We start from the raw sequence: 144,179 nt of genomic DNA, 5'->3' as shown, positions 1-144,179 counted from the left end.
CACATGACTTAGCCAGCCACACCAGTCCCTGACATTGCTGCGGTGATACAGGACTCATGCCTGTTTCCCCCTTCGAGCTTGGAATCTACATCCAGTGGTTTTCCATGGTGAGAGATTAACTGCCTCCTGTGCTACATGCACGCTAGCATTGTTCGACCTGATCTCTTTTTAACTTGTAGCAGTCCGGCGCGATACTAGACTCACTGGCACCTTTATCGCATGTGTAATGGCATTGTTTTTTTGTGCTAAATGCGCATTAGCAGTGTTCGGCCAGATTACGTTTTAAATAGTAGCAGTCCGGCGCGATATTAGACTCATCGCATGGTAAATGCGCAGCAGGGTTGCACCGTTTCATCCCTATATACTTTTAAAACTTCACAGATTTCACGCTCAGAGCAGGTCTGTGTTAGGCTCACTAAAAATCTTGGATGCCTAACACTCGCACAAAGCGCGCACAACTCAATACGTTCACTGCTTCCATAGTCAAGTAAACTGAGAAACTTCACTGCATTCAGCGCTGGCTACACGCTAATTGTACATGCTTGATTAGGCTCCTTAGTACCTTCACTATCATCCGATGCACTCCCACTTAGGTTTATACTCATTTGATTTCGAGCATCATGAACCATGCTACCCCGTAGAAGACCTTTCATACTCTAGATGAACTGTACTCATCCTAAGCATGTTATGACAGCCGGATCTCCTGTGCATGATTGCTGTTAACTAACTTGGTGCACCCAAAACCAGGAGCGCCACCTCAGTATGAGTTTATGTTTAATGAAATGTTAGCATAACCGGCAGGCATAACACTTTTACGCTATAGACCACCAGAGTATGAGCTTATGTTTGATGTAATGCTACCATAACCGGCAGGCACATGCTTCACATAACTTTCTACTTTATAGCCCACCAAATCTGGGGCTACTGATTGCACCACCAGGTCTCATTCCAGGATTCACTCTGGTCCTTTTAGGGTGAATTTCACTGCCCAATGCCATACACACGTATCTCTGCCAGAATCAAATCAACCTAACTCTGCCTTTTTAATTGTAGGCTGTCCTTCACCCCTCCCCCGCCCAACCCCCTCCTGATGAAGACTCTATTTTGACTACCTAAAGGAGCTTACATTGGATTGAAACATTGACAACCATACTAGGCCCGGATCACCTAAAGGTGCTGCCCAGAAAAAGAATCACCATCCGGCACTCCTATTGCATTTCCCTGTATTATCTGGCCCTTTATCCACTTGTAAAAATGTTCACCACCTTGTATATATTGTACATCACTGAACACTGAGCACCAATGTCACTTGATCACCACCTATTTTTGTGATTTTTTATTGTGTTGACAGCCCATGGTATATGTGTAAAGAATGTGAATATTACTATTTGGATAAAACTTACACAGCCGACAGCAATTTGAGTCATGTGCCTTATTGTTTGTAAATTACTTTTCCACATCTAGACATTTTGAAGATACCTTTGTGAAACTTTAATGTGCTGATAGAAGTAACCTGAAAACCCGACAGAACCACTTTTGTTTATTGCCAGAGAATAATTAAGCATTGGTTAAAGTGCTAAAGTATGACTAGGCTGGCAACAGCGTAGTAATGCTGCTTAAACCTTATTGATTCTCAGGAGCACCTAAATCTAAACCTCGATTCTCCAGTGTTCTGAGTGAAGACTTGTGTGTGTGCACCAAGCTAAGAAACACTGCTGGGAAGTAAAAACAGCAATGAAGGGTGGCAGTAAAAAATGCTCATAAAAGTGCCTGTGTCGGCGACCTCCATAATGGAATGTAGTACTATCTATGGTATGTTGCAAGAATAAAGTATCAAACTGTCTAATCCCTAAAGTGACCTGAAGTGAATATAATTGTAGAAATGATGAGTGTGCTAGTCCAGTGGGGAACAGGATGCCATAGCAGTCCGACACAACCTTGTTGTGCAAACACTTAAAATAATCGGAGTTCTAAAAGTAAATGAGTAATAAAAATAATAATAATTATAATGGTGATTTATAAATGAATGATGTGTACGTGATAAACCTGAAATATAAGAATGCCAGACTAGTGGTAAGATGAGTGGATGAACATCAAGTCCATGTCAACCTAATAAATGTATCTCAATGAAAAATGTGCAAGAAACAGGAGAGTCCAACTGATGTCCTGACTCATCTAGGACCAATGACTGTGCCATGTGTGAGAAAGTGTGATTTAGAAGACAAACCTTTATTAGTCTAATGGTGTTACCAGTCTTTTCCTTCACCACATGTATATAGATAGCCGGTCATGCTTGTGGTGTACTTGGTGTTGAGTAAGTGCATGAACTCATGTTGTATTGACACTTGTACGTGAGGATTGATAGTACAGTATATGATCATAACTAATGCATCCCTGAATGAATGGTTAAGCAGTAGGTAGATCTCATTTATGTGTCTGTAAATAGATGGGTGTGATAACTTTAAAAAAAGTAACTTATGTCAATCCGGTCGTTAAGACCTCTTGGCAATAATGTGTCCAGTAATTTAATCCTGTGGATCTCCCGTTGTAATAATTTCTTACGGTTGTCCATACCAGGCACTCTCATTACCTACTCAATAATGTGGAATCTCCGTTGTGAGATAGAGTGATTTGCTTCATCCCAGTGGACAGCTAGACTGGATGTTTTGTTCTTTGTCCTGGTTGTGCTCTTGTGTTCAGTAAGTCTTACTTTTACTTTCCTTTCCATTTTACCCACAGATACCTTGCCGCATGGGCATTTGATGCAATAGATTACGTTGCATGAGGTGCAATCAACTGTACGTCTGAGTTGTATGCTTTTGCCTGAAGTGGGATGTGATAGGAAATTACCCATAATCACGTTTTTATAATGTATGCAGTTGAAAAATGTATTAGTGCCTTGTTGTTCTAAACATCATTATGCTTTTTATTCGGTTTTCCCAGTAGTTCACATAAATTCTTGCCTCTTATGTAAGCATATAGAGGTTTGTTTTTGAATAGATCATTGAAATCTGGTTCATTCTCGAAGAGTTCCCATCTGGTGTTGTTCATTCTTTTAGTGGTTCTTGAACTTATGGTGAATTTGGACACAAACACTATTGTGTTTTCCATGGACTTATTTGGTTTGATGAATAGAAACTTCCACTTTGTAATGCAATCCTGCAACATATCCTCAGGATATCCTCTCTCAACATGTCTTTGTTTGTATTCCGCATTTTTTTGAGGGATTATAGTTTGTTGTGAACAAATCCTTTTGATCCTAGTAAACTGTGAGTGAGGTAAGGTGTTAATCAAACTCCTGGGATGGAATCTTGAGAAAGCTAATGCATTGTTCCGGTTGTTGTTTTTCTTGTTTATTTGTTTGTAAAATCCCTGGTCCATGTTTTTTTATGACCATTACATCCAAAAAGTTAATTTGATTGTCTTCAATGGTGTGGGTGAATTCTATTCTGGGGTTGCATGTGTTCATTGTTTGTGTCATCTCCTCTAGTTTGTCTTTGGTGTCTACCCAGATCAGAAAAATATCATCAATAAAATCTACAGTACAAGGCTATTTTGGACCATCAGTGTGAGTTGTTCATGGTGTATTGGTCTGCAAATTGAGCTATAGATATGTTGGCATTCAATGGTGCCCCTGAAAAACCAATAGATGTTCCTCTGAGTTGTGCATAGAATTTGCCTTTCCATGAGAAATAACTGTGGTTCAAACAAAAGTATAACAGTTCCAATATGAAATACCTTTTCTGCCTTGATATCATGTGATTGTAATAAAGCCCATTCAACTGCTTCCATTCCAGCTTCATTAGGTATTGATGTGTACAGAGCTGTCACATTGTTAGTGCAAAGTAACCAGTCTTGCTGTATATTCATTTGCATGCTCTGCAACTTCTGTAAAAAATCAGTAGTCTCCTTTATGTAGGAGTGCAAATTCTGCACAAATTGTTGAAAAAAGTGATCAAGGTATCTTCCTAGAAGGTCAAAAATGATCCACAACCCGAGACAAACGAGTGGCTTCTGATGTCTTTATGCATTTTTGGTATCATGTACAACCTAGGTCTACGTGGGTTAGTCGCGGTTAGATAAGATGTGGTTTGTTGGTTTATCCACCACATGTCTTCTGCTTTCTGCAAGATTTTATTTAAAATCCCCATAAGTTGTGCAGGTGGAACACTGTCCAGTGTCATGTATCTGTTGTCATCCTGTACATGTTGGTTAACCTTCTTGTGATAATAAGTGGTGTCCATTACTACTAATGCTCCTCCTTTGTCTGCTGGTTGCAGTGTAATTCTGGGGTTGTTAGCTCTAAATCTTATGGCTTTTTTGTTGTGCTGAGTAAGGTTCTGTCCTCTGTTGGTTTAGAAGTTCAATTTTCTAATGTCTATTTTTATCATGATTTCAAACGTGTCAAGCATTTTGTGAGAAACTGGCACTTGGTAAGTGCTCTTAGGTTTGAAAGTGGTTTCTCTGACCTCATCACATCCATTTGCACCACCTATTATGTTGGTGAAGAAATGGCGCAGTCGTAATGTTCATATAAATCCGAAAAATGTAGCCTCTACTTCCAGTTAATTTGTTGAGTTGGTGGGTACAAATGACATGTCCCTGCTCAGCACGTTACACTGCTGATGCATTAATTGGGTAGATGATATGTTGATTATTAAGTTTTAGTTTTGCCGCTGCGTAGTAATTTGCCTCCTTTTTCCTTGTCCACACCTTGTTTTGTAGTTGTTCCTGTTGCACCTCGTCTGGTGGTTGCCCTTGATCTGGGGCCTGTGACAAAAAAGACACTGAAGTTGTAGGTTGGATCGTTTCTCCAGGTTCAGTTGATGGTCCTAGTTGGTCTGATTCAGTAGCCACTGCGCTTACTGGTGCGCTGTTGGAAGCTGTATCTTTATCTATCGCTATGCTCTCTTCAGATGAAGTTGTTGTTCACTTCTGATCATATTTTTGGCGTGCATAGATCTCTACCCACGTGTATACCTCGTTCAATTTATAATCGATGGTGTCCCTTTTGCATTTTCTTAATTTTCCATCTTGTAATTCCTTGCTATATTTCCCCAATTTGTGTTTAACTCCTTCCAAGTTGATTTGCCAGGTGTTGCTTTCCATCCTTAGTTCAAGTTCACTTTTCAAAGTATGTATCTCTTCCTCCAGTTCTCAAATCATTTTAGATAATTCCTCAATGAGCAGTAATATTAGTTCCAACAAACATTTATTTAGGAAGGAATACCATTTTTCCATAAATGCAGTGTTCAAATGGAAATGAAACAACATGACTTTTATTGAAAGCCTCAGTCCTCTAGGGATACATTTAGATTTATGATATAGCACCAAAGTTGAAGCATGTAATCACTGGTTTAGTGGACGTCTAGTTAGGTACTCCAGGTGCTTGAGCTGTTGGGAGATTAAGCATCAATGGATGTCTGTATGTTTTACTTCCTGGATTAAGGCATATCTCTCTGATGCTTGATCTGATGTGTAGACCATATTTGTTGCTCTATTCTCTGTTATATATGCAACTGACTCGAAAGACATTTTTGGATGGGTGCTATGTCTTTTTTTTACAATGTTCAATATGCTGTTTATGGGTTGTGGAGGTGCACTGGTTTTCCTCCTGCGTGTTTAGACCACTAGTTCCTACTAATTCTGTTAATGGTACTGCAACGCTGCATGTGCTGTCGATACACGCATAGAAAACAGACAGATTTAACAAGTATACAGACTTGGATATGATGCACACTTTTCACAAACATAAAATGAAACAAACTTGTTTGTTTATACCTAAACACTTTTTGATAATTTCTACGTTTGAATACTTGTTTTTTTTCAGTCAGTATTCATTGGTATTTCTATTATATCATGACAAATAACACCTCATATGCATTTAACACCCAGTGACTCAAGTAGAAGAGTCATTAGGTGACATGATATAACATTGAAGGAACATCTCCACATTACATAATGTACAATCTTGGAAAACATGTTCAGTTTCATGCCTGATGCATTTCGGTATGTCAGTGTCCCTTCCTCAGGGGAATGTCAGAAACCCAAAAGAAAAAGGGCAACATTTAACAACAGAAATGCATGAAAGTGCTCACTTGCCCAAACTACCTTACTAATATTAGAGGTCAAGTAGGGCCCCTACTGCGTCATGCCAATATATGATTCATGCTGCTGATTTATGTACAAACTCTCTGGAAATAAGATTCTTGACCCTCATTGTATGACTCCTTCCCGAGTTCTGGACAGTTTATCTTTAATGTTATTGTATTTTTGATATTTACCCTCATTGGTGAGAGGTAGAATGTGACGGTTTCATGGCTGATGTGTAATTATATCTTTCAATATCAGCATATCAGTATCATGACTTGTGACAGTGATAATTTGGGCAAACAATGTGGCAGCTGGTGTATTGGCTTTGACAGTGAAATTGATATAGGCCTCAGCTGTCTTGGATGGAGTACTTGTCCTTGTAGAGGCACTCTGGGAAAGTAGTCAGCAGGATTCTGATTCTTTCCAGGATGAAGCACAATTGTATAAATTTATTCTTCTATAACCCAACACTTGGTTACATAGACGCACTCCCAAAGTGGAAAATGGTGAAAAAATGTTCATTTGAAGAAATAGCTGGTGCAAGGGGGTTAATCCTCCTGAGTATGAGGGTAATATTAAACTCCAAAAAGCGCTGACCTCACTTCATGAGAGGCGTCTCCCATTTGCACTCAAACGTAGGTAGGTAATGAAATTAATCACTTTTTAATTGACTTTTCTCAATGAGCTTTATTAAAATTGTGAATATTTCTTGGAGATTTTCTTTCGTTATTAATTCATAACGAAGATCCTCTTTAGGTGATTGTAATTAATGTTAACTTATGCCCAATGTATTTCGGGCGGTTAGGCCATTGTCAGGGATGTAATTCCGTACTGGAGAGGTATGGACTTAAACAGCCTTTCTCCAAAAGTTTGCATGCACAAACCCATGACGTCGGACCAGAAGAAGGCTAAAAAATGTCATGCTTTAGTAATGCTTTAAGTACTTTTTTAACAGCTTCTTGTAAGTGGAAAGCAATCCGTCTATGCCACTGAGCAGCAGGAGGACATCTTCATTGATATGCAATTTTACTTTAATATTCTTAAGCTTTTCCAAACCATAAAACAATGAGGGGAATTGACTTAGTATTTTGTGATGAGCATTCATAATGTAATTTACCGAGATCACAAACAAGAATGTTCTTGACCAAGATCCAAAGTCTGTGTATCAGGTAAGTATATATCTTTGATTGGCTGCTTGCTTGCAGTGGGCGCCTTCTTTAAGTAGAAAAAATGTTCACTTAGCTTAAAGATGCTTTTCTTCTTTCATTTTCAGCCTTAGAAGATCTCCATGTATTTCGTTGCTTGCAGGGCGTTGCCTTGTCGAAGGATTTCCAGGATGGCAGGACAGGTGAGCCCCCTCGAGTGAGCAGGAAAGCAAAGCGTCTGGTAACGTTGGGTGTGGCTATTCATACTTGGGCCACACCCGAATGGCTTCTGACGCACTGCGCGCATTTTCCTGTGTTCGTGTGCGTTTCTAGACTGTTCTTTCTTTTGCTTGCCGGCAATGACTCAGCAAACTCCCGGAGACAGAACCAAACTTAGCGACCACCAATAAACCTCCCAACCAAGCACAAATCAAACCCAGCGATCCCCAATAAAGTCCCTGCACAATCACAATAACAAGTCAGTATATCTTGCAAAACAGTCATGGCACACATCGATGTACAAAATAAGTAGACAAGTTTTCATTACACATGCTACATAATCATTGGTGTGCTGGATGCACGGGACAGGGGTGGGTTTCATTGCGGGATGAGTTCCTTAGGAACATTCGCTCTTAGTTGGTATACTGGGTATCGTGACATCATCAGTGATGTCATTTGAGATGCCATCTGTTATGTCATCAGCGATGTCACTGAACTCCTCATGAGGGATGTAATATGTGACATAATCAGCAGTGCAAGTGCGAGTTATAGTTAGCTCACCTAACTATAACTGCTGAATTTCTCTGGTTTTAAACAATTGAAATGTCAGCCAAACTATAACTTCTCTGTAACCTTTGGTTTATTCAGTGAATATCTAAGGTTTTTCAAATCATAATTCCTAACCATAGCGTCCCTGAAACCTGTAGTTTTTCAGAGAATTTGAAAGGTTTTTTCAAACAGTTTTATTATTCGCGTTTTTTTTTGTAAGATTTTCCTTTTTTTTTTTACTTTAAGAAAATTATAATCACTTCTTTAAAATAATATATAAAATAGCTGATTAAAGATGTATAGAGTTATTTATTTGAATGAATATTTTTTCTGTAAATTGAAATATTGCTCCATTGTTTTGTAGAGTATGATATTATATGACAGAATTATGAATAGAAAAAGAAAAGTTGTATTTAATATTTAGGGGTAATTGATGTTTACTGTTTTTGCTAAATTACGTTTTATATGATTACTTTTAATTATTTAAAACATGTACTTTTGTGACATTATGATAAACATCTTCTTTATATATATATATATTTTTTTTCCTTCAAAAAAGGGTTGTGCATTAATTGTGAACCTACGTGCTTGGTGCATGAATCAGTTATATGAATGAAAGTATAAAAAACATACTTAGAACAAAATAATATATTTTTCAGGAAGAGGTTTATTACTGAGTGTAAAAAATTAGCATTACAGAAGTTACAGATTTGTTTTCAAATGTTTTAAACAGATCTTTATGAATACAACAGCATCTCGTACTGATCACGGACCTATGCATGCGGTGCGCGAATCCGTTATATGAATGTAAGTGTAAAATGCTTATTTACACTGAAATATTATATTTTTTTAACAAAGAGAGTTATTACTGAATATAAAAAATAGTATTAGTGTAGGTCTAAAATAATTTTAATACATTTAAACCACATTTTTATGTATGCGCACCATAGCCCACCGGTCACGTAGGAGTCGCGAACCCTGTCAGCACGCATTTCCTGGATCGCGTAGGCATCGCGACACTGGCGTCATTTTAAAAAGTATGGAATATCACTGTGCCAAGTTTAAATATCTCTTCAGCTTAAAGATTTTTCGACTAAAATAGTTTCAAACACAATTTACAAATAGCAATTTTTTTTTTTATTCATCACATTTTACAGGTGCTCGACGTATACACGATGGGTGCGTGACTCCTAAGCGACTCCATGTGGCTTAGAAAGAAAGCTTTTTGTTGGTTAAAAAGGTGTTTATTCTCTTGTAGGAAGGATCCAATATATGTTCTTTTCCTCTTATTTTGGGTGTGTCTGCATGTGTAGACAGCTTTTTATAGGCTATAGTAATTTTTTTTATATTTTCTGGATTTTGACCAATACATATCTTAAAAAGGCATCTTCACATCCAAAAGAAGCTGGAAGACATCGAAGATATTGAAGATCCCATCAAAAAGCACAAGGAGAGCATTGTTTGGGACATTTTAACAGTGCTTGAGGGTGAAAAAAACGTGAAGGCTTGCAAAGTTACCTGCCATTCTTGTGGCACATTGTTCATGAAAAAACATCTTGAGACGATGCTTCCAACATAGGGACCGATTATGATTTCGGTTTTTCCGCATCCTCCGGGCCAGCGGAAGCCACTGCCGGCCCGGAGGATGCAAACAACCCGCTGCGGAGCCTCCAAAGACCCACCGCCATATTAGGATGGCTGGTGGGTCTGGAATTCCGTCCGCTGCTTTTCCTCCGCAGTCGCCTTCCGACCGCAGCGGAAAAGCTCTAACATGGCTGGCGGTGTCTATCAGACACCGCCAGCCATATTAAGATGGTGGTAAAGACATGCTTTTCCGCTGCTGCTTTTCTGCCGTGGAAAAGCATACAGACTTTCACTTTGGGGGCCCTTTGCAGACCCCTGGGTGAAGGGGGGTGGGGGTGCACATGGGGGGTACCCGCCCATGGATTTGGAATCTCTTAATATCTACTTAAATGAACTTAAATCAGGTTCCCCGAGGGACATTGCCCAGCATACCGTTCTGAATCAAGTTTCCCAAACAGTTGCTTCTTCTATTGTAAAATATATTAATCTATCTTTGAGAATAGGGATTGTTCCAGCTTTTTCGAAACATGCCATGGTGAGAACACTGCTTAAAAAAGCAGGAGCCGACCCGGAAGTGTTCTCCAAGTATCACCCTATTTCACTGCTTCCAGGGATTGCGAAACATGTAAATTCCATTCTGTCCACCTATCTGGAAGATAATGACTGTTTTCACTCAACGCAAACAGGATTTAGACCTCATAAGGGCACAGAGACAGCTTTGATTGCTGTTGTTGAGGATGCAAGAAAAATCATGGATTCTGGAGGCTCAGCAGCAATCGTCCTCCTAGACCTGAGTCCAGCTTTCGATACTGTGAAGCATCAACTGCTGATCTCTATGACTAGAGAGGCAGGGATATAGGGAACTGCACAAATGTAGTTGGAGTCTTGTCTAGATGGCCGTTCATTTCAGGTCTTCGAGGTCAACTCCAACTCATGAGTATGCCATTGAGGTGTGGGGTGCCACAGGGCTCATCTTTAAGCCCTAACCTTTTTAACATTCATATGAGCCCCTTGGTCAAAATTGTTGAACCCTTTGGCATACAAATCGTTACTTACACTGACGATACCCAATTGATAGTATCCCTTAATCAACCTGGAAACAGTACAAACAATCTAGTTAATTGTCTAGAAAAAGTTTCAGCCTGGATGGAGCGTTCCTTTCTACAACTAAACGGAGCAAAGACCAAACTTATGTTTCTGGGTAAACCTCTCCCATTTGGCTCTAGCCCCCTATGGCCTAATTGCTTGGGCAGCATACCGACGCCCACAGACCAAATAAAAAGCCTAGGAGTCTGGCTGGACAATAAACTAAACATGAAGGTCCAAGCCCAGAAGATAGCAGGATGCTGCTTTGGATTACTAAGGATGATAAGGAAAGTTCTACCCCTATTGTCCTTTGATGCGAAGAAACTATTAGTTCAAGCCCTAATTCTTTTTCGCTTGGAATATGCAAATGCACTTTATTTGGGATCCCCATGATCCACAATAATGAGACTCCAGACGGTTCAAAACTGTGCAGCCAGACTGCTTCTACATATTCCCCGCAGAGATTCAGCTCGAGCAGCTATAGCCTCTCTACATTGGCTGCCAGTTGCAGAAAGGATTCAGTTTAAATCCCTCTGTGTTACCCACAAGATTATGGCCGATAAAGGTCCACCAATCTTAGAGTCAATCATTTCTCCATATCATCCCAGTAGGGCTCTTTGTTCTGGAAACAAATGCGTGGACACTGTTCCGAGAATTTACAGGGCCAGAAGTGGAGGCCGATGATTCTCCTACATTGCCTCCAGAAGGTGTTATGTTATGTTATGTTATGTTATGTTATGTTATGTTATGTTATGTTATGTTACTTTATTTCTTTTATAGCGCACGGCAACTCCAAAGGAGCGTCCCGGCGCTCCTTTGGAACGCTCTTCCTGACTATATTCGGTTGGAAGAAGACCATCTGTCTTTTCATAGATAGTTGAAGATGTTCCTGTTCCCAGCTATTTGAGGCGTGCACCTGTAGGCTCGGTTCTTAGCGCTGGGAGGCCTTAGGGTAGCCATGCGCTTTATAAGTGCCATTTTCATTTAATTTCATTTCAACTCGTCTTGCACAAAAAGTGATGGCTCTGGAGAAGAGGGAGAAAGCTGCAGCAGGTGACACAAATCAGCCATCAACATTGCTGGAGCTGTTCTCACCACTCCTCAACTCCGGACCTTCCCTGAACTGGCATATCCTGGAATTATACTGCAGGAAGTGTCTATCTACTCTCTTCGTTGAAGAACTCTCTATTGATGCCATCATCAATCTTATCAAAACACACACGTGTTATTTTATTTGGGTTTCTTTGTTCTTTAGAAACACTGAAGTTGGACTTCATAAGTTTTTTATCACTTTAAAATGTCAAAAACACCCCCCAAAAAATGTTAAATTGTTTAAAAAAGCAACAAAAGAAAGATACTTATGGAACTGCTTATACTGGTTAAAAATAGAAAAATTGTAGGTAGTGAAACTGATTGTTTACATAAATGTGTGTGTGGCTGAATGTATCCAGTGCCTGGATGATTGAATGAGTGCATAGGTAGTACCTCAATGAATACATGAGTGTAAGGATACTGCCTAAGTAAATGGCTGAGTGCAGATGTACTGCCTACGTGATTGAATGAGTGCAGGGGGAAGTACCTGTCTCATTAGATGAGTGTATGGGTGGCCCCTGGGAAACTGGATGAGTGCATGGGTAGTGCCTGACTAAATGCATGAGTGCAAGAGTAGTGCCTGGGTGAATGGATGAGTGCATGTGTAGTGACTGGGTGACAGGATGAGTGCATGGGTACTGCCTGAGTGAATGGGTGAGTGCAAGAGCAGTGTCTGGGCAATTTTATGAGTGGAAGGGTGGATGAATGCATGCATGGGTAGTGCCTGGGTGATCATATGAGTGCATGCATAGTGCCTGTTTGGTTGCACTAGTGCATGGCTAGTATCTGGGTGATTGGATGGGTGTGTATATACAGTGTCTGAGTGAATGAATGAGTGCAAGGATAGTGTTTGAACGATTGGATGAGTGAATGGGTATGCCTGGGAAATTGAATGACTGCATGAGCACAGCCTGAGTGATTGGATAAGTGCATGGGTGCTGCTTGAGTGAATAGTTGAGTACAAGGATAGTGCTTGAGTGACTGAATAAGTACATGAGAGTGTGTGAAAGAATGGATGAGTGCATGAGTAGTGGCTGAGTGAATGTTTTAGTGCAAGAGCAGTGGCTGAGTGAATGGATGACTACAAAGGGAGTACCTGCATCATTGCATGAATACAAGGGTTGTTCTTGAGAGAATGGATGAGTGTATGCATAGTGCCCGAGTGAAGGGTTTAGTGCAAGGGTAGCCCCTGTCATGCAGTCATGCAGTACAGTGCTCCTGTGCTCATGACCACACCCAGTAGTATTGGTCCTCAGCACAGAAGGAAAATATGCCTAGCAGCGATGTGGTTAAGGTCTGTTGTACAATATTCAAGGCCCCATCTAAATCCGGCCCTGCTTACCTTGTTGACAAATTTATTCCTTATACTCCTCGAAGGCCTCTCCGCTCAGGATCCAAATCCCTACTCAAGGTACCTGGAATTAAAAGGGCCAGACAAGGTGGGAAGTCCCTATCCCCTACCATTGGAACAAGCTTCCTCTGCAACTAAGACAGTGCACGGATTATCTTCAGTTTAGGAAATAGCTCAAGATCTTTCTTTTTTGCTTTTGATTTTCAGTAGACAGCTTTTCACAGGCTGCCCGTCCAAGCGCAGAGATACCACTTCGGGGGTCGATTCTGGCGCTTTGCAAATAAATAAATAAACATTAATTTATATTCTTAAATAAAGCAATCTTTTTTGGGAAAGCAGCCCGGTTTCCTTATAGGAAAACAGGATGCTTTACAAAAATAAAAATGAAAAGTTTTCCTTTAATTTCAGTTGTCCCTGGGTCCACTGCCTACTCTTAAAAAATGCTTTTACAAACATTCATAAAGGGGAAGGGGTCGCATTTTCAAATGGATTACCACCTAATTGAAGTGGGTGGTAAAATGCAAATGTTTTGTGACTGACTTTCGGTTGTAAAACATTTCTACATACCGATAAGATTCGGTATTAGGAAGGGACATCCTAGGCACGCCCCTTCCTAATAGAGAATCGCAAACCCATTTTGTGATTAGTTTTTCAACATCTGAAAAGTATTTTTTGCATTCGCAAATGTGCCAATTCTGCGAATCAGGCCGTTTGCAGAGACAAAAAAGCTTGATAAATGTGGCCCTTAATATTGTAGTAGGACTTTTGTGACACCTACATAGGTAACAGAAATCTACTTCTGAGAGTGAATGCTGTAGTAGGACTGACAACATTTGTGCACCTATATGATAAGCTACATAGCTTTTAAGATAGAGTCATCAGTTGCACAACTCATGTCAACATACATGTCCAAGTAGACACATACCTCCCTCACAGGAGCAGACCTTTAAACTTGACACAGTGCACTTCCCATAGCAAGCAGATACCAAAATGTATATGCTTACTTTGAGTGTACCTTTCCACAGACTCATACGAAGCCTAATCACTAATTCATCTGCCAACATGTCTTAAACCTCACTTTTCTCTTGCAGCTTCACTATTCAACGTCTGCTCAGAATGTTGGGCCTAGCCAAATATAAAACAGAAACCCTTCCCGTCTCACTGTTGTAACTCTCACCATGTTTCTGAAGGCATAAATGTGTGTGTCTGTGCCTTTTCCTACTGACATGATACCTAAAAAGACACCTAGAAATAGAAAAAGACCTGTATTTACACTACATGCTCTCTATATTTGTGTAGAACAATTTATATACATTCCTCCGTATGTGTTCTGTGAAACATACTTAGGTAAGACGTCTCCTTCTGCAATCAAATGATCAAGCAAAATTGAGACTTGTCCACCTGGTTGAGAAGCTATCAGGTTCTAAAGTTAGAATCTTCAGACGCACAGCACATGTCAGAAAATATGTACAAGTACACATACCAGAGTCACGTTAGCAAGCAGACCCTTACACTTGACAGAGTGCACTTCTGTTTGCAAACTGACAACTAAATATATACAGCCTACTTCGAGAGTACCTTTCCAGAGACCCATACGAAGTAGCCTAATCACTAACTCCTCTGCCAGCGTGTCCTAAACCTCACTTTTCTTTTGCAGCTTCACAAAACAGCAACCCTTCCCATATCACTTTTGTAAGTCTCACCATGTTTCTGAAGGCATCAATGATTGTTTCTGTTCCTTTTCCTAATGAAATTATAGATAGAAAAAAACCTAGAAATAGCAGAAAACCTCTGTTTCACACTGCATGCTCTCTACATTTCTGTACAAGAAGGTGGATGTGTCCCTTTCTGCTCATAATACAGGGCATGTAAGTATTCAACAGTATATTTGAGTAGTTCTGTGACACCTGCACAGGCAAAACATGTCTCCCTCTCGAACTAAATGATGGAACAGAACTGAGAAGATTTGTCCACCTGCATGTCAAGCTGCCAGGTTTTTAAGCGACCGTCTTCAGATGCACAGCCTGTGTCAGACTACATGTACAGTGCTCAAATGCCTGAGGCACGAGAGCACGCACACATTTGAACTTGAGAGACTGCACGTCCCATTGCAAGTGGGCCCCTAAATGTATACAGCCTGCCTCGACTGTACATTTCCAGAGACTCATACAAAGTATCACAATCACAAATCCATCTACCAAAAATGTCTTAAACATCAATTTTCTCTTGCAGATTCACTATTCATCGACTGCTCAGAATATTGGGCCTAGACAAATATAAAACAGGAACCCTTCCCATGTCACTATTGTAACTCTCTCCATGTTTCTGAAGGCATACATCTGTCTTTCTGTGCCTTTTCCTAGTAACATGGAACATTAAAAGAAACCTAGAAATAGCAGAAGACCTGTGTTTCTGACCGCATGCTCTCTACGTTTCTGTACAAGAAGGTGTATGTATTCCATTCTTCTCATAATACAGGGCCCCTAGGTATTCAGCAGTCTATTTGAAGGGTTCTGCGATACCTATATATGTAAATATACGAGTAGGGAATGAAAGTGCAGACCTTAATTGTTACATAACTGTATAATCTAATGTCTTCTTCTTGCTGCTTAACTACTGGTGCTACACTTGCTGTCATGCCACGTTCCTAGTCAAATGCAATGAAATACTAGCAAGAAAACTTGCTGGCACCATGCACTGTTCATTGGGTTTCAAGAGAACCCTACTAGTTACTCAATGTTCTAAAAAAATAAATCAAAACGTGCTCAGAATTCATTCATTCATGAAATCTATTTTCAATCTCATTTTTGTAATCAAATTATAGATAAAACCATGGATATTTACATAGTTTACAATTTGTTTATCATAAACAGTACATGGCAAAACATAAATATCCGTGTAATTCTTGTGAAAGCTGGATACATTTCGGGACTGTGTAGTCCCTTCCTCAGGGGCCAACCTATAAAACAACATGTAATTTTGCTTAGTCATTGATGCATTCTTAAAATATAAAGACAACCACATATATGCATTATATACTTATATTACCCAAATTGTCTAATGATCAAACATATTCATGAGGCTGCCATTGATGACCCTGTGAATGATAAGTCATACTGTGCCTATTGATTTTTAAATGTAAAAGTGGAGTTAATAACACACAGTGTACACCCAACCTGAAATCCAGCTAAAAAAACAAATTTTACTACATAAACACCTCTAGTAAAAAACGCAACGTTATGTGGTATGGCTTAAAAAAGTATTTTGAATCAAATAAGTAAATAAATGGTAAACAACACCAACTCGTATATTCCAAAGTCCCCACCAGTGGGCCTGTCCCAATAGTCTCTGTCACTCACCTCCTATGTCTTAATAGGACTCCACAGGCCTCCCAAATAAAATGTTTATACTTATACCAAGGTGCTAGAAACACGTGAACTTAAATACTCTATGATGTTCGCCGCAAAACTCAGAGTGGTGCCGAAATGAAAGATATGGTTTTTCCCCACACCAGAAGAGGCACAGGACTTGCTTGATGGCTGGCGACAGGCACAGACTCATGGGAGACTGGGACAAAACACCAACCAAAAAGCTGAAGGATCGTACTCACCAGAGACTATGGAACTGGCATCAGCAACTGACTCACAGCGACATGAGGACTAAATGAACCTTGCAGGCACTTTCTTTTTTTTTTTTTTTTGTCCTCATTTGCCACAATGATCTGTTTCGATGATGAAGTTTAGTGGTATACGAGCGGGGTGCTGTCTCAGCAGATATCTTAGCTGGTGGGGTTCAAAATCAACTATCCGAACTCAACCCTCAGCTCCTCATTCTCGACCAACTCTATTTCACCAGACGGAAACCAATCATTAAAAATAAAAGTGGAAGATTCCACAATAGTGCCAGGCCCTGAGATGTATCCATGTGGCTTAATCATTGGACCCGGGAAAAAAAAAAAAAAAAAAACCCGGAAGTTCAAAGTGCCCAGTTTAGTAGATACCAAAACGCTTTTTTCTTTGAGTTACTAGACCTACCCAGGTCTAATCTGGAAACACATAGAATCGAGGAGTACCACTCTTCTATTGTAGGGGGCAAAGGGTCTTTCCATCTTCTGCATATCGCCCTCCTAGCAAGCAAGATAGAATAGAAAACTAGCTTCTTCTCTGAGCTTTGGAGATCTTCCATAATGCCAAAGATGATCAGTGGGAGATCGAGGACTATGCTCAAGTTCAAAGATAGAGACAAAGTTCTTTTTATGCCCTCCCAAAAAGTTGACAGAACGGGACACTCAAAAAACATATGACAGTCCAAAGCAGCTACCTCACCACATTTAGGACATGGTACCTGGCTCCCCTGTGTAAATTTCGAAAGCCTTAATGGGGAGTAGTAGGCCCTGTGAATAGTAAAGATGTGATTTCTACGGAGCCAAGCTGGTTTCACTACGTCCCACAACATTCCACAGGATAGGCTCCAAAGGGTTTGTAGATTCTGTCCCATTATAGTTGATGACCAAAGGTCCTCTGGTAGTGAGAAATCTCCGTCCCTTTCCACCATAATCAAGTTATACCAAGTTGAAATTTCCTTTTTAGCGGGAGGTTTGTCAACCAAGGACGATATTAATTGACTGTGACCTCCTATAGGGAATTTATTTCCACGCGTTGTGCGGGAATTGTATGCTTGGGACCAGCTGTCTATTTGTAAGTATTTAAACCTAGCAAAATTTATGCCAATGGTGTTTCTAAGATACTCCCACGGAAGTAGCTCTCCTTCTGTAAACAAATCCCCCAGACAGTCAATCCAGCTTCCTTAACCACTTGGATGCTAATGACAAGGGTAACTCGTCATGGAGTGCCCATTCATTTCAATGGAAATTACATTGAAGTGCCAGAAGATGCTTAGCATCCAAGTTTAATTGGTGTCACTAGACTATCTCTCAACCAGGTGGGGGTCTCTGGGAGATCCCACAGTGGAGTCCTACTATTGTAATACCCCGCCTTAATAGTTTTTGTTATCTGTGCCCATATCTTGGCAAATCCTTGCAGAATCTTCAACTTAATTTTTTTTTAAAACTTAGGATCCCCAAACTTAAACAAAAACCCTGAATGACTAACCCCTTCACCTGTGAGAAGAGTGGAATACAAAGATTCGACCCCGTACCCTGATGGATTTTTAAGAAGTATTCTGGCATGTGATAATTGAAATGCCCATGCATATAATTGAAAATCTGGGGCCGCGATTCCACCTTTTTCTCTACGCCTCCTAAGCTTTTTCCAGGAGATCCTCGAGAGTCGGTTACTCCAGATGAAGGAGTTGATATATGATTGTAGTTTATTTATTAATAAGGGATCAAAATATAATGGAATAGTGTTAAAAAGAAAAGAAACCTTAGGTAAGATAGACATTTTAATCAAATTAACCCTGCCTAAAAATGATAAGGGAAGTTGTGCCCATGAAGTTAACAATTTATGACATTCTTTAGCGACAGCAACAAAGTTTATCTTAGCTATCTGATTGATATCCTTGATGATGTTAATACCCAAGTATCTCAACTTATTCCCTGGGCGTATCGTGATATCTGCTGGAATCTGATCTACGTTCCAAATCAACATCTCTGCTTTATCAGGGTTAATCTGATACCCAGATATTTCTCCAAACTCCGAGGCCAGCTTTAAAACTGCTGGTAGCGCGGTATGTACCTCTGAGGTGTATACCAGAATATCATCGGCGTGTATGGCCACCTTTCTCTCCCACCCTTTATACATGAACGGTCTGATGTTGAAGCTCTCCCTTAGACTCTGTGCAAATGTTTCAATGTATAGATCGAACAAGAGTGGGGAGAGAGGGCAGCCCAGCCTAGTACCTCTTGAGATGTTCAAAGGCTCAGATAGTATACCATTTACCAAAATGCAGGCACTCGGATTCTGGTATAAAAGGCTAATTGCTCTCCGCATCTTTTCACCCACGCTGAATTTCGCCAAGGCCTCCGACAGGTAAGCCCAGTTCACTCTGTCGAAGGCCTTGGTTGCGTCCAGCGTGAGGGGACTCCAAAGAGGCCATATCTATTGCCCCTATTAAATCATAAGTTAGTTCGTATAATTGCTGTCCCTTCACAAACCCTTTCTGATCTGAATGAAGGATTTCAGGTGCCACCATTGCCAATCTATTAGCAAGTATTGTGGTAAAAATCTTATAATCCACATTCAGAATTGATATGGGTCTATACGACCCACATGCGGAAGGCGCCTTTCCAGGTTTTAATATTAAGGTTATAGAGGCGTTATCCCAAGATGATGGAGGGCGCATACCGTCTTGTAGGATTTGGTTAAAGAAGGTTGTCAAAAAGCGGGCTAGTTCTTGCACCAATGCTCTGTAGATTTCTGCTGGTAGACCGTCCGGTCCTGCAGCCTTCCCTTTTTTTGCACATTGAATAGCCTTTACAACTTCTCCCTCTGTGATTATGCTATCCATATGATCACTCTGTTCACTCGATAAAGTCGGCAAAGCTATTTGATTTAACCATTTCCTAATTTGGCCAGGTTCAGTTATTTTATCCTCATAATAGATTTCCTGAAAGAAATCTCTAAAAGCCTGTCTTATATCCGTATCTGATGTTTTTGAGATGTTATTAACCGTGATCAAATCTATGTTGTTACGAATTTGATCGGTTTTGGATTTCCAGGCTAATAATTTCCCTGCACCCTCACCGTACTCAAAATGGGCGATCTTACTAGCATCCCATCTTTCTTGAACATGCTGGTTCAAGATTGAGGATAATTGCCCTTTTAAGGAGAGAAGATTACTTTGTAACTTTGATAAAAGGGTTGCCGAGAAAGCCCCGTTGGTATCAATATCATATTGGGCATTGGCTATGTTTGCTTCAAGCGAAGCAACAGCCTCCCTATACTCCCTCCTTCTATAGGACACCTTAGCGGTGATGAGGCCTCGTAAAAACGCCTTTAGGGAGTCCCAGACAATACCATTGTCAACTGACCCAACATTCTCATTAAGAAAATGCCGGACCTCCGTTTTAAGAAATAAGATGTAATCGGGGTGGGAGAGCAGGGAATGATCAAATGTCCATCTTTTACATGAGGCATTAAGGGTTACTGATAGATCCAATACCACGGCCGAATGATCAGATAGATGTATAGGTAAATATTGTATATCTTTAACAGCAGCCACTAAACTCTGGCTGACCAATACAAAATCAATCCGGGATTGATGATGATATTTATAATTTCTAAAAGAGACCCCTTGCTGAGTCCCAGACCTTTCCCTCCAAACATCCACGTACCCATACTGCTTCATTGAATTAAGCAAAAAAGACCTAGACTTTGAAGGGATACGGGACCGGTTGTTTGGAGACTTGTCCAAAATTGGATCAAGTACTATGTTAAAATCGCCTGTGAATATTACTGGCTCAGGGAAAGATAAGAGGTGAGAAAAGATGGTCTCTAATACTGAGGGGTCATCTTGATTCGGGCCATAATACCCCACCAAGGTAAATTGGGCCCCCAAGATATTTAATAGTGCGATGACCCATCTACCCCCTGGGTCTGCTATGGAGTTTAACAATCTTGCCTTTAGCTGTTTTTAGACTGTGTAGTCCCTTCCTCAGGGGCCAACCTATAAAACAACATGTAATTTTGCCTAGTCATTGATGCATTCTTAAAATATAAAGACAACCACATATATGCATTATATACTTATATTACCCAAATTGCCTAATGATCAAACATATTCATGAGGCTGCCATTGATGACCCTGTGAATGATAAGTCATACTGTGCCTATTGATTTTTTAAATGTAAAAGTGGAGTTCATAACACACAGTGTACACCCAACCTGAAATCCAGCTAAAAAAACAAATTGTACTACATAAATACCTCTAGTAAAAAACGCAACGTTATGTGGTATGGCTTAAAAAAGTATTTTGAATCAAATAAGTAAATAAATGGTAAACACCACCAACTTGTATATTCCAAAGTCCCCACCAGTGGGCCTGTCCCAATAGTCTCTGTCACTCACCTCCTATGTCTTAATAGGACTCCACAGGCCTCCCAAATACAATGTTTATACTTATACCAAGGTGCTAGAAACACGTGAACTTAAATACTCTATGATGTTCGCCGCAAAACTCAGCGTGGTGCCGAAATGAAAGATATGGTTTTTCCCCACACCAGAAGAGGCACAGGACTGGCTTGATGGCTGGCGACAGGCACCGACTCATGGGAGACCGGGACAAAACACCAACCAAAAAGCTGAAGGATCGTACTCACCAGAGACTATGGAACTGGCATCAGCAACTGACTCACAGCGACATGAGGACTAAATGAACCTTGCAGGCACTTTCTTGTGTAACGCGACGTGACTAAAACTGGCTTGATTGCCAAGAGACAGTGTGAAACAGTAGGTCATCTGACTAAGCTACTGGCGCCCACACAGATACAATCTGGTATGGTGCCCTGCTGCCACGGTGGGTGGCATAGAAGTATCCTTTCTCTGATGACCCGCATGGGTGACCGACCTTTACGCTGTTGCCAGGGCATGATTTAATGGCTCACCAGGTAGGTGATATCTCTTGGATTTCCCCGGGGGAACCATCACAAGAGCTCTCCTCTCCCCCCTACAAAGGTACCGGGTAATGGGACTTAGGCACTCTGCAAAGTTAGGGTGACGGGTAGTTCTAAATCCATCTTGCAGGGAGGCATGGAGGCGGGGGGTAATTCAAAGTTTTTCAGGAATCTTTTTATTGTCTTCTTTGTAATGTTTATTGTTGTTTGTTCACTGGCACACTTTATCCATATACAGACAGTTCTGTACAAACTGTAGAAAACCCTATGTTACACGACACTCTTCTTGCAAATTATCCATGCCACACCGCTCGATTCTTTTACTGTGACACCACAACTCGCCCACCACTTGCCTATAATCTCCTGGAATGTCAATGGTCTCCGAGACAAGCTTAAGTGGGGGCTGGTTCTACAATAGATAAAGCAGAAGGCACCAGCAGTGACCTTAATTCAAGAAACCCACTTGACAGGAACTACTTTTAAAGCTCTGGACAGATGGGGCTTCAAACTAGCGATACATTCAGAATTTACGTCCGGTTCCCAGGGGGTAGGAGTCATAGTCTGAAAACAGCACCTGATTATCATAAACAGCACCTACACCGATGAACAGGGCTGTTTGGTGGCCATCTCATGCCAATGGGAAGGTAGGGTTGTCAATATAGTCTTGATGTAAATCCCCTCGCACTTCACTCACTTGCACTCCCAGCGCTCAGCGCGTTTTTGCTTCAGCACCCACAAGCTAATTTAATAATAGGCGGCGACCTCAATGCAACACTAGATGATACCCTAAATCACCCCCCCCCCAACCACAGCAACAGATACGCACTAGCCTCTCAGACTTCTTGGACACACTGGGTCTTATAGATGCTTGGCGACTACGCTATCCACAGGCACGTCAGTACACATACCACTCGGGAACACACAACAGTCTGTCCAGGATGATCACATACTGATACCAGCGGGGGAACACGAAAACGTCCTTGATGTTATACACTTACCGAGAGGTATCTCTGACCATCCCCCCTCAGCATTCTCTACACTTGGCACACTGCTGCACAGCAACGCATATTCCCTATCTATCCGGGATATCTTAAAAAGTGCAAAAATTGATGAGGGGCTAACAGACTCTACCAAATTATACTTTCATGAAAACACATCTTCGGTCACAACTCCGCTGGTCCTATGGGAAGCCTGAAAGACGGTGATCCACAGACAAGCTATCTCCCTAATTGCACACCACAAAAAGGAAAAAGCCCAGACAGTGGCGACACTGGAGAAGGAAATTGATGACCGGGAAAAGGCCCACGTGCAAGATCCCTCGGAAGAGGCTGCCCACAGGCTGCTTCTCAAGAAAGAAGAATATAGGAACTATTTATGGGAAGAGGTGAGGTCACGACTGTCTGCAACTCAGCACACTGTCCACGAAGTCGGAGACAGAGCTGGTAAACTCCTGGCATGGCTCGACAAACGGGACAAGGCAGACAGATGGATTGCTGAACTGCAGGTCCCTACGGGACAAATGGTTACTTAGATCAATAGATAGTGACGATAGTGGCCATTAAAAATCCCGGCAACCGGCTCACAAGTGTACATCCTACAGGCCTATATCTCTGATTAATGCTGAAGCCAAAATCTTGCCTAAATCCCTGGCCAATAGACTCACACCAGATCTAACCACACTGATACACCCAGATCAGTCAGACTTCATGCCAGGTAGAAATACAGCCTTCAACCTTAGGCGTCCCCACCCTGTGCTGGGTTGTAAACATACTATACAAGAGGATGCAATGATTGTCTCCCTAGATACCTAAATGGCCTTTGACATGGTCGAATGACCTTTCCTATTCGCTTTCCTGGTGTAGTTTGCATTCGGCCAGTCAGAGAGAGATCCCTGGGTACACCCTAACGTATGGACTTACTATACTTCCATACCCATCTGTCTAGGCATTCATACACCAGCCCGAACAAGCAAATCAAGACGTTATAATGGCAAAGAGTTAATTTCCACACTAAAACTTAACGTTCACAATCTTTTTAATAAAAACATGTAAAAAGGAAAATTTCCACAAAATGGCGCATTAAAATTTCAAAGAAAATCTTTGAACAGATACAATGAAAACTAATATTCATCACAATTCATTACATATATGAGCAAGTTTGACATAAATCTAAACAAAAAATTTCATCTAAAAACAAATATAACAGACAGATATATCATTGAATTACAGAAAAACAACCCCCTATACACTGTGGCTTCCTAGTTTTTTTGCCACTGCTAATTTCTGGATCCAATGGTCCTTAATTAATATAACATGTGCCGTCAATAGTACCATTAATGTATGTGTATCTATTGCTCACTGGACCCTACTTGGATTCTAAGCAAAAAAGGAATGCGTCGACGCGTTTCAGTGCTTAGGGCACTGGATATTGTAGCACCTTCTTCAGGACTGCCGTTTCTTTGGGGTCACCGGCTTCAATGACTATTGCTTAACACCCTTTCATATAGATGTGGGTCAGGGCATCGCTGTGGGTGTTTTATTTAGTCTCAGATCGTGACTTTTAGCACATGGTGAGGTTCTTCCTCTTCGCCAATATCGAACTGGAAGGAAGGAAACCTCTTCTTGCCCTTATTGGTATGTAAGGGTACTTCCACTCTACTTATTCATCTGTTTGTATATCTCTTAGAAAATATAGAACAGGAAGATAGTAGACCTCTCCTCTTTCTTGTAGGTATATTAAGGTACTTCCACTCTTCTTATCCGTCTTTATGTGTATCTTAAAAGTTTATAAAATCTTTCTTAAACTCTCCCACTAACACTGTTAGGGAAAGCGGCCCTCTTTAAGATGATGGCACTACCGAGATTTTTATATGCCCTCCACAACACTCCTTTCCAGGTCCCTCAATCCTACTTCTGTACCGTAGATGCAGGACTCACGAAACTCCTCTGAAATAATAAACCGCCGCGCATAGCTATGGCACAGTTGTTTCACACCTGGTATGATGGAGGTATAGCACTCCCAAGCATCTAAGTATATTACTCGGCGTCCCAATTGACTGTTATTAATCACTGGCTCCATGTCCCACATACAGACCTGGACTACAGCCTAGATAGCTTAGAACTGGGTGAGGAGGGCCTGCACCAAGCGCTATATAACATAACCCATATCCTGGTTTACCCAAAGAATCACATGCTCCAAGTTTGGACCATTGTGTGTAAAAATTGGGGTGGCATGGTAGGATAACACAGTCAACACCCTTGTGGACCACAGACAAAGTAGGCAGGCTGGGCAGGAGCAAAGGCTTCAAACATTGGGATGACATGGGGATATCCAGGGTGGGGGACCTCTGGGTGTGGGGGGAAATGATTCCCTTTGAACAGCTTCAACAACAGTATGAGATGGCTCTAGAGGCAGTGATCCCCCCTGGCACCACACCACCCGAAGCCTCACCGTTGGAGGATAGGCTGCTAACAGACCATATGACCACAAAGGCAATCTCCATGACATACCGTAAGATCATCAACAATATGCGCAATCCTCTGCAGTGGCTTAGGGACAAATGGGGGGGAGAGGTGGGAGAACTAGATGATACCGATTGGCTGGAAGCTCTAGCGTCCCCAAAGAGGTTGTTATCACTTTTAGGCTGCGGTTAATACAGCTCAAGATACTTCACGGAGTATATTATACAAAAACCACGCTTCTTAAAATAGGAAAAGCTCCTACCCAGCTCTGTCTGCAACAATGTGGGGTGATTGGTACCTTCTTCCACACAATTTGGGAATGTCCCACAATACAGTCATACTGGAAATCCATCATGAGCACTATCACTAGGGTCAGCGGAAAGCCGGTTCCCCCTGACCCCAAATGATGTCACCTAAATATCTGGGAAGCGACAGATCTAAGTACCATGGAGCAAATATGGGCGACGCTGGGAATGATGCGGGCTAAGAGGAGTATCATTCAGCACTGTGGGAGGGCAACAGTACAGACATGTAAGAGCTGGTGCAGAGATATGGACAACACCATCGTGGCAGAAAGAACCATATATATACGAAGGGGTTGCCCCAAAAAATGGATTAAACTATGGGGTGAGTCGAACACTTACAGAGGAGGAATCTGTGAAATACCAACGTTACCTCCGGAACCAGAACTGTTTTAACATTACTGGTGCTAATGAATGTATTGATATATATATAAATGAATGTAATGTTTATCTACAGCTGTACTGCTCAGAAATCGCAATATCTAACATGTGATGACCGTGTTTTGAGCAATCTGTTTGATGTAAATGTGCGTTTTATATCCAATAAAAAGAATCACTTTTCTTTAACGATTTGAAATTTTTATAAATAATGCATTAGAAACTAAAAAATATAATTACAAACACTGAAATCACTCCTATGCACAATTTGACACACATTACACATTTGTATCACACCTCTCAACTAGTATTGCAGAATATGAAATATGAGAAACTCATAAAGGATTTTTTTCCCACACAATAAATGTGATGCACCACTCTCAACAAGGCAAACTCATTTATGGCTAACATTTCCTCTCTTTCTGCACTCAAAAGAATATAAGTAACAAATCAAAATGCTTCCTTCATTATTTCAAATTCTGAAACCCATTTCTATTGGTAAGACATATTAACCCTTCATTAGTCTCTTCTAAAAGTGCCCAAACTGATTGTGTATTTCGATTTCCAAAAATACTAGCATTATTTTGTAAGAATATAGCACTTCTGAACATAGTACTGATTTAGAAAAAGTTACTTTAGAAACACATCACATACATATTTCTCATTTTAGAACCACAATTACCTTTCAACCCTTCCCCCTTCTGCTTAACCTTAGTGTCCACAGTAACAGTTTCTGCAACATTCAACTGTACCAGTAGGTCACAAGTTCACCATATTTTCAAACTCAGTGCACTAGCTTACAAATGTAAATAGCAGGTGTGCTTGACTTTTGCGAAATATTAGCTTTTCCTGTTTACTGTACTTTTCAAACATTTGTCTATAACCAATCAGGAATATGCTTGTTCAGCAAAGTAACATGCGTTCTAGCTTTTGAGAACACAATGTTTTTGAACAGCCAATCATTGATCTGCTTCTTCTAAAATAGCATCTTCTCCACCATTTTAGATACCTCTCATTCTACCAACTGACCTACTCAGCTACAGACGGCTTTTGATTCCTTCGACACATCCAGTCAAAATGCTTACAGTATGGATTGTAGGGCACAGCTATGTTTTCTGGGGCAAAGGGTATGCTGAACACAGAGGTATTGACAAAGACCTAGGCTTGCAAAATGTGGATATTAATGGTTTGCACAGAGAGGATTAAAATGGCACCAATTAATGCCTTTGGTTAAAACCTTTTTGCATCTCCAACCCCCTGACCTCATGATTGTGCACCGTGGTGGCAATTACCTAGGCACATTAACTGGGGTAGGGCTAGAAATCCTAATGAAGGATACCTTTGCACAACGGTGTTGCTTGACCCTTAATCTGTCTTTGTTTACTCTAATATATGCCAAAGACAGAAATTAAAGTAGTCAAATGAATTCTGTACACAGATTGACAAAGCTAGGAAGAATGTTAATTAAGGTGTTTCTGCTTACCTCAGAGACCAGAGGATGGGCTCTATCTATAACAACAATCTACGTTTTGATATGCATGACATCTACACAAGTGATGGAGTTCACTTCACAGATGAAGGGAACAGAGGGGCATATTAGCAAGGAAGTAGCATAGGTAGGCGTTACCCTTCTTGGCTTAATGCCTCTCTTCGCCACTTAGGAAACGCGAGGCTTTATGTGCAGGAAGGCGAGGTGTCCCTTTCTGCACATAAACAAACCTAAAATGCCAGTTAGTAACTTACGTGTGTGCTGCTTCATGCAGCACACATGTAAGTTACAAAATAACATTTTACAAAAAGGTTTGTTTATGTACAGGAAGGGAGACCTTTCCGGATAATACATCCGTTTCAACTTTAACTTTTAATTTATATTTTTTAATATTATCTCTAACTCTGACAATTTAAACGTGATTATGAAATACAATCTCACTACCTCTGTGAAGAGGTTCAGAACTATAACTCTACCCTTGGAATTGTACTTATTTAAGGTGGATCAGTGAATCCACCGTGACGTTGCACTGGGGGCCTGCACTGAAAGCCGCAATAGGGTTGTGACTCCTGCCACAAGAGAAAATAAATATTCAATGCTCCCCACTTCCATAGGCCCATTGCAGCCCTGGGTACTACAACCCCCCAGGACCTGAGAGCTGTGATTGGGTTGCAACTCCTTCCACAAGCGAAACAAAAATAGTAAATGCCCCCCACTTCCATAGGCCCATTGTGGCCCTGGGGACCACAAACCCTGGGGCCCTGCCATGGATTGGGGCAGCATGGACCCCCTACTCTGGGCTAATTTTGGACTCGGGGACCCCATCCCCTGCCGCATGCCCTGTGTTTTATTTTTTATATTATTAGAACAAAAGAACACATCAGAACGGCCCAACACTGCAGCACAGACAGACAGACAGACAGACAGACAGACAGACAGACAGACAGACAGACAGACAGACAGATAGATAGATAGATAGATAGATAGATAGATAGATAGATAGATAGATAGATAGATAGATAGATAGATAGATAGATAGATAGATAGATAGATAGATAGATAGATAGATAGATAGATAGATAGATAGATAGATAGATAAATACATAGATATGCATCCTAACTCTGGCAAAAGACCACCTGCTGTTTTGAGAGATCCCCTTGTCTGAAATGGATTGCAGCAGAAGCAGTTTTACCAAAGATGAACACAGAGTGAGTCAGTGCGTTCTTTTCGCTGACTAGCCATTTGTTTAACAAAACAGGGATTTGTTTCAGAAAAAGAAAAACAATGGCCCTGATACACAGGATCATTGTTTTCACTGCTAGGGTCTTTCAAGCATCACATGGCACACCCTGGCTTTGAAAATATGATGATCACTTGATGCATGAAATGCAGCAGCCTATGGTGGATGGGTATCACCTTTGATTAGCCACCAGTGGGGCAGGCAGTGGCTCAACCACCAACCAATCAGCGATTCACCACACTGGCAAATGAGGCTGGAGGAGCATGGGTTGGGCAGGGCAGATAAAGTTTCAATTAATGGTCATTTGTCCTCCTTTAAAAGACTTAATTAACCTAATGTTTAAGGATGGGTTAAAAATATTTTAATGAACAGATTAGGGGCCAGATGTACAAACCATTTTTGCATGCGCAAATGGGATTACGACCCGTTTGTGCATGCAGAAACCTCTTGTCCATGTATAAAGCCTGTTTAGTGAGTCACAAATTATTTGTGACTCGCTAAATAGGTTTTGCGACTCTCTATTAGGAAGAGGCGTTCTCACTCAAAATAAACTTTATTCGTTTTTTCACAATTAAAAAACATAAAAGTATACTAAAACACTACCCTACAGTACAAATGTAATCAATAATGCATCATTTAAAAACGGGGAACATGTAATCGTTAGCAGCCCTACTTATAATGATTATACTCACATTTGTTATTTACAGATTTTAAAATCAGGCCATAAATATAAAAACAATTCATCATAGCTGACCCTCGACTTGATTGCAGACTTTAGAAAACCAACAATAAAACAGTCTTCCCTTCATAGCTGGAGAAACAAAAGAGCTGGCCGAGACTGTATAAAATTAATCTTTTTTAAAACAGGAATTAAAAAATATTTCCGGGGGACATCATAGAACTTACATAAAAACATGATGTGTAATATATCCTGTGGGAACATCCCGTCACAGCCACAGGGTGCTAACTGTTGGCCTTTCCTGCTGCCCCTTGGTACAGCAAGCAGGAGATGAAATAGATCTAAACGAAATCTGGTCAACAGGTAGCGTTCATAGTTCGTAAGGGCCCCCAATAAATATGGCTCAGCCCCATGTGTGGTTTTCAACATGACAAATTTACGCACACTAGGTTTCAATAATTTATTCTCCTCCCTTTCCTGTGATTTCAGAGTAAGGAACGCTTCCTTAATTAATCCTATATCTTTTTTACAAATAGTATCGGGATTACTGAAGAGATTTGGGCTATTGAGTTTTCCCAGTATTTGTTTTATGTAGTGAAACCACAGGATTCTCAGCATATTGTCAAGGTTCATACAGTCTTTTAGAATTTTTTGCGCCATCAACAGTTGCTCGCTTGTCCAAATCTTTAACCAAAAAATAATAGGACACAGGGCCAGGGTATCACACAGGAAGGACATGCCTAGTTCTTTATGCACTATCAAGTTGGCTGTGCCTCCCGGCACTCCTAACACACGCTTTAAAAATTTATTTTCCGTCACCTGCAATCTATCCAGACTACTATAGCCCCAAATTTCACTCCCATAAGCAGTAGTTGCAACACTTCTGGCTTGATATATTTTCATTAGTCCCGCAATTGGTCTATTACCCAATTTCGATGCGAAATAAAATGTAGCACCATTCAGTCTCATCAAGTCTCCCTCTTTTCTCTGTTTTAACGGGCCCCAGGTTAGTTTATCATCTAGGACTACGAGGCGTTCCCTTCCTAATCGCAACCGCAAAGCCATGTACCAATGTTTTGCAACCGCAATTGCTGTCCCAAAACCCTTGCAAATTACCTCCCTCTTCATGTGTGGTTTTCAACATGACAAAATTACGCATACTAGGTTTCATCAATTCAATCGCCTCCCTTTCCTGTGATTTCAGAGTAAGGAACGCTTCCTTAATTAATCCTATATCTTTTTTACAAATAGTATCGGGATTACTGAAGAGATTTGGGCGATTGAGTTTTCCCAGTATTTGTTTTATGTAGTGAAACCACAGGATTCTCAGCATATTGTCAAGGTTCATGCAGTCTTTTAGAATTTGTTGCGTCATCAACAGTTGCTCGCTTGTCCAAATCTTTAACCAAAAAATAATAGGATGCATGGCCAGGGTATCACAAAGGAAGGGCATGCCTAGTTCTTCATGCACTATCAAGATGGCTGTGCCTCTAGGTACTCCTAACACACTCTTTAAAAATTTATTTTCCCTCACCTTCAATCTATCCAGACTACTATAGCCCCAAAATTCGCTCCCATAAGCAGCAGTTTCAACACTTCTGCCTTGATATATTTTCATTAGTCCCACAATTGGTCTATTACCCAATTTCGATGCGAAATTAAATGTAGCACCATTCAGTCTCATCAAGTCTCCCTCTTTTCTCTGTTTTAATGGGCCCCAGGTAAGTTTATCATCTAGGACCACGAGGCGTTCCCTTCCTAATAGCAACCGCAAAGCCATGTACCAATGTTTTGCAACCGCAATTGCTGTCCCAAAACCCTTGCAAATTACCACCCTCTTCAAAAGGGTGGTAATGGAGTCGCAAATTGGAAGGGGAATATTTTAGCATATTATGGCACTGGGTGCATCTTTAACATTGAGTCTTCTGTCACTGGTCATAACTCCTGATCAGTCATTTAGCAATGCTCTCATTTAACAAGTGGTAAAACTGCCTTTTGGAAAGACCTTTACTGTAAAAATGCTCCAGTTCAGAATTGGAAATAACATGTGGTTTTGATTTTACTGGCCAGTAAACTTAAGGTGTTTCCCATTTCTGCTCCACCTTCCACGCACAAATTCCTCCAGAAAATGCTGAAGATATATATACATATATATATATATATATATATATATATATATATATATATATATAAAACAATAAAACATGTTTTACCATTCTCAGTTGACCAAGGGATCCTATAGAGTGCAGGGGACTTTCATGAAGAAGAAGAGGGCTTGTGTGAGATTACCAACCGGAATTGAAGTTGATGGAAAGGACTGGGCTTGAGTTGCATTCAGAAAACTGTGATGTTGAGATTAAATGATCATGTCTGTATTGGACGTACGTAAACTTATTATTGGAATGAGCTCTCTGTCTCTAACAAATACATCATTCTCATCTCAGATCATCAGTTGCCTTCAATACACTATCCTCACCAATTTCCCTTTTCATACCCCTAATCAACAAGGAAAGCAGAACTCTATGACCCATTAATAAATGCATTGAGATGGGCTGACAGAACTGTGTCAGGACACAACTCTTCTGGACTTCTCCATGGATTTCCTTGACTCTGACATTATAGGCAAAATGTGAGCCTGGTGGCAACTCTAAGGCAACAAGTGATTCTTGCCTTGAGAAAGGGCAAATACATGTAGGAACTGCTACATCCAGACCGTTTTTGACCTTCATTTCACAAAGATGTTTTTTATCATGCCCTATATTTCTTTCTTGATTGTAACCTAAACCTCTGTATGTAACTTAAGTAAACCTAAATTTCCTACCTATTGAAACTTATTAGGCAAAGTATTCTACCAACCGTAACGGTCAGGTTTAAAGCTGCAAAGGAATCATTGCAAAGATTCAGTGGAGAAGAGCTCCTGAGGGATGATCTTTCAAAGAAAACAGAGCTTACTCAAAATAACTCAGTCTTTGTTCAAGATGCTTAATGGAGGTCGATGTTAGGTATCTGGTCTAGAAATATGATGTGAATGATATGAAAAGACAGCCAGGGCTGGTTGCACAACAGTTTGTGTACCAGGCACATAAATCCTTACTTTATAGGCAGCCAGTAATGTGATTTTAGAGTTGGAATAATGTGGTCTCCGCAATGTGATCCATAAATGAGTCACTAGTTTTCTAAGTGATTTAGCTGAGAGGCCTTTATAAGTCTCATTTCAATGCTGGAAATGTAATATTGTAACCATTATAACAAGGGTGAAATGATCTTTAATTTGACATAAATTAGTGGTCTACTGAGATGGCGGAGAATGAAGTTTGAGTAGGTAAAACCCTAGAACCAAGTGAGGTTTGCACCTACCTTGTTAATTGTTTGCACACAATTTCAGATTTCCCATGGGAAGTGTAATGAGCTAGAACTGTAGGGCAGCACCGTAAGTCTTCTGCTGCACTGCCCTATGCCAATGTGAAAGGGAAGGAATGCACCATACACATTAAATACGGTGTACTTAATTTCTTTCCTCCTGTGCTCACACACAATTTTCTGCCTGTTGCTTGCAGAATCCCAAGAGGGGTTTTCCTCCTTCTATGTGAGGTGTGCTGCAGTATAAACATATTTCTCCTCATGACGTCTGCTCTGAGGTGGCGTAAGATTTTGGCGTAGCCCCGGTTTATGTGATTAAGTAAATTTGGGGCAGCATCAAAATCCATGGGTGTAGAATGTGAAAACCCACTGCAACACCCATTGAACACCTCCCTGGTGCAGAATAAGGCAACACAGCTTTTTGCGTTGGTTTGTCTTACTCCATATATGTTGGAAATTGGGGGTCTATTTGTCCCCTGTCCAAGTAAGGAACCCACACTCCAGTCAGGGTAAGTGTTGGACAGGCCGCATGGTCGGGCTGCCCCCCCTCCCCGCAACGGGACCCGGACCCTGGCTCTCCCTGAATCCCCAACCAGAGTCCCCGGCGACCACCCGAAGTACCCTGCAATCCCTCCACCACAAGACACCAGCTCCGGACCCAGCTGGCCCGGGGCACCATCCACACCCCGGCCTCGGCCCAGCCGCCATTTTGGGTACTACAGCACGAGGCCGCGTGGCCTCAACTCGACCCTAACCCTGGGCCCGGCCGGCCCCGACATCGAGGCACCAACCTCCGCCCAGGAGGCAGAGTGACCACTTGGCGAGTCAATGGGAGAAGGAATCGTCAACGGCTCTCCTCCGCCAGGTGTCGATCACCCCGGGCCGCCCTGGGCGCTGGCTCCACCCCCCTGCTGGGTGTCTGGACTCCCTCATCCCGGACCTCCCGGCCCCCAGGCGCGAGGGTCCGGACATCAAAGGGGACCAGACCTATAACTGAGGCAGGGCCAGACCAGGAAGGGAGTTGTATCCTGGAGTCGAGAGACCCGAGAAGAACTCATCCGTGACTGGCCTGCTGGCGCTGCCGCGGCCCTCTGCCTCGTGAAACCATCGTCTTGGCCTGCTGGCGCTGCCGCGGCCCTCTGCCTCGTGAAACCATCGTCTTGGCCTGCTGGCGCTGCCGCGGCCCTCTGCCTCGTGAAACCATCGCCTTGGCCTGCTGGCGCTGCCGCGGCCCGACTCACAGACTCTCCAGCTCGAGGATTGTGAGCTCGCCTTTTGCCACCCCCTGTACCGACCCGGTACCAAGACTGTCCCGCTACCCCCTTTTCCCTACAGAGACTAGAAGTGAGAGGACCCTCAGGTCCGAGATATCCTGTATCGCCAATATCCTTGCCTTACGAACCTTATATAAAGTATTGAACTCGACCTGGTGTGGTGCCTATTTGTGGGGAGGGAGGTGACTTGTCTGTACGATCGCCGGAGACGGTCCTCCTCGGGGACCTCTCCCTCAGTATTCGGCCGACCCTCAGAGTCCCCGTCTAACATTGGTGGCCAGCGGAGGGATCCGAACCTACGCATAATCGTACAGAAAGTCACTCGCCCCACGACACACAACCACCATGACAACAGAGAGCGGAACAACGGAAAAATTCCAGATGGAAAAATTGGAAGACTACAACCACCGAGAACTGAAGCAGTATTGCATAGAACTTGGCCTTCCAACCACCGGTCTGAGCACAAAGGAAGACTTCAAACGGGCCCTAGAAGCTTGGGCAGAAACGGGTACGGCCGTACCCCGAACACGAACAACCGAGACGAGCCCCGCACCAACTGAAGAAAGAAGAGCGGGTCTCTCCCTGGAAGAGATCCGAGAAAGAGAAAAAAGCAGACTCCACGAATTAGAAATAGCCCGACTTCGCTTGGATGGAGAACTCAAGCTGGCGGAACAAAAAATAACTCTGGAACACTTACGGCTCCGAGAGGAGCGAGAAGAGAAGCAAAAACAGAGAGAGCTAGAGGAAAAGAAACTAGCGTACGAACATGAGCGCAATCTCAAGGAACTGGAAATCCAGAAACAGAATAAAGAACTCGGGTTCCCCGAACGACCGACCCTGCCTGCCTCTACCGGGCCCAAGGTTCACATCCCCAAAGATGTCATCCGGGAATACCACAAGAACGATGATATACAGCAGTGGTTTAAAGCCTATGAGGTGGCCATGACCTCCCACCGGATTCCACGGAGCGACTGGGGAGCCGGATTATGGGGGAGGTTTGTCAACGAAGGGCGGGACGCCCTGCTGCAACTCCCGGACCATCTGATGACATCCTACGACCACATGAAGGCCGCCCTCCTCACTCGATACGGGCTCACACCCGAGATGTACCGCCAGCGGTTCCGCGACTGCAAACGGATTCCGGGTACGACCTGGGTGGAGTACGTGAACTTCTTTAGTCGAGCCTTCGAAGGGTGGATCAAGGGCAACAAAGTGACCACCTACGAACAACTTTTTGACCTTATCGTATGGGAGCACCTGTCGAACAACTGCTTCGTGGAACTCCGGCAACACCTCTTGGACAGTAAACTAACCGAACCTCGGCAACTCGCCGCCGAAGCCGACCGGTGGGAAAGCACCCGAGTTGGCCGGAACGGACCCAGCGAATCATCCAGACCGTACCCAGGGCCCCATCGCCCCCGGGGAGGAGGAGGAGGAGGCCAGGGTCGGGGGAGAGACCCCGGCCCCTTGTCACCCACAAGCAGCCCCTCGACCCCGGTCGGCCGAGGGAGCCCAGCCATCCGGGCCGGTTTCCGGGCCAACGTTATGTGCCACAGATGCCAACGACCCGGCCACTACGCCAGTGATCCCAACTGCCCAAAGAATCCGAACACTACCCCCCGCCAGGTCGCAGCGGCCGCCCTAGGGGAAGAACTAATCCCGGAAGTCCAAGAAGAGTACGAGACCGACCCCTCTGAGTGGGCACCAGCCGCCATGGCGCTGGTCTGCTTGGGGGAGAGGGAGATGATTCCGCGGGCCCCCCTTCCCGCCAACACGCAGAAGTACAGTCAGTGGGTCAACATCAATGGCCGCCGGGCGGAAGCCCTCCGCGACACCGGGGCCAGTGTAACGGCGGTCCGACGCCACCTTGTCACTCCCGACCAAATCCTGCCGAACATTCTTTGCCCTGTCCGATCAGCAGACAATTCCGAAAGTCTATGCCACATGGCCTGCGTCCCCTTCGAGTGGGGAGGAGTAACAGGGATGTTAAAGGTAACTGTCCGCGATGATGCCCCCGTGGATTGCCTCCTAGGAAACGACCTCGAAAGCTCTCCCTGGGCAGCTGTCGAACGGAGGGAACACCTGGGGATGCTCGGCCTCCCCGAATGGGTCTGCGTCACGACCCGGTCCATGACCGCCCGTGCGGTCCCCAGTCTAGAAGAGCCCGAGTGGCCGGAACCTCCTCCCGCGCTCATCCCAGAGGAGGCCGCCCCAGAAGCCAGTCCCTCGACCCAAACAGAAGAAGGATCCGACCAGCTTCGGGACGTCCCTGACCTGGCACAATGGCGTCAGGAGGGAGGCCCCACTCAGGAACAATTCCGGGCCGAACAGAAAACATGTCCCTCTCTCGAAGGACTCCGGCAGCAAGCCCTGGCCCAGAGCACAGGGGATACCTCGGGGGCCCACTGGATCTACTGGGACCAAGACCTGCTCTACAGCGAGCAGAAAATTGCAGAACTAGGAGCCAGTCGGGTACTGGTGGTGCCCCTTCGCTTCCGAGACTTTCTCCTGAACTTAGCCCACAATGTCCCCCTTGCCGGACACCTGGGACAGGATAAAACCTACGACCGCCTGGTGACCCATTTTTTCTGGCCCCAAATGCGAAAGGATGTCGCCAACCACTGCAGGGCCTGCCCCACCTGCCAGGCCAGCGGAAAAAGTGGCCGAAAAATCAAAGCACCTTTACAACCCTTTCCTGTCGTCACCACCCCGTTCGAACGAGTGGGAATAGACATTGTGGGGCCCCTCGACCCCCGAACAGCCCAAGGACACCGGTTCATCCTGGTCCTAGTAGACCACGCCACCCGCTATCCCGAGGCCATCCCTCTTCGGACTGTGACGGCCCCCGTGGTGGGCCGAGCCCTGATGGGGATCTTCTCCCGGGTGGGGTTCCCCCGGGAGGTCGTCAGCGACAGGGGCACGAACTTTATCTCCCGATATATGAAGTCTCTCTGGCAACAATGCGGGGTCACCTACAAATTCACGACCCCCTATCACCCGCAAGGAAACGGACTGGTCGAGAGGTTCAACCGCACCCTCAAGGGAATGATTATGGGCGTAGAGGAACCCCTTCGACGCCAGTGGGACGTGCTACTTCCATGCCTCCTATTTGCCTATCGGGAGGTCCCGCAGAAATCCCTCGGCTTCAGCCCATTTGAACTCCTGTACGGGCACCCCGTCCGGGGCCCCCTCAGCCTAGTCAAGGAAGGTTGGGAGCAGCCTCCCCAGAAAACTCCCCCGGACATCTACAGGTATCTCCTGGCTCTCCGCAACCAGACCCGGCGGTTCCGAGAAACCGCCAAAGCCAATCTCGAGGCCAGTCAGGAGGACATGAAGAGATGGTACGATCAGCACGCATCCTCCATTGAGTTCGAACCGGGACAACGGGTCTGGGTGATGTCCCCGGTTGAACCCTGTGCACTCCAAGACAAATGGTCCGGACCCTTCAAGGTGATCGAGCGCAAGGGGCCCGTCACCTATTTAATCGACATGGAGACTGCCCGGAACCCTCTACGGGTCCTCCATGCCAACAGGCTCAAACCGCATTTTGTGCGATCCGAACTCAGCCTCCTGATGGCTACCGATAACGGGACGGAAGAAGACTCCGAACCCCTTCCGGACTTACTGAGGACCCTCGAGCGGGATGGCTCAGTGGAAGGGGTCCAGCTCTCCGAGGCCCTGTCCCCGGAGCAACGCCAAGACTGCCAAGCCCTCCTGAGGCGGTTCGCCTCCCTGTTCTCCCTCACACCCGGAGTCACCCCCTGGTGCCTTCACGATGTGGACACCGAGGACAGCCCTCCTATTCGACACTGGGCGTACCGCGTACCAGACCGGGTGCGCGCCTGCATCCAGACCGAGGTGTCCAAAATGCTGACCCTAGGAGTGATCGAACCCTCCAACAGCCCCTGGGCCAGCCCAGTCGTCCTGGTTCCCAAGGCGGCCGCCCCGGGCGTTGCCCCTGAGCTCCGGTTCTGCGTGGACTATCGGGGGCTGAATGCAGTTACCAGGACCGACGCTCACCCCATCCCCCGGGCAGATGAGCTAATTGACCGGATGGGGGCCGCCCGCTACCTGAGCATCCTCGACCTAACAGCGGGCTACTGGCAGATCGCCCTCACCCCTAGGGCCCAAGAACGTTCCGCCTTCTCTACCCTGGACGGGCACTACCACTTTCAAGTAATGCCCTTCGGCATGAAAAATGCTCCGGCAACGTTCCAACGGCTGGTGAACCAGGTACTGGCGGGCCTGGAAGACTTCAGCGCCGCCTACCTGGACGACATTGCTGTGTACAGCCACCAGTGGACCGACCACCTCCGCCACCTGCGGGAGGTTCTACACGCCCTCCAGCAAGCCGGCCTCACCATCAAGGCCAGCAAGTGCCAGGTTGGCCAAGGGTCCGTGACCTACCTGGGACACCAAGTGGGAAGCGGGCTGGTGGCCCCTCTCCAGCTCAAGATTGCCTCCATCCAGGCCTGGCAACCCCCTACGACCCAAACGGAGGTCCGGGCCTTCCTGGGGCTCACCGGATACTACCGGCGGTTCGTGAAGGACTATGGCAGCATCGTGGGGCCCCTCACAGAGCTCACCTCCAAGAAGAGCCCCAAAACAGTCAACTGGACCCCGGACTGCCAATCGGCCTTCGAGAAATTAAAGACCGCCATGTGCACGGCCCCCGTGCTCTAGGCTCCCGACTACAGCCGGGAATTCATTGTGCAGACGGACGCCTCCGATCATGGTGTGGGGGCCGTCCTCTCCCAACTCAACCCCGAAGGGGTCGACCAACCCGTGGCCTTCATCAGCAGACGCCTACTGCCCCGAGAACAGCGCTGGAGCACCATTGAGAGGGAGGCCTTCGCCGTAGTCTGGGCACTCAAGAAGCTCCGGCCCTACCTCTTCGGCACCCCCTTCCGGGTGCAAACAGACCACCGACCCCTGCAATGGCTGATGCAAATGCGGGGGGAGAACCCGAAGCTGTTGCGCTGGTCCATCTCCCTGCAGGGGATGGACTTCACGGTGGAACATCGTCCAGGCCAGGACCACGCCAACGCCGACGGCCTGTCACGCTTTTTCCGCCTCAGCGAGGAGAGTGCCCAGGAAGATGGCTGACTCTCCCCGCCTTCAGCTGGGGGGGACGCATGTTGGACAGGCCGCATGGTCGGGCTGCCCCCCCTCCCCGCAACGGGACCCGGACCCTGGCTCTCCCTGAATCCCCAACCAGAGTCCCCGGCGACCACCCGAAGTACCCTGCAATCCCTCCACCACAAGACACCAGCTCCGGACCCAGCTGGCCCGGGGCACCATCCACACCCCGGCCTCGGCCCAGCCGCCATTTTGGGTACTACAGCACGAGGCCGCGTGGCCTCAACTCGACCCTAACCCTGGGCCCGGCCGGCCCCGACATCGAGGCACCAACCTCCGCCCAGGAGGCAGAGTGACCACTTGGCGAGTCAATGGGAGAAGGAATCGTCAACGGCTCTCCTCCGCCAGGTGTCGATCACCCCGGGCCGCCCTGGGCGCTGGCTCCACCCCCCTGCTGGGTGTCTGGACTCCCTCATCCCGGACCTCCCGGCCCCCAGGCGCGAGGGTCCGGACATCAAAGGGGACCAGACCTATAACTGAGGCAGGGCCAGACCAGGAAGGGAGTTGTATCCTGGAGTCGAGAGACCCGAGAAGAACTCATCCGTGACTGGCCTGCTGGCGCTGCCGCGGCCCTCTGCCTCGTGAAACCATCGTCTTGGCCTGCTGGCGCTGCCGCGGCCCTCTGCCTCGTGAAACCATCGTCTTGGCCTGCTGGCGCTGCCGCGGCCCTCTGCCTCGTGAAACCATCGTCTTGGCCTGCTGGCGCTGCCGCGGCCCTCTGCCTCGTGAAACCATCGCCTTGGTCTGCTGGCGCTGCCGCGGCCCGACTCACAGACTCTCCAGCTCGAGGATTGTGAGCTCGCCTTTTGCCAGCCCCTGTACCGACCCGGTACCAAGACTGTCCCGCTACCCCCTTTTCCCTACAGAGACTAGAAGTGAGAGGACCCTCAGGTCCGAGATATCCTGTATCGCCAATATCCTTGCCTTACGAACCTTATATAAAGTATTGAACTCGACCTGGTGTGGTGCCTATTTGTGGGGAGGGAGGTGACTTGTCTGTACGATCGCCGGAGACGGTCCTCCTCGGGGACCTCTCCCTCAGTATTCGGCCGACCCTCAGAGTCCCCGTCTAACAGTAAGTGTAGTACACATTAAGTTTACCTGTGCCCTCCCTCAGGTAGCGTGACACAGCGCAGTCAGGCTAAACAGAAGAGGTAATGTGTAAAGTATTTGTCACACACACACAGTAACACAGTGAAAATACTACAAAGGTACACAAGTTTAGAAAAATAGCCAATATTTATCTGAGTAAAACTAGACTAGAACGGTAAAGATCCAACATACGCAAGTCAAGATACAAATCTTTTAATATTAAATGCAATAATAGTACTTAGAATACAATAGCTCCAACTGGTGCTATCTAGTCAGGCTTGAACGGAAACAAATCCATGAGTTCTGTCCGACTGCCATGCAGCACAGGCCTGCTACAAGAGTTAACAGACCCCAATACAGTACCTTGGATGTGCCACAAAGTCAAAGACGGTGCGATGCGCTGTGGAGATGCAGCATCACGAAGGCAGGTGATGCATCTGTACCATACTGCTATGCAGATCGTGAGCACATTGGCGCTTGGGGATGATGCATTGTGCAAAGGTGTGTGCAGCATCAATGTAGCATAGCAATGTATTAGTTCCTGGAGGCTGTGCGGGCCACTGAACCAATAACACCCGGGTACAATGCAGGGCAAAGGGTAGGTGATGCGTTGGTTGCAGGTGTGAGACTACGGGTCCTTAAAGCAACTTGGTGTTGATGATGCATCAATGTCTCAGTGTGGTGCATTGATTCCATGGTGTTGATCTCGAAATCACCAATCCAACTTTACTGATTCTGAGTTGGAGCAATGTGTCATGGACTTCAGTGAAGCAGTGCTTGGAACCCATGCAGCTGCGGTACTTCAGAGGCCTTTTAGAATCATTGGGGCATGCAGTGAAAATTTGAGTCATTGTGTTGTGCATTCAAGAAACAGGGACCACGGCATCAGTGCAGGGAGCTGTGATGCGTCGATTTCACCGGATGCGCCAGTTCTGAAGTGACAGTTGGAGTCAAATTCAAATTCAAATTCAAAAAGCTTTATTCGATATTCAATAATGAATTCATAAAAGCATACAAGTTAAAAAGAAACAACAATCACAGCATGTCACAGAAATACAAAGAGATAAAAACATGGTAGGTTAAAAAAGCAGGCAGATCCGGTTAGATAAAAACAAGTGCTTTAAGAGCTATACGAGTATACAAAAATAGAAAGCTTTACATAGAATTGCTGCACCCAATCAATAATTTTAAGAAGCTAGACATAGCCTGAGCCACAGAAACATTTTCCAGCTGTTGCAATCTGACATAGGCTATTCTGCAAGAGCGGAGGCCCCATGCTTTAAGAATTGGTTTCAAAATAATCCTCCGTGGAACAACATAAAATTTACAAAATAAAATACAGTATAGGTTTGATTGAGGGGATAAATCGTCACAGGGGCAGGTGGGCAAATCCCTCGACCAAGTGTTACAAGATGGGAAAGTGATAATACGAAAGAAACTTCCAAACCTGAACCGTGTTAATAACATTCTTGAGTAACGGGTTAGATCACTTAAAACATACAATTGAGGCCCTGGATTAATAGTAATTTCCTGAAAGGCCAAAACTGTGTTTTTAAGTTTTTCTATGGACCATCTTTTGTTGGTTAAATGATTCATGGCAAGTTGTTTCAATGATTTTCTAGTGATCATTTCCATGCTAAGTGGTCTAGAAAAAAACTCAGGATGGCCCAGCTCGATCATCAGGGCTTGCACGTGGGACAGCCATTTTATATTTCTGACACCATCCAAGGTAAGACAGTCAGAAATTAATTTGCGATTAAAAGCTGTCTCCCGGGTAACCCACACCTTATGCCATAAAAGGATAGGTGCAATTTTTATAGTGTCAGAAATAAAAGGTAAACCTAATTCAATATGGGTGAGGTAGTTTGCTGAAGATTTGGGGCCCCCCAGCACATATCTGAGGTATTGATTTTCAATTAATTGAATAGATGTTGTATTTTCAATACCCCAGATACCCGAGCCATAAGTGGCCATAGATATACCCTTAGCCTGATATATTGTAATTAGTTCCTTAATGGGTCTCCCCCCGAGTTTCGCCACAAAGTTATGGAGTGCACTGACCGCCCTCAGGATGGCTAATTTTCTCGCTTTGACTGCTGTGTGCCAAGTGCATTTCCTGTCAAAGGATATTCCAAGGTAGGGAAAGTGATCGATGGTCTCTATCTTCCTGCCTTCCAGATATATGGGACAGGATGCTTTCTTGGTACCATGCCCACAAGCCATAGTATATGTTTTAGTAGTGTTGACTTTTAGCCCCTTATCTTCCATATAAGTATGATATTTTGTGACGGCCCTCTGGAGACCCAACCTGGGTTGCGACATAATAGCCGCATCATTTGCGTACAGGAGTATGGGGACAGGGTGACCCGGGGATGAAGGGTAGTCATAGGGGAAACCCTTCAGGTGGTCGCTAATGGAGTTTATATATAACGTGAATAACCGGGGTGCTAAAATGCACCCCTGTCTCACTCCCCTTTTGATAGAAAATTTGGACGAACACTCACCTTGCTTACCAAAGCGCACCCTGGCCCCAGCACCCCTATACAATTCCTTGATGAAATTTAAAATTGTTACGTCAATTCCCAGGTCGGATAGTGTGGACCAAAGTTGATTGTGGTCCACGCAATCAAAAGCAGAGCTTAGGTCGATAAAAGTAATAAAAAGATTCCCTTTTCTGGCCTGGGTGTACTTAGAGATTAAAAAATACAAATTTAAGCTCTGCTCCACTGTTCCCATGCCGGTGCGAAAACCATACTGGAAATTAGATATGATGTTTCCTTCATCGGCCCACAGTTGGATTCGCTTTAGAATAATGCGACCGGCCACCTTCATTAGGGCGTCTAGAAGGGAGATAGGCTGATAACAGGTTGGATCTTGTCTATCGCCCTTTTTAAAAATAGAGACCACTATGGCCTCAGTCCACGTTGGTATTAATCCAACCATGTTTGCGCTATTCATAACATTTGTTAAAAGCGAGGCCCAGAGGTCAATTTCATGTTTAAAAACATCAGTTGGTATGCCATCCGGCCCGGGCGCTTTACCAGAAGGACTCTCCCTTATGGCCATTTTAACCTCATCACAGGTAAAGAAAATTCCCAGAGGGAAGACTCCCCTGCAAGGACGTCCCATGTTTCCAGACGTAATGATAAGGACAGGAGATACTGGGTTGCAAGAAGTTTCGTTATCATAGAGGTGTTCAAAGTGAGTTACCCATGTTTCACCATTTATAGCAATATCTATCACCGCTATCTTGTTTTTATCACGGAAGATAGGGGCATTAACCGCCTTCCAGAATAAGGTTGAATCCCTTTTTTTGGAGGCAGTGATTAAGGCCTGCCATGCTTCTTGTTTCAATGATTTCTCCCTGTTTTTCATTGCTAGACGTTAGGAGCGTCTGGCTTCTCGGATCTCAGACAGGAATCTAGGAGTAGTGTGGAGGGCCTTTTTTAAATTTTTTAATGTGTTGGTGCAATTATGATCAAACCAGCCAGTTTGATGGTGCAAATCTGGGCGGCCAATAGTTGTTTTAAGGTTAATTGTATTTTGGAAAAAGAATCCAAAATGATGAGAGGGTCATCACTAGGAGAGAGAAAGATGTAAATTTCCTTCCTCATTTTAGATACTAGATTTATTAATAGACCCGCAGGGTCAACCTTATCCCATTTGAGGGTGTAACCATTTTTACGAGCAAGAGTGATCGGTTGTTGGTTTGAGGCACTATTTTTCCTCCGGGGCCGCTCTAATTCGGCCTTTTTTATGGAGAAAGAAATTGGGTAATGATCTCCATAAATAATGTCTAACGTCTCCCATGAATTTATTAAATGAGCATACATTCTGGAAAAGAGGGTAAAGTCAATAATATAATTACACCCTCTGCCAAGGTAGGTTGGCTGGAACTCTATTATTGGTGAGCATAACTCATTTATAAAGGTAAGATTAAAATAGAACAACAGATTATTCAAAATGCCACCCTGCCCTGAATGGGCGAGATGACTCGGGTTGTCGTCAGGAGGGTTTCCGAGGCCGCACAAGCCCTTCGGGCCGTCCCGACAAATGTTGCAGTTAAAATCACCCACCCAGGCCAGAAAAAACTCCCGCCTATTCTTTCCTTTATGGAGGAAACATCACAAAATAGATTATTGGTAACTCTATCCAAGCAATCTGTAGACACATTATTATGAAAATTGATTAGAATCATGTTAACGGAAACGCCCCATTTAAGAATTAAAATCTGATAATTTTCAGTCAAAAGGTGTTTTAAAACAAAGAGCTCACTCACATTGCTGAAATATATGCATAAACCCCCACTATTTCTATCGTGAGGGGATGGTAAGGCTGGAGAGTGGAAGGTCCGATACTCCAGTAAATGTGCGGGATCTAAGGCCCAAGTTTCCTGTAAACACAGGATGGTATATTTATCAACCAAGTCCCGCCAGGACTGTTGAGCACGTTTATTTGCCAGGCCTGCCACGTTCCAGGTCAGAACTGAGTAGGACACATAAATAGGATTTAGTGCCTTATGTATTGCAGTGTCTCTAATTTTCTCTTCTCTGAGGGTAAAAGATGGGGATCTAGTGTATAAATGGTCCGGGTGTACCCTGGCATCCGGTGAGTGTGTAGTTGGTTCCGCGTAAGGCATGGGAAGAGGACTTCCTATTTCAGTAATTTCATTGGAATCACCGGAAGCAGTAGTATTACTAAATCCATCCGATGAGTGATTGCTCCAACGCCCATTTTGGTTTTTTAAGTTCCCAGGGGAAAGGACTAATTGCCGAGGTCCCTGTATGGCCGTCGGCTGTCAATCCAAGTCCTCTAGGCTTGACAGTGGTTCAAATGGATTGTGTAAGGGAATATTCCATCGCTCATTGGGATTTATATGTTGGTGTCTTCTAGAATGAGGGAAAAAGGGCCTATTGGAGCGTTGAAGTGGGAAGAATGAGGGAAGATTAGTAAAGCCGGGTATCGATGTTGAGTATTGGTTAATATAATGCACGGGGGTTTGTGATGAGTTGAATCTGTTCGAAATTGATGGAAAGTTTAGGGGGGTCAGCAGAGCTTTAGGATAGAAGTAGCTCAAATTGCGGGATGAAATGCCGCCTTCACCTCTCCCCGGGAACCAATCACTGATATGAGTAACAACTCTATGGTCCCTAAAGTTAATTATCACAACATCCCCCTCGATGTCTTTTGGTCGGGGACCCACCCAATTGGATTGTCTAACAGACACTATATCTCCGTTTATATGTGATGGGAGGGTCTGTTAGTACGCAGCCAATGTATGACTTTGCTTTTGAGGTTGGCATGGGGTTCTATCCTACCTTCGGCAAAAACTGGGACTCCGGTCAGAATGATGACATAATTAGATGCTTCAGGGGGTAAATCTATATAGTGTCCACTGTTGTATTGGGCCGTGTGTGATGAGGGTGCCTTAATTGGTGCTGTATTTTTAGAGATGTTTGAAGATCCTATTTGAATTTTCTCTCTAGGTGGCTGTCGGGGCGGCTCCGACCTGACAGGAGCAGTCTGGGCGGGCCCTGGTTTTGGTGTGGGGCACTCCCCTTGGGGCTTAGTTGGTCTCAATGTGGGACACTTAGATGCAGTACGGATTTTCTGGGAAGTAAGTTGCTTTAAAGCCTCTTCATTTAAGTGGGAGACTTCCAATAGCCAAATGACAGTTGGAGTCAATTTGTTGAGTTCTTGGCTGCAGTACAAGAATCACCTCCAAGGGTCCAGGACTGAGTTTGGCACCACTTGGCAGGTCAAGACTCACAGCAGATGAGCCAAGGTGCTGGCAGTAAGATGCAGGTGAACTCTTTGATGGCCCTGAGACTTCCTACAGGATGCAAGCTCAACTCAAGCCCTTGGAGAACCTTTAGAAAGCAGGATTCAGAGAGCAAAGTCCAGTCTTCTCACTTCCAAGACAGAAGGTTTGCCGGGGATTCTGGGTTGGGAAACGTTAAAGGATCCACACACGCCATACCTCATTAGACTCCCAAGTGTGTCTAGTTGGGTTTGGTAGGTATCCTTATATGGCCGTGAGCCGGGGCCAAAAACCCAGGTGACCCCCCTTGCAAAACATGGTTGTTTTGTTATAGGTAAATTAGATGTCTCCTCAAAAGGTTCTGGGCCCTTGCCTCTTGCGGGTTCTTGACCCACCCACCAAGTGAGGTACCATTTTTATCTGGAGACCTGGGATAACGCAGGGTGGTAGGAAATATGTGGATCCATGCAGATTCTAGAACTTTCCCACACAGAAACATGAACAAATTTGATTTTTTCAGCAACATTTGAGGTTTCCATGGGATTCTGGGTAAGAAAAATGTTAAGAGATCCATGCAAGCCATACCTCACTGGACTATACTGGGTGTCTGACTTTCAGAAATGTGTGGGTTTGGTAGTTTCCCTAGATAACCGCGAAGCCCTGGGCCAAAAACCCAGATTGTTTTGTGATAGGTCATTTTGATGTCTCCTCAATACGTTTTGGGCCCTTGCCTGCCGCAGGCACTTGACCCACCCACGCCGGTGAGGTACCATTTCTATCAGGACACCTAGGAGAATGCTGGGTTGTAGGACATTTTTGGATCCACGCAAATTCCAGAACTTTCCTTCAAAGAAATGTGATGAAAATTTGCTTTTTTTGACAAAGTTTGAGGTTTGCAAGGAATTCTGGGTAGCAGAACCTGGTAAAAGCCAGATAGGTCACCCCCTCCTGTATTTCCCGTGGTGTTTAGTTTTAAAAAATGTATAGGTTTGCTAGGTTTCCCTAGGTGGCGGCAGAGCTAGGGTTCACAATCTACAGCTAGGCACTTTGCAAAAAAAGGGTCAGTTTTCAATGTGAAAATGTGGTGTGTCCACATTGTGTATTGAGCCATTTCCTGATGTGGGCACTAGGCCTACCCACACAAGTGAGGTACAATTTTTCTCCGAAGACTTAGGGAATGCGAGGGAGTGGAATTTTGGGGATCCTGGCAGATTCCAGAACTTTCCACTATAGAAATGTTGGGGAAATGTGTTTTTTTGGAAAAAGTTTGAGGTTTGCGAGGGACTCTGGGTAACAGAACCTGGTGAAAGCCAGACAATTCACCCAATCTTGAATTCCCATGGCTGTCTAGTTTAAAAAAATGTGTAGGTTTGCTAGGTTTCCATGGGTGCCGGTAGACCTAGGGTTTAAAATCTACAGCTTGACACTTTTCAAATAAGGGTCCGTTTTCAATGTGAAAATGTGGTGTGTGCACATTGCGTTTTGGGCCTTTTCCTGTTGCAGGCACTAGACCTACCCACACAAGTGAGGTACCATTTTTCATGAAATATTTTGGGGAAAGCTGGGTGTGTGGAATTTTGTGGATTAACACAGATTATAGAACTTTCGACCACAGAAATGAAGAAAATCTGTTTTTATGACAACGTTTGAGGTTTGTAAGGGATTCAGGGTGACAGAACCTGGTGAGAGCCAGACAAGGCACCCCATCCTGTTTTCCACTGGGTGTCTAGTTTTTAAAGATATATAGGTTTTCTAGGTTTCCCTGGATGCCGGCAGAACTAGGGTTCATAATCTACTGCTAGGCACTTTGCAAAACAATGGTCAGTTTTCAATGTGAAAATGTGGTGTGTCCATGTTGCGTTTTGGGCTGATTCCTGTTGCGGGCACTAGGCCTACCCACACAAGTGAGGTACCATTTTTCTCTGAAGACTTTATAGGATGGGGGGTGGGGAGGATTTTGCAGATCCAGGCAGATTCCAGAACCTTCCACCATAGAAATGTAGGGAAAATGTGTTTTTATTGGACAAAGTTTGAGGTTTGCAAGGGATTCAAGGTAACAGAACCTGGTGAAGCCAGAGAATTCACCCCATCCTGAATTTCCCTGGGTATCTAGTTTTCAGAAATATAAAGGTTTGCTAGGTTTCCCTGGGTGCCGGCAGTGCTAGGGTACAAAATCTACAGCTAGACACTTTACAAAAAAAGGGTCTGTTTTCGTTGTGAAAATGTGGTGTGTCCACATTGCGTTTTGGGCCGTTTCTTGTTGCAGGCACTAGGCCTACCCATACAAGTGAGGTACCATTCTTCTTGGAAGACTTTGAGGAATGCAGGACGGGTAAAATGTTGTGGATTAACACAGATGTCAGAACTTTATACCACAGAAATGTGAGGAAAATTTGATGACAAAGCTTGAGGTTTGCAAGGGATTCTGGGTAACAGAACCTGGTGAGAGCCAAACAAGTCACCCCATTCTGTATTCCCCTGGGTGCTAGTTTTTAAAAATATATAGGCTTGCTAGGTTTCCCTGGATGGCGGCAGAGCTAGGGTTCAAAATCTACAACTAGGCACTTTGCAAAAAAAAGGGTCTGAATTTACTGTGAAAAAATGTGGATTGTCCACATTGCATTTTGGGCTATTTCCTTTCACATACACCAGGCCTACCTACACAAGTGAGGTACTGCTTTTCTTTGAAGACATTGGGGAATGCGAGATGGGTGGAAGTTTGTACATCCACGCAGATCCTGGAACTTTCCACCACAGAAATATGAGGAAAATGTCAGAGATTTTTACAAAGTTTGCGGTTTACAAGGGATTTTGGGTAACAGAATCTGGTGAGAGGTAGACACGTCACCCCACCCTGTATTACTCAAGTTGTCTAGGTTTTAAAAATGTATAGGTTTGCTAGGTTTCCCTAGGTGTCAGCAGAGCTAGGGTTCAAGATCTACAGCTAGGCGCTTTGCAAAAAAAGGGTCAGTTTTAACTGTGAAAATGTGGTAAGTCCACGTTGAGTTTTGGGCTATTTCCTGTTGCCGGCACTAGGCCTTCCCACACAAGTGAGGTACCATTGCTCTCTGAAGAATAAGGGGAATGTGGGTGGGTGGAATGTTGTGGATCCACGCAGATTCTGGAACTTGAAATGTGAGGAAAATGTGTTTATTTTTTACAATGTTTGTGGTTTGCCAGGGATTCTGGGTAAGAGAACCTGGTAAGAGCCGGACAAGTTACCCCATCCTAGATTCTCCTGGGTATATAGTTCTCAGAAATGTATAGCTTTGCTAGGTTTACCTAGGTGCCAGCAGAATTAGGGTTCAAAATCTACAGCTAGGCACTTTTAAAAAAAATGGTCAGTTTTCAATGTGAAAATATTGTGTTTCCTCGTTGCCTTTTGGGCTGTGTCTTATTGTGGGCACTAGGCCTAACCACACAAGTGAGGTACCATTTTTCTCAGAAGACATTGGGAAATGCGGGGTTTGTGGAATTTTCTGGATCCACGCAGACGGCAGATCTTTCCCCAACAGAAAATTGTGGACAATGTGTTTTTTTTTTTTTACAAAGTTTGAGGTTTGCAAGGGATTCTGGGTAAGAGAACCTGATGAGAGCTAGACAAGTCACCCCATCCTGTATTCCTCTGTGTCTCTAGTTTCCAAAAATGTCTAGGTTTGCTAAGTTTCCTTAGGTGTCGGCAGAGTGAGGGTTCAAAATCTACAGCTAGGCACTTTGCAAAAAAAGGGTTGGTTTTTCCTGTGAAAATGTGGTGTGTCTACGTTGCGTTTTGGGCCATTTCCTGTTGCGGGTACTAGGCCTACCCAAGTGAGGTACTATTTTTCTCAGAAGATTTTGGGGAATTCTGGGTGGGTGGAATTTTGTGGATTCATGCAGATCCCAGAACTATCTACTAGAGAAATGTGAGGAAAATGTAAATTTTTCTTAACAAATTTTGAGGTTTGCAACAGATTTTGGGTAACACATCCTCTAGAGAGCCAGACAAGTCACCCCTTTCTGGATTCCCCTGTATGTCTAGTTTTTAAAAATGTATAGGATTGCTGGGATTATTTGGGTGCCGGCAGAGGTAGAGTTCAAAATCTGCAGCTAGGCACTTTGCAAATAAAGTGGTCAGTTTTCACTGTAAAAATGTGGTGTGTCCACATTGTGTTTTGTCTATAGATGGAGGGGTTTTGTCCTACGGGTCCTGGCTGGACAATATTGACATTGATAGAGAAGAAAAAGTGCCAGGGCTCGATTTTTAAACCACCAAGCTTCTTTATTCAGCTGGTGTAAACCTTCATTACTTAGTTTCTAGAAGGTATGCAATCATCATTGTTTCAACATTTCAAAAATATTTACACATTTCAGCAATATACAGAGAGAGAAAAACATCCCTTCTACTGGGGATACAATGTAAACAACATTTCATACGTTTCCAATATTACAGTGTATTCAAACAAAAATAAATAAAGAAAAATTCAGAAACAGTTAGATATTCATTGTTTCATGAAAACAGAATTAAATCATGTACACCAAAAAAGGTTGTGGTATGTTGGTTTTGTGATTGAGTTGCCCTATACTATTTTGCGTCTCTTTTCAACAGCCAAATAGCCGACGCGTTTCCAAACCCTTCTTATAGTCAATGGGGTTCTTCCTCAGGGCTGGGCTGTATACCTACGGTGTAAAAATTGGGGACATTTAATATCTCCTTTTCCTAAAATTCAAAATTAGCTTCATATACAGGCGAAGCTTGTAAGGTTTTTACCTTATTTCACAGTATCTCTTTTTTCAAGGATTGGGCATCGAGTGAGCTTGGATTTTACACCAACACCTAAACAGAGGTAAGGTTTGGCGGTTATAATGAATATATGTGTTTTGCACTTCCATTTGTAAACGTAGTTCTCAGTAAAAGATGTGCTGGCACTTACGTGGTTTTTGTTGATTGTTTCTCTAACTCAGTTATCATTATAACCGCCAAACCTTACCTCTGTTTAGGTGTTGGTGTAAAATCCAAGCTCACTCGATGCCCAATCCTTGAAAAAAGAGATACCGTGAAATAAGGTAAAAACCTTACAAGCTTCGCCTGTATATGAAGCTAATTTTGAATTTTAGGAAAAGGAGATATTAAATGTCCCCAATTTTTACACCGTAGGTATACAGCCCAGCCCTGAGGAAGAACCCCATTGACTATAAGAAGGGTTTGGAAACGCGTCGGCTATTTGGCTGTTGAAAAGAGACGCAAAATAGTATAGGGCAACTCAATCACAAAACCAACATACCACAACCTTTTTTGGTGTACATGATTTAATTCTGTTTTCATGAAACAATGAATATCTAACTGTTTCTGAATTTTTCTTTATTTATTTTTGTTTGAATACACTGTAATATTGGAAACGTATGAAATGTTGTTTACATTGTATCCCCAGTAGAAGGGATGTTTTTCTCTCTCTGTATATTGCTGAAATGTGTAAATATTTTTGAAATGTTGAAACAATGACGATTGCATACCTTCTAGAAACTAAGTAATGAAGGTTTACACCAGCTGAATAAAGAAGCTTGGTGGTTTAAAAATCGAGCCCTGGCACTTTTTCTTCTCTATCAATGTCACATTGTGTTTTGGGCACTAGACCTACCCAAACATGTGAGGTACCAATTTTATAGGGAGACTTAGGGGAACACAGAATTGTAGAGAAACTGTTATTACCTATTGACTTTTAATGCATTTCTGCCTTCCAAATGTAAGACAATGTGTAAAAAATAAGCCACTGTCCTATAATTCACATTCTAGTATAGGTTCCCATAATTTCAGAGTTGTGCAAATAGCTATTGTTTCTAAGCTCTATATTTTGTTCCTGTTCATATTTTCCCAAATTAATTGCTATATACCCAGTACACAATAAAAAAAACACTGCAAGACGTTGCCCATTTATTGGCTCTGGGTTCCTCTGGTTCTTGGTGAATCTATCAGTCCAATATATTCCCACAACCAGAAAGGTCTAGCGGATGTAATGGTATATTATTTCCAAACATCTGTCATACTTAGTGGAAGGTAAAGGTGAAAATGCTATCACAAATGGTTGGTTTGTAAATATTGTTCAATTTGTCCTATTTTCAACCAATAGTTTCTATAACAAAACCCTGACGAATATACACAAATGACTCCTTGCTGGATTCAAAATATGTCTACTTTTCAGAATTGTATAGCTCTTCAGGATCCATTGTTGCTTTCATACCCATTTTTACCAATAACTAAAAGGAGGTTGAAAGCACAAAAATAGCAAAATCTAAATGCCAAAACTGTGTAAAAAAGTTTGGTTTTCTGACAAAAGCCTGCTTGTCCCTGAAAGCTAGAAAGATTGTGATTTTAGCACCACAACCCCTTTGTTGTTACCATTTTCAGGGAAAAAACAGATACTTTCATCTCTAGCATTGTTTTACACAATTTAGCTGTATTTTGGCTAATTTCTGAGTACACTCCCGGGGAATCAACAAACCCTGGGTACCTTTCAAATTCGTATGATGTTGGAAGAAAAGGACACAAATTTGTCATGGAAACCTTATGTGGTCATAAGCTTACAGGGGCCTAAGCGCGAACTACCCCAAATAGCCAAAAAAGGCTTAGCACATGGGAAGGCCTAGCAGTGAAGAAGTAAGATAATGCCAACTTTCTAAAGTGGTAATTTCACACCTGCAATTTAAAATATGTCTTCACTAAAAGATGTGTTTTTGAATTGTGATGCCACAGACACCAAACTCCAATTTTCTATCAACTCCCCACTGGAAGATACCCGTGTAAAATGCTACAGGGCTGCTCCAATGCTAACCTATGGGAGAGATGGGTCTTGCTGTAGTGAAAAGTGAATTTAGAAAGCTTTTCACTACCAGGACATGTAAAACTTAAAAGCACATGTCCCACCTTTTATATGCACAGTACCCAGCCCCTGGGGATACCCAGGTCTAACATGGGGTGACTTACATGTAGTAAAAGGAAAGGTTTGTGTCCAGTAAATAGGTGTACTTGCCTGGATAACAGAGCAGTTAAAAACTACACACATAGGCTCTGCATTGACAGGCGTGAGACACATTTGGAGAGATTACTCATGTGGGTGGTACAATCAGTGCTGGAGGCCCGCTAGTAGCATTTGGTTTACAGGACCTGGACACATTTAGTGTAATGTACTAGGGACTTAATAGTAATTCAACTTTGCCAATCATGAAGAAAACAAATGCCATAACATTGTAGATACAAAGCACAGGCACTTTTACACTGGTCAACTGTGGTAAAGTGGCCAGAGTCCAAACACCTGCAAAAATGGAGACCAGCACATAATCAAACATAGGAGGCCAGAAGCAAAAAGACAGAGGAAACCACACAAAAAGATGCCTGGTCTAACAATAGCCTTTGCGTGGCCTCATAGATATGATTGAGAGGCTTGCGATGCCAAAGCGTCAAAAAAGTGACTATCCAGCAGCACGAGCGTCTCATAATTAAGTTTCCAAACCAATTATTTTATTGAAGTTTTGTTGGAGAAGTTATCCTCTTAGATTCATTCACAAATCCTTTTTTGGCATATTTTCCATGTATAAGCCTTTTTTTTTAACGAAATTTACGAAACCTGCCAAAATACAGTCAATATTGTAGACACTCCAGGCAATGTATGTAGAGTTTGAAGCATCAAATCAACTTTGAGCTGATTCCATTTCTACCCACATCATTGCATGCCATACAAACGCCTGTGTTGATGAACAATATCGAGAAGGAGAAATGCTATAATGCATTAGAATTAGGATAAATTACATATATACCACTCTTTATCGCATTTGAATCAATTTGTGTATTCTAAATATTAGCACCGAGGACGTACACCAGAGACAGAGTACCAAGGGGATTATTCGCAACAACAAGGTTTCTCATATTAAGGAAGAGAGAGGGATGTGTCTGCCTTATAAATATAACGTGCTCGTACCAGAAAAGAGGCACTAGCCTCACCTGTGGCAGCAGTTACCCCCTGAATCGCAGGTATGGATGTCACTTTGTCATGCAGCACTGTCTTGTCTGGAGACATTCTGCCAAAGGAGCTCATAATGCGTTTGAAGACACCTGAGTTTATTGGAAAACAAATCCCCACCCCTAGGCTTATTTCTTTTTAACAAAATTGCTAAAATAATATTAGTAGATTAAGAATAAAGAAATGGAATGTGCAACTCCATATGTTTCCATAAGTATGGAAGTATATGATAGTTTTGATAACATATGCAAACTATCTAGACAAGCATTCCAGGGAACAGCTACTGCAGATTTTCTAATTGGCGGTTTCATTTTCTAATTGGCGTGATTTTACATTGAGTATGTAAAAGGACAGAGCACTTCCTTTTTGCAGATTTCTTGTAGAATCTGCCCAAGAGACAGCTTCCGTCAGACTGTGCACCACGTTAGTTTGACAGGGAACCAAAATATGCTTTGTGTTTTTGCCACATAAAGATGAAAAACGTGCCTTTTCTCAAAGAGGTTGGGGCTCATGAACTGACAGTCAGTGCATGTCTGAACTTATCATACTCGGTTGGTGAAAATGTTATTCGAATGTTAATTTTTCACAGGTTGATTAGAGGATACACTAGTAGAGATATCCCCAATGGCCAGTATACAACTGATCATTCACCGCTGAAAAACATGCAATTCGATCTCAAGTAAGGTAAGCTATATTTTGTGATTGGTCTGCATGACATCAGTGTGTCTCAAGAGACCTTTTAGAAAGATCGATGCCATTAGATGGTGCCTGTTGGGTCGTTATGAGTGGCGTAGGATGAACTTGTTACATATTACATTTTTATGTTATAAACATCGCACTTTGTACAATGCTTTAATCAGCTAGGGCATTACTTCACTTAGCTGCTTAAAATACACAAGTTTAAGTAACAGTAAGAGATTATCTATTTTGCAAATGCAGTTAGGGAATCGCAATTTGAGATTCCCTAAATGCAATGCAAGAAGCGATCTGAGAATGCAACTTTGCGTTAAGGAATCGTAAATTACCATCAACTTCAAGTTGATGGTAATTTGCAATTTCTTTAAAAAAACGCTAAAAATTGCATTTTTCTAAGTGACATGTGCACTCATGTCACTTTTGGTAGTGCATCAGGGTGGTCTTTTGGCCCCCTAGCACCCTTGAAATTGCATGTGCAATTTGCGATTACCTTTTTGGTAATTGCAAATTGCAAGTGGTTTCCTTTCATTCCTAAGGGTCTCTAGTGATTCCTACCTGCATAGGAAATTGTGATTGAGGCAAGATGGCGGCGTCAGGCTAGAACGCCGTTAGCAGCTCCTAACTGGCTCCAGAAGAAACACGCCGATACTGGGGGAAAATGAATGAAAAAGCCTCAAAATTTAACTATCGGCTGGGAATTTAAATAATATTCCGAGATGACCTCACGATGTCCCGGTATCAACAAAAAAATCAATAAGAAACAGCAATAATATCTAACGCAATGTTAAGTTGAAAGCATGTCCGCGCTGCAGAATAAACAGAGCACCGAGTTAGTAAACTCACCTCCCGGTTGCAAAGCTGCGGTGCTGAGAACGCAGCTCTCGTTGTTTGCCTCCCTGATCGGTTTCACAGTGATACGGCTGCTGACCGGTGTCCGCCCCTCTCCAGGTGTCCAGCCTTCCCAACGGCGGCAGCAGCAAGTGGGAAACACGGAGGACGCCGCTTTCCTCGCTAGCATGGCTCCAAAGAATTCTGACACGGTTGCAGCCGCCGCAGCAAAGACCAGAGCGGCGAAACAAGCTCTCCGTGACCAGGAGGCAATGAATAGACGTGGAGCTGCTCGCTGTGGTGGCAGCCCTGTAGCTGAGGGAACACCGTCTCGGAAGGGTACGACTAAGTCCACTGCCGCATCGTCTCCTGCCCTGACCGCCCCGACTGTGATTTCACTGATGCAGCGAGCAGCAAGCCAGAAAGCCTCAGGTAAACACGCACAGCAGGATTCTTTGAAGGCGACCTCTGCTCCCGAGGCTTCTGTGCGGGTGGAGGATTGTTCGCCAGCTGGGACACCTGTTGAACGGCTGGAGTCTGCATCTATGGCAGAGTGTATGGAGGTGCCTCGAGGCTTTGTCCCTGTGGGGCAAAATGGAAAGGCAAGGGGTCTCTGCGACGGCCACTCCTGAGACTCCTGGGACTTCGAATCATGTAGAAATACCAACGGAACTCCTGATGCCTCAAGCTGTGAACGGTATGTCTTTAATGGGTGATGGCAGCGCAGTATCTAACACGGGTGCTGCAGTGGCGATAATAGATATCTCAGAAATACCTGTACAGACCCCCCTAAATATTATGGCTCCTCCTACTACTACTGTTCTTACCAGTGAGGGTACTAATGACAATGACAATAATGCCCAACAGAGTATGGAAGCACCTATAATTACACCTATATCCCCCCTGCTTTCACAAAACACCAATAGGGGGCTTGGTACTGATCAAAATACATCTGTTCAACAAGGCACCATACCCAAACAAGCAACCACCAAACTGAAGGTAAATGTAGATGTAGGAGTAAATGAAAGGGTCATGGCAACTGATAATGCGACAGAAACTATCGCGATCGATCTGGCTGAGATAATAGAAACAGATAAAGATCTTACAGATCCTACAGACTTCTACTCATTCTAGGAGGATATCAGCTGGTCGGGTGATACAGAGGAGGAGATCAACGAAGCAGAAGAAGATCCCGAGTCAAATATAAGTTCAGAGACTGACTCAGATCCCCCAAAGGAGACGCGTGACAGAAGGAGGACTATACTCAAAAAGAAAAAAGGAGGACACCATGGGGCAAATGACCTGGCTAGGGATTATACCCCAACAAATCTGGGTTCAAACCAAAGTCCTACTCTTGTAACGCCTCAACCGCCACTCTTAATCCAAACCTCAACATCAGAGAAAACTGACTCGTCAGGAGCTACGCTAACACAAGTCATGGACACAGTACTACAAGCCATTGCATCCCATCGCGAAGAGACATCTAAGGATGGTCGAAAGGCACGAGCTGCATTACAAAAGGTCCAAGGTGTTGTGCGTAAGCTTTCTAAAACCGTAGGTGCCTTCACCGAACGAATTAACGACATGGAAGATCGTATAGTATTGAACGAGACAGAGGCAGCAACGACTAATGAGCGAGTAGAAGCTCATGAAGCTGAGCTCCAGGACATAAGATGGAAACTTGAGGATTATGAAAATAGGCTGCGTAGAAATAACCTACGCGTCCTTGGCATACCTGAAAAATCTGAAGGCGAGGATTGTCGAGCATTTATTATACAGCTACTGCGTGACACCCTTCCTGAACTCGCTAGCTGGGATTGGAACTATGAGATACAGCGGGCTCACAGGGTTCCTCTAACCTTAAAACCCACAGCTATGACAGGGAAATACCCACGAGCTGTTTTAGTCTATTTTGGGAACTTTATGCTTCGGCAGGCCATCTCTGATAAAGTTACACCAGACAAACACAGCAGTAAAGATGCTATCTCGTATTTTGTACTGTGGAAAAGTAAATTTTGCCATGTTCTGTGTCCCTACGCTTCATCCATCATATGTTATGTGTGCATGACCAATATGCATATGTTATTCCCCATGCCTGATTAATGACGCAATTCCAGTTGTGTCCACCTCTAGTATGCTATTTTCCAGTCTTCGTGAATACTACGAATATCAGGCCTATGTAAAGTAATGTTGCCACGTTTCTTAGTGTGCACGTTATTCCATTATAAAATCCCCGTTTCTAGGCCTCAAAAGGGCCCGGACCACAGATTCAGCTCCTGTCTCCTGAAAGCCTCGCTGAGGAGCGATACAGCCCCCACCTGTATCCTCGACCCTTCACTTACTTCCTGCCTCGCAGTGCCCGGTGCAGCTTGGCTCTGCCTCTGAGTCTGCCAAAAGTATGTTATAGTTCCAGTTATCAGTTCAGTCCTCCTTCTGCATTCCTAAGCTACTGAACTGCATCAATAGTTTCCGTCATTGTCTAGCCTTCTCGTCTCCATGTTAGAGAAATACTGTATTTAATGGTCATTTAATATTCTTCATCACGCACTACATGTAGAATAATGCATGGTCCAGTCTTAGAATCAAGTTAGTTTTTCCCCTCATGACTTCTAGTTTATATCAACATGTTCCCTAAACATCAGATACCAGATAGGGTTTAGGTACATGTCGCTCCGACCCTTCAGACTCTAGTCTCTGCTCCTAGCACAGAGTTCATAGCCCCCAGCTTCTCCTAGTAACACGTCATTGCCAGTTTTCGCGCACCATTAGGTTAGAGGTCCCGGCTCCTTAGGTAGCCCCCTCCAAAGTTTCCGCCCATTCATGACATATTCTGTTACGTTTGCACCACATGTCTATGTATACGCCCAGTTACACCTCTTTTTACTGTTATCTCTCGCGACTGCTACGCGTCACGCCTTCTGCTCCACCCACTGCTACGCCTACTGCAATGTAATGCTATGTGTTTGCGCTATGTATATAAGTCAATGTTTTGTTATTGAATGTTAGCGCGCTCATCCCAGACCCAGCCCCGGCAGCTGCCGGGCCTTATTGTCCTATTCCCATGCAGGTTGTCCTGATCCTGTCCTTATGCTGTAATAAACCTGCAGAAACTCCTACTACCTCGAATCTTGACTCTTATTTTATTGAGCTATCTGTTATGCTATAAGTCTAGTCAAAAATAGGGTATTATTTATTTATTTACCACATAATGGCGCCCGAATAGGGACTTGCCCTTTCCCCACGCGTCGGTGAAGCCACGCCGACCCCCTGACCCTCTGCAGTCGTGACGGAACCATACCGTGCACTGGCAGATATTTCTGCTCCAAGTATCCCTCAGGCCCACGGAGGAGACGGAGGAGGCGGTCCAGCATCCAAACGAGACGGTGGAGGAACGCGGCGAGTCCCGACCAGAGCCCAAGCCGAGAGTCCAAGGTCCGAGGTATCCGGAGGCCCACCCGTAACTGAAGTCCGAAGTCCGAAGTCCGTCGTAGTCCAGTCCCGTTCGAGGCCTTCCGTTCCGTGCTGCCCGGTGAGTACCATTGCTGGGGTAGTATCTAGACAGGACCAATCTAAATTGACTCCTGGTCCGTGGGTTGGTGGTACCCAAGCCCACAAACGAAGTGTTCACCTAGGTGGATACGGGTCTTGATGCGTTCCTTTATGGGACCGGTATGTTCCGTACTGTTACAGCAGTGCATCCAGTAACTCTAGTCTGTTCCGTTCTCGAGAATTCTGTTCTGTTTCTGTTTTCAGTATTTTCAGGTAGTATTCTGTTCGAACTGTTATGTTATGATATGGTTTAATGTATTTCCAATGTCGTGGTATGCCTGAATTGTTTTCCCAATTGTTATTGTTTTTCGTGTATTGTATTGTGTTCCGATTCAAGTTTAGAATGCCGCTCTTTTCCAAGTTACGTCAGTTAAAAACTAGAAAGGGTCTGTTAGAGGAAGCAGTTCCTGTCCCGCCTAGGGACAGTCCAGGTCATTTTATGTATCAGAAACATGGCATAAGCGCCATAATGTATCTAGATTTATGGGTAGAGTATACCAAACAGTTAGAAGAAAAGTATAGATGGCCCGTATCGGGTACATGGGATGCCGAATGTATCATGCGAGTAGAAGAAGCATTATGGAAAAAGAAAGCCAGACAGTCACAGAAAGATGCCATCGAGTTATGGCGCAAGGAAGCTCATAAAAGAACGGAAAAGGAAGTCAGAAAGTCAGAGTTAAGTAGAGAATCCCAAGAACGAGCCCAAGAAAGAGAATTAATCGAGATAGGTGAACAAGTCAAAGCTGAACAGTCAGACAGACAGAGGCATGCCCTTATTAAGGGTATGTATCCTCTCCTTGCCGAAGGCCTGCCAAAAGCGACCCCAGAGGCACCCAGTAATTTCCCGCCGCCATTAATTCCGACCAAGCTACGTCACAAACCGACCGCAGCTGATATTTTTATTTCGTCCTATTTGGACGACACAGTCCCCGAATATGCAAATCCTGTTCGTGCTCCGCCAGTCCCTGTAAATCAGGCACTTCCCGCTTCTCCAGACACCGGAGTACCTGTTACGGTACCCCCGGTCCAGCCTACAGTTCCATTTCCCACTCTGCCAGGACGTAGAGCCTCAGTAGACGACTCTAGTCTAGGGGCCGCAGGAGGAGCTACTCCTCAAACCCCGCCGCCACACAAGCGTTTATCGGCACTCGAATTACATGCTCAAGCATCACAGCGTACTCCTAAAAGTAATAAGTCTGTCACAGAAATCAGGCAAGCCCTTAACGAATGTGTCTATGATCCAGTTCCAGGCGAATATACTATGGTTTTATATTCCTTACGTGTAAGGAGAGTGACCGAGTATCTAGTCACCTTGCCGAATATGAAAGAAGATCTAGACAGAATATATCGTTTCATCCGTACAGGGGATGATCCAGAAAGTATTGGCGAAATTATGTCTCAAAGGAAAGCCGAGATTCAGCTCATGATATTAAAGTTCCTGATCAATTGTTTAATAAGAGAACAAGATTACCCGTCTAAAGATCCCGCCGAAATGAGAATCCTGACAAGGTGGAGTGATAATATAGCCGAGGGTAAGCACAAGACCGTCAGTGCCATGGAGAGTATGTACAAGAAAATTCGTAAAGAAATAATAAGGTTACACGACCAGCGTAAAGCAGCACAAGTAAGCGAGAAAGAAAGTATCTCTGATCCTGAAGAGGAAGAGAACGAGAATCCCGCCAGAATAGCGTATGTAGGAAAATCCAGATTTCCAGATCGCCATTTACGTCTAGAACCCAAGTCTATTTTTCAACATCTAGCACCAGAACAAGGTTCTCTAGAACAAGTATTTCAAGCTACCGATCACATTCTGAAATCACGAGTCGGTTACAGTGAACTAAGTACTATGCATGAACAAGAACTAGCCCGATCAGCAGTCCGATGGATTACTGATTCTACCACTTTTCCAGACGAAATAGTGGCACAAGTGTTTCTGAAACTGCCCCCAGCCGAGCAACGACTGGTGGGTATGTATATGATCCAGCACCTCATTACTCTGTATGAGGGTCAACATTCTGATCCAGGCCCGTTGCACGATATCCTGAACGAGTTACTCCAGTATAGATGGAGAGGTCTAGGTACCGATTTAATAAGTGTCATTCTAGAACAGCGTCACAAGTATAGAACGTTTCTGAACCCGCATTTTGTTCATGTCTCACCTCCAGAAAGTAAATCATTCTACATAGACAGACAGAATCCGTTACGAGAAGTCCACCCAGTCCAAGGGGCGGGTGGCGTAATGCAACGAGTGTTTGTATACACTCCAATATCAAAGATGGAACTTCTTGAAATGAAGAAATTAATTCCCTGTCATGACAAAGATCCAGCAGGGTTCCATAGAGAATTAAAAGACATGCTCCGTATGGGAGAATACACTTACCCAGATATCATTAAAATGTTAAAGGTCCTGTTACCCGCAGGGGTGTATGAAAAGTTAAAGGAAAAAGAATGGGAGGTGGGAGAGAAAAAGATCGATTGGGCAGCTCTAGAAGCTGAAGACAAGGCACGAGTACCAGGTACCGGTCTTGGAGATAAATGTAAAGATTTACCAGAATTATTGATTCAAGTTTTACCCAGATTATTGACAACTAGGAAAGAAGACTGGGATGCAATCTCAGCCTGTAAACAGAAGCAAGACGAGGATATTAGTGATTTTTATTCTAGATTTGAAAAATGTTTCAGTATCAACAGTGGTCTCAAGACAAGTAGTGAGTCATACCCTCATCTTTTCGTCACCAAATTAGTCGAGAATTCAAGTCCACAAATTAAAAACCGAGTTTTGAAAGTCGAAAGCACCTGGCAAGCTAATACTCCGTCCCAGATGCTCCAGATGCTCCAGTATCACCAGAATAGAATCAGGGAAGAGCAAGAACACGAGAGAAAACGTATGAAAGACACGAAAATGAAAGTGCTAATTGCACAATCTATTCCTCAAGACAGTCAGAAGAGGGGTCCGAATCAAGCCAGTCATCCTGCAGCTCCCGTTAAAGGGAACTGCAATTATTGTAAACAGCCAGGTCATTTTATAAACGAGTGTGCAGTTCTGAAACACAACATAGCTACTGGTAAGACTAAAGAAAGACCACGTCCGCCGAGACAAGAACAAGTTTCACAGACTCCTCAGTCACAGAATGCACCACAGACAGTTACAGTACCGCAGCCCATTGCTGCAACACAGCATGTCACATCACAGATGTACCAGTATGCACAGTCCGAGTATCCAGAGTACCAGTCATATTCATGAAACAGCCTAGAGAGGGAGGTAGGCTTGCCTCTCATCGAGATACCTGTAGATCAAGAAGGTCCCTATGTTCACAGTCAAGTATTAGGGAAAGACAGAAAGTTTTTGATCGATACAGGGGCAAGTAGGACCACAATTAGTCATGCCGAAGTTCCAGGGGCTCCGCTCTCAGGCTCAAGAAATGTTTCCCTTGGATTTTCAGGAAAACCCATCGTTAATGAGATATCTAAGCCAGTTACTCTAGAAGTAGGTCCATTGTCCCGCACTACTGACCTGTTACTTACTAAGTCATGTCCAGAAAATCTATTAGGTATTAAGACACTGAAAGAGTTAGGTGCAGTTATTTGCTGTTCCCCAGAGGGAATACGTCTGTTCCTACGTGACTTTAAGGGTCACTATGTGTTACGAGATTTTGATTCAAGATTGTCTAATGTTCCACAGCATTTATGGGCGCAAGGTCCAACTGATGTAGGTTACATGCAAATCACACCCCATCGTGTGACTCTCAAACCAGGTGTAGTGTTACCCCGAATCAGACAGTACAGATTGCCACCTGAGGCTGTCGCAGCCTTATCCAAAATTATTGACGAGCTCATGGCTCAAGGAGTAGTTGTAGAAACTGACTCCAATGTATGCAATTCTCCGATCATTCCAGTCATGAAACGTACTGATCCGAATGCACCCCCAGTATATCGATTAGTGATTGATTTACGAGAGCTTAATAAATGTATCATTCCTCAGTACCCAGTTGTTCCAGACATCTCTTCCCTGTTAACAGCCATTGATTCCGAAGCCATGTTTTTCACTGTCATAGACCTCAAGAATGCATTTTTTAGTGTTCCAATTCATCCAGACAGCCAGTTTCTTTTTGGATTTTGTTTAAATGGAAGGAGCTATATGTTCACACGCGCTCCTCAAGGTTTCACAGAAAGCCCTAGTATTTACAGTCAAGCACTCAAGAGACAACTAGACAATATTCACATGCCAACTGACACTGCCCTGCTCCAGTATGTTGATGATCTACTGATCACAGCCCGTTCTGAACGTGCTTGCGAGCGAGCATCACTTACAGTTCTGTATTTTCTAGCCGAGATGGGGCACAAGGTGTCACCTTCGAAGCTTCAATTCTGTGTCCAGCAAGTGGTATACTTAGGACACTTGCTGTCCAAGAGGGGTAGGCAGTTGACACCAGACCGTATCCAGTTAATAGCGAGTCTTCCCCAGCCCAGAACCCAGAAGGAGGTACGTGCCTTTATCGGCCTTACTTCTTATTGTAGACAATGGATTCCCCAGTATGCATTTCTAGCCAAGCCACTGATACAGTTAACGACACAGGAGGCAGCCGTATCGACTGTCCTCCCTTGGACATCTGACCATACACTTAGTTTTAACGAGTTAAAGAAAGCCCTATGTCAAGCTCCAGTTCTAGCTACACCGAACTACAGTAAGCCTTTTACACTTTTCGTTACTGAACGGGAAGGTACAGCATTATCTGTTCTCACACAAGATCAAGCAGGTCAATACAAGCCCTGTGCTTATTTTTCGAGCACATTAGATCCAGTCGCCCAGGCGTTGCCTGCGTGCCTCAAGTCAGTTGCAGCCACAGCACTAGCTATCAGACAAAGTGATTCCATAGTTTTAGGACATTCCTTGACAGTACAAGTCCCACATTCAGTAGAAGTTCTTTTAAACCGAACACAAACTCAGCACTTGACAATTGCACGTTTAACAGGTTATGAATTGACACTGTTCCAGCCACACATAGAAATTAGACGCTGCAACGTTCTGAATCCTGCTACACTGTTACCATCAGTTAGTTCAAATCCAGACCCACATGACTGTGTGGAAGTAGTTAACATTACGACAAAGCCAAGACAAGACCTGACAGATATTCCGTTATCAGATCCCGACCTGACACTTTATGTAGATGGTTCATGTATGAGAACTAGTACAGGAGAACTAGTCGCCGCGTATGCAGTGACTACTGACACTGAAGTTATCAAGACACACCGTATTGACACCCTGTCCGCTCAAGCAGCAGAGCTAGTCGCTCTGACACAAGCCTGTATACATGCCAAGAACCTGAAAGTTAATGTTTACACAGATTCACGTTACGCATTCGGAGTTGTACACGACTTCGGAGTGCTCTGGCAGGAGAGAGGTTTCATGACTTCTCATGGAACCAAGATTCAGCATGGTCTCCTTATTCAAGCCCTGTTAGATGCCATACATTTACCGACATCTATTGCTATTATGAAATGCAAAGCACATACGAAAGTCACTGACATTATTTCCCAAGGTAATGATCTAGCAGACCGCACAGCCAAGCTTACAGCACAGACTCCAGACATCCCAGTTAATATGACACATACTCCAGATCCGATTACATGCATGACAGTTAAGGACCCTACACAAGATGTCATAGATATACAGTTACATGCTACTCCCGATGAAATCAAGAAATGGTCCGAACAAGGAGGGGTCCAGACAGATCAAGGATGGTTAACGAAGGGTAGAGCCACATGGTTTCTCCCCGATTCTATGGTTCAAGTCATTATCAATACCGCACATAGTCCAGCACATTTAGGAGAAAAAGCTATGTTAGACAGTATCCAGAACATTTGGTTCAACAAGCATTTACGAGCTGCAGCCAAGCAGAAAGTCCGTACCTGTATGATATGTTGTCAGTTTAATCCAGGTAAAAGTGTCCCGGTGGAACAAGGTGGTTTCCAGCCCCCTGACCACCCTTTTGAGGTCCTCCAGATGGATTATATTCAGATGGAGCGATGTCGAGGTTTCAAGTATGTCCTTGTAGTTGTATGCGCTTTGTCCAGGTGGACAGAAGCATATCCAGTCCCAGATTACACAGCCGCGACCACTGCCAAGCAGTTGGTTCGTGAATTTTTCCCTAGATACGGACTCCCTAGAGTCGTATATTCTGATAACGGCCAGCCATTCTCATCTGAACTCATGAAACACGTTTCCCTGTTGTTAGGGTACCAGTGGAAGTTTCATTGTGTACGCCATCCAGAAGCAGCTGGACTAGTCGAAAGGCATAATCAGACTCTGAAAATCCGCATTGCAAAAGTCTGTAAGGACAAAGGTGTGGACTGGTTAGTAGCTCTGCCAGTCGCTTTATTTTATATGCGTATGGTCGCACATTCCAGATCAGGTCTGTCCCCGTATGAGGTCGTATTCGGCCGCCCCCCTAACATGTGGGGTACTCCTAGACCCCGAAGTATTACCGATGTTTCATGTAATATGCTGACAGATTACCTAGCTTCCTTGATGTCTGCCCTCAACTCATGTCGTTCACAGGTTGCCGCCGCATTTCCAGACAATACCGAGGTGGCACCGCACGAGATCGTTCCAGGCTCCCTTGTGATGATCAGAAATTTTGACAGATCAAGTCCGCTGGAACCACGTTGGAAGGAGCCACGTCAGGTCCTCTTGACCACCCGAACTGCCGTCAAGTTGGAAGGCAGGAAGGGGTGGGTCCACCTTTCTCATGTAAAACTTTTCAAAGGATTGAAACCAGCGTCTAAAAACATTTTCCAGGATTCGAAAGACTGCCAAAATATTGCTCTTAAGGACTGTCCCGCACAAGACATTATTACAACCCCTCCCTTGTTAGAGAAAACTCCGCAGCAGGAGTATAAGCTCAAATTAAGGTCTAGTAAAATAAGTCAGTCAGTTTGATTGTATAAGTCCTCCCCTAGGTGAAACGGTTAGATTGTTTCTGACATGTATAAAATAGACCCCCATAGTGAGAGAGTCAGTCGAAGTTCACTTCAATGTATCGTTTTTCTGAGTTTCATATTATTTCTCAGCATAATGATTTCCTGCACCAGCTACGCACTTTTCCTGTGTTTTCCAGTTCCTCATGCAAATATGTCTGCTAATGCTACAGTAGAGCACACGTTTAGTGATCTGCCTCCTCACGAATATTCTTACCGCCTCGCTATGCGCAACAACACATTTATCCGTATGTTACATTATTCACACCAGACCAGCAATGCTACTAATTGTTGGGTGTGTGGTCGACTTCCCCCTTTTCAGACACCGAAGGGAGTTCTGCCACTTTTTCCTTATCCATTCTCACACAATGGTTCGTGTGGAGCATGGTCCACGTTAACGTCATCCTCAACAGATATGTCTTTTCTTAACAGTACATGTTTTCCAGACAAGCAAGGTCTCCCCCACAGAACAGGTTTAGATCTAGAAAATGAAGTATATAATTTAGGTAATTATTCGTCGAATTTCATGGTCCTGAATGTTCAGTCTGATACTACTCCAGACTTACCTGCTATTTCAGTACTACCTGTCAAAGGCGAATTATGTGTCCGTAGTTATGGTTCCGTACATGTAGGTCATAGTGAATGTACTACTGTTGTCAAATATAGTGACAGTGGGAAATCTATTTTCAAAGCTTCACGTCATTCTTATTTTATTTGTGGTCAAACTGCATATGTCCGTCTGCCCCTCGATTGGGAGGGAACCTGTTACATTGCCTTCCTACTGCCACCTGTTTTCCTAGCCCCACCTGACTATCATAGGAATTCCTTCCTAGTACATACCAGACACAAGAGAAATCTCCCGATTGTCGATTATACTGAAACTGCTGCAGAGCAATTCATTGATATTGATAAAGGTGTGTTCCCTTATTTAGGCACAGTTGTAAACAGTAAGCTAATCCGTAGGCTAACAAGAACCCTTGAAGCAGTAGTAGATGAGACTGCCTCTGCTCTAGGTAACCTAACCGAAGAACAATCTGCTATGAGATTTGTCGTTTTGCAAAATCGTCTCGTCCTTGACGTCATACTGGCCGATAGGGGCGGGGCCTGTAGAGTCATCGGATCTAGTTGCTGCATTTTCATTCCAAATAACGCGCCGTCTGTTTATTCAGCTATAACCAGACTCCATAAAATTGCCCATCTGTTACACCAAGATCCAGGCACCTGGACATGGTCCGGTTGGTTCTGGAATATAATTTCCGCATGGGGATGGAAAGTCCTATCCCTTCTAGGTATCGCAGTAGCGATCATATTAAGCTGCTGCCTCTGTATACAATGTGGCCCTGCGATTTGCAGCATGTGTGCTACCTCTTGTATTCCTAGTCCCAAGCCCCGTTCTAAATCCCGTTCCAAGACAATTCGAGACGAGCAAATGGTACTGTATGAAATGATAGATGGTATCATGAAAATTGATGTTTCCTGATGGAAACGTAGTGACAAGGAGGGAATGTGGAAAAGTAAATTTTGCCATGTTCTGTGTCCCTACGCTTCATCCATCATATGTTATGTGTGCATGACCAATATGCATATGTTATTCCCCATGCCTGATTAATGACGCAATTCCAGTTGTGTCCACCTCTAGTATGCTATTTTCCAGTCTTCGTGAATACTACGAATATCAGGCCTATGTAAAGTAATGTTGCCACGTTTCTTAGTGTGCACGTTATTCCATTATAAAATCCCCGTTTCTAGGCCTCAAAAGGGCCCGGACCACAGATTCAGCTCCTGTCTCCTGAAAGCCTCGCTGAGGAGCGATACAGCCCCCACCTGTATCCTCGACCCTTCACTTACTTCCTGCCTCGCAGTGCCCGGTGCAGCTTGGCTCTGCCTCTGAGTCTGCCAAAAGTATGTTATAGTTCCAGTTATCAGTTCAGTCCTCCTTCTGCATTCCTAAGCTACTGAACTGCATCAATAGTTTCCGTCATTGTCTAGCCTTCTCGTCTCCATGTTAGAGAAATACTGTATTTAATGGTCATTTAATATTCTTCATCACGCACTACATGTAGAATAATGCATGGTCCAGTCTTAGAATCAAGTTAGCTTTTCCCCTCATGACTTCTAGTTTATATCAACATGTTCCCTAAACATCAGATACCAGATAGGGTTTAGGTACATGTCGCTCCGACCCTTCAGACTCTAGTCTCTGCTCCTAGCACAGAGTTCATAGCCCCCAGCTTCTCCTAGTAACACGTCATTGCCAGTTTTCGCGCACCATTAGGTTAGAGGTCCCGGCTCCTTAGGTAGCCCCCTCCAAAGTTTCCGCCCATTCATGACATATTCTGTTACGTTTGCACCACATGTCTATGTATACGCCCAGTTACACCTCTTTTTACTGTTATCTCTCGCGACTGCTACGCGTCACGCCTTCTGCTCCACCCACTGCTACGCCTACTGCAATGTAATGCTATGTGTTTGCGCTATGTATATAAGTCAATGTTTTGTTATTGAATGTTAGCGCGCTCATCCCAGACCCAGCCCCGGCAGCTGCCGGGCCTTATTGTCCTATTCCCATGCAGGTTGTCCTGATCCTGTCCTTATGCTGTAATAAACCTGCAGAAACTCCTACTACCTCGAATCTTGACTCTTATTTTATTGAGCTATCTGTTATGCTATAAGTCTAGTCAAAAATAGGGTATTATTTATTTATTTACCACAGTACGCCCGGATTTCTGCCACTTCACAGTAGAAAGGAGGTGGCGACTCAGACAGCTAATCAAACCTTTTCAAGAGAAAAGAGCGGTGGTATATTTGAACCATCCAGCCAAACTGAAAGTCATATATGTTGGACAAACAAAATTCTTTACATCAGAGATCAAAGCAAAAGAATACCTTGAAAGTATAAAATAAAATGTATTGTAGTTTTTTAGACTACAGTCTGTAGACTCTACTGGGACTCTAAATAAACCAGGAAGATAATGATTGTAGCACTATATGGATAGAGAAGCTATGAAGACATCCTAATTACAGGATCGAATAGTCCTTCACTGAACGCAACAGTCTAGATTTAAATTAACATTTATAATATTTTATATTTCTCTCCTTCTTTCTCTTTTTTTTCTTTTCTCTTCCTTTTTTGTTTCACAATATTTACATATTTTTTCCCTTCATTCTATCTATTTCTTTTCTTCTTAATGTTGCATGCTTTTTGTGGTACTGGTTAGGCAGTGCTAAGCCATCATTATAGACTCTTATGGAGTCTAGCTGCCTCTTTGGGGGTTGTAAGGGGGGAGGGGTTCGTTGGGGGTGTTGGGTGTGGGTGCGGGGGGGCGAGGGAAAAATGCAGTGTAAAATGAGCAGGTTAAAGGATACTAATATCACTTTGGTAAATAGCACAATTACTTTGGTTCAATGCACGAATTCAAATAATACTACATATCGTCTAAACTTTGAAATAATATTATGGGGAAGCTAAATCTAGAATGTTGGAACGTGGCAGGGCTTAACGACAGGGGGAAGAGGGCTCAACTGTATCAAATAATATATCAAAACTCATGGGACATTATATGTGTACAGGAAACCCATATTCCAATAGGCGAAATAGACCAACTAAAAATCCCTGGGTATAACATTCTGGTCTCAACTACACAGACCTCTAAGATCAGGGGAGTTATCATCCTGCAAGAGTGAAGCTGGGTAAACCAATACGCAAAAAGGCTGACCCACATGGCAGGTAGGCCATTGTACAACTTGGCATAGGTATTACCATCTGCTCGATCTATGGCCCAAACCTTGATGATCCCACTTTGTTTATTGACCTAGAACTAGAGCTGGCATTATGGGCAGGCACGCTAATAGTATGCGGGGACCTTAATATAACGTTGGGCCATACACAGAATAGACAGTCTCAGTATGCGTACACAGGACGTAAACCCAAATTATTTAGGACAATACAGCAGTTGATGACTAGTCACAATCTAAGAGACATCTGGATTTTAAAGAACAAAGGTGACCCTGGATACACGTATTTCTCATATCCTCATAACAAGTATGTACGTATAGACTATATATTGTCGACTGCCGATATTGCCCTAAATGCCGTTATCTCTAAAGCCCCCAAGACGATATCAGACCACAATGCACTTTGTATAACATTTGAAGTTCCCAGGTATAAGAAAGTGTACTCCCAGTGGTCATTTGATCGTAAACTTCTTGCTAATCAGGACAATATAACGCATATAAGACAATGGACTAAAGAATTGTTTGATATTAATCAATATAGTGCATCTAGGCTGAATGTATGGGATAGCTACAAAGCAGCTTTAAGAGGAGAAACTGTTACTTTTGTAGCAACTCGCAAAAAAGAGCGTGATAGACTATCTGCACAACTAATAAATGACCTAATGAATTTAGAACACCTGCACGCCAATCAGATACATCACGGGAATCACGCTGAAGACACCCTCCGTAAGATCTTAGTTCTTAAAGCCGAGATCAATAGTGACCTTACACAAAAAGCAGCGGAAATTCTCCAAGTAAATCGAAATAAAACATATGAAACTGGAGAAAATGTAGGGAAATATCTGGCTCTTAGAACTCGCCAGACACAATCGCGTAATTCCATCCAAAGTATCGAGTATGGGGGACAGAAACATACTACCCAGGATGGTATAGCCGCATCATTTCAAGACTATTATCGGAAATTATACCAGAATGAAGATAGACAGTCGCGATCTGATACTAAAGAATTTTTAAACAACTGGCTTACAGAGACAAATCTGGGTAAAACCATAGATGAAGCTACAAGAGAAGATCTTGAAAAAGAAATAACTAGAACGGAGGTAGAATTAGCTTTATCAGAACTACCTACAGGAAAAGCAGCAGGGCCAGACAAAATTCCATTAGATCTTTATAAAATACTGGGTAACTTAATCATTCCATTTCTTCATGATCTTTTTCTCGGGATACAATGGCATGGTAAACCCCCTGAATCATGGAAACAAACTAACATAGCCATTTTCCCAAAAAAAGATAAACCACCAGAACAAACAACTTCATACCGACCAATATCACTCATTAATTCAGACTCAAAGACCTATGCCAAGATCTTTGCCAATCGTCTGAGTCGGATCATCGAACAGCTGGTCTCCCCCTGGCAGCACGGCTTTATACCTGGCAAAAGTACGACAGACCATACTCGTAGAGTCATCGCCCTTTTTGACATCATGGGAGTAGAGGGAGGCCAGTTGTCGATGATCCTATTAGACGCAGAGAAGGCCTTTGACCGGGTTTCATGGCAGTTCCTTTGGGAGATACTAGCTATAAATAACATCGGCCCGGTCTTTATAAAATCTATTAAAGCCCTTTTTGTGGACCCTAAGGCAAAGGTCATAGTGGGCGGCTGCGAGTCTGAACATATCAACATCCAGAGAGGCACGCGGCAAGGATGCCCGTGCTCTCCACTACTTTTTGCCCTATATATTAACTCACTAATTCTTAAATTCATAACCTCGCCTTTAATTGAACCAATCAAAGTAGGTAACATAGCACTAAAGTACTCGCTTATGCTGATGACGTGGCAGTAGTAACAACAAATCCCACAGAGACTATAGCTGAGATCGATGAAATCGCTCGATCCTTTGGTTTATATTCAGGATACTCCCTGAATAGGGATAAAACGATGGTCATTTGTACTGAGAACACGCCTTTTATCAGCCAATATAGAGTCATAGTGCAAAATATCTGGGGGTGAATATCTCACCAAAAATTAGCGAAATTAACCGGTTAAATTATGACCCACTTATTAACAAAATTAAAAAAGAACTACTTAGAGTTAATAATCTTCACCTCTCTATAATCGGCAGAGGAAATTACATTAAAATGAGTGTATTTCCAAAGATTTTAGATATGTTTCGAGCAATTTCTCTTTTAGTTAACAGAGATACAATCAAAACGTTAGAGTCAGCAATATCTAGGTTTATTTGGAATTACGGAAAAACTAGGAGAGCGCTCCCTAAGTTGACACTACCATATTCTAGAGGCGGATTGGCAATTCCAAACCTAACATACTATCTATGGGCAACCCTCTTACAACAAATGACTATCTTGTTCTCAACCCGAAGCTATATGGACATCAGCCGAGACCTGATTATACCATCAATTTATGAATTAATGTTGGGTAGCAAAGCCAGGGGCTTACTGTTAAGACAAGTTGAACCATCTTATTTTAAAAAGATTACATTCAAGATTCTTACAGATACTTTAAAAACTTGGAAAAGAGCTACCAAAACACTAACAATACCAAGATATACTAAATATACACCCTTATGGCATAGCTCAATGATACCACTCTATCTTAATGATAATACCTCTAGGCGGTGGGAGAGACTAGGTCTAGTAACAGTTGGTGATTTTCTTGGCAGAGAATGTAAAACTACCTTTGAAGAACTTTGTGTTAAATATCAAATCCCCCCTACAGATTATTTAAAATTCATACAAATCTCCACATCCCTTAGACAGTCGATATTAAATATAGACGTAAAATCCATACCACTTTTAGATCTCATAGGCAAACGTACAACCAGAATAGGCAATATCTACGATTTATTTATAAGGAATCATCTTGATGATCTCGAATATATCGAAACAAACTGGGTCAACAAATTGAATAATGCAAATATTGATATAGATATGTCTCTACATTTATCATCTAAAGTTTTGCTGGCCTCCAATTTAAAAGCCCAGACCTACAAAACAATATATAATCTATACTTTACCCCTTCTAAATTATTCACTTGGGGAAAAAGGGCACATGATCAATGCCCTAGATGCGCATTAGGACCAGCCAATCTCATTCACATGTTCGCGGAATGCCCAAAGCTTGACGAGGTTAAAAAATGCATTGTTAAGTTTTGGGCCGAAATCTTCGGACATGAAGTAAGAGTATCATCAACTCTTTTTATCCTAGGATACGATGACTCCTTAGGTCATAGCAATAAAGAAACCTTGGCTATATATGTAGGTACGGCTGTTTATAGAATTATCCTGGCACCACGGTGGAAAGATCACGACGCCCCTACCTTTCAGGGATGGCTGAATAGACTGCTAGGCATTTACAAACAAGAAACAGCAATTTATAGAACCAGAGGTAATAAATCGAGATCACTTGGCGAACAAATATGGGCTCCAATTACCACCTGGTATGAAAGTCAAAGGAATTAATAATTTTTCTAACTGGAAAACATTATACAAAAGTATTCTTTGTAGATATTCTTTCCTTAAAATTCTTGGGATACTTAAGAGCTTTTATGAAATGGCGTTGAAATGAATTATGTAATGTTGCAGTACTTATTTAGCTTAATATATTTGTTTAAAACTGTAAATGTATCATAAGCTCTAATTTCTATTGTCCAAATCTATAATCATTCACTTTTATTTCCTATTTCGAACTCATCATTGTAAATTCCTTTTATATTTTTTGGTATTTTTCGTTTATGTATCCTGAAAATCTGCTCAAATAAAAATTTATAAAAAAAAAAAAAGGAAATTGTGAGTCTTTAATAGTGATTACTTAAAAATCACTATTCAGGAATCGCAATTCCTTACGTTGAGGCATAGGCCTCTAATTTTCTACCAAAATGTTTATTTTACACTTAGGTAGTGAATTCTTATGTCATAATAACTGGAAACAAAATTTCCTTTGTTGTAAAGGAAGCTCAAAATATGTATGACTATCCAATATTATAATAAACATCTGACATCTTCCTTATCGAAGGGGAAGTTTGCCTCTCCCTGAGCTGAAAGCTCAACGGTATAAAATGGCAGAATTATCGACTCCTCCCACCTCGTGATGGTTACCACAAAACACAGACCGATGATGGAAGCCACCTCTCTCGCAATGTGAGGGAGACTGACTGCTCGAGACAGACATACTGAAATATATATCTGATGACCTTGCAAGCACCCATCATGTGCCTGGAAAACCACTTAACTGTTGGCTGGGATTCCTGGCAGGAGCTCATCACTCTTGTACCTCTGTGGTGGACGGGGAGGCAGGTGAAAGAGAACAGATGGGCAGGGGAGATCTGTCTCCCGAACTGCAGTAGGGATCAAGAATGAGCGTTAGCTACTCCTGGTGGTGGGTAGTAGCAGGTGATCGGATTATTGCAACTGTATTAGCTCTAACCCACCTGGCAAAGTGCAGGTTGAGCCAACATACCAACTGGAGCCAGGGATTCTGGCGGACTGTAACCCATGAACTATCCAGGCATTACATAAGGGTCGTGCATTCTGGGTAACAATGAGTCCCATGAGACAACAGGTTATTTGTTATAGTAATGTGTTTCAAATCGCTATCAAAATAAGTCTAAATATAAAAAGGGTAGAAAGTGCTGGGTGCCATCTGCATATAATCAGTTGCTGAGGAGGACACAGGTAACAGTGCCTAATTAGTAAAAATATAAAGTTCTAGGGACCTCGTCGGGTGTCCACTGCAGCTTGCACCACCCATTGCCCCTACTAGCGCTGTCAATGATGGTACCAACACAACTACTAACCAGTTGGATGTTAGGCTTTGTGTATTCCATATAAGCGGCTACACACAATAGGAGCTTAGATTTGACTGAGTGAGATATCCTGACGGGATGGGAGTAAGGAGCTGGATCCAGCCTCACCTACCCCTGCTCAGACTGTGGCCTGTCCCCACACAAAGGGCTGCCTACCCACTGTAGTTAGTTCAGAGGTATAAAAATGAAATACCAGTATTTGTAAAGCGCACAGCTACCTCCTAAGTGGTGTTCCGGCACTGGGGCCCCTTGGGAAGATTAAGCAAGCTATTGCCCAGAGTCACAGGATGCTGAGCTAACCTGCCACCAGCACCGTGGATCGAACCGTGAACCCCGTAGTCCGGAGTCAGGCTCCCTGGCCACTGCGCCACACCTCTAGCATGGCTGGCAGGGCAGACATTTCCACACTAAAAAACCTTGTATCTAGAAGTTTAACCCCATTTCGCAGGCAAAACTGTCTATAAAAGAAGGACCTCAAAAACCACCTTTTCAGTAGACTTCTGGACCTGTGGATCCTCTGCCAGAAAGAGAGATTGCTGTGCTGCTGAAGGACTGCCAGTCTGCCTGTCTGCTACTCTCCTGGATTTCTGCTATGCTGTGCTGATCAGCTGCCCTCTTACCTGGGTGACAAGAACTGGAACTGCATAACTTGAACACAGAACCCAGAGTGACTCCAAGGGCTAGCTGGTTGGTCTCCTGATCTAAAGTGTCAGGGACATACCAGGCTTCCAACAACCTTGCAACTGCACCTGGACTTTGCCATCCGTGAGTCTACCTTGTCAAGTGGTATCACCCCAGTGCAAGACCCTTTAAAGTGGGCTAAGGTGTTTACCAGCTGACTGCTGTCAACGAATCCTCTACCCAAACTGACTTATCTCCTCAGCTGAGCAACGCATCCTCGAGCAAAACCAACACATCACTGCTGTTGTGTGGATTGGGCCTGGCACAGAACGTCCGCATCACCCTTTGAATCTTCTTAACCGACGCATCACTCACAGCACCGTGCATCTAAGACCCAGGTCCTCGATTCTCTCATTTCTAACAGCTTGACAACGGCCTCCCCATCACGTCTCACAGTTCTTCACGACCGATGCAACACCAGCTGGGCGCAGCATCGTTAATGCCCAGAGTTTGCATCGAAAGCCCTGTCAATGGGATCCTCAACAACAACGCAACAGGAGTTCGCACAGTACCCACGTTCATTTCAGAACCACATAACTTTGACTGCTCAACGATTCCTTGCCTCGGACCCACACAATGCTCTGCAAACAGAATTTAAGGTACTTTGTTCTGTGGACCTAATCTGTTCTCTGTAGCCACCTGCACTCCATCGCTGCCCACCTGAACTTGTGACTATGTCCCTCTCTGGCATGACTAGATATCCCTTCTTGGCACTTTGTGCTTTTTGGCACAAATTTAACTGAAAACAATAACACTCAATATCTCTGGTTTCCCTAATTGGATTTTTGTCATTTTGGTCTTGCTTTATTTATTACAATCTGTTCTGTGTTTCTAAACCTGGAGTGGGAACCGTTTTGTGTAGTGTTTTCACAGATTTTATTGTTTGAAGTGTTGCACAAATATTTTACACATTGCCTACTGGTTAAGACTGACTGCTCTGTGCCAAGCTACCGGAGGATGAGCACAGGTTAATTTGGGGTTTACTTAGGCCTTACCCTTTCTAGGATTCTGGTTGTTGCTTGACCAGGGCTTACACCCAAGTCAGCCAACAACCCAGTTTCTAACAGTAGCCGTTCGTAGTCATCCAACTTAGGAAACTGACAGAAAGAATTGTGATTTAAAATCCACCTTCACCTTTAAAGAGGATAATAAATAAGTTATAATTCATTTGAGAGTAGAGAGTAGATTCCAATATGCTCCCAATTCAAACGTTTCGCTTAAAAAATGTAATAAGGCAACCCAGTGTTATTCATTGTGCGAAATAGGCCTTACAACGGTAAACAAGTTTTTAACTTCTAGAACATACTAAACTCAAGAACACATGCCCTACTTTTTAAATGTGATGCGCCCTGCTCTTTGATAATTTAGGGGTGAAGTATGTTTATTAAAAAGGAAGGTGTAAGCCTTGCAAAGGGTTTATTTTGCTAGGTTGAGATGGAAGTTTAAAACTGTAATAAAGGCTGCAGACGCAGGCCTGAGACATATTTTTTGAGGCTACTTTAGTGGGTGTCACAATGAGCGCTGCAGGCCCACTAGTACTATTTAATTTGTAGGCCCTGGGGATAGATAGTACTATTTACTAGGGACTTACAGGTTAAATAAATGTGCCAGTTAGGTGTAGACCAATTTTACCATGTTTGACGAAGAAAGCACAAGCACTTTAATGCAGGTTAGCAGTGGTAAATTGCACAGAGTCCTGAGGCCAACAAAACAAAATAAAAAACTCCCAAAGGATTGAAGGCAAAATGTTTGGGGTAAATACTACACCAAGAATGTCAGGTCTAACATATACAAAAAGTGATGGATAAATTCTTAAATCAATCTCAGCCACTGGTAATTTCTCAGACTGCATCCCAGTGCATCTTTATTTTGCACGCCATGTCGTTCCAGTTCAGGGAGGACCTGGCCTGGCAGTTTGGGCTGACTGTTCCCATTGGAGCATGGTAAAAACTGATTTGAATATAGCTGGGTCTAAACTAAGGAGTCAAGTTGGATGAGAAATGATGAATTAGGATGCAGCCTGAGCAACGGCCAGTGGTTGAAAATTATTCTGGGTATGCCCAGATGTGGGGCTTTTGCTCACTATGCCACTGAAGCCAAGATTTACCTGACTGATAAACCCTAATAAGGGCGAAACCAGTCCTTTGTTGCATGTATTCTGGTTCAGGGAGTACCTTACCTGGCTCCCTGGCACTGACAGTTTGACTGGACAGTTCCCATCAGAGCAGGGTCGAGATTGATTTGCATATGGCTGGGATCAAACTGAGGTGGTATGGTGGGTGATAAACGAAGGACTGAGATGCAGCCAGAGTGATTTCCAGAGGCTGAGATTATTTTAAACATTTTATCCATCACCTTGTTTTGATACCCTAATAGTGATGGGTATGCCCAGACATCGCTCTTGTGCTCACTGTGCCACAGCAAACAAGCTATACCTGGCTGATGAGCCCTAATAAGGGTAAACTGGTCATGGATTGCTTGTTTTTTTAGTTCAGGGAAGATCTGGCCTGGCAGGTTGGGCTAGACTTTTTCCATTGATTGGTTTGCATATGGCTAGGCCCAAACTGAGGTGGCATGGTCAGTCTAAAATGTAGGATTGAGATGTGAATTGCCAGTGAAAGAGATTATTTAAGCATTCCATCCATCACCTTGTTTTTGAAGCCCTACATGCAATGGGTAGGCCCAGATGTGCCTGCAGCCTAGAGTGGCTAGGCAGACTGAGGAGCATCATCCGCCCAATAATCCGGTCAATTGGATCCGGTGTTAAAAAGAAATGTCACTATTGATTCAGTGGTGGTCCAAGACTTGGGAGAGCAGGATGAGGTTAAACATCCCCAGCACTCAGAAGACGAGCCGTGAGTCACCACTATGCTCAAGCATTGGGCCATGCTCACAACATGGCAGCCACCAAGGATAAAGCTATATAGATCTACACTCCACCGAATTGCTCCGGATGCCTGTGGATGGCGCCTAATCAGCTGTGCCTGCCAGCACAGAAGAGTAGCAAGAAAGCCCCATAAGCTAGCAGACATGGAAAGAAGAACGCAGCGCCTGACGAGCAAATGACGGGGGCGCGGCGCTCGGTCCCGACGAGGTAAGGAACGCAACACGGTCAAAACGCAGGTCAAGTGTGGGTGGCTTGCAAGACGGGACTGCTTTCCTCATTGGTGGCGGTGACTGCTGTCAGAGGCTTAGCTGCCGGGACGTGCTTGCAGAGCGACTCGAGAGGCGGAGCGGGAAGGAAGAGATAGCGATCCCTGCTGAGATGCTCTGGGACCTCGGTCGGCTAGCCTGGGACAACGGAGAGCCTGAAACCAGGGGCAACTGTGGCGCGTGAGGCCTTGAGCACTCCAGTCTCCCTTCTCGTTGCAGCAGGAGGCCACGCTGCAACTCTCTGGCATATGGTGATGATCTGAGACCCAAGTCAAGCTATTGGGCAGACAAACTACTGTCAAGGAAACTCTCTGCACAGTAAGCACAATACACATCAACATCATACAAGTACCTGCTCAGAGGGCCTTATTGTGGAGAAGTGCTGAACTGGGATACAACCCCCAGCCTGCACCTGTCCTCCTGATCATATATGCGCCCCAGGCATCCCAGGGAGTAGCGGACACCACATAAGAGGCTGGTCACCAACAATGCGCAGGTGCAAAGAATGAGAGAGGGAACAATGTCACCACTGGTTAACAACATATTCACTGGTCCCACCCCCAACTGCACTCTCACCATTGCACTCAGGACCCAGGAGGCAGGAAGAGGTACCCGGCCCATCTCAGTGACTAATGAGTAAAACACGACACAAGGGAACTCCTGAGGTCCAACAAGTACACTGCTGGAAAGCTTATTAGCTAAGTACAGAAAGACTCACCATGGGCAAAGAAGACAAGCAACAATCCTGAGTCTCCTTTGAGATCAAGAGGGCGGTCAAACCTGGCAGGGACGCAATGTTGGACTCAGAGCAAGATTCCCAATCCCAAAGCTCACCAGCACTAGCCGCCACACTAGCGGCCTTGCAGCAGTGTCTACAATCTATTGATGGGAAAATCGATACGCTAAACCTATGCATGGACCTTATGGTGACCAAACTGGACAAACAGTCAGCAAAAATAACGGAGATGGAGCAGCGCATCTCCGTGACAGACAACGCATTTCGTAGCCCTCAAGAGAAATGCTTATACAAGGAAAAGGTCCTGGAGATGATCCAAGCTAAAAACAAGGAGCTAGAAGCTAGATCAAGAAGGAACAACCTACGGATCATGGGAGTTCCAGACTCCATCAACACAGGAACTCTTTATAGAGGACATGCTGAAGGAGGTCTTTGATATTGGGCAGTTCTCAGGTGTATTGGTGGTAGAAAGAGTGCCCAATTAATTGATGACGAGGCCGCCCCATGGTGCTCAACCATGCCCCATCATCATGTGCCAAGATAGAGAACGGCAAGAGATTCACTATCAAGGGAATAACCTTTTTTTTAATCCAGACTTCACAGCATCGGTACAAGTTGCTTGCAGAGAAAACGTGCCAGTAAACAAAAAAACTACAAAAATAAGGTATCAAGTATGCTATGTTATTCCCAGCCAAATTGAAAATCAACTATAAGGGCACACCAAAAGTATGCACTATCCCTAAAGTAGTAATACATGAAACAGATTACAGGAATCCAACGACATGCACAGAAGCCAGAGGACTAAGTGGCCCATAGAAAGATACTCCTGTTGGTCAACTTCAAGACAAGATGAACTGTCCATGAGCTGGTCATCTTAGAGAAGCCACACAGATCCTGCGAGAACAAAGTCCACCCTGGGGGAAATTGTTGAGGTCTGTAAGTACTACAATGAATAGGCGGGATGCCAATGAAATAGTGCAAGAAATGAATGTGATAGCGCTGTTATAGACAAATACTGCAGACTCATCACACTACACACCCACCCAACGTGCTGAACTGCTGGTCTCAAGAGTAAACATTGCTGTATTAGCTTCCCAGTTACCTTCACCCACCTGGAGATTAAACGGGGCCCCTAGCTGCCCCCCCTTAGGAGATCCCTATGATTTACACTTTACAGACGTTTTATGTTTAGACTGTGATATAGGCTAGTAATGCATTGTTTTTGGTAAATCTGATAGTTAGGAAAGCTGTTTTTAGCATGATTGTGATGCTGAAGTGGGAGGGGGGAGTGAGAGTTGTTGGTTTTATGTTGAATGCCCTCAAACACATGACACTTACACCTGCCAGACATGGAGAGATAAGCAAAATGGACAGGCATACTCACAGAGAGGCAAATAAAGTGAATGGCTAAACCACCACAAGCTGAACCACTGTGCTTAATAACATAAAATGTGCAGGGACTTAACAACCCCCAAAAAATTAGCAAGTACTGGCGCACCTTGACAGGCATAAAGTGCACATTGCGATATTACACAACACGCACTCAAAGGGAAAACTGCAGAAACTGCCGGACCAGACGGGCATGATAACAAATAGCCTCCTCCTACTCTAACTATCCCAGATGGGTCATGCTGTTGATTAAAAAGGGGATCACATTCAAGGTAGTACACTCGGAGGTCTATAAGCACAGCAGATACGTGATAGTACAAGGAGTGCTAAGTGCCACAATGTTGACTTTTATCAATACCTGTGGCCCAAATGTAAATGATCCAGATTTTAAACACACACCTGGTGCCAGCTTAGGGCATTACAGCCCTCGGCGAATCTATGGGGAGGATACCTAAGCCTATATTTCGATCCAAACATGAATGGACCAGAAAAGGGGAATCAAGGGCGAAGGAACCAGCAAAGCTGATAAACATTGAAATGGAATGACTATGGGCTTATGCATATGTGGAGACTCAGATACCCGGATAGGAGGGAGGATACCTACATTGTGATGATCCATGGCTCCTGGCCCCGCTTAGACTATTGCCTCGGAACAAGGGAGGTAAGTATATGGGTGTCAAATTTATGCAACTTGCCCAAAACATTCTCAGATCATACACCAGTGCTATTGACTCTGATCATTCCAACACAAATACCCAGACAGTTTTAATGGTGCTCGAATGCAACTAAACTCCTACACTCAGTTTTCCGAGACACAGTGAGGAGAGCTATAGTGGACTACTTTACTATAAATGCAGACTCTGTACACAGCGATGGGACCCTCTGGGAAGCTTTCAAAGCCAATATTCATGGGGTGTGTATGGGAAACTGGAGTAAGAATATGAGAGGAACCAGAAAACCATCACCAAGGTATACAGATCTCAGAATACGAGGCACTGCAGAGGAGTAAGCATGTCATATGTCCCGTACACATGTGCTAAAGCATATGGGAAGGATGGTAGGCCAGGACGACACATGGCTATGTCGCTAAAAGCTCCGTGGGCACATTTGCATATCATTAAGGTTGATGGGCCCAGTAGCAAGTCCTGCTATGACACCCTCTCCACTGGGGCAAGATTTTCTAGGTACTATGCCCAGCTATAATGCTCCTGCGAGGGAGCGGCAAAAGCTAGGATCTTGCAATACCTAGAGGATATTGTGTGATGTGGCTGGCAGAGGGCCAGAAAGAGTATCTAACGCAGCCCGACATGAAGGAGGAGATTAGAGAAATAATAAACAGGCGACTCAATAATAAAGCCCCTGGCCTAGATGGCCTGACAGGTGAATTCTACAAGGAGTTTGTGGACCTCCTGGCCTCAAACTTGCTTAAGGTATGCGCAGAGGAAGAGGCAGACGCTCCCCCTTCACTCATGGAGGCCCTGTTGATAACTATTTTAAAGCCAGACAAACCCTCAAACCAATGCTCCTCGTATCGGCGGCTATTCCTAATTAACATAGATACCAAAATATTAGCACAAATACTAGCGACTAGACTGCAACTACTACTTACCAATATGGTCCTCCGGGAACAGTCTGGCTTCATCCCCAATCGCTCCACAGCTCAGAACCTGCCCACAATATTTGCATTATTCCACCAACTGGACCCCTTAACATGGATACCAAAATATTAGCACAAATACTAGCGACTAGACTGCAACCACTACCTACCAATATGGTCCTCCGGGACCAGTCTGGCTTCATCCCCAATTGCTCCACAGCTCAGAACCTGTCTACAGTATTTGCATTATTCCACCTACTGAACCCCTCCCTGAAGGCAGCAGCAATCTTACTAGATGCCGCAAAAACCTACAACTCAATTAATGGTCCTACATGTTCACCATGCTACTCCAGATGGGTATACCTCCTGCCTTTATCCGCTGAGTGCGCTTACTATATAATGACCCTGTAACACATCTCATGGTGAACAGGTACACATTTGAAGCAATACCCATACACAGAGGCACGAGACAAGGATGCCCCTGTCACCGATCCTCTTCATGAAAGCACTGGACCCACTGGCATGTGTAATACGCCAGCATCACGCTGCAGCTATGCTGTGATTTAGACCCTGCCCAATAGCGATCCAGATATATGCAAATGATATGGTAGTCTAGATCAGGGAATCGGAAATATTTTGGGACCCAATCATTCAAGAATATATTCAATGTGAGCGACTGTCAGGGCTCAGAATAAACCGGGCAAAATCCTTTGTAGTGTCTCTCAACCCAATGCACAACACCCTGCAAATTGGAATTCCCCTTGACATGGCATAATGACCTAGTAAGGTGTCCACAGGGACCCTGAAGTATCGAGCAATATCAGTCACGTAGGAACCCAAGGCTTTAAAATTACTAGCTAAGGCAAAACTAATGACGATGAGAGACCTGTTCTGAGACGGAAAGTTTATTGAATGGGCAGCAGTGACTCAAAGAAGACATGATTCCCTGCTGCTGCAGGTCATGTACATGCAGCTACGTGCCTCTATCCGTAGCTTACATTCACGATTTCCGGAGGAATACCCCAGCACTGTCAGCGAGCAGATGCTTTTGACCACCCAAACTAAATGGAAATTTGCTCTATAACGCATCACATTCTGACAAATTCCAGCTCAGAAATCACCTTAGAGGCAAATGGAACAAGGTCCTAGAAACACCCCTTACACAGATGGAAACGGCGTTCCGCTACGCACAAACAGGGAAGCTTACCTCAGATGGGAACCTGTGCATTATTCATTTTAAATACGCCCATCAAACGTATTACACGCTACTTTGACTTGAGAAGACGACAATTGTCCCAGGTGTGGGTCCCCTGGGGCAGACTTCCTGCACCTGGAGTGGAGCTCCCCCCAAATATTTTCAATTCTGGGAACAAGTAACGCTTGTCCTCACTGAGGGGGTAGAACCCGTGCACTGTATCCCTAAAGTGTGCTTACTAGGATATGTGACAATATTGAAACCAGCTTGCCGTAAGCACGTAGTGGTCAGTCTGCTGCTGGGTAAGAGTTGGGTCCTGAAACACTGTGCTCAGCATGCCTACCCTAAGGTGGAGGGGTGATATGGAGATATTGCAGACTGCAGAAACCAACTGTGCATATATGCGGAGGAACTACCCTATGCGTCTAGGCCAAAGGATTATTGGGCAACAATGAGAGAGTATCTGCTTGCATCGCAGGGAAGCCCCCCGATCACTGTAAAGACTATTTTGATGTATAGTGGATAGAAACAATGGCTCTTTTTTCTCTCCTTCTATCTCTGTGGCTTAGGGGAAAACTGTACTGACTATGTGCCAAGATTACAATGAATGTAATAAGATATATGGGCAATTATTGTTGTTTTTTGATTCTGTAACGTGCATTTATCTGAAATGTAATTACAAAATAATTATATCAAAATGCTTGCTTGCTAAGAAGACGTTCTGTCCATGCTGCAAAATTATTTCATTATTAGAGTCATACAAATTTCTGTCAAACTCAGTAAATATTGTCAGTACTGGTGTGTAAGGAGTGTGTCTTGATCATTCCATATTGATGGGATAGTTGACATTCCTTCTTGATGACCTACATGTAAAGCGAGGTGACTCCTTGCTATTTCTTTTTATTTCTGCACATTCTGCATCGGAAGTGAAGTGTGCTTTAGGTTTATATTTTACCCTTATGAGTTCCCATAGGAGTGCATCAGTATGTGAGTGATATTATGGCTCTGTTTTTTCTCAAATTAATATCTTATTCTATTTCTTTTGTAGTGCTGTGTCTCTGGGCATCAATCCACTGATGTACATTTTACTGGCTGCAGAGTGTTTATTCTCAGGGGAGAGGGTCTGCATTATTTGAGAAGTTGTCTGCTCAATGTATTTTCTAGCTTCATTTTCCCCTCCAATTGGTTGTATGTGTAAGCATTCATACAACCTGACAATAAAGGGTATGCGGGTCCTAGGGTGAGGAAGGAGGGAAAATGTCAGGTCAGAGAAGTAGGACTCAAAGGTGGTGGGACAGTTCCTTTAGGAACTATGGAGCTTATTAGGATGGCGGGCGAAGGCACCTCTGTGGTGCTGGCGGTGGTGGCAAATGTCATTTTCCGCACCCCAGCAGCGGTCCTCATGTCTACCATATTACAATGGGCCCATTTTCCGTCCATCGCGGTGCGATGTGAACCACCATAAAAATGAGCAAGCCACCGCAGCGATGGGAGCCAAGAGAGACCCACCGCCGTGCGGAATGACGTCCCGTCCACTGTACAAATCAGGAAGTGCCAAACAGCCCGTCACACCGCAGTGGAGAAACCACCCAACCAGAGACTGCAGAAGCACGACAGCGCAGTGTTTAACCAGACTCCTGGTCCCCTCCACCAGGTCCTGACCACAATGGATCCAGTTCTACAAGCCTTTCCGGTACTGTACCTGATACACTACTAGCAAATAATGGACCATCGCAGACAACGCCGCAGGTAGGCAATCACACAACTTCACATACAACCACAACACACAACTTCTTGCCTGATATACGGTTCCTGTCCACACCAGACACCATGGTGGGGACAGGAACATATTCACAAATGTACCCACACATGCCTGACCTGTCACAAAATCACCCCTCCGCATCCAGGTCACCCATCAACCGCGAAATCATAGCAATCTCCTAGTAACGTCACTGTAGCGGTGCAGACGTGTGAAAACATGCACACAATGTAGTAGGCAGGGCCAACGCCAGGCATGGGCAGTCCATAAATATCATAAGGCCACATGTCAACCCTTCACACACTAGGCCCCCAACACCCATTAGTGGCCATGCTGTGTGTCCCTCTTGTGCCCCCCTGCACAATTAACCAGCCAGGTGTACCCAGACACTGCACCACACACAACAAACAACCAGGGAGCCTGTCTCAGAAGGTGGGGCTGAAGAGGAACACCCTGCACAGACGCTCAGGGCCAAGGCAACCCTCCTCCCCACACCTACCCTCTTCTCAAGTCAAGCAAACTGAGTCCAATCACAACATGAACACTCACACTGAATATGATCAATCACTCAATTGTACACACTGTCAAGTCACCCAGACACACCCCACACTGACCCACAGCCTCATACAAATACCAAATGTCAGCAGTAATGGAGGACAAGAAATGGGCTAGCCAAACGTGAGGTGAACAGTGATGGAAAGCCATGGAGCAAGGCACAAAGCATGTGTACATTACATGCAAGAGAAGGAACATATCACAACACCCTTAGGCCATCAAAGCAGACATGGCTGGCACAGGGAGTGAAATTAAACCACAGTGACCTCTGTGCAACAACTCAGGGAGACAGCAAGGTACGCCATGTATACGCACAGGGATGATAGGAAGTGTCTGAAGTCAAGCAGTGATCAGCCACACATCTGTCACAACTTACTTGACATGTGTATGTCAGCAGCACAACACATATTGCTCATTGTCACACTCTATGACTGTCAGACACAAGTTGGATCCTTCACACATACCCCTCCTCCACCAACCTCACACCTGCACCAATCAACACCAGATTTAAACACATAGAATGGTGCAAATAATGTCCTGTGAGTAGACTGACAAACAATCACACTCCCTGGGGTGCATCCACAAGCATTACACACACACTCAGGGATGCATGAACCAATGCTGGCCAAACACAAATATCTCAAACAACATCCACAGAAGTCCAACAAGCCCACATATGGCCAGCCAAACAGTGGAAAGGCAATGGGACCACAGACAGAAAAGGAGTGCACAGCATTGTCACTCAGGACCAATGCACAGACACCATACCCCAACACAAACAAGAAGTGCATCATCTCAAATCAATCATGGACACAAACTGAGATCAATGGGACAATAAGCTAACACAGACAGACATACCACACCACTCATCAAATCAACATGGTGTCATAGTGTACCACATGCATGACCATGCACAATCCTGACAAGTCACAACTCAAAAATAGGAGGTCAAACCACCAAGGTGCACTCGAAACAAGCTCAGGAACAAGAATCCTCTCAACTGCATGTGACAGACACACAAGTATTGCACACTACACTAGCAGCACACATCTGAATGAATCACAATGCACAGACAACTCACACACAATGGCATGCAAATAGAACATCACACACAGAGCATCTCTCAGCTGAAAGAGCCAACACAGGCCAAAAACTGCACACATCCACTTCAAACACATAACATATGCTCATGCCAATCCATCACATTGCAAAAACAGCTGTACATTAGGGGATGCACACCAGGCAAGTACAAGGCAGCATACACTCACAGCACTGCATGCACAAAAAGCAGTGTGTACACACTAACCAAACCAGTAGTACACATATATGAGTGACACAACATGAACCCCTAAACACGTATCATCACAGCACACGGACAATATCAAAGTGCAAATACATGAGAACCTGATCAGGAAATGGGCAAACACAGTAATAAACAGCAAGGCCAGTGGCCAATCCATACCTCTAAGTAGGCACATATGTGCATGAGGACATGCACAGAGAATGCGCAAACACAGTAATAAACAACAAGACCAGTGGCTAGTCTATACTACAAAGTAGGCACATGTGTGCATGAGACCCTGCACAGGGAATGGGTGAGACTGTACACTGCCATGGTCTGCACCACAGCTAGGGTAATAACAATGGGCAGTCCAGGCACCGCTGTGGGAGAGACACATGTGTGAGGGGGACTTTGCCTCAGACTTGTCCGTCAGTGAGACTGGGAGGTGGCTGAGTGTTGGGGCCAGTTGGAGGGCTGAACCTGGGAGAGAGAGGACCAGATGAGGTAGAGGCATCTGTGGCTTTGTGAGCCGGAGGGCTGCTTGGACTGTGTGGTGTGGTGGCCCGTGGAGGTGGAGACATGCTGCCGTGAGACCCAGTGTGGGTGGGAGAATGTGGAGGGGTGCCTTTCCACTTCTTGGGGACTCTATATGGAATTTTTGTCTTGGTAGGAGGTGGAGATGCCACAACAGGCCAACTCTCCACCAAAGCTGCATCAGGTGCAGCCGGTGGCCCTCCCTCTGGGGACCTGCTGTATCCAGCAGTACACTTGGCTACAGTACCCTACAGTGCCCTCCATTCCCTGCTTCACAGGGTTGTGGATGGGAGTTGAGGTTGTGGGTGAATCTGCCTTAGAGGGCTTTTTCTGTGGACTCTTAGCAGGCACCAGCTTCACAGCAGGCACTGCAACTGTCTGCTTTTCTTTGGGCGATGCTTTTGGGTAAGGAGTGTCCTTGGATGGGGATGTCTTTGAGGCATGTGAACCTGAGGCCTGCTTCTTGGCTTGATGCCCCGAGTGTCACCTGAAGGGCCTTTGCCTTTGTGCTCTGGAGTGACTTTGGTTTGTTTGGGGGATGGTGTCTGCACTCTGGCCCTCTTGGGGTGCTGCTGTTGTGTGCTGTGTGTGGTGTATCTTGAGCCTGCAGTCTGTAGTGTGTGGTCACTCTCGTCAGAAGTAGCCTCTGGCAGGGGGGTGGCCAAAGGGACTGGAGCTGGACTCTGAGCCTGTGATAGCTGAATGGCTGCCGTCACTGTGGAGGACAAAGACTGGACAGTCCTGTATAGCCCACCCATGTCTGAATAAATGCCCTCCATGAAGGCAACCACCTGTGACAACTTCTTGTCATTGTCTGGGAAGGAATTGAGGAGAGCTGTCTTACCCACGCACAGCTGGCACAAAAGGTCCACAGCCTCAAGGCCTAGGGCAGCAGGGGAGAGAGGGACAGGGGCAGAGGTGCCTGGGGGAAGGACACTCTTCCCTTCTTAGTATTGCAAGCACTTGCAGCACAAGTGGAAGTAGGTGGGAGGGTAGGCACTGGATGCTGCATGGTGGAAGAGGAGGCAACATTCCCACTCCCTGTGCCCGTCACCATAGAGGAGTCACCGCTGGCATCAAATGACTTTGAGGTTGATGTCTCTGGCTGGGATTCCTCAAGCACACTCCTGCCCTCCTCCGAGGCGCTGGTCACATCTGTGTCAGTGTGCTTGTGTGTAGCAGTAGTGCCCGACGCCTCACTACTAGTGTCCATCCCCTGTCCTTCTGTGCCCACATTAGACGCTGCAAGAGACAGAGAAGTAGGTTTAGCTTAGTGCCATTCACACAAACATCATATGCAAGCAAAGCATAAAGCAAGATGATCATACCCCTATGTTGCACACCGCCCTGGCCATGCATATTGTGCAACCTTAATTCCAGCCGCGGTCCGTGGAGGGAGTTCAGTGGGGCAGGGAGGCGGGGCGGGGGAGGGGCAAGGTGGACAGTGGTAAACACTGGAAGATGGACAATTGCAGGTAAGTAAACAATTTTTAAAATAAAACAAATTTCGTAGCGCGCGCTGCATCGCAAAATGCGATGCATGGTGTGCTACTAAATTCGGTGTTTCTTCCGGTGTTTACCACTGTCTACCTTGCCCCTCCCCAGCACCGCCTCCCTGCCCCACCAAACTCCCTCCACGGGCCGCGGCTGCTTAATTCCAAAGTCAAAAATTGCATGGTATAATGCAAACTTGGCATTATTGACCCATGTGATGCCCATACAGCCAAATAGCTTGCCAGTGCCTCCGTGTAACCAGACATACAGATCCCTCTGAGCATACCTAGGGTCCTTTGGGTAGAAAAGATGTACCTCCCAACATGTTGTCACATATGGAGTCACCATAAGGGGACAACACAGGTACAGACTCCAAAAAATCAGTTTGCATTGGTTATAAGCGCATGCCATCCACCATGTTGTATGTAAGGCACAACCACAGTTGCACATTGGTGTCGGATCTGTTGTTCTCACAATTTTTTGGTCAGACACAGCACACATTGAGGAAAGCACACTCAGATGAGGCACACAACTGTTCACTGCCATGGGATGTCCCTGACGCCCCCAATGCAGCTGATGCTATAAGGCCACAACTCATTATGCAACGTCAAGGGCCATTACATCAATGACATGAGAAAGTACAGGTAGTGATAATACATGACAGCTGCACCTAACAGAGAGGCCACTTACAAGCCATTGCATCACACTAGCAACATCACAGAGCTCAGGACTGGTTGAGGGTTGAAATACATGCAGTTACTCACAACGAAATTCACCCTTCCCAGAATACTCAACCTCAGCTTGCTGCTGATGGTCCTTCAAACGTGCATCCAGGCTCAGTCACTGCCAAGATGTGTGTCATTAGTGGTGTCATGCTCTGGCGTGCAAACCTACCAGTCCGAGGGAGCGGCCCCAGCATCATCTCTGCCAGGTTTTTACTCATCCGGCAGTTGTCATCCCACCTCTTGTGACAGTGTGTGTGTCATCAGTTGGCGACACCCAGAGCCCACACCTTGCATGCAATGGCCCTCCATACGGCCTTACACTGGTGGAATTTGAGCTGCAGGCATGGGAGACAAGAGGAGGACATTTCAGTGACACTGGGTTATGTACCACTGTCTCTCAGTACAGGAGCATGCACAAACTCAGCACAACTTCACAGACAAGTTTAGCAGAGACAATACAGCATGACACGTAGTATATAAGCATGGAATAATCATACCAAAATGCATGCAGGTATGAGGATGGACACAGTTCCTGGCCATCTCATATACATATTTTACACTTTCACTTTGGACAGTGGACCCATGAAACAACAGAGAAGCACCAACCCTATACTTGTACAAACCAACTATTTGTTGATGTTCTGAGTGCTAATTCCAAAATGCCCTCTGTCCAAGAGCACCACCCTCTCAATAGGGTAAATATTAATTCTCCTTGAGTTTGGAATAGCACCGCTTGAAGAATAAGTCCAAACAATCAAAAGTAACCAAATTAAAGTCCTTATTGACATGCTGAGTCTTGGTATATATTTCAATGCTTATTTAATGTTCCTTAGAAAGAATTTGAAGACAGCTAGCCAACGCGTTTCGTTCTGTACAACAGAACTTCTTCAGGGCAGTGTTATGTTGAAAACGGTCAGATCCAAAAGGACCTTATCCTAAGAAATGTAAGACGTGCTCCATGTTAAGAGTGAGATGCCAATAATAATGTATACCCGTGTTGTGGTAATTATATTTTCAAAATCTTCCTGTGGGTTTATCCATTTTGACAAAAGTAAACTTGGATCCTAGTTTCGTATCCTCGAGGAACCAAAATATATTTCCATGTACGTATAGCGAGACAGAGGCAAGTAATCCAATTCCAAATAATAATTTCCAAGGTAATTACCTGATCTGTTGGCAAAGTAAGCCGACACCGCAACGCTCCACTCTTTTAAAGAAACCCGCCGCCATCGTTTAACCCTCATATACATGCAGAATGGCAGCACAGAAAGCAATGTGAAGGAGGCCCACATCTGCTATCCAGTTTGTGAGTGAGCAAGACATACATTACATTGTAAATTATGTGGCGGGCAGACTCACTGTGTCTAACACTGCACAACCCTCAGTGTCCTTGCCCTGACATGGCTCACTGTGTCATGAAGGTCACATTTAGAGGCATGATCTCACAATCTCACACCCTTCAACCAAGGTCTGTCTTGTGTAATACAAGGCCTGAGATAGCCCTTTGATGGATATGGTAGCAAACAACCCATATGTCTCACTCGGTCCATTCAGTGATGGGTCCTTGTCAAATTGGGCCTTGACTGTGCAGGCCAGGGTGGCTCACACTGAGGTTTAACGTAGGGCATCAGAAATGTCACATGCAGGGACAATATGAGAGGCCAAACAGTGCCTACACATGGAATCCGAACACATAATGAGGAAAATGGAAGGGGGATGTTTCAACAGTACAACAATCTGCCGTGTCATAGGTGAATTTCCACCAATAGTGTCACCCTCTGGCATTTTACTCTTGTGCATAATGCTGACATATACTGGGTGGTGATATTAAGTCAGACACACTTCCATCAGTACCCTCTGGATGGAATCCTTTGGTAATGTCTCAGATGAGCCTATGAAGAACCTCATGGACCCACACATCCATTAGTCAGGCAATTTCTGTCCTGACTCCACCCTAACAAACTAGCTGTGTCACTGTACGGGTGCAACAACAATGCATATCCCTCTCATCCTGATGTGCAGCCAGGGACATGTGTAAAATAGGCTAAAAACAACGTTACCCCTGCAATCAGTATTCTAGGCAGTGTATCACACAAAGCCACACTCTCAGGAACATACTGCAGTAGATCAACTTTATATGTGCACTCCATACTCTCTCATTTCCACTCTGAAATACTTACAATGACATCTGGAGCACCGTGTAGCCTCCTATACTGGGTGAGCACCTCGACCACCAGGACCTCCAGCTACTCTGTGGGGAAGGGACGGGCCCTGATGTTTTCAGTCCTTGCCATCACTGGGTCCAGGAGACAGGAGCAACAGCAGTTGGTGGTGAGGAGTGTCAGGCAGCAGTGTCTAGGTCCAGGAGACAGGACCAGCAGGAATTGGTGGTGAGGAGTGTCAGGTAGCAGTGTCTGGAAGGAGTGGAAATCTGAGGCTCTCTCCCACACATATATAGCTCCCTGGGGTAGCTTCAGTGGTTCTGAGCTGCTGCAATTGGTGTTCCAGGTCTGCTTTTTTCAAATTCCTCCAATGACCGGCCCAGTGGTGGCATAGCACGCCTACTGCAATTTAAAAAAATGGATTAGGCTACAGCTATTGTGGTTCCCATTGGCTGTAAGGGTTTTACTATTGGCAGTGACAAACCGCAGGGGCGAGGCGGTCGCTACCACGATCATGCATCTTTCAATTGCATCCAATGACCGGCACCGCGGTGGCGGAGCATGCCTACCGCTATATTCAAAAACGCATTAGGCTACAGCGATTGCGGTTCCCATTGGCTGTAAAGGCTTTGGCGGTGACACACCGCAGGGGCCATGCGGTTGCTTCCGCAATCTTGCATCTTTCAATTGCATCCAATGACCGGCCCCGCGGTTGCGGAGCCCGCCTCCCTCTATTTTCAAAAACGCATTAGGCTACCGTGATTGCAGTTCCCATTGGCTGTAAGGGCTTTAGCATTGGCGGTTACACACCGCTGGGGCCAGGTGGTCGCTACCGCGATAAGGCTGCTATCCATTGGTGCCAATGTCCGTGATTGTGTTGGCAGAGCACACCAACCGCCATTTTAGAATATGTATAGCACTATCGTGATTGCGGTGGGCATTGGCGGTGACACACCGCAGGGGCCAGTCGGTCGCTACCGTGATATGGCTGATATACATTGGTGCCAATAACCGTGCTTTGGGTGGCTGAGAACATTCACTAAATAACAACACTACTGGGTTTTGGCTCTCAACAGTAAGGCCAAGCCTTTGAATACTAAATAACAACAAAAATTGCCAATACTGCAACCTACTTTTTCAGAACCCAATTACCTGCCACTGAAACAAAAATGGGGTGGACTATTATTTGGTCCGATTAAATCAGATATCTATTTATTCAACTTCATGCATCTTTAGAGAAATTATTTTTCACTTTTTACATTTTCTGATAGCAACAATAATACAATTAAAATATACAAAAAAGCAAATCCAGAAACCTCAATAACATTTTTCACATTCAACTATGTGCTTTACAACCTTTCATTCATACCCACTCTACACATTCATCCAACACAACACAGAAATATTTACAATAGTTCAGATTTTTATATATACACAACATTCCTTAGTAGCCATAAAGATAAACATTCCAACTAAATTTCTTTTTGTGCGGTTAGTTCAAAACACTTCTCTTTTACAAGTCTTGCAAAAGAGAAGTGTTTTGAACTAACTGGGATGTGAGGGCTGGTGTTGTCATATGGCTCCATGCTTTTTGAGAGGAATGGTGGGGTGCATGCACTGCCTACTTACCTGTTTGGTTGTCATATTTGGGTAGAAATTCTGACACATCTTTCTGGGTGTGTGGTGGAGTGCTACATCCTGCTCATGGGTGGGACAGGGGAGCTGGTGGGAGATGTAGTGCAGACCTCCCACCCCCAAACAACCCTCCCTGGGAAGATGTTTACCTAACCGTAAGTTTGGTTGTTGTACTACAATGACTGCTACCTGCTTCTGGCTGGTGGGAGTGCTTCAGCCTGCTCATGGGTTGGACAGGGGTACCTGGTGGGAGTTGTAGCGCAGGCCTCCCATCCCCAAACACCCCTCCCCGGGAAGATGGCTACCTACCTGTTAGGTAAAGGTAAACAATGCAATGGCCCCCACATGCGTCTGGCTGGGGGGTGCTACATACTGCTCAGGGGTAGGACAGGGGGGCTGTTGTGAGTTATAGTACAGGCCTCCTACCCCCAAACACCCTTTGCTATCAAAATGGCTACCTACCTGTTAGGTGAAGGTGAACAATACAATGGCTGCCACATGCTTCTGGGAGTGGTGGAGTACTACATCCTGCTCATGGGTGGGACAGGTGCCTGGTGGGAGTTATAATGCAGGCATCCCACCCCCAAACACCCCAACCTGTGAAGATGTCAACCTACCGGTGAAGGTGAACAATGCAATGGCTGCCACATGCTTCTGGCTGGGGGTAGTGCTACATCCTGCTCAGGGGTGGGACAAGTGGGCTGGTGTGAGTTGCAGTGCAGGCCTCCCACCCCTAAACAGCCCTCCCTGTGAAAATGGCTACCTACCTGTTAGGTGGCAGTGAACATTGCAATGGCTGCCACATGCTTCTGGGAGGGGGAGCACTCCATCTTGCTGAGCTGTGGCACAAGGGGGCCTGGTGGGAGTTGTAGTGCTGGCTGCATGTACACATGCAACCCTGGGAATGTTGCTGGCTAGCTTTGGGGGGATTCAGATGGAGTGAATGTTACATCTGTGAGACCTGTGTTGGGTATTGTGGTGCATATGAATGGAATTGGGCCTGAGAGGTGTAGCTTTGTAGTTGTGCAAGACAGTAAATAGCAGCGTAATGTTTACATTTGTTTGTAATGATCAGCCTGCACTCCACGGCTATTCATGTGAGACTCTCTGGATGCAGTATGCCAATCACCTTCTCTGCCCATGAGGTGAATGTTCTTTGTGGAATGGGTGGGCCACCGCCAGTCATCTGAGCCAGCTGACTGTTCTTGTTGTTCTTATCTTTCACCTTGCTCTTGAGGTCATGCCACGCTTCACAATCTCCTTCTTGGTGTGCAGGGTGGTCCCTACTGGATTGATCTTGTTGACTATCCTTGTCCACATTTGTGCTCAGATGGTTACTGGTGTCTGTTCGACCAGGGTACCAAACAATTGTGGTTCTACTCTGATTATCTCATCTACCATGACTGATAACTCATTCTCAGTGAGTTTGGGCATTTTCTTTTGTGCTATGTTGTGTGATGTGTAAATGGTTTGAGGTGTAGTTGTGAGGGTGGTGGGGTGGTGTAGGTGGTGTGTGTCTGTGTTGTTGTGCTGGTGAGATGTGTGGTGTTTTGCCTATCCAATGTGCTGCAGGGTAAAGTTCCTTCAGGGCTGGAGTAGTGTAAGGGATTCTCGTCAGGGAGGTGGCTAGTTTTCTACTCAGCTATGTGGGTGGTCAAAATGGAGTATTGCTGTCAGGTGTGTTGTGTGGGTTCTCCTGGGATCAGTATTTTTTAAGTTGCCATGGGGGTGTGTCATTGGGGTGTGTTAGGTGTTTTGGGGGGCTCCCTTAAAGGGGTCTTTTGTCCTAATGCTGTATGAGAAGTAGAAGTATAAGGCCTAAATTGTAGATTGGTAAATAGTAGTGTGTGTATGCACAAAAATGGTCTAAACAATTCCTTGGATTGACTTTTAAACAGTCAGTATGCTTGTCTAGTAAAAAAAAGTGGCATCTCCCAGTAGAGACAATGATCTCTGGAGGCCAAAAAATTTAAAGTACAACATGTTTCTTGCCTAGAAGAAGTCAATACTTATCAAAGGCCAATTCAACAGGGATGGGACACCCAAGATGGGGTAGGCCGTTCTGTACAATAAAACAGCGTGGTCACAGTGATGTCTCAAGGAGGCACAGAAGCTACTCAACTCGGGTCAGCCCTTCCGGCAACTATTGAAAGGTACACCTATGGGGTACATGGTATTTTGAGTATCATATATTCCACCCCAGGTTCCAAAAGCTGTGTAGATTCAAATCCACGAGTTCTGATGAATTGCCCTTTGTTCGGCCCTAGAAGGAGCAGAGCCCAATTTTGAAGAATGACACCCACATGGGTGAGTGAGGGCTCTAGTTCCTAATGGAACTTTCTCCCCACCTCCGGGTCCACCTTCTCTGACCTGATAGTTTCCCTCCTTCCTCCCCAGGAACTGCATACCCTTTATTGTTAGGATTTACCTTGGAGCATGTATGCTGGACCTACAAGTGCTCCATCTCCCTTCTTGTGATACATATTCATACAGTAGCGACAGGATAAAGGTACCAATACACCCAAGTCTAGTTTAAAAAGAATTGGGTGGTGATCTTCAACCCTCCCTTTAATAGTAGTTAAGTAAGAGTCAATTTGTGTTGTGTACCCCCAGACTTAAACACTCAACACCAAGGTATGTTTTCTATCTCTTGGGTGCATTAATCCCCAGATATTATAAGTGAGCGTTCTGTCATTATGACAGAACATTTCCTGCATATCTTTGGAGATCATATGATGCTAGAAATCAACCTCTTTCTCCTCTCCAGATGTGTGTCTGGATTTCCTGATTTTTCTAATATTAGATCTGTTGCCTTGTTCCAGTATCCACCCACTGTAAGTTAATGTCTGCTGAACTCTGACACAGTACTGGATAAATCTAAGAAAAAATTTGTTTTTTATCGATTAGTGGCATAGACTGAACCTATTATAATATCATTACACGTATGTGGATCTTGGCAAACAAGTCATTCAGCTGCCTACCATGCCCTCTGGAACATTATCAGTAGGTATTCCTTCAAAAGTATGCCTACCCTGCCTTCTCTCTTTGTGGAGGGGCTGACTCTTCCCAACTAATAAACTGGCCAAGCAGTCTTTTTTTAATGTATTTGCTTAACTGGGTGACATATATGTTTCCTGTGTCACTGCTATGCCTGGTGATTCTGAGCAAAGAAAGATTAATATTTTATTGCAATTGGTATAATGCATAAGGCAATTAACATTTAAGAAGATAACCCACTGGTATTTTTGTGTAACTATGGGTCCTTATTGGTGTGCAGGTGTTTGGTTCATGACTAATAATGTCAGGGCTGAGACTGCACTAGTGACTTGTGACATCCCTTTGTGCAACAATGTTCGGAAGAGCTGCCCCCAAACCCTCGGAGCCTTGTGGCAGAGACAGTAAAAGTTATGGTGAAGAGACCAAGTGAGAAAATATGTAGCACAGGAGAATGGCAAGGTGAAGATGCGTGCTGCTGAACCTCTCGAACAGAACTGGGCTGAAAAACAGAAGACCAACATTTGGTAAGAGCAACCAAAAGAAGGCTGACACCACATATTGGTTACAGTCATCTTAAACAAGAGCATCTGAATAATCTTGATTCCACCATGCTGAACCCTGACCCTGTTATTAAAGTGAGTGCTCAAGGGGGAGGAAGACACCTTAATTGAATGTGCAACAAAGCCCCGATTGCAGAGCACCATCCACCACTGGACTGGCAGCAGAAACTCTACCTTGCTGACAGATAGACCGATCTAGTTTTAGCACTGCCTGTAGCACGCACAAGTGATTTACAAAATATGTAGGATAATCTCTGATTGTTTTGGATCATGGCTAGACCTGATACTCAAAGCACATATTAAAAAAAACAGCAATAGTGAGAAAGAGACACTTACACTTGGGACGTGAACACACCTTATCAGGAACCCCTACAAATGGTCATTCTTTCAATGGATTTGTGATGTCACATATCTAACAAGAAGACAAAAGGGCTGGCAGATAAGGCCATTCCTTTGACAACCAGTCAGTTTATGTCACCCTAATTATGACTTCCTTGACAGTGAACACTATGTTGACTCAGAAGGCAGTTTGGCAAATGTACATTTCCGAAATTACAGCATCTAAGCTACCATCTCAAGAAAATGTTTTGGGAGACTCTATTAAGGTTATGCAAACCACACTTGATATTCTACTAAAACCATTAAGCCAACATAAACATGTCCATTGTCTTTGCCAACACAGCAGTGACTAATACAGCATCTGAATGCAGTCTTTGAGATGGGTCATTGCAGCTTTTAATGATCGCTTGGGCTTAACCAAAAAAAGGGTAATAAACCTGGAAACACACAAAGATATCCTACCAGAATGCAGCCTTGTACTGTGGAATGTGATAATTTCAGGTATTCCAGAACATCAAGAAAAGAATGACATGATGGCCTTATTCAATTACTTTTTTCCCACCTTGATGGGATTTGCAATGGGTACAATGGTGGGGGTATTTTAAAACTGTTAAAATGTAATTTAATTTTTTTTTAAACTTTATACATTTTAAATTACAATGTCTTTTTAGGAGCCGGATGTTGGGTTTATAGGGGATAAGGGTGGGAATTGTTTTAAAAATATTGATATTTAAATTTAAAAAAAAATACATTTGCAAATTTTTATTTAAAATGTTGTTTTAGTAGTGGGATGGTTTATAATGCAGAAGGGTGGGGAGTGTTTTTCAAAAATTATAAATTTAATGTGAAATATTTTTTTTAAAGAATACAATTTAAAATACATTTTCATGAGTGGGATGTTGTGTTTATAGGGGAGAGAGTTGGGGAGTGTTTAAATGTAAATAAAAAAAATTGTAACAAATAATACATTTTATTTATAAATGTAATATTAGGAGTGGGATGTTGCGTTTCTAGGGCATAAGGGTGGGTAATGTATTAAAAAATTTAAATATTTATAAAAAAATATTTAATATTTTTAACAAATTGTTTACAAATGTATAATATTCCTTTTTTAAATTTAGAATGAAGGTGTGTAATTGGATGTTATTTATATAATATTGTTTATAAAATGATCAAAAATGTATTTTTAGGGAACATTTAATTTAACGAAAAATCTAATACATTGTTTTGATATTGGATAATTGTAAATATATTAATATTATAAAATATCAATTATGAATAATTATAACGAATTTATATTTCATATTTCACTTATGTTAACAGCTCATATAAAAAAATGGTTCATGAAATGCATATCTTAATAATTAACATTTAGTCATTAATGTTTTATTTTTTCGAAACACATATATGCAATATTCATATTTACAATATCCTTTATAGAAATTAGTAATACAGCATATATTAATACTAATTTATTACAATAATTTTAAGGAAAATAAATGCGTTGTATAATGTAAAGTAATTAAAAATGTAAGAGTGAAATATAGTCATTTGTAATATATATTTTTATATTAGCTCTTTTGTGTAATCTAAATATATGATTATTAAATCCAGTATTTGTAATCCAGTATTATAATATTTAAATTTTTAGAGTTATTTAAATATTGGAAATATTTGTACATGTTATTAATGAAGGACATTAGTTTCATGTATAGTTTATTTAGGCATGTAATTTAAATTTCAGGTGGACTAGTAAATTATACATGTGTAGTGTCCAGCACCTTCCCTGATTTCATAGTAAGTGGTGTGGGAATAGTACATTTTATATGTGTAGTATCCAACACCTACCCTGATTTATAACTAACTGGAGTGGGAATAGTAAATTATATATGTGTAGTATCCAGCACCTTCCCTTATTTAATATTAACTGGAGTGGGAAAAGTAACTGATATATGTGTAGTGTTCAGCACCTTCCCTGACTTAATACTAACTGGATTGGGAATAGTACATTATATAGGTTTAGTGTCCATCACCTTCCTTGATTTATAATTATTTGGAGTGGGAACAGTATAATATATATTTGTAGTGTCCATCACCTTCCCTGACTTAATACTAATTGGAGTGGGAATAGTAAATTATATATGTGTAGTGTCCAGCACCTTCCATGATTTAATACTCACTGGAGTGGGAATAGATAATCAAATAGATTTAGTGTCCAGCACCTTCTCTGATTTTTAACTAATTATAGTGTGAATAGTAAATTACATTTGTGTAGTGCCCAGCACCTTCCCTGAATTATTACTAACTGGAGTGAAAATAGTAAATTATATATGTGTAGTGTCTAGCATCTACCCTGACTTAATACTATTAGAGAGGGAATATATCATTATATAGGTTTAGTGTCCAGCACCTTCTCTGATTTTTAACTAACTGGAGTGGGAATAGTAAATTATATATGTGTAGTGCTCAGCACCTTGCCTGAATTAATATTTAATGGAATGTGAATAGTATTATATATATGTGTAGTGTCCAGCACCTTCCCTGAATTAATATTAAATGGAGTGTGAATAGCATTATATATATGTGTAGTGTCCAGAACCTTCCCTGACTTAATACTAATTGTAGTGGGAATAGTAAATGATATATGTGTAGTGTCTTGCACCTGCACTGACTTAATACTAATTGGAGTGGGAATGGTACATTATATATGTGTAGTGTCCAGCACCTCCCCTGAATTAATATTTAATGGAGTGTGAATAGTATTATATATATATGTAGTGTCCAGCACCTTCCCTGAATTAATATTAAATGGGGTGTGAATAGTGTTATATATATGTGTAGTATCCAGCACCTTCCCTGACTTAATACTAATTGTAGTGGGAATAGTAAATTATATATGTGTAGTGTCCTGCACCTGCACTGACTTAAAACTAATTGGAGTGGGAATGGTACATTATATATGTGTAGTGTCCAGCACCTCCCCTGAATTAATATTGCAATCTGGAGAAGAATATCTCTCGAGCAGCATAAAACCTTCTCCAAAATGATGATTTGGATGAAAAAAAATTCTCAGATTGACTTATGGCTTGACTTTTTTTGTGCAAGGAGTCCTTTTTCTTTTTTTTTACTTTTGTTTTGGAGAGGAAGGAAGTGCCCCAGAGTCTCCAACTTCCTGTTCCTGTCCAGCAGGCTTCTCCCAGTGCTTTGTCCATGTCCTTTCCATTTGCATTTGGAGCTGGAAGGATCAACCTTTGGACCTGATTCTGATGCGGATTAGAAAGCTTCCCAACTGAATCGGTTTGGAAATGTTTTCTGACCCACTTGGATCCGGAGAGTCTGAGTACGATGCATCCGGATGCTTCCAGATATGATTTGGGTTGGACTCCTATTGACTTCAATGGGAGCATATGTTCCTAACCGCATCATAATTGGGCCCTGGGTTGGGAAGACACGTTCCCAATCCGATCTGGAAGGAGCAAATGCCATTAGGAGGCTTTCCTGACTGCATCAGAATCAGGCCCAAGGTGGAAATGCTTTCCTAACCGCATCAGAATCAGGCTCTGTGTGTCTGCTGCATCATATATCATTGGATTTGAGGACTTTTGGATTTGAGATTTTACAAGTAAGTTTGTGTCCTTTGTTGGATTGGGGCATGGCAATTGCTGCAACTACAATGTTTGTACTTTTCATCATTTAAAAAAAAAAGTAGTGTGGGTAGCCAATAGCCCCAGAGCTAGTCAAGGGTGCGTGAACCAACTGTTTCTCTGGTGTCTGTTGACTTTAAACATCATTTAGGGCATGGATGGCATTGGATTGAATTACAAAATGTGTATTTTTTGGGGTATTTCACTTTTTTGTAGTGTGTTAAATGAATGCCTTTGTTGTGTGTATGTGTGTGGTGTGGCTGTTGTGTAACTTGCATACCTGTTTAGCCCTGTGGATTTTCATTTTTGCATTTTATTGCATTAAAGCTGTGTTGTTTAGCATGCTTCCTTTGCCTGGCCATTATAGGCCTGTTTCAGTTCATTGCTTTCCAGGCCTCCTGTTTGTTGTGACTGTGAGTAACCATGTGGCTGGTGGCGATTTTCTGGTGGTATTTTAGAAGTGTGCTGCTTTTGCCATATAGGCCTGCATGTGTTTCCTTTGTTTGTTTTGGTCTAGGCTTTTCGTTGTTGTTGGCCTGGCTATGTGGCTGGTGGCGATTTAGAAGCCAAGCAGTGTGCTTTTGCCATAGGCCTGCATTGCCTGACTTCCCTTTCTTGTTGTTGTGGACCTGGCCATGTGGCTGGCGGCCATTTTGAAGCCAGGGTGTGTGCCTTTGCCATAGGCCTGCATTGTCTGCCTTCCCTTTCTTGTTGTTGTGGGCCTGGCCATTTGGCTGGTGGCCATTTTAAAGCCAGGCAGTGTGTTTTTCCTATAGGCCTGCATTGTCTGTCTTCCCTTTCTTGTGGTTGTGGGCCTGGCCATGTGGCTGGCAGCCATTGGGTGGTTGCATTCATACTGCCCCTCCATCCTAAGCATGCTGACAATGGTAGGCTGGATTATTTTCCTTTCTAGTGCAGCTTATTCACGTGACTTCTTTAACCCTGTTAGGCTCAATGACGCACTTTCTTTTCTTTGCAGTACTCTGTTCCCTTGGTTTCTCAGCCTGGATCTTACTACGGTGCCATTGAGATGTTGCTGAGGATGTGGACCACACCACTACACTGCAGGGGAGAGGGCTACTTTGTGTATCAGAGAAAATGTCTCCCTCTAGATCACCTACCTCCGCGATCATATCTTCTTCTACTACTTCATCCACACCAACAGCAATGGGTGCAGTTTTACATTTTAGGCATGTAAGGTGTTCCTCCCACTAGATCAAGTGGTGTTTTTTTTTTCACATGGGTTGTTTGGCCTCCGGTACCATAGTTTGTACCAAGCTTACACCGACTAACACTATGTTGTCAACTTGAGCATATACCAATGTTCTCCTCCTTGCTTGCAGCGGAAAAGGAGTTCCAACTGGGGAGGTGAACTTTCTTGCGCTGCTGGAGGTACCACTTGCAATGCAGGATGAATGGGAGGGTGTGCCTGGAACTTGACTCTGGGCAGTACCACTACTACCTACTGAGGTGGTAGTTGTGCTGGATGTAGGTCCCTGCTGGGCCTTTGCAAATGCAAATATGGATGCTGGAGGTGGTGTTAGTGTTACCTGTCTTGGTGGTATCCGTGCTCCTTCCCTCACAGCAATTTGCAATAGGGTAATAATGTTGGTTTCCACCTTCACTGGGCCGGGAGTGATGTTCCTGATGACTGGCTCATCATAATCCCCCTCTTCTACATCTACCTCCATAACTCTAAGGCTTTCTGGAACCTTCCTTTTCCCTAAGCCTTGTCTTGTGGCACGCCTCACTCTCAGACTGAGCTTGTGGCTTCTAAGTGGCATCTAGACCATCAGAAGGGGGGCTTGAAGAAATTGATGGACTAACCCTCCTTTTCCTTGCTGGGGATCTGGAAGACAATGGAACTTCTGAAAGAGTGGCATGCTCTTCTTCGTCGGCAGGTAGCTCGATGTCCTGAACTGCACCTACTTCGGGAGGATCAACTATTGTGGGCTATTGTTGCGGCTGTTGTTGCGGCTATTGTTCCGGTTGTTGTTCCGGCTGTTGTTGCCCACTTATCTGCAGAGTTTCTGCCTGCGTTGAGTGGGTACTACTTTGCGATAATGACATTTCAACATCTCTGCTCGTTGACGTTTGCGAATGTAGACTGGCTATCTCTGCGACACTCATGGGCTTGGTCCTAGGTTGCTGGGGTGGGCCCGCTGAAGCAGAGGTGCTGCTCCCATCTTGGTCCCAAAAACAGATTCTTGTTATCCCTGCCTCTAACTGCCTCTGTTATGACTCTCTGTACTACTACTATTAGTCCGTCTGTAGGCACCACCATCCATATTAGGGCGGTTGCAGTGGGTATGCAGGAAATGACTATGGGGGCCCATTGTGGGCCTCCGGGAGGGTGGGAGGTGGGGGGCTGCACTTGGGGGGCACCTATGGTACCTGTCATGTTGTGCATGGCAATACACAACATGCCTCTTTGGTATTGCGGTGGGTGCCATGTCAAAGATATGGGATGCAACCCCCAGGATGATGGTCACATCCTAATTGGCGGTACGGGACCACCGTACCCCTGGTGGCCGGTCCCAGCACTGCTAGAGTGGTGGGTGGACTGAAGTCCGCCCGACATGCTAATGGGGCCCAAAGACGCTTCATTCAGTGACAGTCTCCACCTATGCTATATATGATGAATTCCATCCAGGCATCCATCCATTCAAAGTAAACGTGTCGATCATTCTTCTTAATCTCTCAACAAACCTTGGTTTGTTTCACCAACTACCATTGTTTATTCTTTGTTTTGCAACTACCACCCATGCATCCTTCCTTCCTTGCTTGCCCTGGCTTTGAGTTTGACCCATGAAACACCCTGGAGGATTCTTGCTATCCACCTATACAGTTTCACCATCCCAGTCAGACATCATTTTTTTCACCTTATACTCATCCTTCAGCCATCTATGCATTTGATTCTTTCCTATCAGCCACCAATGCATGCATCCTGCATATCCTTTTCTGCCAGTCATAACATATTACATCTCGCCCATCCTTCCTCCTTCCACCGTTCTTTCCCTTTTTGTTCAAACCATCCCTCAAGGTCATCTGATCTGACTCTTAGTCTTCTCCACAAAAACTTTCACATCTGAGTTGAAGTCAGATAGAAGAGGCCATTAGTTACTCAACTTCTGCCGCTAATGCTATTGCTAATGCTAAGTAAAGGGTGTCTTCTTCAACAGTTGTTAACAACAACTAAGGGGTCCATTAGGATGTCGGGCAGTGGCACCACCGCGGCGTTGACGGGGCAGAAAAACTGCTTTTTCCGCCCGCGAGCAGCGGTACTCACGTCCGCTACATTAGGATAACAAAACATAGATCAATTCCCGTCCGCCGCGGAGCACCGCGCACCGCCATCAAAGTGCGCCCGCCACCGCTGCGGCGGGAGCCAATCGAGTCTCACCGCCGTGCCGAATGACGTCCGCCCCGCTCGACAAATTAGGATGGCCCAAACAAGCAGACGCACCTCAGCTGAGACACCGCCCCGCTTGAGCAGGTGGAAACTGGACAGCGGAACGCGATCGCCGAGACCCGGTCATGAATGCCATGGACCCAGCCCTCCACATGCATCCGGTGATGTACCTCCTACAACACTATCATCAGAAGGGCCGCCGCGGACGACGCCGCAGGTACGCCGCGAACGACGCCGCAGGTACGCAACTACACAAATGCAACACACAACACACATGCCGACACAGGGTCGAATCACCACACAGACACCCTGCTGGGGGACACAACACATCCACAAGGGCACCCCCACATGACCCACCTGACAGCAAGGCACCCCTCAGCATCCGGGACACACATCGTCCGCCAACCAGCAGCAACGTCCCAGTCCTGGTCACGTCACCGCCACGGTCAACACATGCGCACTATGCAAAAGGCAGGGCCACTCCAAGGCATGGGCAGGGCACAAACACCATAGGGACACACCACCCCCAACCACACATCAACACACCCCATCAAGTCACAGGCTAGGTGCCCATCCCGTGCACCCCCAAGCACACCAACAAGAACTGCAACAACAAACACTATACACACTCTCTGCACCACACAACACACAACCAGGGAGACAGCCACTGCAGGAGTGGCTGACAAGGAACACACAACACCAGTGCCACACACACTGAAGAGTCGCAATCCTTCCCAGCACATACACACACAAAGAAACACACACCCTGGGTGTAGCCACAAACACAACACACACACAGGGATGCCTCAACAGATGCCTGCACAAGAACAACACCCAAACACTACAGGAACACATACTGAACTCCAACAGAAACAGACATACCCTGTCAGCCAAACTGGGGAAAACCAATGGGAGCACATACACAACAGGAGTACACAACAACATCACTCAGGAACAAAACACACACACCATAACACAAATGACACAAGACGTGCATCTGGACAAACACACACAGCCACATCAAACCCACCACAGATGCACATGAAACCCCAATCAACAAACACCACAAGACATCAGGGGATGCACATCAAGCAATGCCAAGGCCACATACACACAGCACTGCATGCACAACAAGCAGTGTGTGCATAACAAGCACAACAGCCACACACACACATGATTGACACAACCACATCACACACACCACAAATCAGCACTGCACAAATACAATAGCACACCCAGGAACTGAAGCAATACCACAGCCAACACCCACACAACAACTTCACATGCACCACTCTGGGATACAAGAGGCAAGCCATCTACACCAGAGCACTGGGCAGCACACACAGCTGAAGAGCACATGACCACTACAGAATGACTAATAGCACTTGGACAGCACACATAAACCATTGGGGAAATGTCTACAGTGGAATAATACTTATGGCCCACGAACTGCACCACAAAGCACAAGCCCACATACGAAGTGATGGGGAGGCACACACACATGGAAACCAAGGGAACAGCTGACATCAAAGTGAAATAGCCTGCATGTCAGTAGTAGACATGTAAGGGGTGTACCGCACATAAATAGAGGGAGGGAACACCCACAAAGGCCAGGCACAAGTGGCAGACATAGTGGATGGCTTAACACCACACACACCATGCCATACAGGAGGAGAAAAACCACCATGTGCTTGCAATGCATGACAAACCCAAACACAAATACAATGCCAGTGTGGAGCAGCAGGGCCCCACAGTTTACACAAAAACACACAAGACACATTGAGGATCAATAAAACACAACACTGATGTGCAACTCACACACTTTGGACACTTCAAACTTACAAACACAACAAGGAGGAGTCACACACAACACCATGGACACACCAACACACAGCACAGTGCACTACAAACAGCTCATGAAAGTGCATACAATCTTCTACACAGGGCAAGACAAAACTAACAACAGGCATACAACTCCTGGGTGACGCATGTGTGTCCCTCACAATACAGGGGCACACGTACATCCACTACAAACTTACACCATTCACACTGCACACCTCTGCTACACCCAAGAACACGCATCTAATGTAGGCCATGGTACCAGGACTATGGGCCAACACAAGATGACCATACACATACACGGCTGGGCACACAGAAAGGAATCCACACACATACATCATGACATATCCCAGCCTACTTCTAAACCTTTGCACCGCATTACACCCTGTGCTGGCAGTGTCCCCCAACCTGAGAGTGAACAGTGTAGGCAACAATAGCAGGGCTAAAATAAATCCTAAATACCACCAAGCACTCAATGTCAATCAAAGTCCACAAAGTAAATTAGTTCTCCTTGAATCTTCTTTTCTTTATTCTTTTGTCCAAATCCCAAAGCGGTTCACAAAAACACAGCCAACACGTGTTTCGTCTTGTCAGTCTATGACAATAAGACTTCTTCAGGGCTGTAAACATATACAATAACCTTTGTTTAGGTCTAAATACATCAATGATACTATCCAAAAAGGAAAGTCAACCATATTACAAAATAATACAAAATAAAAGCGTCACCGAATAATAAGTGAAGCAAGAAATAGTATAGCAGAAGAAGTACCCAATACCAAGAACAAACCTAAAACTCCCAAGTGTGTCAGAACAGAATGCCAAGTTGGCAGTACCATAGTATGAATCCCAATGTACACAAAAACATCAAAGTATAAACCAAAAATAAACGTACCACTAAATCTTCAGTTCCTTTCTAAGATCCTCAGTATAATAGATTTCAAATCTATAAAAATAAGTTATATTTGTAAACACCCTATCATCAACCCTTCTTTCAGGTCAATTAAAGTAACAATAAAACACAAAACGACTTAAGACTCACCACCTAGAGATAGAGTAGATCACGTAACATGAATCAGAGTTTCTTTCCACCAAAGTAAAGCGTATAGCTCGTAAGAGTATTCCTGCGCAATCGCGTACAACAAGGCAGCTCAAAGTTACGTTCAGCAATGTGCTGCAAATAAATATCGTATTATAGCCATTAGTACCAGTAAGCTATGATAGTCACTCGGTCACTATATAACACACACCCATAGTTACGACCACCATCTTACCTGTCTGTATAATCTCCCATTAATCAGTTTATGAGTAGTGTAGAAAAATAGCGGTACATAACTGAAAAACGAAAAGATAGAAACCTCAGTAATTAGGCTCTACCTGAAATGTACCAAAACATGTACCAAAACATAACTCACTAAACGTAAATAAAGAGTATATTCTCTACTACACTCTCCGTGGTTATAGATTAATGCTTACCGCACATCAGCAGGGACTCGTCATCTAGACTTTCGGCGTGCAGCACAGGCGCCATCTTGTAATGGCTTTATATAGCACACCATAACCCGCGCCATCTTGGAGTGGTCACAACCTTATGTATTATCTTGCATTGTTTAAATAAATGTAATACCCTCTTTAGTAAATTATTTGCTCACATCTTTAAGTTCTCCAATCTAACTTGGGAGTGCGGAATGCGCCAACCGCACATCAACCTATATTCTGTTTATGGTCACGATCTCCAAGTCCTTTGTTTACTTCAATAAATAACGTAAATGTCTCCGGAATAGTAAACCGCTAACTGCCGTTTCCACTACTATATATAACAACCAAATAAATAATAAAGTACTTTGTATCACGATCACCAAGTCCTTAGTTTACTGCAATAGATCACGCAATTGCTGCCGAAAAAAATAAAAATTTGCTTACTGCCGTTTCTGCTGCTATGTACAGCAACCAATTCAATCTCGGAGTGCCTGAAATTACGGACTAATGTCGGGTGAAAAATCATTACCAATCAGATCATACGTAAAACAAGAAAAGTACAAACCAAGGAAAAGGAGGAGTACATAAGGAAGGGAACACAGTATGAAGAGGGAAATAGTAAAACAAACACAGATACATCCAAATTAAACAAAAGTATACATCTTACAAACAATAATATTTGAGTGACACTTAATCCCAGCTGGTCACCTAAGAATGAGATGGAAGAAATCCAAACAGTATATATTAGCAGTCATGTCCCAAAAAGTACTCAAATTCATGGTCTATGTTCAGACCTCGCTCCACAGCTTTAAGTTTCATCAACCACATTACCTCTCTGCGTCGTAGTTGTAGCTGTCTATTACCTCCTCTGGGATCACTTTTAACGTGGTCAATCCCATGGTAAGTAAATACATGTTTATCCTTTTCATGAAAATTCCTAACCATGTGAGAAGCGATGGGATAGCGAGTATCTCCTGTCTTTAGAGCTCTAAAATGCTCAGCCATCCGCTCCTTCAATTTCCTGATAGTGCTCCCAACATATATTTGGTTACACGAACACACAATAACATATACTACAAAGGTAGTGTCACAGTTGATAAACATTTCTATATGATAATCACCAGTACCATTGTAATAAAATGTCTTGATTTTTGTCTTCGCCCATCTGCACGAGCTACACCTGCCACATTTATAAAAACCTATTGATGTGTCAGATAGCCAATTCGGCACTATTCTTTTCACAGGATAGCTAGGGCTAATATAGTTAGACAGAGTTTTACCCTTTCTAAAAGTTAATCCAGGCCTGTCTCCAATAAATGGAAGTAAATCCTTATCCATCCTCAATAAGTTCCAATGCTTTCTCAAAATATTATACAATTGAGCACTACCTGTACTGTAGTTAGTAATAAAACGAATTCTCTTATCATTGTCAGTATCCTCACATGTTTTTTTATCCAGGGTTTTAGATCTCTTAAGTTTCTTTGCTCTTAATATGGCATTTTCAACCACCTTCCTCTGGTAACCACGTTTGAGAAACCTCCGTGATATGTCTGTAAGATTAGAGTTAAACTCACCATCATCAGAACAGTTGCGTCTTGCCCTCACCATCTCGCCATAAGGTATGGCATTTACTTGACTCATAGGATGGCAACTCTGGGCATGCAAAACTGCATTGCAGCTGGTAGGCTTGCGATACATACGACTACACAATCTACCCTCTTGTACGTATAATTCAATGTCTAAGAACGTGATGCTGTGCTTATCGTAATTGGTTGTAAATTCTAAGTTCAGCCTGTTATCGTTCAAATAATCAAAAAAACCTTTAAGTTCATCAACTGAACCAGTCCATATCAACAGGCAATCGTCTATGTAGCGCCCCAATAATGTATATGCTGCATCCATTTTTTACCCGACGGGCCCCAGATCCTCTCCGCCTCGAACCACCCCATAAAGAGGTTCGCAAAGGACGGGGCGAATCTGGAACCCATCGCGGTTCCGAGGCGCTGCCTAAACCATTTACCATCATAAAGAAATACATTATTTTGAAGAACCATTCTTGTCATCGAAAGAATCATCTGATTATGATCATAGTATTCAGCGGACCTGTTACTAAGAAAAAAGTCCAATGCTTGGATTCCTAACTCATGATCTATGTTAGAGTACAAAGATACGACGTCTAACGTCACTAATGTCATCTTCTCATCCCATGCTAGGTCACACATTAAGTTAAGCACATGTTTAGTATCCTCTACGAATGATGGTAAATTTTTAACATATGTCTGTAAAAAGGTGTCAACATACTGGGAGAGACGCTCTGTAGGCCCTCCAATACCTGAAATAATAGGTCTTCCAGGTGGACTTGCTCTAGATTTATGAATTTTAGGCAGTGTATACATGCATGGTAAATGGTTTAGGCAGCGCCTCGGAACCGCGATGGGTTCCAGATTCGCCCCGTCCTTTGCGAACCTCTTTATGGGGTGGTTCGAGGCGGAGAGGATCTGGGGCCCGTCGGGTAAAAAATGGATGCAGCATATACATTATTGGGGGCGCTACATAGACGATTGCCTGTTGATATGGACTGGTTCAGTTGATGAACTTAAAGTTTTTTTTGATTATTTGAACGATAACAGGCTGAACTTAGAATTTACAACCAATTACGATAAGCACAGCATCACGTTCTTAGACATTGAATTATACGTACAAGAGGGTAGATTGTGTAGTCGTATGTATCGCAAGCCTACCAGCTGCAATGCAGTTTTGCATGCCCAGAGTTGCCATCCTATGAGTCAAGTAAATGCCATACCTTATGGCGAGATGGTGAGGGCAAGACGCAACTGTTCTGATGATGGTGAGTTTAACTCTAATCTTACAGACATATCACGGAGGTTTCTCAAACGTGGTTACCAGAGGAAGGTGGTTGAAAATGCCATATTAAGAGCAAAGAAACTTAAGAGATCTAAAACCCTGGATAAAAAAACATGTGAGGATACTGACAATGATAAGAGAATTTGTTTTATTACTAACTACAGTACAGGTAGTGCTCAATTGTATAATATTTTGAGAAAGCATTGGAACTTATTGAGGATGGATAAGGATTTACTTCCATTTATTGGAGACAGGCCTGGATTAACTTTTAGAAAGGGTAAAACTCTGTCTAACTATATTAGCCCTAGCTATCCTGTGAAAAGAATAGTGCCGAATTGGCTATCTGACACATCAATAGGTTTTTATAAATGTGGCAGGTGTAGCTCGTGCAGATGGGCGAAGACAAAAATCAAGACATTTAATTACAATGGTACTGGTGATTATCATATAGAAATGTTTATCAACAGTGACACTACCTTTGTAGTATATGTTATTGTGTGTTCGTGTAACCAAATATATGTTGGGAGCACTATCAGGAAATTGAAGGAGCGGATGGCTGAGCATTTTAGAGCTCTAAAGACAGGAGATACTCGCTATCCCATCGCTTCTCACATGGTTAGGAATTTTCATGAAAAGGATAAACATGTATTTACTTACCATGGGATTGACCACGTTAAAAGTGATCCCAGAGGAGGTAATAGACAGCTACAACTACGACGCAGAGAGGTAATGTGGTTGATGAAACTTAAAGCTGTGGAGCGAGGTCTGAACATAGACCATGAATTTGAGTACTTTTTGGGACATGACTGCTAATATATACTGTTTGGATTTCTTCCACCTCATTCTTAGGTGACCAGCTGGGATTAAGTGTCACTCAAATAATATTGTTTGTAAGATGTATACTTTTGTTTAATTTGGATGTATCTGTGTTTGTTTTACTATTTCCCTCTTCATACTGTGTTCCCTTCCTTATGTACTCCTCCTTTTCCTTGGTTTGTACTTTTCTTGTTTTACGTATGATCTGATTGGTAATGATTTTTCACCCGACATTAGTCCGTAATTTCAGGCACTCCGAGATTGAATTGGTTGCTGTACATAGCAGCAGAAACGGCAGTAAGCAAAATTTTTATTTTTTTCGGCGGCAATTGCGTGATCTATTGCAGTAAACTAAGGACTTGGTGATCGTGATACAAAGAACTTTAATATTTATTTGGTTGTTATATATAGTAGTGGAAACGGCAGTTAGCGGTTTACTATTCCGGAGACATTTACGTTATTTATTGAAGTAAACAAAGGACTTGGAGATCGTGACCATAAACAGAATATAGGTTGATGTGCGGTTGGCGCATTCCGCACTCCCAAGTTAGATTGGAGAACTTAAAGATGTGAGCAAATAATTTACTAAAGAGGGTATTACATTTATTTAAACAATGCAAGATAATACATAAGGTTGTGACCACTCCAAGATGGCATGGGTTATGGTGTGCTATATAAAGCCATTACAAGATGGCGCCTGTGCTGCACGCCGAAAGTCTAGATGACGAGTCCATGCTGATGTGCGGTAAGCATTAATCTATAACCACGGAGAGTGTAGTAGAGTATATACTCTTTATTTACGTTTAGTGAGTTATGTTTTGGTACATGTTTTGGTACATTTCAGGTAGAGCCTAATTACTGAGGTTTCTATCTTTTCGTTTTTCAGTTATGGACCGCTATTTTTCTACACTACTCATAAACTGATTAATGGGAGATTATACTGACAGGTAAGATGGTGGTCGTAATTATGGGTGTGTGTTATATAGTGACCGAGTGACTATCATAGCTTACTGGTACTAATGGCTATAATACGATATTTATTTGCAGCACATTGCTGAACGTAACTTTGAGCTGCCTTGTTGTACGCGATTGCGTAGGAATACTCTTACGAGCTATATGCTTTACTTTGGAGGAAAGAAACTCTGATTCATGTTACGTGATCTACTCTATCTCTAGGTGGTGAGTCTTAAGTCGTTTTGTGTTTTATTGTTACTTTAATTGACCTGAAAGAAGGGTTGATGATAGGGTGTTTACAAATATAACTTATTTTTATAGATTTGAAATCTATTATACTGAGGATCTTAGAAAGGAACTGAAGATTTAGTGGTACGTTTATTTTTGGTTTATACTTTGATGTTTTTGTGTACATTGGGATTCATACTATGGTCCTGCCAAGTTGGCATTCTGTTCTGACACACTTGGGAGTTTTAGGTTTGTTCTTGGTATTGGGTACTTCTTCTGCTATACTATTTCTTGCTTCACTTATTATTCGGTGACGCTTTTATTTTGTATTATTTTGTAATATGGTTGACTTTCCTTTTTGGATAGTATCATTGATGTATTTAGACCTAAACAAAGGTTATTGTATATGTTTACAGCCCTGAAGAAGTCTTATTGTCATAGACTGACAAGACGAAACACGTGTTGGCTGTGTTTTTGTGAACCGCTTTGGGATTTGGACAAAAGAATAAAGAAAAGACGATTCAAGGAGAACTAATTTACTTTGTGGACTTTGATTGACATTGAGTGCTTGGTGGTATTTAGGATTTATTTTAGCCCTGGCTATTTATGAGAGTCTTGGTAACAGACTCTTGCCCACCTTGAGCACCAACTTGACTTGTACTAAGACTTGCTTATACACGCTGAGCGCTTCTACATAACTGTTACCTTTCTTGTTTTGTGCATGTTTAGAGTTTTAGGAGCAGCCGCATAAGCTAAAATGAATAGAGATAAGGAAGCCGAGCAACTGTTTGACAATTTAGTGGCAGGTGGATCAGTAGGTGCTGCCATGGGACCCCCTAAAGATACTAAGAAAGAAGGCATGAGAGCCAAGTTTTTAAAGCTTGAATCTCTTAAACGTGCAGAACTTAATAAATGGTGGGATGCGGCTACATTAAAGCAATATTTGAAACTTAACAGGATCCCCCGTGGGCTGAGATCCCAGATCATACCAACGTATGAAGATCTCGAGCCTGATCTGTACTTAACTTGGGAAAAAGAGCTGAATACAAGTTCTAGAAATCTCATCAATATTTTAATTGATAATGCTGAAAGAAAAATAGCAAAATTACTAGTTGAGATCCAAAAGGTGGAAGATGAGATTAAGGAGATGAACCTTCCAGAGTCAACTGTTCTTAATTATACTACTCTTGATCAGAAACTAAATGAACTGCAAACAGATATAAAGCAAAGGAAAGCTAGGAAGCTAAAACGTGACGAACGCGATTATCGTTCGGGTCGCGTATATACCTTTGCTAGGAAGTTTTATTATTTTTATTAAGACTGTTCCGAATACACAGAAGAGTAACACCGCATCCGTTACTGATAGTGATCCAGGTTCTAGTAACGTTTCAAGTAGTGAAAATGAGGATACTTCTGACCCTTTGGCCCTCCCTACACCAGAGAACAATTTTTTAGTGGAGGTGCACAGACTGCGCCGTGGGAACAGGGACTTAGAAAGGATTCTGGAGTTAAATGTAAAAAAAAACAGGAGAGGGGGGAGAGGTAGGAGGAGGGCAAGGAGGGAGGGTAGGGATGAGACTGAGATCCTGGAAACCCTAATTGACGTTGATGCTGTAGGCACTGTAGAAACTGAAGATATGGAGATTGTGAATCTGTCTTCAATTGAATTGTCTGATGAAATGAAGAGTTTACTTAGTAGAGGGATGGGATTTTGTCCTGTAACCTTGTCTGACTGGTATTTTACTAAAATCGATCTATTTAGATTTGTCAGGAGGCTCAAACTGAAGAATTTTTTTGTAAATGTACCAGAAAAATCAAAGCATGAGATGATTAAACCACTAAGTAATCTTACCATACAGGAAGTGAAGGAGACTCAGTTATTACTCTCACTAACCGAAAGAGAAGATGATCCAGTTACCATTACTAAATTGTTGGATGATCTGGAGGTGAATAGATTTTTAAGTGAGAGGAGTGGTTTGAAAGAAAAATCTAAGTGGACACCTCAAATCTCATCTGGTAGTACCTTAGAGGCTTTTTACAAAGCGGTGAATCTTGACATTGATAAAGTTATTGATACTAAAGGTTCCGATAGGCTGAACAAATACAAAGATAACCTTACATCTGGTGAGAGATTGGCACTCAGGGAACTTACTAGCAATCCCGAGCTGACTATCCGTAAAGCGGATAAAGGTGGAAATGTGGTGATTCTCAATACTTGTGATTACAAAGCAGAGGTTTATTCGCAACTGAATAATGTTAAGTACTATGAAAGATTACTGTCTAATCCTATGCTGAATTTGACTAAGTCCATTAATGACCAACTTAAGATCTGGTATGACCTTACATTACTTGACCATGACGAGTATCTTTATTTACAGGTTGTGGCACCTAAGATACCATGCATGTATACACTGCCTAAAATTCATAAATCTAGAGCAAGTCCACCTGGAAGACCTATTATTTCAGGTATTGGAGGGCCTACAGAGCGTCTCTCCCAGTATGTTGACACCTTTTTAGAGACATATGTTAAAAATTTACCATCATTCGTAGAGGATACTAAACATGTGCTTAACTTAATGTGTGACCTAGCATGGGATGAGAAGATGACATTAGTGACGTTAGACGTCGTATCTTTGTACTCTAACATAGATCATGAGTTAGGAATCCAAGCATTGGACTTTTTTCTTAGTAACAGATCTGCTGAATACTATGATCATAATCAGATGATTCTTTCGATGACAAGAATGGTTCTTCAAAATAATGTATTTCTTTATGATGGTAAATGGTTTAGGCAGCGCCTCGGAACCGCGATGGGTTCCAGATTCGCCCCGTCCTTTGCGAACCTCTTTATGGGGTGGTTCGAGGCGGAGAGGATCTGGGGCCCGTCGGGTAAAAAATGGATGCAGCATATACATTATTGGGGGCGCTACATAGACGATTGCCTGTTGATATGGACTGGTTCAGTTGATGAACTTAAAGGTTTTTTTGATTATTTGAACGATAACAGGCTGAACTTAGAATTTACAACCAATTACGATAAGCACAGCATCACATTCTTAGACATTGAATTATACGTACAAGAGGGTAGATTGTGTAGTCGTATGTATCGCAAGCCTACCAGCTGCAATGCAGTTTTGCATGCCCAGAGTTGCCATCCTATGAGTCAAGTAAATGCCATACCTTATGGCGAGATGGTGAGGGCAAGACGCAACTGTTCTGATGATGGTGAGTTTAACTCTAATCTTACAGACATATCACGGAGGTTTCTCAAACGTGGTTACCAGAGGAAGGTGGTTGAAAATGCCATATTAAGAGCAAAGAAACTTAAGAGATCTAAAACCCTGGATAAAAAAACATGTGAGGATACTGACAATGATAAGAGAATTCGTTTTATTACTAACTACAGTAGAGGTAGTGCTCAATTGTATAATATTTTGAGAAAGCATTGGAACTTATTGTGGATGGATAAGGATTTACTTCCATTTATTGGAGACAGGCCTGGATTAACTTTTAGAAAGGGTAAAACTCTGTCTAACTATATTAGCCCTAGCTATCCTGTGAAAAGAATAGTGCCGAATTGGCTATCTGACACATCAATAGGTTTTTATAAATGTGGCAGGTGTAGCTCGTGCAGATGGGCGAAGACAAAAATCAAGACATTTAATTACAATGGTACTGATGATTATCATATAGAAATGTTTATCAACTGTGACACTACCTTTGTAGTATATGTTATTGTGTGTTCGTGTAACCAAATATATGTTGGGAGCACTATCAGGAAATTGAAGGAGCGGATGGCTGAGCATTTTAGAGCTCTAAAGACAGGAGATACTCGCTATCCCATCGCTTCTCACATGGTTAGGAATTTTCATGAAAAGGATAAACATGTATTTACTTACCATGGGATTGACCACGTTAAAAGTGATCCCAGAGGAGGTAATAGACAGCTACAACTACGACGCAGAGAGGTAATGTGGTTGATGAAACTTAAAGCTGTGGAGCGAGGTCTGAACATAGACCATGAATTTGAGTACTTTTTGGGACATGACTGCTAATATATACTGTTTGGATTTCTTCCACCTCATTCTTAGGTGACCAGCTGGGATTAAGTGTCACTCAAATATTATTGTTTGTAAGAGGTATACTTTTGTTTAATTTGGATGTATCTGTGTTTGTTTTACTATTTCCCTCTTCATACTGTGTTCCCTTCCTTATGTACTCCTCCTTTTCCTTGGTTTGTACTTTTCTTGTTTTACGTATGATCTGATTGGTAATGATTTTTCACCCGACATTAGTCCGTAATTTCAGGCACTCCGAGATTGAATTGGTTGCTGTACATAGCAGCAGAAACGGCAGTAAGCAAATTTTTATTTTTTTCGGCGGCAATTGCGTGATCTATTGCAGTAAACTAAGGACTTGGTGATCGTGATACAAAGTACTTTATTATTTATTTGGTTGTTATATATAGTAGTGGAAACGGCAGTTAGCGGTTTACTATTCCGGAGACATTTACGTTATTTATTGAAGTAAACAAAGGACTTGGAGATCGTGACCATAAACAGAATATAGGTTGATGTGCGGTTGGCGCATTCCGCACTCCCAAGTTAGATTGGAGAACTTAAAGATGTGAGCAAATAATTTACTAAAGAGGGTATTACATTTATTTAAACAATGCAAGATAATACATAAGGTTGTGACCACTCCAAGATGGCGCGGGTTATGGTGTGCTATATAAAGCCATTACAAGATGGCGCCTGTGCTGCACGCCGAAAGTCTAGATGACGAGTCCATGCTGATGTGCGGTAAGCATTAATCTATAACCACAGAGAGTGTAGTAGAGTATATACTCTTTATTTACATTTAGTGAGTTATGTTTTGGTACATGTTTTGGTACATTTCAGGTAGAGCCTAATTACTGAGGTTTCTATCTTTTCGTTTTTCAGTTATGGACCGCTATTTTTCTACACTACTCATAAACTGATTAATGGGAGATTATACTGACAGGTAAGATGGTGGTCGTAACTATGGGTGTGTGTTATATAGTGACCGAGTGACTATCATAGCTTACTGGTACAAATGGCTATAATACGATATTTATTTGCAGCACATTGCTGAACGTAACTTTGAGCTGCCTTGTTGTAGGCGATTGCGTAGGAATACTCTTACGAGCTATACGCTTTACTTTGGAGGAAAGAAACTCTGATTCATGTTACGTGATCTACTCTATCTCTAGGTGGTGAGTCTTAAGTCGTTTTGTGTTTTATTGTTACTTTAATTGACCTGAAAGAAGGGTTGATGATAGGGTGTTTACAGATATAACTTATTTTTATAGATTTGAAATCTATTATACTGAGGATCTTAGAAAGGAACTGAAGATTTAGTGGTACGTTTATTTTTGGTTTATACTTTGATGTTTTTGTGTACATTGGGATTCATACTATGGTACTGCCAACTTGGCATTCTGTTCTGACACACTTGGGAGTTTTAGGTTTGTTCTTGGTATTGGGTACTTCTTCTGCTATACTATTTCTTGCTTCACTTATTATTCGGTGACGCTTTTATTTTGTATTATTTTGTAATATGGTTGACTTTCCTTTTTGGATAGTATCATTGATGTATTTAGACCTAAACAAAGGTTATTGTATATGTTTACAGCCCTGAAGAAGTCTTATTGTCATAGACTGACAAGACGAAACACGTGTTGGCTGTGTTTTTGTGAACCGCTTTGGGATTTGGACAAAAGAATAAAGAAAAGAAGATTCAAGGAGAACTAATTTACTTTGTGGACTTTGATTGACATTGAGTGCTTGGTGGTATTTAGGATTTATTTTAGCCCTGGCTATTTATGAGAGTCTTGGTAACAGACTCTTGCCCACCTTGAGCACCAACTTGACTTGTACTAAGACTTGCTTATACACGCTGAGCACTTCTACATAACTGTTACCTTTCTTGTTTTAGGTAACAATAGCAAATCACTAAGAAGATAACTGCATGACAGGTAAAATAGCCCTCACAGATTACACTATTTGCAGGGTCAGAATGGATTGAAGACCCTGTCACCCCTGTCTACAAATCTGATGCCTTCAAAGAGTCTTGCAATGTTGAAGTGATACATAGAGCATGGGGCACAGGCAATCAAATGCAAACAGAAAAAAAACTTTAATCAGCAAGGACACTGACAAAACACACAACACATTCACATATTGCACAGATGTAGCAGTACAACAATAGTAGACAACGGCAAGGCACAAAATGATGTACAAATGCTAGACACTATGCACAGGCGAAACACAAACAGGAAGGTCAGTGTCCATAGCACAGGGGAGAGGCCAACACAGCAGAGCAGCAGGGCCAGTGTCCATGGCAGGTGAGACAGCAAGTACATGAGAGGCTGCACAGGGGAGAGTACAGCACAGCAGAGCAGCAGGGCCAGTGTCCATGGCACAGGGGAGAGGCCAACACAGCAGAGCAACAGAGCCAGTGTCCATGGCAGGTGAGACACCAAGTACATGAGAGGCTGCACAGGGGAGAGCACAGCACAGCAGAGCAACAGGGCCAGCAACACACCCATGTTCCAAACAATGTTCAGAACTGGCACACCTGTATGATGCACAGGTGTATGAGGGTGATGTCAACTCACTCCTGGGTGTAATGCGGACTTGTACCTGGCCGTGTGTCGGGGACAGCAGGCCCACTTGACTGTGGTGACAGAGCCCCAGGTGCTGTGGGGCTAACAGTGGCTTGGCAAGCTGGAGGGCTGTGTGGACCAGGTGGCATCGTGGCATGTTGAGGTCGAGTCATGCAGACCTCTGACACAGGGTGGAAGGGAGAGGTTGGAGGGATGCCCTTCCACTTTTTGGGAATATGAAATGGCTTCTCTGTCTTGCGGTTGATGGGAATTGGTGATGATACAACAGGCACACACCCCAACTGTCCCACATCAGGTGCAGATACTGGCACTACCTCTGGAGATGTGCTGGACCCCGTGGAACGCTTGGTCTGGCTACGTCTCTGGACCACCTTCCCCTCTTTGCCAGGTGTACCCCCTACAGTGCCCTCCTTTACCGTCTTGCCAGGAGTGGTCTCTACAGTGCCCTCCTTTGCCTTCTTGCCAGGTGTACCCCAGACAGTGCCCTCCTTTGCCTTCTTGCCAGGTGTACCCCCTACAGTGCCCTCCTTTGCCTTCTTGCCAGGGGTGGTCTCTACAGTGCCCTCCTCCACCAGCATCAATGGATATGGAATTGGGGTAGATGTGTTGGGTGGATGTGTCCCTGTGCTCTTCCTAGGTGTACCCCTGATATGCAACACCTCCTCAGTGGGCACAGACACTGCATGGGTAGGTTTGTGTGATGTATTACTGACAGGAGAGTCTTTTGCTGGTGATGCCTCTGCAGCATGTGAGCCTGATGTCTGCCTCATTGCTCTTCTGGCCTTGCTCTACCCTGACTGGCTCTTGTCTGTGCATTCTGGGGTGGCCATGCTCTTCAGTGGGGATTGTGTCTATGGGCGGGAGTGTTGGGGTTGTGTCTGCTGTGTGCTCCTTGTGCTGTACCTTTTCGTTGATGCAGGCGAACCGTGCACACTATCATCTGATGTGGCCACTGACTGGGGGGTGGACAAAGGCACCTGAGCTGCAATAGGAGCATGTGCCTGTTGAAGGACTGACGTGACTGTGGATGACAACGCCTGGACTGTACGGTGTAGCACACCCACATCAGAGTGTATGCCCTCCATGTATGCAACCACCAGACCTAATTTCTTGTCATGGTCACTGAAGGCATTGAGCAGGGCGGTCTGGCCAACACAAAGCTGGCGCAGGAGCTCAACACACTCTGCACTGAGGGCAGCTGGGGGGACAGGTGCAGGGGCAGCGGTGCCAGGTGTGAACGTGACTCCTCCCCTCTAGTGACACGGATACGGGCAGCACCAGAGGAAGTGGATGAGAGGCTGGGCACTGGCCGCTGGGTGGTAGATGATGATGTAGACTCCCCATCCCCTATGCCTGCCAACATGGATGCATCCCTGCTGGCATCAGATGATGTGTTACTCTGTGTCTCTGCCACGGATTCCTCCTGCATACTTCTGTCCCCTTCAGATGCACTAGTGGGCTCTGTGTCACTGGCCTCCGCTGCAGCTGTAGTGCTACTCTCGCCACCACTGGTTTCTGGCTCATGTTCCTCCGTGGTCTCTTGTTAATCTGCATGACAGAGAGATACAGGGTTGTGTAAGTGTCATCATCTGGTCACAAGAATTAAAATCAATGCAGTACAGGAGAGGCCCAAATCTACATGGTAACGACCACACCCTGCAATCACTGTGCAGCAACACACAACATAGTCCACAACAGTGCCTGTAACGCAGAATAACTGCCATGAATGAGCCATGTTGATGCCACACAGCACTACACCCTGCCCGTAGATGAAGTGCCCCCCACTTGCCCTGCCCTAGGGACATGATGTGGGTACAACACTTATTACCAATGACAGACCTTCAGGGAACAGGAGGGGACAACACACACACCTATTAGGTCATTACAGTCCACAATGCCAAGTAGGCCATAGCAAGCACCATGTGGTAACATGGGGCACATTGTTGTCAGATGTGTGAGCCTCAACGATCATGGTGCATGCAAAGTAGGCATACATGAAGTCACACTCAGAAAGTTGACACTGCAGTTCACCCCATTATAGATTCCCCACACTATCCCAATGATGAATGACCATATGGAGCCTAACCCATCTGGCTATGCGAAAGTACAGCAGGGAGTTTCAGTTTAGTAAGGCCAGGGTGGGCCAATGCCTGATACAACCACACATTACAGCAGCAACTCACATTACACATCACATCACAGCAACACACGCACATCATATGGGTCATCGGTGCCACAGGCCATGTACACATGCATCCACTCCCAGCAAAAGTCACCCTCCCCAGATACTCACCACCCCTGCCTTGCTGCCGATGCTCCCTCAGACATGCATCCAGGTCAGGATGAGTCACTGCCAAGATGCGGCCCATCAGTGGTGTCATGCTGCGCCGTGCCAAATGCCCTGTGCATGGTAGCATCCCCAAGGTAATCTCTGCCACTTGCTTTGTCAGCCGGCTGATGTCGTCCCACTTCTTGTGACAGTGGGTGCGTTGTCTGTTGGAAACTCCCAAGGCTCGCACCTTTTCTGCAATGGCCCTCCACAGGGCCTTACGCTGGTGTACCTTGAGCTGCAGGTATGAGAGAAAAGAAGGGTAAATGACCAATTACACAATGTCAGATACCAACATCTATCAGTACAGTAGCAAGACACAAACTCAGGACCAATTGTAACCTCCCTCCCTCCAAAACTGGGGGACCCCTCACAAGGGCACTCTGCATGGTCCAAACATTTGTGATTGCATGCACAGATTGGGTCGTATACGCTGCATGATATTCTCACAAATGCAGGATGCCTCAACACAATATGCATCGACAGAAGTGTGTAAGTCTGAAGTCATCCAGGGCACAGATGGGGCATATCTACTATTCAGTGTGAAAGTACTGGAGCAAGGAGCATGTAAGTCTGGTGAAGTTTAATCGTTTGGGTGGGCAGGCACTGAACCTACTCTCTGGGTCACACTGACTCAGACTACAGGTGCACACAGAAATATTCACACAAGCAAATACTGTCCTGGCACCTACATGGCTAACAACCGTTGGCTCTGTATGTCTGACAATAAAACATACACCACTCACACATACAAGTACACACATGGAAAAGAGTAACATTGGGACACACACACTCCCTCGCCCTGGGGACAGCTTGTCTGTCAGTGTTTCACACAACCCCACACCCTCAGGCATATACTGCAGCTGCACAACTACACGTCTGACACCCCCCTGTCCGACAGCTACCGTCATGGTGACTTACCACTACATTGGGACCACCAAACAGCCTTGGGTACTGTGCCAGCACCTCGTCCACAAGGACCTCCAGCTCCTCACTTGTGAATGGACTGGCACGGATCTTCTCTGTCCTTGCCATTACTGTGGACATGGAACACCTGTGGTGGAAGTGAGTGGTGAGGGGTCACAGGCAGCAGGCAGTTCGGGCAGCAGCAGGACAGGGTCCCAGGCAGCAGCAGGAGAGGGTCCCAGGCAGCAGCAGGAGAGGGTCCCAGGCAGCAGGCACTTCGGGCAGCAGCAGGAGAGGGTCCCAGGCAGCAGCAGGAGAGGGTCCCAGGCAGCAGGCTCTGTGAGCAGTGGAAATGTGAGGCTCACTCCCACAGATTTATAGCCCCTTGGGATCGTTTGGAAGCTGCAAAGCAGCAACAATTGGTTGTCCATGTCTGCCTCTTTCAAAAGTATCCAATGACCGAGCACACCTACCGCGATTTTCAATTCTGGATCATGCCACTGTGATCATCGCTCCCATTGGCTGTAGGCAATGCTCCATGGCGGTGATGCACCGCGGGTGGACGGGGTGCGCTACCGTGATGGTGCATCATTCAAAAGTATCCAATGACCGCCTCCGCGATGGCGGAGCACACCTACCATGATTTTCAAATCTGCATCATGCCACCGCGATCATCGCTCCCATTGGCTGTAGGCAATGCTCCATGGCGGTGATGCACCGCGGGTGCCCGGGGTGCGCTAACGTGATGGTGAACCATTCAAAAGTATCCAATGACCGCCTCCGCGGTGGCGGAGCATGCCCACCGCCATCTACACATGTCCATATACCAATGGCTACCGCACTTGTTTAGGGGTGGTACTGGTGTGCCACCGCTGGTGCCAGGTGGTAGGTACCGCGATTCATGCAGCAGAGCATGCCCACCGCCATCTACACATGCGCATATGTCAATGGCTACCGCACTTGTGAAGGGGGTGGTGCTGGTGTCACACCACCGGTGCCAGGCGGTAGGTACCGCGATTCATGCGGCGGAGCATGCCCACCGCCATCTACACATGTCCATATGCCAATATTATGTTATGTTATGTTATAGGCGTTTGTATAGCGCACGGCTGCCCCAGCAAAGGGGCGTCCCGGCGCTTTCTACCAGCGGAGGAGAAAGGCCACTGCAGATGGAGCGTGCAATGACAGAAAAGTTTAACAAAAGAGATGAGTTTTGATGGCTTTCCTAAAGGATAACAAATCGCTCAAGCCGCGAATCTGTGGTGGCAAAGCATTCCAGAGTTTGGCCGCAAGGTACCGAATGGAGCGGCCCCCATCCGGGCTAACTTGATGCGGGGAAAAACTGCCAAATTCTGACCCTCTGAGCGCAAAGTGCGCCGGGGGACATATGCTGTAAGGAGAGGACTTAGCATAGGTGGAGAGGCCATTTTCAAGATTTTAAAAGCGAGGCACGAGGTCTTAAAGTGGATCCTCTTTTCAACCGGAAGCCAGTGAAGTTTCATTAGGGTATTGGTCACAGAGTGATGACGGGGCAGGCCAGTCAGTGCTCTGGCTGCAGCATTCTGGACTCTCTGCAGTCTTGTTTTCTCCGCTACGTTTGCCCCTAACAACAGGGAGCTTGCGTAGTCCAGCCTCGAAATAATGGCTGATTGTACTACCAACTGTCGTGTTTGATGGTTGAAGAACTTTAGGATGGGCTTAAGATTCCGCAAAATCCCAAAGCATGTAGCAGCGACTTTTTTTGTCTGATGGGTGAAGTTCAGGGAAGCATCTACCCATACTCCAAGGTTTTTCACACAGCTTTTTGGCTCGGGTGGTTGGCTAAGTGTCTCCGGCCACCACTTGTCACCCCAGTCTGATGTATCTTTCCCCACCAACAGGACCTCCGTCTTGCCGGCATTAAGCTGGAGATAGTTTGAAGTCATCCAGCTGGTAATGTCGGCTAGGGTCTGTTTGAAATTCTGCGCACCCAGCCCACTCTCGTTCTTCAATTTAACCACTAGCTGAGTGTCATCAGCATAGGATACTAATGACAGCCCATGTTTTCTGGCCACCTCCGCTAGTGGTTGGACGTAGATATTAAATAGAGTGGGGCTGAGTGCAGAGCCCTGGGGCACTCCTTGCTTAATGGGGTACTCTTTAGAGAGAAACGGCGGGGTAGAGACCCTGAAGGATCTCCCATATAGAAATGCCTTCAGCCAGTTTAGGGCCTGTCCAGAGATTCCTGCCTCCTCAAGCCTGTACAACAGCAACTCGTGTGAGACCGTATCGAAAGCAGCACTAAGATCCAAAAGGATCAGTGCTGCTGTTCCGCCGGAATCCAATATGGTCCGGAGATGTTCCGTCACACTCAGAAGGGCTGTTTCGGTGCTGTGTCCGGCACGGAATCCATGTTGAGACCTGTCTAGAATGGAATTAGACACCAGGAATTCCGTCAAGATGGTGTTGACGTGGGACTCCGCCACCTTGGCTGGCCATGGGAGCAAAGAGATGGGCCTAATGTTTTCGGGTAAGCTTGGATCTGATGAGGGTTTTTTTATGATGGGAGAGACCCATGCTTGTTTCCATTTGGAAGGGATGTTAGCGGTGGAAAAGGACATCTTTATAATGTCTCGGAGAGGACCAAGTACTATCCAATCGGCTTCTCTAAATTGAGCTGGTTTAAGAAGCTCTGCTGGTGAGCCTGACTTAATTTTGTTACAGAGCTTCAAAAATTCTTCCTGACTGAGCGCAGGTATATTGATAAGTTTGGGCCTGTTCATAGTAACTGAAGGTGTGAGGTGTGATGAATTAGGAAAGGCCTGATATATTTTCTGGATTTTGTCCATAAAAAAAGATGCCAGATTTTCACAAAGTATGGGAGAAGTATTAAGATTATGTACCGCTCTTTTGGTGCTAAGCTCTTTTAGTATTCTGAAAATTGTTTTCGAAGCATTCTGGTTGTTACTAATCTCTGACGCATAATATGTGCCTGGACATAAAGGATTTTAAGCAAAGGATCATAATCTCTTCTCCATTTGCGCTCCGCGATTTTGCACTCCTTCTTAAGTAAGGTAAGCTCTTCATTGTACCATGGGCTAGATTCCTGTGAACGCGCCCTGATCCACTTAGCTGGTTTTAGCGTATCGAGGGCCTGGTTAAGCCAGTCACAGAAACTTTCGTACCCTTCTTCGGGATTTTCATTGGTTTTAGGAGGGTCAGCTATAAGGAGTGTGTAAAACTCTTCTAAGCGGAGCTTTCTCCAAGGCCGTTTAAACACCTGCTGAGCAGGTCTGGCATTAGGAGTGTCCCTCATGGACACTGTCATAATTACCAATGAATGGTCTGTCCAAAACATAGGGATAGGTACCTCTCCTTTCGCCTCACACATATTCGAAAAGGTGGGATCCAAGAGGTGACCACCTCTATGTGTAGGGCCGCTGACGAGCTGACTAAGCTGGAAAGCGGCTAGATCATCCAACAGGGTCTTAATTTTGCTGACTGTCGTGAGATCAAAATGAATATTTAAGTCGCCCACTATATTAAAGTTAGCAGTTCCAGTAACCAGAGAACACACATTTTCAAGAAGTGATTTTGTGAAAGTCATATCTGGTCCTGGGGGTCTGTATATTAAGATGCCCACAAAAGTGAATTGGGGGTTGACCTTGATACTATAACGGGCACATTCACTACCTTCAACGTCTAGTTTAGAAAATAGGCAGATGTATTGGGACTTAACAATCATCGCTATCCCGCCACCTCTAGTTTGTCTATTAAGAGTATAGGTAGAATAACCTATAGGGGTGGCTAGATTGATGACCGACTCCATATCATCTTGAAGCCATGTTTCCGTCAAGAATAGTATATCTAAGGCCTGGCTGGTAAGTAGTTCCTGAACCTCCATATGGTGTTTATGTAGGGATCTTATGTTTAGCTGACCCACCCTAAATTGTTGAGGCTTAGGATTTACGAGGGACAGTGATGTTGAGGGGTTAAAAAGCGAAAACCCGCATGGGCATTTCAGGCAGGCCTTCCCACGCGCAAGGGAGAGTTTTTTGCATGTCTCACCTGTACAATTGAAGGTCAATAAATCCCGTCTAGAATAGGTTATACTAGACCTCATGAGTTCGTCAGGCTTCTCGGCGAACGGCGGCGTGCTGGCGCGGACGGGCGCAGACGGGCAGGGCTCTGGCACGACTCCGGCACAAGTCCGGCACGTCCGCTGCTCGCGTCCGCTACGCGGAGACATAACCGTCCCCTTTTATGTGAAGCTAGAGCGCGTCAGAGGGCTTGGACACACCCAATATGTCCGCCGTTCCTCTACGCCTACCGGGACCGAGCTGCTCAGCGTCTGTGATCAGCTGAGAGTGGCCCAGGCAGCAAGAGGATAGCGAAAGTCCCTACAAGTAATGTGATTTTTCAAATCAAGCTAACGGGGCAAGTAACATCCAATTTAAAAACACTTAGAACAGTTCACTCCTAGTAAAAGCTTATTAAATCAAGCAATAATAGCAATATTGGCTGATGAGACGACGTTAGAGAAATGCTCAGGAGGGAAAGTGATACAAGAAGGACCTCCCGGCATCTGCCTCAAGAGGGTGAAAATCTCGCTATTGCTACCGCACTTGTGAAGGGGGTGGTGCTGGTGTCACACCGCCGGTGCCAGGCAGTAGGTACCGCGATTCATGCGACGGAGCATGCCCACCGCCATCTACACATGTCCATATGTCAATGGCTACCGCACTTGTGAAGAGGGTGGTGCTGGTGTCACACCGCCGGTGCCAGGCGGTAGGTACCGCGATTCATGCGGCGGAGCATGCCCACCGCCATCTACACATGTCCATATGCCAATGGCTACCGCACTTGTGAAGGGGGTGATGGTGGTGACACACCCCCGGGGCCAGGCGGTAGGCACCGCCATTTTCATAACCTTTAATGGCTATGTCAATCGTGAACACTGTATCAGTACCCAGAAGCAACATGGTGAAGGGAACATCATTGTACACACAATGCCATTCTTCTATGTCATCCACAGGTGGACGCACGTTCTGTGTGACACACTTTGGTCTGTGGTCCCTGCCATGTTAGTTATGCATTTGATGGTTGATGATGCTTGACACTCTTGAGCTGATGTTAATGATGTTGAAGAAATCAATGTGTTGTGGGTCAGTGCTGACCTTGACAAGGCTTGTGTCACTGTATGGTATCGTACCAGACTGGTGCTTTCACAACAACTCATGCACACAACTGAAAGTTTTCCTGCTACTGTGATCATTGTGTTGATGGATGAGTGCAGAATTTACACGATGCATTGAGGTGTGACAGGTACTGCAGATGGGTATGATACAGTCATGGTAATTTCTAACACATTGGCGGATGTTGCAGCACCTTGCGTGCACATTAATTGTGTGGTTCAGTATGTGTGCATTCACATTCCCCGATGGGTTTGTGGCACTTGTGTATTGTCAGTGGAGAGGTGTGCCCTCTGTGTGTATCAAAAGGCCACCCATGTAACCTGGTGTGCCATGCATCTCTCAGGCAGTCTTTGTTTTATCATGACATCATTGATGGTATGTGCTCTGGCCAGCTCATGATGGTTGTCACTGACATTTTCAAATTTACATCTCAACTAGGAGGAGGCCAAATCTCCTACGTCACCTGACAGTGCTGGAGGACATGGAGAATGTTGAAATAATTCGGAAATTCCGCCTGGACAGACCAACACTGAAGATCCTGTGTGATCTTTTGGAGCCCCACCTGCAGGCTCGCCGTCACTATCCAACTGCATTCACACCCACGTACAAGGTGATGGCAGCACTCCACTTTTTTGCAATAGGTTCCTTCCAGGAGACCGTGGCTAGCGCTGGAGGGATGTCGCAGCCCATGTTCAGCCAGGTGCTGAGGGATGTTCTTGCAGCCATGATGTCATATAGGAATCGCTACATTCATTTCCCTAGGGGAGCAGAATTGGCCGGTGTGAAGGGTGACTTCTATCCCCTTGGGCGCATCCCACATGTTGTTGCTGCCATCGATTGCACCCATGGTGCCACAACAGGCAACAGAGCACATTTATAGGAACCGTAAACATTATCATTCTATCAATGTGCAGGTGGTGTGCCTTGCGGACATGACCATTTCCCATGTGTGTGCGAAATATCTTGGCTCTGCACATGATTCGTACTTCATGAGGAACAGCATGGTGCCACGGATGATGGAAAATCTGCATCCCGAGTGTGCTTGGATTGTGGGTGAGTATGCCTACTGAATGGCGTGCTGTGTGTTACCTGCTGCACTCTGGCTGTGCAACATTGCAATGGGTGTTTGTCATTCACAGGTGACTCTGCATATCCTAGTAGGCCATGGCTGTTGAGCCCGCTAAGCAATCCCAAGACCCCGGCTGACATCCGGTACAATGAGGCCCATGGCAGGACCCGACGTGTAATCGAGCAGTCTTTTGGGCTACTCAAGTCAAGATTCCGCTGCCTTGGCAGGACAGGAGGGGCACTGGCATGCTGTATGCTGCACAACCTGGCTATCCACAAGGGGACCCCCCTGCTCCTGGCTGATGCTGAGGAACCAAGGCCAACACCTGCTCAAGGACCTGAGTCCAGTGATGAGGACAGTGGAGAGGAGGAAGGAGTAGACCTGCGCCAGCAGCTCATCGACCGCTACCTCACTTGAAGGTGGGTGATGAGTTACGACGTGTACATTGTCTGGTGTGGTTGCTGTTGTTGTGAAGTGATATGCGCGGATGTAACAGGCAGGCACACGTTCAGTCACCTGTGTGTGGTAAATGTGACATTGACATACCATATGGGGACGTATGCTGGACCCTATTTGGTCACACCTGCAGCCCATTGTTTTGTATGCCAGTAGTGTCTTGTATATGTTTTGTGTAGTGTTCTGTCTGTGATGCCACAATGAGACCAGTGACTGTTGTTCTGTTGTGTCTCCCTAGGTGCTTCAGAATAATCCTGCCCTACATACTGTACATCATTTGGATATATCATGGACATTGTCAACACTGTAAATATTGCACTAAAAACGATACTGCACAAAATCTGGTGCGTCAGGTATTTTATTTGGAAAGTGGACATGTGATTTGTGTGTGATTTGCGGGAAATGAGCAGTGAGTTGACAGTCATGGTCGATGAGATGCAAGAGTAGACACCACATGGATGTGGTGACCCAGTCCAACAGACAAGTGCCATTGCCAAGGAAATGTGGGGAAAGACAGTCCAAACAATCCATGCAGTGGGGAAGAGGGTTGCCATCACGGCTGGCACCGTGACTGGCGTGTGGCAGGTGCTTTGCCTCCGGAGACTCCCATGCTCTTCTTTGGACGCCCCCTAGATCTTTTTGGCGGTGGGGGGCCTGCTGAATGGCCAGCAGCATCAGAGGACTCGCCCCTCTCTGTTGGCAAACGGGAGGATGGTGCACTGTCATCCTGCGGCACAACAGGAGGGGACGGAGGTGGTGGTTGGGACACAGGCCTGTCCCTCTGCAACGCCACTTGCTGGCCCATGAGGTCCACCATCTGTCCAAGGCAGTTGTTGATGGACCTCATCAGCAGGATGAGCTCCCTTAATAGTTCATCAGACCGGCCACTTTGTCCCTGGACCTCTTGGTATGCCTCCACAACTCTGGTGTAGTGATCCAGGGATGGTGTCCACTCCTCCCGAGGTCTGGTGGTGGCCCTGGCCATCCCACCTGCCCTGCTGCCACAGACCTGTTGCCCCGCCACTGTGGGTCCACGCACACTCTCCCTGCCCTCCACAGTTGTTGCTGTGGGCTGGTCAGCCCCTGGGACAGGGAGGGTGCTGCAGGTGGTACTGGTGGTACTGGTGGTACTAGGGGTACTGGTGGTGGTGGTGGCGGCAGTGGTGGCTGCGGTGGAGGCAGAGGTCGTGACAGCAGGGGCCTGCTGTGCTGTTGTTGCAGCAGATGTGGGGGTGGGGAGGATGGGGGCCAGGGACCTCTGGGTATGTGGCACACCAGATGGGCCGGCCTGGAGCTCATCATCCAAACTGTTCTGGGAGTCAACATTTGAGAGTCCATGTGCCGGGGGTGGAGACTGGCTCTGCTGGTCATTGGTGTGGTCCTCAACAGTGAGTTCTTCATCACCTGTGGAGTAGATGGGGAATGGTCAGTGTTGGGCACGGTGCAAGTATTGTATCATCTGCGTATCATCAACTGTCTGTACACTACACAATTATGAAGTCTCCACTAGTATAATTCATTGCCACACAGTGTGTAATTTCATAGTGCAGAGGAACATCATTTAATCATACATGTCGGCTGTCAATGCATTGCATGCTATTGTTGCTGTGTGTAGGGATGCAGGTCACACACACACACACATCAGGAAGAGTTAAGATGGCTACCTACCTGTAAGTCTGTTTGGTGAACGGTGCAATGGCTGACACATGCTCCTGGGTGAGGGAGGCCTCTATCCTGCTCAGCTGTGGGACAGGGGGCATGGTGGGAGTGGTAGTGCAGGCCTCCCTCCAACAGACAGACATCACAAGCAAGATAGCTACCTACCTGTAAGTCTGTTTGGTGAACAGTGCAATGGCTGACACATGCTTCTGTGTGAGGGAGGCCTCTATCCTGCTCAGCTGTGGGACAGGGGGCATGCTGGGAGTAGTGATACAGGCCTCCCACCCCCAAACAGTGCTCCAATACAAGATGGCTACCTACCTGTAAGTCTGTTTGGTGAACAGTACAATGGCTGACACATGCTCCTGGGTGGGGGAAGCCTCTATCCTGCTCAGCTCTGGGACAGGGGGCATGCTGGGAGTAGTGATACAGGCCTCTCACCCCCAAACAGTGCTACAATACAAGATGGCTACCTACCTGTAAGTCTGTTTGATGAACAGTGCAATGGCTGACACGTGCTCCTGGGAGGGGGAAGCCTCTATCTTGCTCAGCTGTGGGACAGGGGGCATGCTGGGAGTAGTGATACAGGCCTCCCACCGCCAAGCAGTGCTCCAATACAAGATTGCTACCTACCTGTAAGTCTGTTTGGTGAACAGTGCAATGGCTGACACATGCTCCTGGGTGAGGGAGGCCTCTATCCTGCTCAGCTGTGGGACAGGGGGATGGTGGAAGTGGTAGTGCAGGCCTCCCTCCAACAGACAGACATCACAAGCATGATAGCTATCTACCTATAAGTCTGTTTGGTGAACAGTGCAATGGCTGACACATGCTCCTGGGTGAGGGAGGCCTCTATCCTGCTCAGCTGTGGGACAGGGGGCATGCTGGGAGTAGTGATACAGGCCTCCCACCCCCAAACAGTGCTACAATACAAGATGGCTACCTACCTGTAAGTCTGTTTGGTGAACAGTGCAATGGCTGACACATGCTCCTGGGAGGGGGAAGCCTCTATCTTGCTCAGCTGTGGGACAGGGGGCATGCTGGGAGTAGTGATACAGGCCTCCCACCCTCAAACAGTGCTCCAATACAAGATGGCTACCTATCTGTAAGTCTGTTTGGTGAACAGTGCAATGGCTGACACATGCTCCTGGGTGAGGGAGGCCTCTATCCTGCTGAGCTGTGGGACAGGGGGGATGGTGGAAGTGGTAGTGCAGGCCTCCCTCCAACAGACAGACATCACAAGCAAGATAGCTACCAACCTGTAAGTCTGTTTGGTGAACAGTGCAATGACTGACACATGCTCCTGGGAGGGGGAAGCCTTTATCTTGCTCAGCTGTGGGACAGGGGGCATGCTGGGAGTAGTGATACAGGCCTCCCACCCCCAAACAGTGCTCCAATACAAGATAGCTACCTACCTGTAAGTCTGTTTGGCTGACACATGCTCCTGGGTGAGGGAGGCCTCTATCCTGCTCAGTTGTGGGACAGGGGGTATGGTGTGAGTTGTTGTACAGACCTCCCTCCCCCATACAGGCCTCCTAAGTAAGATATCTAGCTACATGTTGGGTGAGGGTCGACAGTGTAATGGTGTTTGGGTTGTACAAAGAAGTACTTCTCAGTGTGTTGGTTGGCATTTGTTTGTACTTACCAGCCTCCGCTCCCCCGGCTACTCCTGTGAGACTCTCAGGAAGCAGTATGGCAAGCACCTTCTCCTCCCATGGTGTGAATGTTTTCGGTGGGATGGGAGGGCCACTGCCAGTCTGGTTAGCCAGCGTCCAGTTCTTGCTCCTCGTCTCCTTGACAACCCTCTTGATATCATGCCACCGCTTCATGATCTCCTTCTTGGATCTTGGGGTGGTCCCTACTGCATTGACTCTTTGGACTATCCTTTCCCACATTTGTGTCCTTGTGGCTAATGGTGTCTGTTGGACCAGGCTACCAAACAGTTGTGGCTCTACTCTCACCATCTCATTGACCATGACTGTCAACTCACTCTCGGTAAATTTGGGCATTTTATGTGATGTCATGGTGTGTGAAGTGTTTGTGGGTGCAGGTGTATGGGTGACGGTTGTGGCGTTGGTGTGTGAGGTGTGTTGTGTGCTGGGGGATTGTTGGTGCTGGTGTAATGGTGGTAGTGATGGTGGTGGTGGAGTTGTGTGTGTGTGCTGTGCTCTTTTGCCTCTCCTGTCAGATGTGGTGTATGGCCTTCTCTTCTGGAGTGTTGCAAAGGATTGTGGTCAGTGAAGGGGGTGGTTTTATACTCAGCTGTGTGGGTGTGTCCAAGTGGCATTTGGGTGTCAGGTGTGTTGTGGGAGTTGTCATGTGCTTTTTTATTTTTATTTGCATTATTTTGTTTTATTTATATGTGTGTTATGTATTTGGGGGGCATGGCAACTTTTATTTGTGCAATGTTTGGCATCACTGTGGTGTTTTGTCATCGTCCGCCATGTTTTTCTTGTCCCGTTCGCTGCGGTGGCTATGCTGCAGCTCTTCCACTATCTCTCCCATTCACCCCTGTGTGCGACTGCGGCGATCGGTAACAGCAGTTCCGACCGCGACACCCTCGGGGATATCCTAATTTCCCGTGCGGTGTCTCTGCTTACCTTGCGGCGGGTTGTTACTTTTCCTCTGCTTTTCCGACTGCAGCTGTCGTTTTTTTGCCGTCACCGGCCGCGTCGGACGGTTTTGCTTGGCCCGCTACCGCCGCGGTCGGTCTTTTGTGGCAGTTGATCCTAATGTGGCCGCCGGTGTTGTTTTCCGCCTCCATGGCGGTCGGGGTGATTTTCCGCCCGCTATCCTAATGGGCCCCTAAGTCTCTCTCAACAGTACAGGGTAACCCTTGCACCGAGGGTATTGTCAATAAGTAAGGAATATAACTTACCACCTCCAGCCACTGCTGCTGGCTCACCCCCTGCAGCTGCTGCATCTTCTGCTCCCTCCTACAAATGGCCGCAACGCCTTTGCTGCTGGCCTCGGCACTGGTGGTCGGTACACCTAGAAAAAACATTACATATTTTTGGGATGCCATATACACCTACCCCTATTTACTCTTTTTCACTAGCAAGATTGAAAGCAAAGTTAATACATACATATACAACATACATCACTAGTACAAATCGAGTACTAGAGTAGAGTAGACTAGTAGTAGTATGTCCTATCTTATCAAAAATAGTAAAATATCTGGTTGGGCATTTTGTTGGTGGGAATTGTTGAAAACCCTCAAGATTAAGAAGACTAGAAGAGGACAACCCAAAGGACTGGACTCCGTGGCTAGAGCTATTGATGAATCTGTGTTTTAAAACCTTTTAAATAAAGAATGGCCAACTGGGCAAGCTTAGCTACAAACAGACTAATAGAGAAAACAAGAATTTATCACAAATAGTCTAGATCGGAGATAATTTTGGTGGAAAAGTTAAGAAAAGGAAATTATAGTTCAGAAAAAATAAGGTGCAGTAAAAGTTAGGGAAATATAAATATTAATATTAATAACAGGAAGACTTACTGGGGCCAGCCGCAGAGCCCTCGGTAGAGGAGCGGTCCTGGCCTTCATCTTGTGCAGTGACTCCCGCCGACTCCAACGACCCCATCTTCTTGCCCCTGTATGCTGACCATGAAAGATATAAGATAGAATGTGACAAACATTGGTGATTGGTGTGAAACAAATAAAATATTTAAAAAAACGCTCCCAAAAAGATTTATGGAATCAACAATTGCAATAAAATTGACCTCTCTAATCTGGTCGACTAGTAGCATCGCAGCGGGATTCAATCAATAAATCAATCAATCAATCATAACACTTGTATAGCGCACTACTCACCCGGAAGGGTCTCAAGGTGCTTGGGGGACGGGGTTTGCTACTGCTCGAACAGCCAGGTCTTGAGTTGTCTCCTGAAGGCGAGGTGGTCCTGGGTCAGCCGAAGGTGGGTGGGGAGGGAGTTCCATGTCTTGGCCGCCAGGTAGGAGAAGGATCTTCCTCCGGCGGTGGCTCTTCGGATGCGTGGTACGGCGGCGAGGGCGAGGCTGGTGGACCATAGCTGGTGGGTGGGAGTGTAGAAGGTCAGGCGGTCGTTGAGGTACTTGGGGCCCAGGTCGTGGAGAGACTTGTGTGCGTGGGTGAGGAGCCGGAACGTGATCCTCTTGTTGACAGGGAGCCAGTGCAGGACTTTCAGGTGGCCGGAGATGTGGCTGCGTCGGGGGATGTCCAGGATGAGTCGGGCAGGGGCTTTCTGGATGCGTTGGAGTTTCTTCTGTAGCTTGGCTGTGGTTCCAGCGTAGAGGGTGTTTCCGTAGTCCAGTCGGCTGGTGACGAGTGCTTGGGTGACCGTCTTCCTGGTTTCGGTCGGGATCCAACGGAAGATCTTTCGGAGCATACGCATTGTGTTGAAGCACCAGGAGGAGACGGCGTTGACTTGCCTGGTCATCGAGAGGGAAGAGTCCAGGATGAAGCCCAGGTTGCGTGCGTGGTCGGTTGGCTTGGGTGCGGTGCCCAGGGCGGGGGGCCACCAGGAGTCGTCCCAGGCGGAGGGCGATGGTCCCAGGATGAGGACTTCCGTCTTGTCTGAGTTCAGTTTCAGGCGGCTGTTCTTCATCCACTCGGCGACGTCTTTCATCCCTTCGTGTAGGCAGGTTCTGGCGGTGTCGGGGTCTCTGGTGAGGGAGAGGATCAGCTGGGTGTCGTCGGTGTAGGAGATGATGTTGAGGTTGTGTTGGCGTGCGATGGCTGCAAGAGGTCTCATGTAGATGTTAAAGAGGGTGGGGCTGAGTGAAGATCCTTGCGGAACGCCGCAGATGACTTCGGTGGCCTCGGATCGAAACGGGGGAGGCGGACTCTTGTGTTCTTCCGGCGAGGAACGAGGTTATCCACTCCAGTGCCTTCTCTTGGATGCCGATGTTGCTGAGGCGTTGAACTAGGGTGCGGTGGCAGACAGTGTCGAATGCAGCGGAGAGGTCCAGGAGGATGAGTGCCGCTGTTTCCCCGTTGTCGAGCAGGGCTCGGATGTCGTCAGTGGCTGCGATGAGGGCGGTCTCGGTGCTGGGGTTGGCTCTGAAACCGGACTGCGAGGGGTCGAGGGATCCGTTCGTCTCGAGGAAGGCGGCAAGCTGTCTGTTGACGATCTTCTTGATGACTTTAGCAGGAAAAGGGAGGAGCGAGATGGGGCTGAAGTTTTTGAGGTCGGTGGGGTCCGCTGTTGGTTTCTTCAGGAGGGCGCTGAGCTCGGCGTGCTTCCAGCTCTCCGGGAAGGTGGCGGTGTTGAAGGAGGTGTTGATGATGTTCCGGAGTTGGGGTGCGATGGTGGAGTTGGCCTTGTTGAAGACGTGGTGTGGACAGGGGTCGGTCGGTGATCCGGAGTGGATGGTGTTCATTGTGCGGGCTGTGTCCTCGGTGGTCACCGTGGTCCAGGTGCGGAGGGTGGTGGTGGGGGTCGTTGGTTCGACGGTGGGGTGTGTGGATGGTGCGCTGAAGCTGTTGTGGATGTCGGCGATCTTGCGGTGGAAGAACGAGGCGAGGGAGTCGCAGAGGTCTTGTGACGGAGTGATGTCGTTGTTGCCGGTGCTGGGGTTGGAGAACTCCTTGACGATGCTGAAGAGCTCCTTGATGTCGTGGGCATTGTTGTCTAGTCGTTCCTTCAGGGATTTCTTCTTGGTGGTGCGGATGAGCTGGTGGTGCTTGCGGGTGGCGTGTTTGAGGGCGGTCATGTTGTCGGTCGTCTGGTCGAGGAGCCAGGCTTTCTCGAGGGTGCGGCAGGTCTTCTTGGAGTCCTTGAGTTCGTCGGTGAACCAGGATGCCTTCTTGCTTCTGGGTCTGCTGGGAGGGTTTTTCAGTGGTGCGAGGTCGTCGGCGCAGGCGGTCAGCCACTGCGTGAAGTTGCGTGCTGCTTCGTTGGGGTCCGTTGCGCTGGCGGGTGGGTTATGGCTGAGGGAGGTGGTGAGCTGGTCGGTGGTGATCTTGCTCCAGCTTCTGTGGGGAGCCTGAAGCGGGTGGTGGTGGGTCGTGGTTCTTCTGAAGCTGAAGTGGACGCAGCTGTGGTCGGTCCAGTGTAGTCCGGTGGAGTGGCTGAAGGTGATGTGCTTTCTGGATGAGAAGACGGGGTCGAGCGTGTGGCCGGCGTAGTGGGTGGGGGTGTTGACCAGTTGCTTGAGTCCAAGGTTGGCGAGGTTGTCCAGCAGGGCGGCGGTGTTGCGGTCCTTGTTGTTCTCCAGGTGGAAGTTGAGGTCTCCAAGGAGGATGTAGTCAGCGGAGGGGAGGGCGTGCGGGCTGATGAAGTCTGTGAAGTCTTCGCTGAATTGTGTGCATGGTCTGTAGACGAGGGTGCCTCTGAGGGTCGTCTTTGGGTCGGTGTGAATCTGGAAGTGGAGGTGTTCGGCAGCGGCGAAGGTGTCGTTGGAGTCGGTCGTGATGCGGATGGTGTTCTTGTGGACGATGGCGATGCCTCCTCCGGTCTGGTTGACGCGGTCCCTCCTGATGATCTTGTACCCATCCGGGATGGCGATGGCGATGTCGGGGGCTGAGGAGACGTTCATCCAGGTTTCCGTGAGGAAGGCGATGTCTGGTGATGTTGCGTCGAGGAGGTTCCAGAGTTCCACGGCGTGTCTGTGGACGGAGCGGGTGTTGAGCAGGATGCACTTGAGGTGGTTGCTGCTGGTGCCTGGCTTGGCGGGTGCGGTGCAGGTTTGGAGGCAGGTGAACTTGCAGGCTTTGCAGGTGAAGGGTCCGTGGATGCGTCTCGGGGTGGCTCGGTAGCAGGCGGGATTCCGTCCGGCGTTGGGTGCGTTGAGGCTGGTGGCATCATAGGTCTGTCGGGTCGTCTTGCATCGGAGGGGGCCAGTGGTCCTGGCACTGGGCGTGGGCCAGGCGCGGACGGGCGCGGACGGGCGCGGACGGGCGCAGACGGGCTTGCCTTTGGCGCGCCTTCGGCGCACAATCGGCGCGCCCGGTGCGCGTCAACGCTGCGCGTTCATGGGAGCGACATAAGAAGGAGCCGGGAGGGAGGAGCAGCTGGGTGGCGGGAGCGGGGCGGCGAATGAGCAGGGGGGGGCGGGGCCGCAGGGAGGCAGCGGCGGGAAAGGAGGGCAGAGGGCGGCTCAGCGGCGGCTGGGTCGCCCTGTGGGACAAACGCAAGAGGAAGAAAAACGAGTAAAATAAAGATTAAGGCACAAGAGTTGAAGGCAGCAGAGGGCACTAAGGGCACCAGATGGCAGATGTAAAGAGAAGAAGGGGGCAAGACACTAGAGAAAAACGAGTAAAAAACAAGTAAAAAACGAGTGAAAAATAAAACTAAGGCGGCAAAGAGCGAGGCAGCAGAGGGCACCAAGGGCACCAGAGGGCTGATGGAGGCAGTAGCAGGGGTGTGTGGGGGCGACCTCGCCTGGTTACAGGCTCAGCGGTCGTGGACCCTATAGTTATTATTTATGAACACTAATCCAGTGTTCCATTCTCATTTCAGAATACTAACATACTAACATAGCCTAAGTACCACCTGATCTAGCCCACCTATTCCCGATAGGCCATTAATTCACATTTCCATTTATTTTAGTCCTCAAAAATGCATAGCTGGACACATGCATACATTTTTGCATACACCAAATTGTTAGTTGGTTGCTGCTAATGTTCTGCTAGTGCTAGGCCTTTTCCCACACACTAAACAAACCAAAAAAGGTTCTACCTAGGACTAGGGCAAGCAGCACTCATCAGCACATGATGTAACAGAGGATGCATAACGTAGACTGCTAATAAATTACCAACTAATACTCATAGGTAACAAAACCTATCAATCCACCACTATCTCTTAGTGACAGGAGGACAAAGGTAGGACTAGAGTCTCTCTAGCCTTACTTTACTTAAGTTCTCTAAATTAAACTCTTTACATAAATAGCCCAAGCAAGCGCAAAGTTGCATACAAGTAAGATTAGTAGCGCTGAGCACCTGTGGCATAACAATCACAGAAGATTTTTAAACGTAATTTACATGCAATGTAAGCAGCAGCAAAAAAATGATATTCGCAATATATAACACAGAGTCGAAGAACACAAAGTAGTAATAATAATTAGCTACCAACCAAGCGCTGGGACCTCAACTCCCAGCAGGGACATCAGGTCCTGCTCCCAGTCCAGGATGTCGGACCACCTGTCCGTAAGCTGGGTAGGGGTGCACCAGACCCCAGAGCAGTGAAACACCGCCCGGCTCACCCTTCCCCACCACTGGTGATGCTCTCAGAGCCTGTACACGGACCCAAGCCTGCCGCCTGCTGCCAGGGTTAAGGGGAGGTGGCGCTGCACATAAAAAACAAGTGCTGTCATCTCTACCTCTCCAAATAAGGGCTGTGCCTGCACCCCTATTGGGCACGGAAGGCGGTCACGGCTCTGGCTGCGGGGACGCGCCTTCCCCTTTGCCATGGTTCAGGACACTCAGGTGGGAGGAAAAAAAGGTAGGAATTAAAAAAATAAGTATAAGAAATTAAAAAAGCAATTGATAGAAAAAGTGAAAAAGAAGAAAAAACTCAAAATAGAGAGATGGATAATAAATTGCAAAAAACGTTTTCAGAAACAAAGGATTGAAACCATAGCAAAAAAGTGAAAAACAAGATGGCCACAGCTGTTGCGACCGCATGGGCAAGTTTGTGCAATATTTTCCCCCGATCATGCAAACAACACTGCGAACACACAAAACGTGTTCCTTAACAGGAAATACGCATCGCGAACGGGCGGGACAAGCGAAAAAAAAAATGGCAGCGCCCATTGGCGACCGCATTGGCAAGTTCGCGAGGTATTTCCCCCCGAACACACAATATCCGTCCCTGAACAGGAAAAAAGCATTGCAAACAGGAAAGACGTATCGCGAACGGGCGGAAAAAACAACTCCACACACTTTCAGAATTCCGCGTAGCTCGCAGAGTTTTGTTAAAACTTCGCTGAAGTTTGCGTAGTGCGACTACGTGAACTCCGCCCAGGGTTAGTGGGAATGAGTGTGAATTAGGATTTTTTTTAAATGATAATTAAAATAATTATATAAATAAGTTTAGTAAAGATATATTAATTAAAAAAGTACACTGCATTAAAACATATATTTTTATTAGACATACAATATACATTCATTGATAGAGAAATCGTCAGACATGTCAGTTTTTGAAATGATGTTTATTTTTGGTTTTTGAGATAGTAATAGTAAAATAATATATTTTATTTGCTGCATAAAAAATACATTAATACACAAAGAAAAACACATTATCTTTATTTATATATAACTGATTTTTGTAATGTTTTTAATATCACATATAATAATTATGCAGAAAAATAATTATAACATTTGAAAAAATGCATATTCAGGTATGTATATTTTGTAACAATAAAAAATTATATTTTACATTTATTTATAATATTCATTTTATAAATGTAACATTTTTAAACCAGTTGTACAGTTTTGTTTTGTATTTGCAACATTTAATATTTGGTTACATATATTGTACAAATAAATAATATAAAAATGTACACATTTCTTATACAAGGAAACATTTTCAATATATAACACTTTTTAAACATGTAATAGGAATTATTACATTGTTTAATTTTTTATAAACATGTTTTGTAATAGGTAAGTATATTTTTTACATTTCTTTTTATGTTTTTAATAAGCATTGTACATAATATAAATGAATATCAAATTATAATATTAATCATTATTTGTTCTATAATATTTATTATACTGTTACGATGTACAAACAATGTAATTTAATTTTTAACATAGTTGTTAAATATTGTCGTATTTTTAAAAAACTGTTTACAAATGTATTCATTAGTGTTTAACATGTTTTTGAATTAAAGTATTATTTTTTTTAATAATTTGATCTGCATCGCGTCTTGTTGAGGAAGGTAAGTGTAATTTTCTTATATTAAACTAAGGGGCCCATTAGGATGCAGGGCGGGCGATCCGCCCTACATCCTCACCCGCCTGCCATCCATTTCCCCCGCCATATTAGTATAGCGGGGGTACTGCGGTGGACGAGAAGACCATCCGCCTCTTTTCTGCCCGGTCGACAAGTCGACTGGGCGGAAAAGAGTCTAATATGGTGGCGGTGTCTGCTAGATACCACAATCCATATCATGATGCAGGTGGGAGGCAGCCTTCCCGTGGCAGCGTTGCTGCCACAGAAAGGCGTGCGGATTATGAAGTTGGGGACACGTTGCGGGCCCCCAGGATGTTGGGTGGGTGGGGGGACCCATGTAGGGTACCTATGGTGCCCCCCTGCATGTGCATGCACAACATGGCAGGCACAGCACGGTGCCTGCCACGTTTTGCATGTATATGCGCAACATGCATTTTTGGCATTGCAGCGGATGCTGCTGAAAGCACTGCCAGCCACAATGGTAAAAATGCAGGATGTGCCCGCCAGTGTGGCGGGAGTATCCTAATCACCCCCATGGGACCCCCGCACTTATGGCGGGCGGTCACTTTTCACGTCAGGATGGCGGCCTAATGATGCCCCAAGTTTTTAATTTAATTTGAAGGTAGTTAGGTTGTAGGTAGTGTGTCTAGTGTTAGGTTTTTGTAAATTTGTCTAGTTTTCTGTGTAAGTTACATTTTAGCAAGATGTCAACAGTTAGTGTTTGCGGCCTAGTATAGAGAGGTTAGAATAGATGGAAATATGTGTAAATATTGTGTTAGAAAATTTTGTAAAGGTATTGAATTATGGCATATGTGTATGTTTGTGTGGGTGGGATTGTTTTTTCTATTTTTTACAGGATTTCATTATTGGAATTCGCCGTTTGGAGAAGATTGCGTTTTTTTAATTAAAAAATGTGCATTAGTTTAGTTAACTAATATTTATTTAACACGTTTATTTGTTTGAATATTTTTGGGGGGATTTTATGGTTTAATCCAATTGGATTTAACAAACTTCGATTGCTTTTTAAACAGATGAATTTTTGGGGGGGGGCATTGTTTTGGACAATTGTTATTATGATATTTGTGGATGGATTTACAGGAGTTGGGATATCCTTTGTTTATCTACGGAAAGGGTAGGTTATTTATATGTATTGTGTGTGGGAAATGTTAAATAAATTATTTTCTGGTGTGTTACATTTTCTTAAATATAATTAAAATGTCAATCTATATTTATGTTTTTAAAATAATCATGAACACCTTCTTGAATAATATTGTCCATAGGCCTGTATGTTAAATCGTTTATAATTCTTAACATGTAGATGCTTTAATAGTGTTGGAGATCATATCTCTCGCCATCAAGTAGCTAGAAAATTCAGGCTGTCTTTGCACATCTTTCCTTTGCACATTGTTTATTCTTAGAATTAGAGACACAGTAAATCAGTCATGACACTTATAAAGCGCACTACACACCGTGAGGGGCTCAAGGCGCTGGGGGGGGGGGGGGTGCTGCTAGTGATCGAAGAGCCAGGTCTTGAGGAGTCTTCTGAAGGTCAGTAGGTCTTGGGTCTGCTGTAGGTTGGTGGTGAGGGTGTTCCAGGTCTTGGCGGTGAGTTGGGAGAAGGATATGCTGCCGGCGGTTGTTCTTTGGATGCGGGGGACTGTGGCGAGGGCGAGGCTGGCGGAGCGGATCTGACGGGTGGGGGTGTAAAAGTTGAGTCATCTGTTGAGGTATGCTGGGCGGATCTTGTGGAGACCTTTGTTTGCGTGGATGAGGAGATTGAAGGTTATCCTCTTGTTGATGGGGAGCCAGTGCAGGTCTCTCAGGTGGGGTGTGACATGGCTGTGGCGGGGGATGGCGAGGATCAGATGTGCTGGTGCGTTCTGGATGCGTTACAATCGTCTCAAGAGCTTGGCCGACGTTCCTGAATAGAGGGCATTTCCGTAGTCCAGCCTGCTGGTGACGAGGGCCTGGATCACTGTTCTTCTCTTCTCGGTGGGGATCCCCTTGAAGAAGCTGCAGAGCATTAGGAGGGTGTTGAAGCAGGATGAGGAGACAGCGTTCACCTGTTTAGCCATGGAGAGGGTGGAGTTGAGGATGACCCCTAGGTTGCGTGCGTGGTCGGTGGGTGTTGGGCTGTTCCTAGTGTTGTCGGCCACCAGGAATTGTCCCAGGCTGAAGGGGTGGAGCAGAGGATGAGGACCTCCGTCTTGTCCGAGTTCAGCTTCAGTCGGCTGTTCCTCATCCATTCGGCGACGGCCTTCATTCCTTCGTGGAGGTTAGTTTTGGTGGTGTGAGGGTCTTGGTGAGGGAGATGATCAGCTGGGTGTCGTCGGTGTAGGAGATGATGTTGAGGTCGTGCTGTCGGGTGACGTGGGTGAGGGGTGCCATGTAGATGTTGTACAGCGTCGGGCTGAGGGAAGAGCCCTGGGGTACGCCGCAGATGATTTCGGTGGCAGTGGAGCGAAAGGGGAGGAGGCGGACGCTCTGCGTTCTGCCGGAGAGGAAGGGTGTGGTCCAGTTCAGGGCCTTCTATTGGATCCCGGCATCATGTAGGCGTGTTCGTAGTGTGTGGTGGCAGACCGTGTCGAAGGCAACTGACAGGTCCAGGAGGATGAGGGCTGCTGTTTCTCCATTGTCAAGCTGGGTCCTGATGTCATCGGTGGGTGGTTTCGGTGTTGTGGTTGCGGCGGAACCCAGACTGGGATGGGTCAAGGGTGCTGTTCTCCTCGACGAAGCTGGTCAGCTGTTTGTTGACGATTTTCTCTGTGACCTTCGCCAGTAACGGGAGCAGGGAGATGGGTCTGAAGCTGTTGAGATCCTTGGGGTCCGCCTTGGGTTTCCTGAGTAAGGCGTTGATCACGGCGTGCTTCCAGGTTTCCGGGAAGGTTGCTGTTTCGAAGGAGATGTTGATTACTTTCCAGAGATGGGGTGCGATGGCTGTGCTGGCTTTGTTGAAGATGTGGTGAGGGCATGGGTCCAACAGTGATTCGGAGTGGATGGTGTTCATGATCTCGCTGGTGTCCTCGTCGTTGATGCTGGTCCAGGAGAGCAGGTAGTTGGTGCTGGTGGTGGTTATGGGGGCGGTGGTTGTTGTGGCGATTATGGCATTGAAGCTGTTGTGGATGTCAGCGATCTTGCAGTGGAAGAAGGTGGCCAGCAAATCTCACAGGTCTTGCGAAGGTGGGATGTCATTGGTGATAGAGCTGGGGTTGGAGAGTTCCTTCACGATCTTGAAGAGCTCTTTGCTGTTGTGTGCTATGTTAGTTGTTATTCACAGTAAAGGCCAGACCCTAAGTATAATTCTTCAAAGCATCAAGGATCATGTAAAGACACTTTTTAGGACAATGCATCCATGTATTTTTACTGCTGTCATTTTTTTTCAGTCATAGGCACTGCAGTGTTAATGAAGTTTTGATGCACATGCAAAAAAAAAACTCCAATCCACAGAACTACCCATAGACCTCCACTCAAAGACTGAAGTGTCCTCTCAAACTGACAAGGAAAAAGATCTCTTCTTGGGCTACAAGGACAATGTCCAGTGTCTGGGATTGGTACCCATTGTTAGTCT

This window comes from Lissotriton helveticus, chromosome 5_1 (assembly GCF_964261635.1).
Source record: "Lissotriton helveticus chromosome 5_1, aLisHel1.1, whole genome shotgun sequence".
Lineage (NCBI taxonomy): Eukaryota > Metazoa > Chordata > Amphibia > Caudata > Salamandridae > Lissotriton > Lissotriton helveticus.
This window is presented reverse-complemented; position numbering follows the sequence as displayed.